Source organism: Nelumbo nucifera, chromosome 1 (assembly GCF_055504915.1).
Source record: "Nelumbo nucifera cultivar China Antique chromosome 1, China Antique-T2T, whole genome shotgun sequence".
NCBI classification, from domain to species: domain Eukaryota; kingdom Viridiplantae; phylum Streptophyta; class Magnoliopsida; order Proteales; family Nelumbonaceae; genus Nelumbo; species Nelumbo nucifera.
This window is the reverse complement of record NC_142649.1, coordinates 69,097,199-69,211,002: the sequence shown is the minus strand read 5'-3', so window position 1 is coordinate 69,211,002 and position 113,804 is coordinate 69,097,199. Positions and strand designations below refer to the sequence as shown.

General features: G+C 40.6%; 4 protein-coding genes and 1 pseudogene across 5 annotated transcripts; 3 read left to right on the top strand and 2 right to left on the bottom strand.

Moving 5' to 3' along the window:
• The first annotated feature begins 56,050 nt into the window (after positions 1–56,050).
• LOC104594070 (GDP-L-galactose phosphorylase 2) lies at positions 56,051–58,954 on the top strand. The gene is made up of 7 exons (XM_010254192.3): positions 56,051–56,729; positions 56,842–56,960; positions 57,044–57,103; positions 57,283–57,525; positions 57,630–57,815; positions 57,943–58,191; positions 58,319–58,954. Exons 1-7 carry the CDS (start codon positions 56,606–56,608, stop codon positions 58,655–58,657), a joined length of 1,320 nt encoding a protein of 439 aa, XP_010252494.1. The 5' UTR covers positions 56,051–56,605; the 3' UTR covers positions 58,658–58,954.
• Positions 58,955–60,099: 1,145 nt separating this feature from the next.
• LOC104594071 (pentatricopeptide repeat-containing protein At3g12770 pseudogene) lies at positions 60,100–62,439 on the top strand (annotated as a pseudogene).
• Positions 62,440–63,270: 831 nt separating this feature from the next.
• LOC104594072 (lysM domain receptor-like kinase 3) lies at positions 63,271–76,982 on the bottom strand. Of its 2 annotated transcripts, XM_010254195.3 has the most exons (12): positions 75,418–76,982; positions 74,598–74,631; positions 74,474–74,478; positions 74,190–74,351; positions 73,187–73,377; positions 67,008–67,097; positions 66,495–66,588; positions 66,246–66,397; positions 66,073–66,164; positions 64,039–64,177; positions 63,829–63,927; positions 63,271–63,738 (listed from the first exon to the last, which is right to left on the bottom strand). In XM_010254195.3, the coding sequence occupies exons 1-12, from the start codon at positions 76,061–76,063 to the stop codon at positions 63,574–63,576; spliced, it is 1,869 nt and encodes a 622-aa protein (XP_010252497.1). In that variant the 5' UTR covers positions 76,064–76,982; the 3' UTR covers positions 63,271–63,573. The 2 variants fall into 2 exon arrangements, with proteins under 2 accessions (XP_010252497.1, XP_088758483.1); XM_088902357.1 differs by lacking the exons at positions 74,474–74,478; positions 74,598–74,631 and having other exon boundaries at positions 75,418–76,342.
• A 4,683-nt stretch (positions 76,983–81,665) lies between these two features.
• Positions 81,666–85,075, bottom strand: LOC148803384 (chitin elicitor receptor kinase 1-like). Its single transcript, XM_088902362.1, has 2 exons — positions 84,241–85,075; positions 81,666–82,274 (listed from the first exon to the last, which is right to left on the bottom strand). The coding sequence occupies exons 1-2, from the start codon at positions 84,878–84,880 to the stop codon at positions 82,252–82,254; spliced, it is 663 nt and encodes a 220-aa protein (XP_088758488.1). The 5' UTR covers positions 84,881–85,075; the 3' UTR covers positions 81,666–82,251.
• Positions 85,076–103,158: 18,083 nt separating this feature from the next.
• On the top strand, positions 103,159–105,723 carry RBCX1 (Chaperonin-like RbcX protein). Its single transcript, XM_010254197.3, has 6 exons — positions 103,159–103,458; positions 103,547–103,641; positions 104,275–104,392; positions 104,875–104,891; positions 105,004–105,066; positions 105,158–105,723. Exons 1-6 carry the CDS (start codon positions 103,314–103,316, stop codon positions 105,230–105,232), a joined length of 513 nt encoding a protein of 170 aa, XP_010252499.1. The 5' UTR covers positions 103,159–103,313; the 3' UTR covers positions 105,233–105,723.
• Positions 105,724–113,804: the final 8,081 nt, after the last annotated feature.

Here is a 113,804-nt window from a genome sequence, read left to right as displayed (position 1 = left end):
CCCCTGGTCCAAAAATACCCACTTCTAATACAGTCTTCTATGTAATTTCCCCCCTCCCCCCCCCCCCCCCACTCCCCAGTCCCCACGCTAATGGTAGGTGATGCTGCACAATCTGGATGTGACTTGGCTTCTGGCTGGAACGGGCACCACCTGAGAGGAAGGAGAAGGTGAAGGGTTCCTGGGGAGCTCTCCCGATGGGAACACGCCTATGGCTAAGTTAGAACTAGAGAAATCTCAAAGAAAGAACAGAGAATAAGAGTGCTGAAAGTGCTTAAGCTTCAATACCTTTTCTTCGTAAGAGTTGGAGTTCTTTTATGTCGAAGCTCGGTCATACCTGGCATAACCGCCACCGCCCTAGCCGTTACTGCCAGGGCAGGTGTGGCAGGCGCAGGATGCTGCAACAAGCTGCTATCGCCAGGTACGGACTTCACAGACGTGTCATGCTTTCCAGAGATGGCAAACAGAACGCCGCCTGGCAAGGGATCAGAGCCCTGCCACCGGGTCCGGTAGATACGGATGTCAAACAGGCCTCCCTACAGCTTGCCGAGCTACTATACGTCGGACTACCTGGAGCAGGTTTGTCTCGGTACCGAGGTGCCAAGGTGCCTGCGCTGGAGGCGGTGCTGCCCCGAGGTGTTTCTCCCTCGGGACACTTAGCCAAAAACCGGGGTGCTCCCTTCTTAGGAAGGGAGAGCTCAGAGCCCCTTAGGGGGAGCTCGGGTAAGGGGGAGCTCGGGCCCTGGGAGGAGCTCGAGACCTCCCACACTTGGTGGAAGTCAAGGTTGGCTAGGTGTTAGTTCCCGGTGAGTTGCTTAACCCACCGAGTGGCCAGCGTTGGACTAGGCGTGTCTCTCCCGTCAAGTCGCGGTCATGCTGTCAAGCTGAGCTGTTTATCGAGCCAGGTCATGCACACGTGTCCCTGTGCTACGAGGTCGGGCCAAATCACCCTCCATCAATTGCCCCCCACTCCCCGTGTTGGGGGTGGTGACCCAGCGCAGGGAGTTCACGGTGCGCCGGGTGGATTTGGCGCGGTACTCATGCCACCCTGTCGGGCAACTCGTTGGCCAAACCGGTCTGGTGTTCAGTTCATTCAGAAGGAAAAACCTGGGTTGCGTACAACTTACGCGCGGACGTCACGCGATCTGGACTTCACGGATGCCAAAAACAAGCTAAACTGATTTCGCCTTGAGAGTCTCGCAGCCGGTTTTCTTGAGGACCGTCAAATCGTTTCGATCTTGACCGTTGGCACCCAGGCCCAACGGCTATAAATAATGGGGGACCCTGGTCATTTTCTTTCGCCACTAAGTATTTTTCGTCTACCTTGAGCTCGCGTTTGGAGTCTTCAGCGAGGGTCTTATAGTTCGGTTGCGTCTTTTTCCCAGTGAGTCCCCAAGCTTCCCTTTCTCCTTTTTTCAGTTCATTTCATTCAATGTCTAGCGGGGACAGTCTCTTAGACGAACCCGAGGTGGGTACCTCGAGTCAGGGTGACCCTACCGTCGCCCGGCCTTCTCACGAGGCACGGGTGACCTCGGGTAAGCTGGCGTTCACCTCCCGTCGAGGTCGAGCGCCGAATAAGTTCGGTCCATCTATTATGACGCTAGAGAGGCTTCAACACCTCATCCAACAATTCAACCTGCCTCAGGAGTATTCGTATAGTCTTCCCATCGGAAACTTTCCTTGGGAGCACGGTCCAGATGAGATCGTGATCTTTAGGAGCAACTTGTTTGCGGGCTTCGTCTCCCTCTTCACCACCTTATTCCCAAGGTGTTGAGATGCTTCAGCATCACGCTAGACCAACTCCACCCCAATTCTATTCGAAACGTGGTCGGGACCATCTCCCTTTATTCCGAAAATAACTTTTCCTTAGATGCAGATATCCTTTGTTCTATTCTATTAATAAAAAAGAGTGCCTCGGGCGTTCCCTCTGAGCACGGGCGGACCTACTATCTGTCCCCTCGCCCGGGCTTCAAAATGCTACATAAATTTCCAAGCAAGGTCGTGGCCTGGAAGTGGGACTACTTTGTAGTCCGGAGCAACACGGGGTGGCCCTTCCTTACCAGTTGGAGGGTGGCCACTCAAGCTCCCAGCATTACTTTTAACCGGAGGACGAGGGAAACCTTTCACTCATGGGCTCAAGCCGGGTTCGATCACAGGGACTACATTGCCAAAGGGAAGCTCATTCAGGCCGGTTTGAGCCCGAGTAGGTCTATTTCTACTTTAGTGTCTTGCTTAATCAGCCAAGTGTTTTCGAGCTTACTGACGTCGAGCTCTATTGCAAGTCCCATGGAGGAAGAGAGGATTACTGGTTCGAGGCTCCTTCACCAGATGAAGAAGAGGAAGAAGCGAGCTGCCAAGAAGGCGTGTGTGGAATCCCCAAGGACCCCCACCCCTGAACCAGACCTTCCGCACGTCCCCTCTTTGAGGCCCGAGCTCCCACAGGTTCCCGTTTTGGAGCCCGAGCTCCCTAATGCCCCTCCAGTGATAGACTTGGAGGGGGACTTACCATCTTAGGAGCCTAAAACGGCAGCAGAGTTGATCACGGAGCTAGCCGGGGCTGCCACCGAAGTCCCTAATCCTGCTGGGGTTGCTGCCAAGGCTTCTAAAGGATCGGCTCATCATGCCACAAACACGACGGCATCCAGCTCGGGGAGCCAGGGGGAGGAAGAGAGCATCCTAAACCCCCAGATCAGCCTTGAAAGAAGTAGAGGGGCTGTCATCTCCGTAGAGGTTATAGACTGGGCTGACCTCACCCCTGGTCAACTCGAGGCTCGTGCTACAACCCACGCTATGGTGGTGAGTTCGCACTCTAAGGGTCACCATTTTCCCTTTCTTTTGTTCTTTCCTCCCCGGTACTGACTGGCCTCCTTTTGCCAGGTGAACAGTGTCGTGCACGCGTTGGCCTTTTAGTCTGACAAATACCTGAGACGCGTTTTGGCTGCGGAGGAGTCATCTTGCACAGCTCATACTGACCTAAGGGCAGCTCGATGCAAGATTCATCAATTGGAGAGTGACGCTGTAGCTCAGAAGAGCTTCAGTGAGGTTCTGTTGTCAGAGAAGGAGGAGCTAGATCATGAAAGGGATAAGCTGAAGGCCGAGGTGAACGGGCTTAGGGCAGGCTAGGAAGCCCTGAAGCTCGAGGTGGAGAGCCTCAAGGCGGGTCAAAAGGCTTCGCAGCTCGAGGTGCAGGGACTCAAGGAGGTCAAGGGGGCCTTGGAGCACGAGGTGGAGTACCTCAAAGCCGACATCAAGGAGAAGACCGAGATCTTCGACGAAGCTCTCAGAGAGGCGAAGGCCTAGTCCGTCATTGACTATGTCAAATTGTCTAGGTTTGACGACGTAATGTCGCAGGCCTACCATAGGGGATTTAAGCTCAGCAGGTGGTGGATAAGGCGCGCGTACCCCAACCTCGACATAAGTGCCTTCACCACCTAGAGTATCACGGATGACATGGCTTGCCAGGCCACGGATGACCCAGACTCTGACGATGAGGGCGGTGATGAGGAGGCTGGTGCTACTGACCCGACTGACACCCCCGAGGAGGCCCCCGAAGAGGCTCCGAGTAAAGTTGACAAGCCTTCAGAGTACTTGCGTGCTCCTTGTATTCTGGGCCAGCGAGCTTAGTTTTACTTTCTCTTTTTCTTGATTCTTTGTACTGTCTGTAATGAAAGCACACTTATGTAATGAGAGTACATATTTTGTTAAGTGTCTATGTAGTTCTCTTCTGTCGAAGTGCTTGTCTTATCCAAGCTATTGAGTTAGTGAATTTAGCTCTTGAGGTGGGTGACCCTTTACCGCTGTCACCCGGAACTATTTTTTCATACTTAGTAAGGGTGATCATAAGATTTTAGCAACGCATGCCGAGGTAGGCATAGTAAGGTGCATGCCCGACCTATCTACTTGGCAATTTAGGTTGGTGTTTACCCCTAGCAGCGTATACCGAGGTAGACTAAGAGTCGGAGAGTCCGTACTCGAGACGCCTTTAGTCCTTGGTATGCTAAACCTATGCTGGCGAGGCGGTAAGGTCATGCATAGCGCCGAGGTCTTTAGTTAACCCGGCACGTTGGCCCTTAGGCTATAGGGAGTGACTCGTGATCCATTTTCCTAGAGTCTGCCCTTTCCGAGGGGGTGACCGGATCTCGTGTTGCCAAGGTCGTCGCTAGCTCAACGAATTGGCCCTTAGGCTCTAGGAGCGACTCGTGGTCTACTCAGTTTGGTGATCTATGGGTAATATTGTCTTAGGTTGATAATATTCCATGCCCGAGGTACTTGTTTCCCTTCTAGGGTTTCGAGTTCGTATGTTCCTTCCCCGAGTATTCGCTTTACTCGGTAGGGTCCTTCCCAGTTTGGACCGAGCTTGCCAACGCCGAGCTCAGGCACCATAACCTTGCGGAGAACCAGGTCGCCAATGCGGAGAGTCCGCTTTTTGACCCTGGTGTTATAGTACCGAGCTATCCTTTGCTGATAGGCCATGGTCCTGATGTATACGAGGTCCCGTACTTCTTCTAGCATGTCGAGGTTGGTACGTAGCTCGTCTTCGTTTGCTCTGTCTTCACATGGTTCGAATCTCAGCGAGGGGACTTCAATCTCGGTTGGGATGACTGCTTCGGTGTCATATGTAAGGTTATAGGGGGTTTCTCCTGTGGCAGTCCTTTCCGTTGTATGGTAGGCCCATAGTACACTGGGCAGCTCGTCCGTCCACAGCCCCTTAGCTCAGTCCAGGCGCGCTTTCAGTTCGTAACTTCCGTTTGGCCGTTCGCTTGAGGGTGCGCCACCGAGGTGAAGTTCTACTGAATCCCCATGTCTCGGCACCAGTTTTGGAACTTGATGTCTTCGAATTGCTTACCATTGTCTGAGATCAGTACTCGAGGTAATCCGAAATGACACACTATGTTCTTCCAAAAGAAGTTCTACATGTTCCGAGTTGTGATTGTCGTGAGAGGTTCAACTTCGACCCACTTTGTGAAATAGTCCACTGCCACCACTAGGAACCTTCTTTGTCCTATTGCTGGCGGAAATGGCCCGAGTAGGTCAATCCCCCATTGTGCAAATGGCCATGGGCTAGTGAGGTATTTCAGGTTGGCGGTAGGCCGGTGGTGGATGTTAGCTTGCTTCTGGCACTTGCCACATTTTTTGACAAGCTCGGTCGCATCTGCTTTCATGGTTGGCTAGTTGTACCCCTATCGTAGTGCTTTCTGAGTGAGGGCCTTGCCCCCCAAGGGTCCACCTTATAGGCCTTCATGAGTGTCGCGAAGGAGGAGCTCGGCTTCCGAGGGTCGCAAACAACGCAGGTAGGGGAGCGTGTAGGATCTTCGGTATAGCCGCCCGTCTATCATGACGTATTTGGCTGCCTGGCGCTCTACCCTCCTGGCGGCATTACAATCTATGGGGAGGGCCCCATGTAGCAAAAAGCTCGTGAGCGGATCAATCCAGCTCGGCTCTGCTTGAATGACGGGAGCGACCTCCTTTGCCCCCTTGAGAATGCTAGGCCGAGGTAAGTTTTCTATATACACAGTCCTCATGGTGTTATCTCCCGTGCTGGCTAACCGCAACAGGGCATCGGCCTCAACGTTCTCTGATCTCGGGATTTGCTGGATGAAGTGTGATCGGAAGTTGAGTAGAGTCTCTCTTACTCTGGATAAGTATGCTACCACAGTTGGTTCACGAGCTTCGTACTCACCCAGAACCTGATTTACCACGAGCTGGGAGTCACTACAGACAACAATGTGCTTGGCTTTCACTTCCTTTGCAAGGTCCAGCCCGGCTAGCAGTGCCTCGTATTCTGCTTCGTTGTTGGATGTCACGAACTCAAAGCGTACCGCGTACTCCAGTTTCACAGCGCTTGGTCCGTACAGAACGATCTCAGCTCCGCTGCCCTGCCGATTTGACGAGCCATCTACATGAAGGATCTAGGGTTCTTCATCCCAGTTCGGGCTTGGCCTAACTAGGAGAGATGCCGCGTTGGTTGCTACTTCACGGCGCTCGAGTTCAACCAGCCCGGGAACTCCGAGCTCTCCCATACTGGGGGCCTCGTGTTCTACCGGACTGGGGATTTCGGAGCTAAAGGTGCATTCTGCGACGAAATCTACCAAGGCTTGGGCCTTGATAGCAATTCGTGGTTCATACTGGAGTTCGTACTCGCTGAGCTCGATGACCCACTTTGTCAACCTTCCCGAGACCTCGGGCTTGAGCAAAACTTGCCTCAGAGGTTTATTGGTAAGGACAACGATGATGTGAGCCTAGAAGTATGGGCGGAGCTTTCAGGCTGCTATAACCAGTGCATAGGCTAACTTTTCTATCTCTGGGTACCTCGTCTCTACTCCCTGCAACACTTTACTAACATAATAGACGGGTCGTTGGACCCGATCTACTTCTCTTATTAGTACCGAGCTGACCACCTCGTCACTTCCTGAGAGGTATAGCTCTAAAACATCACCCGCTTTGGGTCGGGTTAAGACTGGGATGCTGGCGAGGTGCCTTTTGAGCTCATTGAACGGGAGGTGGCACTCTTTGGTCCATTCAAAGCCTTTGCTTTTTATGGCCTTAAAGAAAGGCAGACAGCGATCTGCTGACTTGGACAAAAAGCGACTTAAGGCGGCCAATCGGCCATTCAGCTTCTGAACCTCCTTTAACTTTCAGGGTGGTCTCATTTCTAGGATGGCCTTGATTTTGTCCGGGTTGGTCTCAATGCCTTGCCGGTTAACGGTGAACCCTAGGAATTTACCTGAGGTGACACCGAAGATGCACTTATTCGGATTTAACTTTATATTAAATCTACGCAAGATTTCAAAGACTGAGTGTAAATCTTTATTAATTCATGTGAAAATTGGGATTTGACGACCATGTCGTCTACATAACACTCTACTTTTGTGCCAACAAGTGGCTCAAACAACTTATTTACAAGTCTTTGAAAAGTAGCCCCAGCGTTCTTCAGCCCGAAGGGCATGACCTTGTATCAGTACAGGTCAAACTCGGTTATGAAGGCGGTTTTCTCCTCGTCAGCTGGGTCCATTTTTATTTGGTTAAAGCCAGAATAGGCGTCCAAGAAGCTTAGCAACTCATGCCCCGAGGTCGCATCCACTAGGCAGTCGATCCTGGGAAGTGGGAAGCAGTCCTTTGGGTAAGCTCGGTTCAGGTTGGTGTAGTCGATGCACATGTGCCACTTACCGTTAGCCTTTTTCACTAGAACAGGGTTGGCCACCCAGCTCGGGTAATGGACTTCCCTGATAAAATCGACTGCAAGGAGTTTCCCAACCTCCTCGTCGATTGCCCCCCATCACTCTGGGGCTAGGTTGCGTTTCTTCTGTCTAATGGGCCTAACTGAAGGATCAGTATTTAGTCTGTGAGTGATAACGTTGGGGTCTATGCCGGGCATTTATGCCGCCAACCATGCAAAAACTTCTAAATTTTCAAGTAAGAAGCTTACCCCTTGAGACCGCAAGGGCTCCTCAATAGAAGCGTCGATCTGAAGTAACCACGCTAGATCGTCTGTCGAGGTTGGGACAGGGATGGTCTCCTCAGTAGGTGTAGCCCGCTCTACGAACTACTCTGCGGGTCGTCCCAGCTCGAGGTCGTCAACTACCTGGCCTTTTCCTTTGAGGGCGGCTATGTAGCATTTGCGGGACTCGATCTGATCGCCTCGCGCCACTCTGATTCCGGAGTGTGTAGGGAACTTCATCGCTAGGTGGTAGGTGGAGACTACTGCTCGTAGGACGTGGGTGATGGGCCGACCTACTATCGCATTGTATGGAGAGGGGGTTGCGACCACCAGGAACTCGTGACTGAGCCTTACCACATTGGGCCAGGTACTGACCTCCACCGGCATAGTGACTTTCTCTAAAGGCCTGACCTCCTCGCCGTTGAATCCCACCAGTGGAGTGCTTGCGGGCTTCAGGCCACCTTCTGGGATCTGAAGCTGATCAAAGGCTGCCTTGAAGAGGATATCCGCCGAACTGCTCAAATCTACCAAGACACGCTTGACTTCGAAGTCGTTGATCTTGATCTTGATGACGAGCGTGTCATCGTGGGGGTAATGGACCCCTCGCACGTCGTCTTCATTGAAGAAGATCGACTCCTCCACCCTTGGCCGCTTTGGGGGGTTTAGTTCTTCTCTGGCAGCTTTGCGGGCTGATTATCGAGCTGCTACCGAAGTGCAGCCCGCGACAATCGATCCTCTGACGATTATGTGGATGGACCCTCGGATTGGTCTCTCGTCTGGAGACTGCCTCTGCGGTTGCTCTGCTTGTTTGATAGAATCGGGGGCTTCTTTATTCTGCTCCCCATGCCGACCTGCTTTATTATTATTATTGCTATGTTGTACAAAATTTCTCAAATATCCACGATGGATGAGTTCTTCTATCTCATCGCGGAAGTTATTACAATTTTCGGTGTTATGACAGTGATCTCTATGGAAACTACAATACAAGTTTTTGTTCCTAACATTAGGATTAGCCTTGAGCCGAGGTGGCCACTTCACATACGGGGCGTCCTTGATCACCATGAGGATCTCAACCCGTTTTGTGTTGAGGGGTGTAAACACCCTTTCTGCTGCTGGAGCTCGGAAAGGCTGAACTGGCGTTGCCCCCCGAGCTTGATCCTTCTTCTTCTTGTAGTCACTAGGAGCCGGGGGGTCTGGTTTCCTTTTTCTATTTTCGAGGGCGTGCTCGCCCTTCTAGTTGATCTCCTCCTCTGTTCCTATGAACCAATCTGCGAGCTCGAGGAACTCAGTCATGGTCTTGAGCTGGTTGACGACCACATGCCATCTAAACTCTTTGTGGGTGATACCCTGTTTGGCCGCGGTAAGCCGAACTGCAGGGTCCAGGCTGGGTATCTGTAGGCAGGCATCATTAAACCACTTGATATAGTTCCGGATGGACTCCCCATCCCTCTAGACTATGCTGAGGAGGCTTTCTTGGGTCCTCGGGCATCTCTTACTAGTGACGAAGTGGGAGGTGAAGACCTTCACGAACTGTGCTCAGCTCCTTATTGAGCCCGACGAGAGGTTTCGGTACCAGGTGCAGGCCACTCCTTTGAATGTAGTGGAGAAGGCCACGCACATGCAAGATTAACTCGCCCTAGCCAGATGCATCTGGGACTAGAAGGCATCGACGTGATCGTTGGGGTCGAAGGACCCGTCGTACTTGTCCAGTGGTGGAAGCTTGAAGTCCCTGGACATGGGGACTGCGAGGAGCTCCGGAGACAGAGGAGAGGGGAGTGAGAGAAGTGGTGCAGCTCTTACCTCTCCCGAGCTTATTTCTATTTTGCCCTTGAGCTCGGGCAGATTGTGAATGGTGGCAGTTTAGCGAGCCCAGCGGCGTCTCCGCTGCCTCTTGGCCGACTCGGCGTTGGTGCTACTGGCCTCAGTGTTGCTGAGCTCGATGGGCCCAGGGGGAGGCAGGGATGGCTATCGGTAGCTGTGGACAGAAGGACCCTGTTCCAGGTCATTGGCTAGCATCTCGAATCTGTTCTCCGCGAGCCGAGGCTCGAACTGCGAGTGCTGGGGTGGCGCCGGCCTAACCGGCTGGGAAGCCCCTGACCTAACTGCAGGCCGTGTAGCGGGGGTAGGGAGTCTTCCCTTCCTTCTGTGAGATGATGTTGAAGTCTCTCCCTAGCAGGAAAGGAGTTCACTGCGGCGTTGAGGCTTAGTTGGCTATGCAGCCAGATGCCGAGGAGGGAGTGAAGGGAATTGTTGCTGGTATTGGTACTGGGATACTTGGTGCAACACTTGCTGCTGGTGAAACTGGAGTTGTTGAAACTACTGCATCTGGGCCTGCATGGCTCGCATGCACTGCATCAGGTCTTCAAGTTGGCCTTGGCCGGCCACCGGAGGGAGAATGGTGGGTTCGGCGAAGGTCGTCCTGACTGCAGGGGCAGCAGAACAGTTACGGGTGCCACCGTTGCAGGCACGTTCAGGCTAGGAATCCCATCCGTAGAGAGGGGGACGGTGAACTGTCTGATGCAAACGGTGGGCAGTTGGAGTTGCTTCTCAGGGGTGTTTCGGCGTTCGGAGCTGCTAGAAGAAGCCATGGATGTCGGTGGTGTTGGTGAGTAAAAGAGAGGGAAGTTTCGCAGAGATTAAAGGGAGGCTTTTGGAAGCGATTCCCATAGACGGCGCCAAATGATGCTGCACAATCTGGGCACTCCTAGCTGGCTGTGACTTGGCTTCTGGCTGGAACGGGCGGCACCTGAGAGGAAGGAGAAGGTGAAGGGTTCTCGGGGAGTTCTCCCGGTGGGAACACTCCGATGGCTAAGTTAGAACTGGAGAAATCTCAAAGAAAGAACAAAGAATAAGAGTGCTGAAAGTGCTTAAGCTTCAATACCTTTTCTTCGTGAGAGTTGGAGTTCTTTTATGTCGGAGCTCGGTCATACCTGGCATAACGGCCACCGCCCTAGCCGTTACTGCTAGGGCTGGTGTGGTAGGCGTAGATTGCTGCTACAGACTGCTATCGCCAGGTACAGACTTGACAAACGTGTCATGCTTTCCAGAGACGACAAACAGAACGCCGCCTGGCAAGGGATCAGAGCCCTGCCACCGGGTCCGGCAGGTACGGATGTCAAACAGGCCTCCCTATAGCCTGTCGAGCTACTGTACACCAGACTCCCTGGGGCAGGTTTGTCTTGGTACCGAGGTGCCAAGGTGCTTGCGCTGGAGGCAGTGCGGCCCTGAGGTGTTTCTCCCTTAGGACACTTAGCCAAAAACCGGGGTGCTCCCTTCTTAGGAAGAGAGAGCTCAGAGCCCCTTAGGGGGAGTTCGGGCCTCAAGGGGAGCTCGGGCCCTAGGAGGAGCTCGGGACCTCCCACATTTGGTGGGAGTCAAGGTTGGCAAGGTGTTAGTCCCCGGCGAGTTGCTTAACCCGTCGAGTGGCCAGCGTTGGACTCGGCGTGTCTCTCCCATCGAGTTGCGGTCATGCTGTCAGGCTGAGTTGTTTATTGAGCCAGGTCACACACACGTATCCCCATACTACGAGATCGGGCCAAATCACCCTCCATCAGTAGGCCTCCCTATGGATAGCCAACCAAACAGGCATTTAGTTTATGTATAAGCCCACCACTTTCAGTTAGCCAAATGGTTACTAAAATACGTTAAAGGCATAACAAATTATGGGCTTCATTCCTTTATCTCACCTCTTCTACGAATTCGGCTTTGCTCAATGCAAGCCGTGCTCATACCATTCGAAGAGGCTCTTGCAATCTCACATTATTAGGAATATCTCCCCCATGAAATAGAGCACATAAATAGGAAATATTCTCAATGCAAGTAAAAGCTATTTGAGTCATGGTTTTTAAAATCGGATCGGACTGGATGGTTAGATTGGAAAAATCGGGAATAGGTCACCTAATCAATTTTATTTTTTTCTAAAATCGTTGATTTTGGTCAATAAACCATTGAACTGGTTGATTAACCGTTCGAACGGCTTTAACCATTTTTCAAAATTTTTAATTTTTTTATCAGAATAGACTGGCCATTCCAACCGTTCTAACCGGTAACCGATCCCCTGACCGTTTCGGTCATCGGTTCGATTTTAAAAATCATGATTTGAACAGATGTTGCATTTACCAATGTCGAACTCCTCTGCTACCACCGTGAATGGTCAGTTGGTCACTATTACGACTCACCTTTGGGAGTAGTGATGAAGTTGATTCGATTCATAAAATTGCTTAAAATAAGTGAAAACACTGGTGTGTACATGGATGATGGGAGTGAATATGGCTGATCCAAAGGATCCTTTATCTGATTATGGATGGTGTGGGCCTCCATGATCATAAATTTTCAGCTTTATAACGGGATTGTATTTTGGCCCAAGACCATGCCTATGCCCATGTTAATTCTGATAGGTTCCACTGGTAAGGTTTGGATTAGTGTCGTGTCTAAGTATGAGCTCATGCACATAATTTATATTATCTATATCTATACTATATATAAAAGTGTAAATATAGTTTAGAACTTTTTTTGGATTAAAATTGTCTTTTATTTCTTTATTTAAGAAATGTATAAAGTCATTTTATTATAGCTCTAATAATTATTATAATAGTCATTTTTGTATATTTAATCCATTTCTAATTTTAAGGCTTGCAAATATAACTTCAATTATTACTTTTCACCTTATTTAATCCCCTCTCATTAAGTCTTATACTTAAAGGTGTTAACTCCCATTTTTTCTTATTAAATCTTACATTTAAGTTATTTTTCACCAATAAATGGTACTAATTAGATCTATATCAATATTTTTAACAATATAAACTCATATATTTTAAAACTAGCTAAAAAACAAAAATCATTCTTCATCCAAGTGATGGCTAAGCAATTCAACCACTCAAATCAAATTGATAAACCTATGAAGTCATAGTTAGGTAATAAAATTTTTAAAATAGAAATAAATATAGAAAATTACAAAAATATAGAAAAAATTAGACACATTTATGATACTTTTATTAATCAAATTAAAAAATAAGTGTAACAAAAAGAATTATTTTTATTGATAATGAAAATGAAATACATACTTTAAAGATAACAAAAAATGAAATAATTTTACTATTTGGCAAAGATCAATAGTTTAATATTTGGGTCAAATGCATTAACATTTAATGTCATAAATAAATAATAAAAATTAATAAAATATAAAAATTAAAAAAATACATAAAGGTTGCAAAAAAATTCAATCACATGCATAATATTAATTAATTATCATATTAAACAAAAAGTAAGTGTGACATATCAAAACTATTTATGAGTCATCGGTTCAACCGTCACTACAACACCACTTGTAGCTTGCCCTCTTCTTACATCTCTCTCATCTCTCTAAATCTTTCTCAAATTCCAAATCATTTGATCCATTGGTGCATCTCAAATTTTAATATAAAATCGGTGATTAATCTATCATCGCTTCATCAATTTTTCAATTTCTTCATTGGAGTTGCATTTTTTTTTTGTTGTTACAACTTAAAAAGAATCATAGAAATGAGAAAACTCAAAATCAAAATGGAATAACTAAAAAACCTAACTAATTTTGGCCGTTAAGAATAATCGAACAAGACTTTGAGATATAAAAAGTTTCTTTTATCATTTTTTCTAATTTCTATTTTTAAAATAAATAAAAATTGGAATTAGTTTGAAAGCAACTTAGAAACCGTTAACCGGGTCAAACATTTTAATGGTTAAATTGTCTGAATCAACAGTTCTTTGACCATTTCAACATTTTTTTTTGTAAAATAGCAATTCAGAGCCAAAATGGAATTGGTGACCTAACAAGTTCCAAGGCCAAAATGGTTTGACCGTCCGATCTGGTCTGATTTTTAAAACATTGACTAAAATACTCATTTTTGAATCCAGTCCCTATTTAATTGTAAGGCTTAAATTGTAAATTGAACTAACACTTTTCTCGTCACCTCATTTAATTCCCTCTATTTAAATCTTACATTTTTCTGATAAATGAACAAAAGAAAAAAGAACTATACTATATATAAAAGTGCAAATGCAGAGTGGAGGTTTTTTTATAAACTCATATATTTTAAAATTGGCTAAAAAAACATTCTTTATCCAAGTGATGGCTATGCAATTCAATCATTCAAATCATGGTTTTCAAAATCGGACCGGATTGGACGGTTAGACTGAAAAAACCGAGAATCGATCAAGTGATCGATTTTGTTTTTCCCCAAAACTGGATTTTCTCCAAAAACCATTGATTTTGGTCAACAAATTGCTGACCTGAGCAGCTAACTGTTTGAACCATTCGAATGGTTTTGACCGTTTTTTATTTTTTTAGTTTTTGTCAGAATGGGTCGATCGTTCGATTCGAATGGTCGGACCATTTGACCCGATAACTGAACCCCTAACCAATTCGGTCTCTGGGTCGGTTTTAAAAACCATGATTCAAATCAAATTGATAAACCTATGAAGTCATAGTTAGGTAATAATTTTTTTAAATGGAAATAAATATAAAAAATTACAAAAATATAGAAAAAATTAGACACATTTATGATATTTTTATTAATCAAATTAAAAAAACAAGTGTAACAAAATGAAATATTTTTATTGATAATGAAAATGAAATACATACTTTAAAACTAACCAAAAATAAAATTATTTTACTATTTGGAAAAGATCAATAGTTCAATACTTGGGTCAAGTGTATTAACATTTAATGTCATAAAAAAATAATAAAAATCAATAAAATATAAAAATACACAAATGTTGCAAAAACATTTGGGCATATGTATAATATTAATTAACTATCATGTTAAACAAAAAGTAAGTGTGACATATTAGAATTATTTTTACACATAAATATAAAACAAATATACAAAAATTGAACACATCTATAATTCTGTATTTACACTACTATTAAAAATATAAATAAGATTGTAGAACTTTCTTCTGACTAAAATCAATGTTTTAAAAACCGACCCAAAAACAGAACCACTTTCTTTTGGTTTCCGTGTCAATGGTTCAACTGCCGCTGCAACATTGCTTGCCCTCTTCTTACATCTCTCAAAATCTCTCTCAAATCTCAAATAATTTGGTTCATCAGGATATCTCAAATTTTAATATAAGATTGGTGTTTGACATCTCATCTCTTGCATTAGTTTTTCAATTTCTTCAATGCAGTTGCATTTTTTTATGTTACAACTTAAAAAGAACACAGAAATGAGAAATTCAAAATCAAAATGGAATAACTAAAAACCCTAACTAATTTTGTCCACTAGGAATAATCGAACAAGATTTTGAGATATGGAAGTTTCTTTTATCATTTTTTTCTAATTTCTACTTTTAAAATAAATAAAAAAATGGAATTAGTTTGGAAGCAACCTGAGAACCGTTAACCAGGTCAAACAATTTAATGGTTAAACTGTCCAAATCCGCAATTCTCTAACCATTTCAACATTTTTTCTTTTTTCTTTTTTTTGTAAAATAGTAGTTCATAGCCAAAATGGAATCGATGACCTAACAAGTTTCTGGGCCAAAACAGTTCGATCATCCGATCTTGTCTGATTCTTAAAACATTGGCTAAAATATTCACTTTTGAATTTAGTCCCTAATTAATTGTAACGTTTAAATTGTCAATTGAACTAATACTTTCCACCTCACCTCATTCAATTCCCTCTATTTAAATCTTACATTTTTTTCTGATAAATGAACAAAAAAAAGATCTATACTATATGTAAAAGTGTGGATGCTAAGTGAAAGTTTTTTTGGACTAAAATTACCCTCTATTTCTTTGTTTGATAAGATGTATGAAAGTCATTTTATTACAACTTTAATTCCAACTTTTGATGGCTACTAGAATGTGTATATTTGTCTATTCATTACATCTCTAATTGTAAGGGTCGAAAATGTAACTTTAATTATTACTTTCCTCCTCATTTAATCTCCTTTCATTAAGCCTTATCCTTAAAGGTATTAACTTCCATTTTTCTTATTAAATCCTATATTTAAGTTATTTTTCACCAATAAATGTTACTAATTAAATCTATCTCAATATTTTTAACAATATAAACCCATATATTTTAAAACTAGCTAAAAAACAAAAAAAAAATCTTTATCCAAGTGATGGCTAAGCAATTCAACTATTCGAATCAAATTGATAAACCTATGAAGTCATAGCAAGGTAATAAAATTTTTAAAATATAAATAATTATATAAAATTACACAGATGTAGAAAATTTACACATTTATGATACTTTTATTAATTAAATTAAAAAAATAAGTGTAACAAGAAGAATTATTTTTATTGATGATGAAAATGAAATACATACTTTAGAACTGACAAAAAATGAAATTATTTTACTTTTTCCAAATATCAATAGTTCAACTTCTGGGTCAAATTATTAACATTTAATGTCATAAATAAATAATAAAAATTAATCAAACATATAAATGCATAAATGTTGCAAAAAACATTCAGGCACATTTGTATAATATTAATTATTTATCATATTAAACAAAAGTAAATATGACATATTGGAATAATTTTTACATAGAAATATAAAGAAAATATAGAAAAAAATTGAACACATCTATAATTCTATATGTACACTACTATTAAAAATATAAATAAGATTGTAAAACTTTATTTTGACTAAAATACTCATTTTTGAATTCAGTCTCTATTTAATTGTAATGTTTAAATTGTAAATTGAAATACTACTTTTTACATCATTCAATTCCCTCTATTTAAATCTTACATTTTTTTATAAATGAATAGAAAAAACACCAAAAAGATAAAATATTATAAAAAAGAAGAATCTAACAAAGCAGGTAGATCTTCAATGATATTCGAAACGTCACAACTCGATCCGATTATCACATATTTAGATGAGGTGTTTATGTAACCAGATTTGGATTTTGCAATATGCATCCGATTAATAATAAAAAGCAAAAAATATATAAAAAATAAAAAATAAAAATATGTTTTTATAAAAATTTTTGGATTCATTATTACTATCATTATCATCATATAGAATTACCACGTGCAAAGCACGTGTGTGTTTACTAGAATATAAAAGTGTCAATGTAATGTGAATTTTTTTGGATTAAAATTACCCTCTACTTCTTTGTTTGAGAAAGGGTATAAAAGTCATTTTATTCCAACTTTAATGTCAAATTTAATGGCTATTAAAATGCCCATAATTATGTATTTAGTCCATCTCTAATGGTAAAGGTTGAAAATGTAATTTCAATTATTACTTCCCACCTTATTTAATCCCCTCTCATTAAGGGTATGTCTATCTCCACTTAATTCTTATTTCTTAAGAGGAATCTTTTAACTTTAAAATAAAATTGGTTGTTCGTTTCCTCTTATCTCTTATTTCTTAAAGTGCAATCATACAATTTTTTGTTTTCCAATGATACCCCCAAAAAGACAAACAAAAACTCTCATATATGGGGTCAACATGGATATTTGATAATTTTTAATTCAGAACAACATTCTCTACATTCAAAGTTTAGAGGAAATAAAACTTCACCAGTACCAACATACCTCTTAATGTAATTATTACACTTTCAAATGTTAGACTTCAGAGCAAATGAATAGGCCCTAAGTCTTATACTTAAAATTATTAACTCCCATTTTCTCTTATTAAATTAGATCTTTGTCAATATTTTTAACAATATAAACCTATATACTTTAAAATTGACTCAAAAACAAAACCATTTTTAATCCTAGTGGTGGATAAGTAATTCAATCATCCAAATCAAATTGATCAACCTATGAAATCACAGTTAGGTAATAAAATTTTTAAAATAGAAATAAATATAGAAACTTACAAAAAATGTCTGAAAAACTAGACACATTTATGATATTTTTTTAGGGTTGTTCATAGAAGGATAAGACCCGATCAAACCAGCAAAACTAGCCTGATTTGACCCAATTTGGTCAATTTTAAATTAAGTTCGATCGGTTTTAGTTTAATAAATTATAAAACTTGACTCTTTGGTTCGGTTGCGAATTTTTATGTTGTTAACTGAATTACAACTGAATCGATCGGTTACATATGTATTTCATATAATCCTAGCCTCTAGCCTCGATATAAGCTTTATTTTTTATTTAATAATTTTACTTTTCCAACTGCCACCTCCCACTTTTATATCCCACAAAAGTGAAAGAGGAAAAGGCTATAAAAGAGACCCTAAGGTCCTAGCCCTAAACCACAATAGGTCTATCTTGTGGCAATCCAAGTCTAAGGTCTTACATTGTTAGTTTGCCAAGGACATCCATTTGGCTTTGTCTATATCATTCTCTTTACTTTTCTTTTTCTATCAAAAATCTGTCCCATTAGTCATCACCATAATGTATAGTTATATATTTTGGTCAGTCTAATACAAACTGATTACACTGACTATTTTGTGAATGTTATTTTTCAATCGATTTGATGGTTAAGTGGTCGGCTTCAATTTGTATAATATGCAATCCGACACTTTCTGTTTGGTTGGTAAAATATGTAAAACTTAACCAAATTAACCTGCGTACAAGCCTAATATTTTTATTAATCAAATTAAAAAATAAGTGTAATAAACAAGAATTATTTTTATTAGTAAATGAAAATGAAATACATAATTTAGAACTGACAAAAAATGAAATTATTTTATTGTTTAACAAAGATCAATAGTTCAAATATTGGGTTGTCAAACATGTTAACCTTTAATGTCATAAATAAATAATAAAAGTTAATAAAATAAAAAATACAAATTTTGCAAATAACGTTTAGGCACATGTATAATATCATATATTTATCATATTAAAAAAGTAAGTTTGACATATTAGAATTATTTTTACACACAAAAATACAAAAATATTATAGAAAAAATTGAATTCATCTATAATTCTATATTTATACTACTATTAAAAATATGAATAAGATCGTGAAATTTTCTTTTGACTAAAATACTCATTTTTGAATTTAGTCCCTATTTCATTATGAGGTTTAAATTATAAATTGAATTACTTCACCCCATTCAATTCCCTCTATTTAAATTTTATATTTTTTTGATAAATGAACAAAAAAAGATATACCAAAAGGATTAAATATTACAAAAATAAGAATCTAATCAAGCAAGTAGGCCTATCAATGATACTTGAAAATTCACAACTCGATCCAATTATCACATATTTGGATGAAGTGTTTATGTAATTAAATGTGGATTATCCGATTAATAATAAAAAACAAAAATAAAAAATACATAAAATTTATAAAAAAAATTGGATATATAATTACTATCATTACCGTCATCTAGAATTACCACGTGCAAAGCACATGCACACTTACTAGTATAATTAAATGAGAAAATAAACTACTTAAATATGTTATGATATGGATGTTATGGGAATGACTACGGCTTTCGCAAAAGAAATATGGGAGTGGTTTTGTTTCTTTAAAACTGGAAAATTTAATGCCAAAACTGTAATATAAACCTGTGGGGAGAGTTCTTTTTTCATAGTTAGAGAGGGGGAAGTTGATCAATGGGATTTTGATTCCCAATGACCAAGAAACTCATGTTCTGTTTTCAAATTTATGTGAAGACCAGTGAAAAGTTTATTTTTCGGGTAAGTGATACCCATCTCCTAAGTCAGTAAATAACTTTCCCACCCGGGGGGAAGTTGTCAATACTTGAATGGGACAAAAATACCCTTTTTAATAATGTATTTTTATGTCTAAAATGGTCATTGCCTTATTTATATGGGAAATAAAAGAAACGTGGGTAAATTCACTTACTCGAGTAAGTCTTTCTTGGGAAACACTTACCTAAGTAAGTGCACTTACCCGGGTAAGTAATTTACCGAAAAGTAGGGCCTTAAGGAGAATCAATTATTATATTCAAAAATAAGATGATTTTTGTGTATACTGTATTTCTAAAGGATTTGATTATGATAGTAGAAAGACATGATATTGGAAAAATTTACTGCCAATCAATTGGTATCGTAAAAATATGACAAGTTTGGTGATATTCATGAAAATTCACAAGGGTGCTTTGATTGGTTAATGCTCTTTTGGTATCATAGATTTTTACATTTTTAAAACTAAGAATTACTGAACTGGATGAGCAAAATGGTTCTTCTTTAGAACCCATAACTCAACTAATTACCTCTTGATGTATATACCATAAATGATCTACAGTTGTTGGGAAAATTCTTTATGGCTGAAATTCAATATGTATAGGAACAACTCCAACTCTTTTTGGTGGTTTGGGGAAAAATTTAACCTTCAAAATTCTTCAATATTCTTCAGCCACCGCACTTGAACCACAAAACCCACAAAAGAGTTAGGCTCAGTTTGGAAGGAGTACAAATCTATACTACTTTAAAAAGTACGAATAGCCTCAACAATATTTCTGGAATTTTCTGAGGATAAAACTTATCCCTCTATATTTAAATCTATTGATAAAAAATGAGGGCAAATAAGGTAATTGGTTATTGATATTAAACGAGTTGAGAAGATGTAATTTTAAGATTTTCAATGCATCCAATTCTCTCTTATTAAATCCAACATTTAAGGTATTAATTTGCATTTACCTTCATTGAATCATATATTTAAGGCTTTTTTGTTTTTTCTCATCATTAAATTCTATAATTAAATCCACATATAATAAATTAATAATTTCAATAACATAAAAACTTATATTTTTAATATCTACCTAGAAAAAAATACTGTTTTCATCTAGGCTGTGGTAAGAAATTAAACCATTTGGGTCAAATGGGCCAATCCATGTTGCCACTTAAATAATAAAATTCAAAAATATATAAAATGCAAAAAACATAGAAATTATTATTAAATAATAATAAGTATGATAAACAATATTTTAAAAACCGACTAAGAGGTCGACCCGCTTTTGCCTTCGGGTCACAGGCCATCGATTCAATTATCGAGGTCAAACGAGTCAAACCGCTCTACGTCAATACTATGTGTGTGTGTGTGTAAAAATACATATTTTATCAATAAATAGTATAACTACGTTTTACATATATTATAGTTATGTTTTACATATATTTTATAATTATGTTTTACATATATTACATATAATATATGTATTATGTAACATTTATTTATGTTTTTAATTCATATTTTATTTTTTTTATTTATAAAAAATATTAAAATTGCAATTTGGGACCAAAACAAGGGTTTTTTTTTGCGAAAATAGCAAGGAAAGGCGCCTAAGGCCCTTGGGACATATAGATCTTGAAAAGTTACTTAAAATTAAAAAAAAAAGATAACCCCAATCAGACATAGGAGTGCAAAGTTATAGCTTCCAAAAGTTTGCACATAATTAAGTGTTGCAACCTAGTTATTGGGTCAAATAGGGCAATGGTCGAACTGCTTGAGTTAGACGATTTTTAACTAAAAGGGGGAGTTTCAACAGAACCAAACCCGGGATCAAGGCCGAGTGGCAGTTCGAGCGATTCAATTGGCCAGGTCAACAATAGGTTGAAAACATTGATGATCAATAAGAAATGCTTTTTATTAGTGATGGAAATGGAATGTAAAATTTAAAACCAATTGGAAGTAAACTATTTTCCTATTATCTCTCATTAAATCACATATCTAAGGTATATTCTCTTATTAAATCCTATATTTAATTAAGATATATTTCCTCATTGTTAAATTCTACTAATTAAATCCACAACATTAATTTTAATAATATAAAAGTAAATATTTTGAAAAATAATTTGAAAACAAAATCATTTTCTTCCCTCTTGGTGGTGGGTAAGCAATTCAACCATTTCGGGTCAAACACGTTAATAAATAATGCCATAATTAAATAATATAAAATATATAATATATAATACAAAAAATAAAAAGAATTGGGCACACCACTAATATTGTATATTCATTATATTGAACAAAAATAAATATGAAATGTAAGAAGTATTTTTATAAATGATGAAAATGGAATGCCAAAATTAAAATCAACCTAGAAATGAAATGATTTCATAGTCAAATAATAAAAATTTCAAAAATAGAAAATACAAAGAATCACAAAAATAAATTTTGCACATAAGATGTAATGTTATATATTTATAAAAAAATAAAATATTGGGTACATCTATAATATTATACATTTATTATGTTGAACAAGAATAAATATTATACATAAGATATAATTTTATCAATAATGGAAATGTAATACAAAATTTAATGTCAACCTAGAAATCAAACTTTTTTTGGATCATGGGTTTGTGGTTTAGGTCAAATGGATTAATTGATGATATGATAGTTAAATGATAAATATTTAAAAAGTAATAAAAAAGTACAAGGAATCAAAAGAATATATAAAACATTATATATTAATTATGTCAAATAAAAATTAAGTATGATAAGTAAAATTATTTATATAATAAAGATGAAATATATAATTGGGTACCATTCATCGCCGGTGTAAAGAAATACCTTTCTTAAAGGGAGAGAAGGAAGTTGAAGAAAAAGAAGACGCTGACGGGATTTTTTTTGCTAAACAGTAAGTTTCATATTGGACTCGGGCTCATGCTTTGGATTTTTTTGCTGAAGGGATTGTTCTGGGGCTTGTGGAGCTTCTGTGGAAGAAGTTGGACGAAGCCTTCTCACCCAAATACTGCACTTGGCTATCAGGAACACTACCAGAACCAAAATTCGACAAAATGAGGAAAAGAAATCGCTCTGATTCTTCGCACGAACCAAGTGATACCAAGTACTTGGCAATATCATTTGGACATTTCTTCAAGAAGAAAGATCGAAACATGTGGACAGCAGTAGGGAAAAACAAGGCACCAATGTATATCGCAAGGGCCTGGTTCGATGCCCAACTCGATGTTAGACCTAGTTTTCTTTGCAGCCTTCAAACAAGTCGCTTCTTGTCGCTGCCATGTCAAGGTTGAAGATAGTGAACAAGGGAGGTCTGTTGCAACGGTGGAGATAAGTATAGGGGAATGGGTTACAACGAAGAGGAAAAGATGACTAAAATGATGGTAGAGAAAAATAGAGAAAGAGAGAGAAAAATGAGAGATACAAAGAAAGGGACTGAGTTGGACGGAGGTGCAAAGAATCAGTCAAACAACCAATGGTAAAAAGCTTTTCTCCTTGTTTTCGATCGCTTCCCAAATGGGTTTGTGCAAAAAGCAGAAAATGAAACTCCATGAGCAGAGGCGACTTCGCTGCACTTTTTTCGTATGCCATAGGGATTTTTCAATGGGGTTTTGGAAGAGGAAGTGAGAGGCGGTGATCTTCTTCTTCCTTTGCCCCCTTCCCCTCTTCATTCTCCCTTTCCACCTCTTTAGATCAATTGAAAACCTATTTTTGTTTGATGTCGGACTGGGATGTAGTGAAGTACCACCATGGCCGCACGATTTCTGTCAATACAGTTTCTTGCGGTGTGGAAGAATAGCAATGGTGGCTGGCATCTGGAGGGAGAGTTTTGGCATTGCTACCGCTACTGGTTTGACTAGAAAAGAAAATGAACAGCAATGAATAGTGCTACAGCGGTGCTTTTTGGGAGACAGAAGGAAGCGTTCCTCTTCAAATCGAAGACAATGAAACATTTGATATTTCCAAGGTCTAAGAACGACACAGACAGGGGAAGAAAGGAAGAAAGAGAGAGAGAGAGAGAGTAGAGGCGGAGAAGTTGTAGCGAAAATCTCATCTGGTCATTGACACCCTCTTCAGTTCTAGGTTGCGATGCCGATGCCCAGTTCTGAGAGATGCCGATGGCCATTTGGATATTTCTTGTGGCTGTTCATCTCCTACAAATTCTTTCTGGTTAATGGTATTTGATCAGAGTAGGGAGTCAGCCTGTGTCATCTTCGTAACAGAGAAGTGATTTGGGTGACGAGCGGAGAATTAGAGACATCAAGGTGGTCGTGGTATTCGTCATCCGGGAGGTGGTCGTGGTGTTATATGGTCATGCAATTGCCACAGGTGACGGTGTTCCAATTGTGGCAGTGAAGAATAAGGGTATTTTAGGAATTTTAAAATAATTAATACTTATGTGATGTCACATGTGAATGGAGTGTGACAGAAAATTAATAGCAATGGAGGTGTTAGACAATTGTTGGAAAACTTAAGAGTATTGCAAGACAATATCTAATCAGCAAGGGCACAGTTTGCCAATTTCATGAACAATAGGGGTAATTTAAGAGATTTACCCTATATAATTTAAAATTGATCCGAAAGCAAAGCTATTTTCTTATCTAAATGATGAATCAATAATCAAACTTTTCAAAGAAATTCATGATGTCATAATTAAATAATAAATATTTAAAAAATATTGAACACAGAAAATAAAAATGTACAGAGTTTTGTTAAAGACATTTTGGAGCATTTCTAATGTTATATAATCATCATATTAAAAAAATAATTGTTAAAAAAAATTATTTTTATTTAAGATAGAAATAGAACGCAAAATTTAGTAGTGTAGTAGTAGTAATCATAATAATCATAATGATAATATTATAATTTAAAATTCATGCATGTGCACATTTAGTACAAGTATTTAAGTTTATTTTTAGTCATATTGTTACTTAATTTTCAATTTATATCTTAAATATGATATATCTAAAATTCAAGTCATTAATATAAAAAAAATTCATACGTGCAACACACATGCTTAATTACTAGTACATACAAAATAATACAAAAATACAAGATTTTGCACTCTACATAGTTGTATTTGTACTCCTTCCAAATTGAGATTTAGCGAATTGCTCATTATTTGGGAGTCCAAATGATGGGGAGGAAATGATAAATATTTAGGGGTAGTAAGATGTTTTCATCTATTGACGATTGAAAATTTCCTATTGCATGATTTTTGAATTGTCGTTGACCCGGACTGTCGGACCATTTGGCCCGAGAATCATCCAAGCAACCGGTTCTATTTTACCCCAAACTTGATCCCTGGCCAAAAAACCATTGAATCGATCAATGACCCATTGACCTAGGCAGTTGAACCGATAACTCGTTCAGCGGTTTTTGACCATTTTTTATTTTTAAAATTTTTGTCGGAATGAGCTGTTTGTTCAAATTGGACGATCTATTGACCCGGAAACCAGTGGCTAGAATGATTCTAATTCTGAATCATTTTTTAAAACATTGCTTCTTGACAAGATAAATGCTCAATTCAAAGAGGATGGCATTTAGAAAATACATACTCTACGTCTTTATATCATGCAGGACGGACAGTTCTCATCAAGTCCATTGTGGAAGCATTGCCTTTGCACAACATGTCAACCAATCTTATGCCAAGGTGATATTAAAGAGACCAATGCTCTCTATAGGGACTTTAGGAATAAACCTGTTTACGGGCAGGACTTCAGGCCTAACTTTACACTGTATTGGACTTAGACTATGAGTCGGCCAATCAAACTGAGCTCATAAACAGATCTATTTGGGAAGAGTGCAAATATAAATATATTCTAAATCTTATATTCAGATTCTTCCCAAACTGAGCCTTGCGTATTTGTCTAATTGTATTTGTACTCTTCCTAAGTTAAGTGGGGCCAGGTGATTTGGGGTTGGTTGACATTTGACAAGGAGAGGTGTATTAGAGCTCTCATCATCAAGATTTATGGGGCACATCTTTTTGGATTGCCACTACTCTACAAAAATTCAAGACAGCTGATAGGTGGTGGCTGGAGTATGGTGGAGTTTCATGATATTCATGGTTGGATATTCTCAATGTGCAGTTGTAGATTCTTGTGAGTAGGAGATTTGGAATGCATATGGGAAACAATCATCTCAACCAAGGAATACTCACTGTTTGGAGGGTCAATATACATGGATCAGTCTTTGGCTATGTGAAGGCCCAACAAATAAAGGGTATACAACTCCCATAATCCCATTGGGTGGAAGCAGTTTGACTGGCACACTGAAATTTGAAAAACCAGTTTATGACATGGCCTAGCTTGTCGGGCTACAAATTTTTGGGCCCAAGCAAACATGTTTCACTGTCGCCCAGCTCGGGCCAAGCAAGTCTCGGCCCGGGCAGCACTTAAATTGTATTATATGTATATAATATATACATAGTATGATAGTAGATATCTTATATATTTGGTATAAAATCTTACATATATGTATAGTATCTCATATATGTATGTATGGATATATGGTATAATATATGAACATATACACAATAATTTTTTAGACATTTTTTTGAAATTTTGATTATAAAGCAAATTAGAATTTTAATATTTTTAAATATATAAATACTAGTAATCATATGGGCCAGCTAGGGACTAAGTGTGGACATGTATTATCTAGCTTGGGGTGTGGGTTGGGTCAGGTCTACGCAGGTCTTGTTTGGGCCCAGCCCAGCCTGGCCCATGATCACCCTTGTTATTAAACATACCATTAACGATTCGGTTAACCAAACCGTGAGCCTATTTTCCAAATTAAACTGGTATTACCAGATTTTGGAAAATTGGTAACTGAAATTGAATGAAAGCCAATCAGTTAACTGGTTGGTTGGTTCAATTAACCACTAGTTTGGTTTATTGATTTTCAGTTTGTTGATATTTATAGAATATATTAAAAATAAATATATAAATATATAATAAAGATACTAAAATTACATATAAAAGATTTTATTATTAATAATAAATAGTATATTATATATAAATATATATATACCAGTTGGTCTGATTAATTGTCGATTTTTTATATTAATTAATCAAAACTGAAATTAACCGATTCGATTAATCGGAATTTTTCATTTGATCTCATTGATTTGGATTTGATTTTTCGGTTTTCTGGTTTTTATGATTACCCCTCATACCACAAGTGTTTTCAACTTGTTACTAACCTTGGGCAATCAAATAATTCAAACGGTCATTTGACAACAATTTTCGCCCAAGTTAACCCCCAAACTTGGTAGCTAGTAAGAAAACCTGTCAACTTAGACAATTAAACTATCAGTCTTCGGATCAGCTACTAATACACGGTCCCAATAATGTTCCAACCTGCCATTGTAGCCATACATCAGAAACACTTCCCCATGTAGTGGCCTGTTGGGACATTATTGGGAGCGCTTTCTTGTTAATAGATCCCTACTCGAACAACCAGCCCACTTGAGCCTGACAACAAGTTCTTGATTATATTTTTTTAGGTTTATAACTTTGACTCACCACCTGAGGGGAAGATGGGTCAGTCTTTGGGTCAATTTTTAAAATACCATGATCATTCGATAAAAAAATAATAATAAAGGAATAAAACAACTCCAACATAAATAAAATAATTATTTAATTTCCATCAAATTTCTCCACAATACGTGACGTCAAATTATAGGAAATGATTGTGTAATTGTATCGAACGTTTACTTTCCTTAATAGGCCCAGAGCCTATGAGGAGATCTCGCAAAAAATTTTAACACATCATGGCTATCTAATTGCACAATAGGAACTGATGTAGCGCGATCTGGTCACTCCTAGCTGGTACTCGCGTGGCTCCTGAGAGGTATCTGGGACGAGAGGGTAAAAGAAGTTCTCCCAGGGGTTTGCCTGGCGGGAACACTCCGATGATTAAGTCAGTACTTTGTGCAAGAACCGCAGGGAAAACGAAGGCTAAGAGTGAAGATTGCGCAAGTAATTCGAAGATACCTTGTTCCTTGAGAATAAGCCCCTTATAACTGGATTCCGTTGCTTCAGGCCCTCCACTGTCAGCAGGGTAGGTATAACCGCCACTGTCAGTCTGCCATAGCCGTTACTGGCAAGGCTGAGGTGGCATGTACGGGGCCGTCGTTGCAGGGTACATGGCTGTCAGATGCGAGACACCTTTCTGAAGGTGACAGGCGCAATGCTTTCTGACGAGGGACATGTCTGCTGTCCACAGATTTGTCAGGCACGACGGTCGAGTAGGAAGCCTTCCTGCGGTATGCCGAGCTACCCTTCCGCGAATTACCCTGAGCCGGACTGTCTCTTGAGTGACGAGCTGCCCGTATCAAGTTATGCCGAGCTGGCAGACCCGAGGTGTCCATGCTTCGAGGTGTCTAGAGATGGACCGACATGTTCCTGTCTGGGAGTGGCCCGAGGTCCATTGGGAGGAGCTTGGGCCTCAAGAGAGGTCAGAGTGCCCCGAACTCTAGGAACCCCAAAGTGCCTTAACCCCGGAGAGGAGGTGCGAATGAGGCGGCTTTCGACGAGTGGTTCATCTGCCCAGTTGCCGAGTTGAACTCGGTGGGACCTTCCCTCCAAGTTGTGGTCACGTCCGTTGCGCTATCATGCTGAGTCACTGTTTGAGCAAGGTCACGCCCACGTGTACCCGTACTGCGAGGTTGGGCCAAATCACCCTCCATCAATTGCCCCCCACTCCCTGTGCTGGCGGCGATGACCCAGTGCGGGGAGGTCATGACACGCCGGGTGGATTTGGCGTTGGTCTTCATGCCGCTTTGTCGCGCGCTCCGTCCAGCTGGATCGGTTTAGTGCCCGATTTGACCAAAAAGAGACTCGAGTCGCGTCTGGATTACGCGCGGATCTCACGCGATTCGGACTTCGTGGACGTCAAAAATGCGCTCAACCGTTTTTGCCTCGAGGAACCCGCAGTTGGGCTATAAATAGGGGGACCCTTGGCTATTTTCTTTGCCACAAAGCTCTTGTCGATAGTGTTTGTGCTCGCGTCGGAGGTCTCTTAGCTCGGTCTTCTAGTTCGTCCTGTTCTCCCAGTTCGGTTGCGTTTCTTTTGGTGAGTCCTCCTGAGCTTCCTTGCCCTTTTCAATTTGTTTCTTCACTTTAGTTCGCTATGTCGTCTAGTGTAGACAACCTTATCGACGAGCCCGAGGTGGGTACCTCGACTCGGTGTGGCTACTCTGCTGCTTAGTCATCCGAAGTACGGAATGTGGTGGGGTCCATCTCTCTTTGCTTTGACCGTTCCCTTTCCATAGATTTAGATGTTCTCAGCACAATTTTAGTCATAAAGAAGAGCGCTTTGGGCTCTCTCCCCGGGCACAGGCGATCCTACTACCTGTCCCCCCGCCCGAGTTTCAAACTCATGCACAAGCTCCCGAGCAAAGTCCCAGCTTGGAAGCGGGACTACTTCATAGTTCGGAGCAGTACGGGGTGGCCCTTCCCCATCGATTGGAGGATAACCATTCAAGACCCCGGTGTCATCCTAGACGGGAAGACCAAGAAGGTGCTCCAGTCACTGGCTCAGCTCGGGTTGAATTATAAAGATTTCACTTCTGAGAAGAAGCTCGTCCAGGCGAGCTTGAGCCCGGGTAGGTCCTCCTTCACTTCGTCTTTCTGTTCATATGTTTACTTCGGGTTGCTGATGTCGTGTTTTGCTGCAGGTCCCATGGAGGTGGAGAGAATAAACAACCAGAAGCTCTTACGCCAGATGAAGAGAAAGAAACGTGTAGCCAAGAAGGCGTGCATTGAGTCCCCGCGAGGTTCAGCTGATCCCCAACCTCCGCAGACTTCAGTCTCGGGGCCCGAGGTGGTAGTCGCGCCTGTCATTGACTTGGAAGAAGGGGCCATGCCTAAGGGGCCCGAGGTGTTAGCGGAACCTGCCGTTAAGCCCACCAAGCCTGCTGCCAAGCCCACCGGACCTACTGGTGAAAGCGTTGCCGAGGCCAATGCTGCTACTGCCGGGGCTCATCTTGCTGAGGCTGCCGCCGAGGCCTCTGAGAGTTCCACTCGTGGTGTGGAGATGACGGCTTCCAGCTCGGAGGGTCAAGGGAGCCAAACCATCCTGAACCCCTAGTGTAGCCTGAAGAAGAGCAAGCTAGCTGCATACCCGGGGGAGGTCAGCGAGTGGGCCGAACTCACTCCTAGTCAGCTCGGCCCCCGAGCTGCCACTCATACTATGGTGGTGAGTCTTTCTTCTCTCTCTTTTTTTTTTTGATTTCCCTCTTGAACTATTTCCCTTTTCCGGTGAAAACCACTATTCGCGCCTTGACCCTTCAATCAGATCGGCACCTAAGGCAGGCTCTGAAGGCTAAGAAGTCATCTCGCGCAGCCCATACTGAGTTGAGGGCAGCTCGCTGTCAAGTCCACCGCCTGGAGAGTGACGCCTCGGCTCAAAAGAGCTTCATCGAGGTGTTAATGGTAGAGAAGGGGGAGCTGGCCCGAGACAAAGACAAGCTGAGGGCCGAGGTGAACGGCCTCAAGGTTGGTCAGGAGGCCTTAGGGCTTGAGGTGGACAGCCTCAAGGTTGGTAAGGAGGCCTTAGGGCTTGAGGTGGACAGCCTCAAGGCTGAGCGGGATGCCTTGAAGCTTGAAGTGCAAGGCCTCAAGGAGGCGAAGGGGAAGCTGGAACATGAAGTTGGGTACATCCACGAAGACATAAGAGAGAAGACTGCAATCTTCGAGGGTGCTCTCGAGGAGGCCAAGACTCAGGCCATCATTGACTACGTCAACTCTTCAAGGTTTGACAACGTGATGACGGAGGCCTACCATAAGGGCTTCAAGCTTAGTCGGTGGCTAATCAGGCACCTCTACCCCGACCTGGATACAAGCGCCATCACCACTTCACAGATCACTGACGACATCGTGCGTCAGTCAAAAGATGATCCAGATTCTGAAGATGAGGATGCCGAAGATGAAGTAGAGGATGCTGGCCCAGTTACTGCCCCTGAGGAGGTCCCTAACAGAGGCAACAAGCTTCCGAAGTAGTTTGCTCTCTATATTTGTAAACTTAACCTCCCTTGTAATCAAGTCGTTCTTAATGAAATTTATGTGCCAAACTTCCTGTAATGAAGAGATTTTTTCTTTCTTTTTGCCAAGAGTTTGTGTATTTTATCTTGTCGGAGTGGTCATTCACCCCAAGCTGTTAATTTATCGAATTGAACTTCCGAGGTGAGAGTTCCTTAATGGTCATCGCGGCCCCGAACTGTTTAGTAGGAGTAGCCTTGTGTATGTCGGGGTGAGGGACATAGTAGGGCTCACGCCTGACCTGTCTGCACCCGAGGTAGTTTGCTGTCAGTTGTCCTTACGGGTTTAATTCTTCGCATGCCAGGGTGGGCTATTTGTTGTAAGGTTCGTGCCCAAGCCGCCTGCACCTCAGGTGCTGCAAGTACTTAGTTCGTGCTGATGGGGCAACTTGGCTTTGTATGCTGCCGAGGTTTCTTCATTAGCTCGGCGTTTAAGCCCTAAGGCTGGAGGAGTGGCTCGTGGCCCACTCTCGAAGTCTGCCCACGCCATAGAGGCGACTGGGTCCTATTGTGCTGAGGTCATATTAGCTCGATATTCTGGCCCTTAGGCTTTGGGAGTGGCTCGTGGCCTACTCAATTCTTACAGATAGTATTGTCTTAGGTTGACAATATTCCATGCCCGAGGTACTTGTTTCCCTTCGAGGGTCTTGAGCTCGTAAGTTCCTTCCCCGAGCACTCGCTTCACTCGGTAGGGACCTTCCCAGTTGGACCCGAGCTTGCCAGCGTCGGGCTCAGGTACCATAAGTTTACGAAGGACCAAGTCGCCAACGCGGAGGTTCCGCCTCTTGACCCTGGCATTATAGTACAAAGCTACTCTCTGCTGGTAGGCTGCAGTCCTGATGTACTCTAGGTCCCTTACTTCGTCGAGTAGATCGAGGTTGGTACGTAGCTCATCTTCATTTGTCTTATCACTGTATGCTTCTAATCGTAGCGTAGGTACTGCGATCTCTGGGGGGATCACTGCTTTGGTGCCGTAGGTGAGATTGAAGGGTGTTTCTCCCGTGGCGGTCTTCTCCATGGTCCAGTAGGCCCATAGAACACTAGGTAGTTCATCTACCCATAATCCTTTAGCTCGGTCCAGTCGTGCTTTTAGTCCACGGAAGATGGCTCTGTTCGTGACTTTTGCTTGACCATTTGCTTGAGGGTGTGCGACTGAAGTAAAATTTTGTCGGATTCCCATGTCCTGGCACCAGTCTTGGAATTTGATATCCTCGAACTGCTTGCCATTGTCGAAAATCAATACCCGAGGTAATCCAAAGCGGCACACGATGTTCTTCCAAAAGAAGTTTTGGACTTTTCGGGTTGTGATCGTTACAAGGGGTTCGGCTTCTACCCACTTGGTAAAGTAGTTCACTACCACTACTAAGAACTTCCTTCCACCAGTTGCTGGCGGGAATGGCCCGAGTAGATCGATGCCCCATTGTGCAAAGGGCCACGGGCTGGTGAGATACTTGAGGTCGGCAGCGGGTTGATGGTGAATATTGGCATGTCTCTGGCATTTGTCACATTATCTGACGAACTCAATAGCGTTTGCTTTCATTGTTGGCCATTAATACCCTTGTCGAAGTGCCTAATGGGCGAGAGCCCTGCCCCCCAAGTGTCCACCGCATAATCCCTCATGAGTGTCGCGGAGTACGAGCTCGGCTTTGGTAGGTCGCAAGCAACGCAGATAGGGGAGCGTGTAGGATCTCCTGTACAACCGTTTGTCTATCATGACGTATTTGGCTGCTTGGCGCTGCACCCTTCTGGATGCATTGCGATCTGCAGGGAGGGTCCCGTTTAGTAGAAAGCTCGTGAGTGGGTCAATCCAGCTCGGCTCTGCTTGAACGATGGGAGCGACCTCCTCTGCCCCCCCTCCCCCCCGAGAATGCTAGGCCGGGGCAAATCCTCTATGTACATGATCCTCATGGTGATGTCATTGGCGCTGGCTAGTCTGGACAGGGCGTCGGCCTCAGTGTTCTTTGACCTTGGTATTTGCTTGATGAAATGTGACTGGAAGTTGAGCAAAGCCTCTCTGACTTTGGTCAAGTAGGCAAAAATGGTTGGCTCGCAAGCTTCGTACTCGCCGGTGACCTGGTTGACCACGAGCTGGGAGTTGCTACAGATAACAATGTGCTTTGCTTTTACTTCTCTAGCTAGGGCTAGTCCAGCTATCAACGCCTCGTACTCTGCTTCATTGTTAGATGTCGCAAACTCGAAGCGTAGCGCGTACTCCAGTTTCATGCCACTTGGGCCGTGCAGGACTATTCTGACTCTATTGCCCTGTTGGTTCGAGGAGCCATCTACGTGAAGGATCCAGGACTCCTCATCCCAGCTCGCACTTGGCCGAACTAGGAGAGATGCCACACTGACTGCTACATCACGGGGTTCTGACTCGACCGCCTTGGGAGCTTCAGGCTCACCCAAGCTGGGGGCCTCGTGCTCAACCGGTCTTGGGACTTCAGAGCTGAATTTGCACTCGGCGATGAAATCTGCTAAGGCTTGGGCCTTAATGGCAGTTTGTGGCTTGTACTGGAGGTTGTATTCGCTGAGCTCAATGGCTCAGTTCGTCAACCGACCGAAGACCTCGGGCTTAAGTAAGACTTGCCTCAGAGGTTTGTCAGTAAGGACGATAACAATGTGAGCCTGGAAGTACGGGCAGAGCTTCCGAGCTGCAATTACCAGTGCATACACTAGCTTTTCTATCTCCGGGTATCTCGTCTCTGCCCCCTGCAATACTTTACTAACATAATAGATGGGTCGTTGGACCCGATCTACTTCCATTATTAGTCCGAACTGACCACTTTGTCGCTCACCGAGAGGTACAATTCTAAAACATCACCCTCCTCGAGCCGGGTTAAGGTCGGCACACTAGCGAGGTATTTCTTGAGCTCGTCGAACGCGAGCTAGCAGTCTTGGGTCCATTCGAACCCTTTGCTCTTAATTGCCTTAAGGAATGGCAGACAGCGGTCCGCCGATTTGGACATGAAGTGGCTCAGGGCGGCTATGCGACCATTCAACCTCTGAACCTCCTTCGACTTTCGGGGTGGTCTCATATCTAAAATGGCCTTAATCTTATCCAGGTTGGCTTCAATGCCACGCCGGTTAACGATGTATCCTAGGAACTTGCCCGAGGTCACACCGAATACACACTTGTTTGGGTTCAGTCTCATATTAAACTTACGCAGAATTTCAAAAATAGAATGCAAATCTTGTATTATTTCATGTGAGAATTGAGTTTTGACGACCATGTCGTCTACATAGCATTCTACTTTTTTGCCGATTAACGGCGCAAACAATTTATTTACAAGCCTTTGAAAGGTTGCCCCTGCATTTTTCAAATCGAAGGGCGTAACGTTGTAACAGTACAGGGCAAATTCCGTGATGAAGGCTGTCTTTTATTCGTCCGCAGGGTCCATCTTGATTTGGTTATAACCCGAATAGGCATCCAAAAAACTTAGCAACTCATGCCCTGAGGTCGCGTCCACCAAACGATCAAATTTGGGGAGCGGGAAGCAGTCTTTTGGACAAGCCCGGTTCAGGTCGGTGTAGTCGACGCACATGCGCCACTTGCCGTTGGCCTTCTTTACTAGGACGAGGTTGGCTACCCTGCTCGGGTAGTAGACTTCTCTTATCAAGCCAGCTGCGAGGAGCTTCTCGACCTCCTCGTCGACCGTTTTTCACCGCTCCGGGGCTAGGTTGCGTTTCTTCTGTCTAACGGGCCTAACAATAGGGTCAATATTCAACTTGTGAGTTATAAGGTCGGGGTCTATACCGGGCATCTCTGCCGCAGACCCTGCAAAAATATCCAAATTTTGAAGTAAGAAACTTACCAGTTCGGATCGTAGAGGTTCCTGGACGGAAGCACCGATTTGAAGCGTCCGAGTTGGGTCAGCTGCTGAGGTCGAGATTGCGATGGTTTCTTTTGTGGGCGCGGCTCGTTCTTCGCCTTGCTCCGTAGGTTGCTCTAGTTCGAGGTCGTCAGCTACCTTGGTCTTTCCCTTCAGGGCGGTGACATAGCACTTGCAGGACTCGAGTTGGTCACCCCGCGCTACTCCCACACCGAAGTCTGTAGAGAACTTCATAGCCAGATGGTAGGTGGAGACCACCGCCCGCAGGACATGGGTGATCGGTCAACCTATTATGGCATTGTAGGGGGAGGGGGTCACGACCACCAGGAAGTCGTGTTTGAATCTGACCATACAAGGCCATGTGCTGACCTCCACAGGTACTGTTATTTTCCCAAGGGGCCGGACTTCTTCTCCGTTGAAACCCACCAAAGGAGTGTTTGTAGGCTTCAGGTCGCCTCTCTACAACTGAAGCTGGTCAAACACAGCTTTGAAGAGGATGTCGACTGAGCTGCCTGAGTTGACGAGTACGCGCCTGACCTCGAAGTCGTTGATTCTTAGCTTTATTACGAGCGCATCATCGTTGGGATAGTGGACCCCTCGCACATCATCTTTTGTGAAGAAAATTGGCTCTTTTGTCCTCGGCCGCTTTGGGGGGTTCTGCTCCTCTCGGGTGGCCTCACGAACTGATGTCCAAGCTGTTGCTGAAGTGCAACCCGCAACGATCGATCCTCCCACTATCATGTGGATGGTTCCCCGAACTGGCCTCTCCTCCGGAGGCTGCCTCTGCGGTTGTTCGGCCGGCCTGTTGCTGGACTCGGGAGCATCCTTACTGTGCTCCCCTTGCCGACCTGTTTTATTACTATTGTTATTATTATTTTGTACAAAGTTTCTCAAATATCCGCGACGGATGAGCTCCTCTATCTCGTCGCGGAGGTTTTTACAACTCTTGGTATTGTCGTGATCTTGTGAAAACTGCAATACATACTCTTATTTCTTTCATTGGGATTCCCCCTCAGACGGGTGACCACTTCACATACGGGGCGTCCTTGATCGCCATCAGGATTTCGGCCCGCTTCGCGTTCAGTGGGGTGTAATCAGCTCGGTCCGCTACAGGAACAATTGACCCGGCTTTGCCCCCTGAACTGTATCTTTTTTCTTTCGGCTGTCCCCTTGACTGGAGGGCTCTCCTTCCCTCTTTTTTTTTTTTGGGCGCGCCCTCGCCCATCTGGTTGATCTCCTCTTCGGTGGTTATGAACCTGTCCGCGAGCTTCAAAAACTCGGTTATGGTCGCTGGCTGGTTGACGACCATGTGCCATTTGAACTCTTTGTGTGTCACGCCTTTCTTGGCTGCTGCAAGGCATACGACGGGGTCCAGGTGCGGTATATGCATACAAGCATCGTTGAACCGCTTGATATAGCCCCGGATGGACTCTCCCTCTCTTTGCACTATGCTGAGGAGGCTTTCTTCAGTTCGCGGGTACCGTTTACTGGTGACAAAGTGGGACGTGAAGGCTTGTGTGAACTGCGCCCAACTTCTTATCGACCCAAGTGCCAAGTTCCGGTACCACGTGCGGGCTGCTCCCCTAAAAGTAGTGGAGAAGGCCACGCACATGCACGACTCACTGGCTCTCGCCAGGTGCATCTGTGACTAAAAGGCATCTACGTGATCATTTGGGTCAAACGACCTGTCATACTTGTCAAGAGGGGGGAACTTGAAGTTTTTGGGCATTGGGACTGCCAGGAGTTCGGAAGACAGGGGGGATGGAACTGAGAGGAGGGGAGCTTTGACTTCGGTCGAGCTTACCTCTTCTTTGCCCTCGTGCCCGGGCAAATCGTAGGTGACAGATCGGCGAGCTCGACGGCGGCGTCTCTACTTCTTGGTGGGCTCGGCGTTCGTGCTACTCACCTCTACGCTGTCCGGAATGGTTTGTGCATGAAGTAGCCCGGTCTGCTGGTGACGGCTGCGGACAGAGGGATCCTATTTGGAGTCTGTTGCCAGGATCTCGAACCGGTTCTCAAGGAGTAGGGTTTCAAACTTCGACAACTGAGGTGATGTAGATTTGGCGAGCTAGGGTCCTCCCGACTTGTCAACCCGCGGTGAGACCGGGATAGCCGGTCTCTCTCGTCTGCCGCGGGGGGAGGCCTGGTTTTTTGGGAGGTTTTGAGGGGCCTCTCCTTGGCTAGAGGGGCACTCATCCTGGCGGCGAGACTTAGCTTGCTGCGAGGTTGGGTGTTGGGGCGGGAACTGCGGCTGCTGAAGCTGAGGTTGAGGCAGCTGGGGTAACTGCTACTGATACTGATAGTGGGAGACCTGGTGTAGTACATGTTGTTTATAGAGCTGAAGTTGTTGGAACTGTTGCATTTGGGCCTTCATGGCCCACATGCACTGCATCAAGTCCTCCAGTTGGTTCGGGCTGGCCGTTGGGGGCACGACCGAAGGTTTGGTGAACGTCGCTCCGACTGTAGCAGGGAGTGGGGCGATGACAGGTGCCATTGTGAGAGGCACATTCAAGCTGGGGACTCCGTCCGCTGAGAGGGGGACGGTGAACTGTCCGATGCAGATTGTAGGAAGCTGGGGTTGTTCCCTAGAGTTATCCATTTCCGTGCTTCGTCCAACGTTGCTAGAGGAAGCCATGAGTGCTGGATTTTTTCAAGGAAGAAGAGAACTGTGAAAGTTTAGAGAGAAAGGCCTTTTGAAGCGTTTCCCATAGACAATGCCAAATGATGTAGCATGATCCGGTCACTCCTAGCTGGCACTCGCGTGGCTCGTGAGAGGTACCTAGGACGAGAGGGAAGAAGAAGTTCTCCCGGGGGTTTGCCCGGCGGGAACACTCCGATGATTGCGCAAGTAATTCGAAGATACTTGTTCCTTGAGAATAAGCCCCTTATAACTGAATTTCGTTGCTTCAGGCCCTCTGCTTCTAACAGGGTAGGTATAACCGCCACTGTCAGTTTGCCACAGCCGTTACTGACAAGGCTGAGGTGGCACGCGCGGGGCCGTCGTTGCAGGGTACGTGCCTGTCAGGTGTGAGACACCTTTCTGAAGGTGACAGGCGCGACGCTTTTTGACGAGGGACATGTCTGCTGTCCACAAATTTGTCGGGCACGACGGTTGAGCAGGAAGCCTTCCTGCGGTATGCCGAGCTACCCTTCCGCGAATTACCCTGAGTCGGGTTGTCTCTTGAGTGACGAGCTGCCTGTAGCAAGTTATGCCGAGCTGGCTGACCCGAGGTGTCCACGCCTCGGGGTGTCTAGAGATGGACCGGCGTGTTCCTGTCTGGGAGTGGCCCGAGGTCCATTGGGAGGAGCTCGGGCCTCAAGAGAGGTCAGGGCGCCCCGAATTCTGGGAACCCCGAAGTGCCTTAACCCCGGAGAGGAAGTGCGAGTGAGGCGTCTTCCGGCGAGTGGTTCATCCGCCCAGTTGCCGAGCTGAACTCGGTGGGACCTTCCCTCTGAGTTGTGGTCACGTCCGTTGCGCTGTCATGCTGAGTCACTATTTGAGCAATTTCACGCCCACGTGTACCCGTACTGCAAGGTCGAGCCAAATCACCCTCCATCAGGAACATTTTCCCATGAATTTAGTATAATTGTACAAAAATGTTGTCAATGTAAGGTTGGGTGCTATATACACATAGCTTTTATTTGCAAGAGAGATCCGGTTTCATGCAAGAGATTGAATTGCTGTAGACCTTATATTTTTAGGGTAAAATATAAAAAACTCCGCTGAAGTTTCTGATAACCATAAAAGTCTCCCCTAAGGTTTTACTTTCATAAAAACTCCCATATAGTTTATTGAAAATCTGCAATTACCTTCCTTCCATCTTTGTTCAATTAATGATGGCTTCAAAGTTACGAAATTACCCTTACAACTTATTAGGACATCTTTTAATATAATTTAAAATAATAGATTTGTCTGTTAAACTTTATTAGATCTAACGTTTTTAAAGAGTAAAATTACTTTATTCTTTTTAATCTAACGTGGAGATTTTTTTTAATTAAAAGTGAGAATTTTTTGTGGAGGTATTTTAGTAATTTCCATCTAAATTGGTAGATATAAGGATAAAATGGATACTTTTAAAAAATTAATGCATTAGGCGAACATTTTCCATCCATGACAATAAAAAAAGGAGGTAATTGCAGGTTTTTTCAATACTATTGGAGAGGTTTTTTCTGAAAGTTGTGTTTGGAAACGATACAAATAGAGTGTAAATCATGGTTCAAGTAAGGGTGGCCATGAGCCAAGCTCTTCACGAGCTACTTGAGCTCGAGAAAAGCTCATCTTGACTCGGTTTCAACTGAGCTTCGAGCTAAGCTCGAGCCCATTTTATAGGCTTGATTAATAAACGAGCCAAGCTCGCAAGCCGAGCTCGAATATACATATATATAACAAAATTATAGAAAATAATATATATAATAAAAATATTATAATTCTTAATTTTTTAAATATCAAATAAAAAATATTTTTTATATATAATTTTTTATTTTTATAAAACATATTTCTCGAGCCGAGATGAGCTCGAGCTTAATGGTTTTTTACTCAAGCTCAAGGTTCTAGCTTGAACCGAGCTCGAGCCTTGTACTACCTTGACGAGCTGAGCTCGAGCCTCATACTATTCGGCTTGGCTCGAATCCACCCCTAGGTTTAGGGTAAATTTGCACCTTATGCATTTACAAATGACAGATCAATGCATATTTATATTGGTAATAAGATGTATAAGTACATCAATAAAAAAGAAGTAAATTTGCATTCAAGTAGGCTTTTGATAAAAAAGAACATATGCTTTATTGAAATTCATGTTTGCATCCATTACAGCTAAAAGTCTGTTTGGTAAGAAGATAAATTTGTCAGTGCAAAACAAACCCACCTTTGCAATTTATATGAACCGTTTTACACTCTACATATTTGCATTCACACTTATTGCATCGTTTCTAAACGCAGCCTAAGATGCAAAAGTCCATAAGTAAAAAGGAAGTAAATTTGCATTCAAGTGGGCTTTTGATAAAAAAGGCATATGCTTTATTGAAATTTGTGTTTGCATCCATTACAACTAAAAGTTTGTTTGGTGAGAAGGTAAATTTATCAGTGCAAAACTAACCCAACTTTGGAATTTATATGGATCGTTTTACACTCTATATATTTGCATTGTTTCCAAACGCAACCGAAAGTGAAACCACATGGGAGGTTTTAACACTCATCATTAAAACACCATTATAGGGAGAATGACGGATCAGCTGAGGGTCAGAATTTTTAGGCCCAAAGTACAGTTGAGGTAGGTACCAGCTCGGAATTGATGCCAATTCACGGGTGGGCATTGGTGTATAGAGTGGGGGTTTTTGACATTTTGAGTGTTTATAGGTTTGGAGTGGAATTCGGAAATTTGCATTGGACCTATCCATACTTTTTCGTATGTTATATTGCTAAATGATCTACTTCCATTTAAAATTATAATCCATTTATATACCATTTGAAAATAAAAAAAAATAATTTAGTAAGTTACTTAAATAAAATAAAAAATATTAATTATTGCTATTAATATAATAAAAAGAACTTAATTAATAAAAGGAATAAGATAAATTAAAACTAATACAAAATTATATAACAATCATTAGTTTTATAATTAAATTCTATTAATTTAAAACCAACTTAAGTTCCACTAAATCTAAATTTAATAAAAACTTAATATACTTAAATAAATTCAATTTTTACTAATTAAAAAAAATAATAAAAGATATTAGTTTTAAGCATAGTTTAATTATTTTAAAATCAATTTAAATTTCATTTATAAAAACTTCTTTGAGTTTTCTTGAAATCCTATGAAACTCCCTAGTGTTTTGACCTTAACAAAAACCTCCCCTATTGTTTTGAAAAAAAGTTGCAAATACATTCCTCTAGTCAGCATTCCAAATAAAATATGTTGTTGTAATGCATTAATTTTACTTCATTTTAGCATTTTTTATTTTTTTTCAAAAAGAGTAAGAAGAATTATTCTTTGAATGTAGTCTAGCAAAATAGATCAGTGGAGGGTAAAGTTGAAACTTTTTTCTCAAAAGTCAAACTATAGGGGAAGCCTTTGTTAGGGTCAAAACACAAAGGTGGTTTATAGAATTATTATAAGAGGATTTTTTTAATTTTATTTAAAAATAATAAAAAAATAATAATAAATCAATACAAATTAATAAAAAACCTTTTCCAGAAAAATAATAAAAATTAACATACAAAAAAATAATACAAATTTATCTAGAGAATAGGAAATTGCTCACTAAAGTACATCTTAAGATTGTAATAGAATACACTAGACATAAACCCAAAAAATAATACTTGAATTAAATTTAAATAAGCACCATTTAATTGAAAATGTCATAGTGCATCGCACCGTTCCTGACTGGTTATAATTTACAATAGATATAGAGCCTTCTTAGACCATTTACGATTCAAAACTTGTTGCACCATCACACATGTCCTGCAAGACAATCTTCGTCTTTAAATGGAGAGTGTATTCACTTGTCCCCGTCGTGCCTTTGTTGGTGTGTACGCGAGCGCCATTATTTGAGTGCGACTCCCCAACGCATTTCTTGGGAGTGAAAGAAACCACTATACCCGGGTGCCACTGGAAATATCCAAGCAACTTCATTGTTTGTTTGTTTCTTCCATCCTTATCTATTTCTATGAACTTATGAATCAGGGGAAAATTTTTATTTTGAAGCCTTTTGCATATTAGCTTTTATGATTTCTTAGGGCTCAAGATAAATAATGTGAGAGATCGGATTTAATTCCATATGGATATAATATATAGCATATTTAATATCAAATTCGAATTGGTTGAGATATGAATTATCTATATATCTATCTATATATATATTACAAAATTAAAATAAAATATATACTAAAAATAAAAATAGGATTACACTCGATTCATTTCAATTCATATTGTGGCAAAACAAATATGTCAAGGCCCAATTGAATAAATTGAATTTGGTTTGGATCGAATCAGATTAAACTCGATCCATTTGCATTCTGATAAATGATTCAGTTTGGAAGAGTGCAAATACAAATATGTATAATGCAAAATCTTCTATTTTGTATTATTTTGTATGTACATATTTGTATTTATATTCCTCTCAAATTGAGCAATAGGTAAATGTATTTATTCGGTTTTTTTTTTTGATAAACACTTGTACCAATGTTTATAATAACTGTTTTATCCAAAAAAATTGATATTATGAAGGTGATTATATAATACCATCACGTATTTATAATTTTCAGCATGGATGGATCAGATTTATTCAAATCTCAAAAGGGTATTATTTGAATTGGGGTCTACTTCTTACAGAGCGCACCTCACAGTGACCTCACATCCCCATAACATCTCCTTATGAATAACAATAGAAGGTATGGGAGATGTTCCTCATAGTTGGTGGGATACATTGTGAGGTTGGTGTGAGTTGCATTCTCATATTACTTGTTTAGATAAATAAGCATCTTAATATTTGAGTTAGGATCTTCGGATCGAATAATAGGATCCGATAAGAAATCGGATCGGGTCAGATTCGAATCACCCTTTTTCCTATATGTATGTATGTATATATATATATATATATATATATATATATATATATATATAATACATATATATGCTATTTATTTCTTTATTTATAAATATATTTTTTATATTATATTTTTATAAATTTGTTATATTATTTTTTTATTTTTTTATAAAAACATGTATATATATGATGAAAATAATTAAAAAAAATACATGTATTTTTGTTTTTACTTTATTTAAATTAGTATATTTTATTTTTCTTTTAATAATTTATTATTTTTTAAAGAAAACAAGTCAGATCGGATCACCAGTGGTTTGGAGTCGAATGAAAAAAAATTTGGTTTAAAAAGGGATGTCCATTTCAATATTATGAGGGGCATTTAAGACTTTCAAACACATCTGAAATGCGTCTGATCACGTTCAATGATGGTCAGCGATCTAAATATTTCAGATTTGAAATTCAATTTCAGATCAATTTTAAGATGTATAATCAAACGCTTCTCGAGTATGAAAAGTAATGTTTTCAGATTCAAATCTCTTAAAAGCGTTATCAAATGCCACCTTACTTAATCTACCTTTTATTAATGAATGTTTATTTTGCCATTAGTCCCATAATTTTTTATTTTAAAAATACATTTAATATTTTTTTTTGTAGAGAAAACAAAATTAACCAAATATAACCAATAGTCTGATTGCCCATGTCTTATTAAGAGCAAAAGTGATATTTTTATTTTTATTTTCTTTTGATTAAATTTATTTAAATAAACATTGGGATCAACACTATCATTTTTTACTATTATCTAACAGAAAATTGATTAAATTTATTATAAATTATAAATAATATTTTAGAAAATACTATATAAGATAGGTTTTAATAAATCATAGAAATATTTTAATAAATGAACCTTTTTATTATTTAACTTTCGCTTAATAAATCCCGAACATCACGGGTCCCTACTACTAATTATTAAAATACGAACTCGAATTCCTGAACACGAACAACGCCTTGAAATAACTTTCCACCTAGAACCACGTGATTCGAAAACTTATCGTTTGTTAAGAAATTCTATCATACAAATCAAGACGTGGATAACGCGCGTGGGCATTGACCAATCAGCCTGCGAAATTAGAAACAAACATGTTAACCGTCCACCCAAGGGAAGATGACGTCACACAAGAACTGTATTAATTCAAAAAATGTAGATCAGGGATGATGCACAATTTGAACGGTCGATGCCTCGAGGAGCATTAGATGTAGACCAATGTATCTTTTTAACGTTTGCCTGCGTTGTGGAATCCGCTTGGTCGGATCCGGTATCTGGCTTTTCCATAGAAGGACGAGCGGCTTTCCGTTTCTGTCAGTGTTTCTACTTTTTTTTAGTGGGGGACAAAAAGGCTTGAAATCCTAATCGTTCATCTGTGTGCAGTAGATTTATCATTAATGGTCCCCACCCACGTGCTTTTTGGACGAATAGGTACGAAATACAGCCTTTCACGTGATGGGACCTACATCACCGATACTCCTATGACCTATCGCTCTCCCGAGTGAGACCGGATTTCCTCTCACAAAATCCTACTCACAGCCGATATCACATCAGCGCCTCAAATGACGCGTCCCATAGCGCCTCACATGCACATATCAGCCTACATTAAGAATATCTACCGTATCGTATTTATTATTCAGATATGTTTCTAAATACACGATCGGTATCTACAGTGTGGCGCCGATATGAATTCCTTGCAGCCATTTTGTAGGCCACAGCACTTGCAAGTTATCGGGAATATTGCAGTACTCGGGTTCCCTCTCCCAAAAGAAAGGAGATAGGATGGGCTCCCCTCGGTCCATTTCAACCGTGTATTAGAAATATCTATCCATGACAAATATGGAAAATTCTCAATCAATGGTGAGATATGCCCCCCGTGGAGTAAGCTCCGTAGGCATCAATCGCAATCTGAATTTCTGAACTCAGAAGAAAGGAGATTCATCGCTTTTTCATCAACTATTAAAACAGATACCGGTAACGTCTCATTGGTAACATCTCTGCATGAATGACAGACAAGATATATGTTTTCATGTGCGGCTGCAGCAGTGCCACAGTATTGGAGCGTTCTCTTTTTGTCAGTAGTACATCTCTACCCTGCTGAGATGTACCTATGAGGTCGGTGTGAGATGCCCTATGTGAGGAGCAGATTCGGTCATGATTCTGTCGGCACATGAAACATGGCACATGACAGTTTTTAGTATCATTTGGAATCATATAGGCGGGTGAATGCAAGTAAGTTAATATATGTGTTTGGCATCCATGCTCCATATACAGAAAAGGGTGTTGTATATGTGTGCGTTGGGAAAATGGTGTCTATTTTTTGTTTGAAAACATTGTTGTTAGACAGGACGTTTTGTGGGACAACAACAACTTCTATTTAGTACTAGTGCTTCAAATTTGTTTTCAGTATTGGTACTCATTATCCACTCCTTCTACTATGTATGTATTATTTTACATCTAACGGTGGAAAAAACACCTATTTCATCATATGGTCTCAATTGTTGAATAGACTATAAAAAAATAAATTCAGGAAATCATGAGGAAAATGGCAAAAAATCTGAAAATTACATGGAAAACTGATAAAAAGCCTATAATAAAATGCCATAAAAATGACAAAATGGTGCATTGCGATGCACCATATCAATTTAAATATAATACATGTTGAATGCCACATCACTACACCGTTGGCAGCAACGAGCTCCAAATTGAGAAATCGTCAAATTCGGTGTTTCCCCATACCACACTTTATTGATTTCCAATGCGTGGTTTGGAGCAACGTTTTTCATGGAAAAACGATTCCAAACATGTCACCGTTTTCTAGAGCACCGATTTTTTCAATGTGGCACTGATGTGTCAGCGTTTTATGGAGCAACGACATTGATGCCAAACATCACCATATAATATTTTCTCCAAAAGTGGCTTTAAAGAAACTAAGAGGGGTGTTCATGGTTTGATTAACTGAATTATGGGATTTTTTTTAATCAAAATGGTAGCACTGGTTTTTTGAACTTTGAAAACTGAAATCAAATCGAAATCATTCGCATAATCAATTTGATCAGTTTGGTTTTTGATCGATTCGGTTCTTTGGTTTTTTTTGAAATTTTAATATATTTTATAAATAAATATATAATTATACAATATAAATACTAGAAATATATGTTAATATATTTTGATTTTTCATATTGGTTAATCAAAATCAAACTAATACCTTTAGTTTTTCCAAAACATAGTAACGATCAATTTGATTAACTAGATTTTTCGGTTTAGTTTTATCGATTCAGTTCGATTTTTTCTGTTTTTGATGATCATCCCTAGAATTCAATGCATTCAATGTAATTCGATGCATTCAATATAAAAAAAAAAATGAGGGAGAGAGCAAAATGCCTACATGGCAAAGATGCCTTGGAGAAATGATTCCAATACTAAACACCATCCTAGACATTATGAATGGCAACTGGACAAGGATCAATACTCCCCATCCATATCCCCGATTTCTAAGTAACTCCCTATCTTCGTTAAGAGATAAAAATGAAACTCCATCCCTCATTCTTCATGAAGACAGATTCTTCATTGGGGACCCATATCCCCAAATTCCTTTTATATATATATATATATATATATATATATATATACATATATATATATATACCAATCAAGTATTCCAATTATTTCTTCTCCCCGCCAAAGCAGTCTCTATCCATGATTTGATCAAGTTGGGGAGGTAGGTACCCACCAAAGCTATTTGTCAAGAAAAGCTTGGCCAGTTAAAAAGAACTCAACAAATTGGATTGTTTTGAAGCTTCTTGTTCTTGAGACATTATCCCACTTAATTCATTATTTGTCCTTTTTAATTAAAAGAATATTGTTCCTATATAGTTACTTTTTCATCCCACACCCATACTAGGCTATATTTTCCAAACAACCAATTTGTTATAGTTGTACTTATCTGGTCTGCTAGTGGTAATCCTAAAGTTTTTTTTTTTTTTTTTTGTGAGGGAATTATTATATAAAACACCTATCAATTTTGTTTTTATTTTTTTTTCAATCCATTCCCTTCACCTTTTTGGCGTTCTTTTATATTTACCTAAACTTTTTGATACATCCAAGAAGCTTGTCAGGCATTGGTCATTAGAAAATTTATGGTATGTATTTAAAAATTACAATGATGCCCCTCAATTCAACTCCATGGTTAGAACCAAAATAAAAAAAGGCTCATCCATTCACTAAAATTTAAGGGTATGTTTGGTTCGCAGGAATAAGAGTCTGGAATCAAAATCGAAATGGGTCCAGTGATTGGTTTGGCGGAATCGGAATCTGATTCCCATTCTAAGTGGAATGGAAATCCCTCATTTGAGGAAATGGCCATTCCCGACCCACCCCCAGGAATTGGATTTCCATTTCAGCTGGTTAAATCAATGAAAAGGAAAATGATGGAAAAACCCTTCAAACCCCTGATTCCCTCTTTCTCCTCTCTCTCGACACTCCAACCCTCTTTCTCCTCTCTCTTGACACCCCCTCTTTCAAACCTTCTATAGTTTGACGGTTGGACTCTGAAGATCCGACATGTATTATTCCGGCCATGTCATGATCGATCTCTCTCCTTTTATCTCTCCCCTTCTGCAAACCCTTTAACCAGCTCCCTCCCCTTCTGCAAAACATCTCTATCCATCCACCAAAGAGTTAAAGACCTTGTCTCTCGTCTACTTTAGACTAGAAGATCTCTCAACTCATTAACAATGTGCCGGCGATTCCCAGCTATCAATGGTGGTCGGAATCGTTGCATAGCGTCGCCGATGTCGGACCTGGCATTCGAATCAATGGAGCCATTCAATGTGCTACGAGCTTTCCTCAGGTCATCCTCATTGCCGTATCGTTTGATGAACGTCTCTGGTATCGCATTGGACAGGTAAGCGAGTATTCACTCTAACAACTTTGCTCATGAGAAAAGGGCAAAATCATTTTGATGAGGGCGGATTTGGCCCTCCAATGATATTGTGACACATGGTACCTCGGAACAACTAGGTGACACTCAGAACCACTTAGGCAACAACTTTCCTTAGCCAAGTTGGTGTCACACCTGGCGGCCTGGCCCAGGCGCGACCTGGCGGCCTGGCTCAGGCGCGAACTAGCGGCCTAGCATAGGCGCCGACCTGGCGGCCTGGCACAGGTGCCGAACTGGCGACCTGACGACCTGCGAGACGTGCTCACCGACAAATTTGGCATGCATATCCTAACACTCCTACGATCCTTGGAAGTTGGCCCATGTGCCGAACGATCCGGAGGGTGGTCAACGTGCATGGCAGTTGCCTCAGGGAATCTCGGACCACTTAGAAGACTTCTCGGAAATCTCGGATGCGGTGCGTGAAGCTCACGCCAAAAAATGCCTATATAAAGGCACCAACCCCAATGACACCGGGGGGGGGGGGCAAGTAAGCATATTCTAGCTCTCATACTTTGTGATTTTTAGCTCGTAGTCTATTATGAGAGTACTGACTTAAGCGTCGGAGCGACCTCGCTGGGTTAGCCACCTCGGGTTCTCTAACATTGATTCCTTGCAGGTCTATAAAGAACTACGAAGCTCAACAATCAATCTAGCTCGCCACCAGGCAGCTCAGCCCTCTGGTCAGCTCAACAACTAATAGGCAATTCGGCCCTCTGGTCAGCTCGATAAATAATAGGCAATTCGACACTCTGGTAAGCTCATCACCTAATCTGCCCAGCTCGGCCCAGTCAGCTTATCACCTAACCTGCCTAGCTCGGCCCAATCAGTTCGACACCTAACTTGCTCAGCTCGGCACCTAATCTGCCCCCAGCTTGGCTTGGTCAGCTCGGCATCCAGGTCCTCATCCAATAAAAGTTCACTTTGGCCTCTGAGTCATCGGCCACTTGGAAGTAGACCAAATGATGAGGTACTTAGCACAAAAAATTGATACATCACAAAAAATTGATTCATCAATTGGCGCCGTCTGTGAGAATTGCTACAAAAAGCTAAGTTCTCATCCTCCGAAAGGCTAAGTCCTCTTCTTCCAGAAAGCTAAGTTCTCACCTTTTAGAAACAAAAATCTCTCACTTTCTAAATTCCATTTTTTATGAACTCAAAGACTATGCAGGAAATTGATGGCCAACAGACTAAGCAACTCTACCAACTTTATTTCAACACGGATAAAGCCTCATCAGTCCTCTTCGCGAGGTACCCTCTACAAAGATGAGCTCTTTGTGGCTTCCGCGGGAGTAGGCGGCCAACAGACTGCATGGACGCCCCTATCGGTCGAGCCTTCCAAGGCTCCCGTGTGAGCTGGTGACCTAAAGTCAGTAGTGCTGCCCCCGTAGGTCGAGCTCCTAGTAGTTTCTTATAGGAGTTGGTAACCGACATCACTAACGAGGCTGATGCAACGCAGCCGTAGCTCTAAGGTGCCGAGCTTATAAAAGACCTCGACACCACATAAGACCCAGTCGCCTCTTCGGCATGGGCAAAATCAAAGATCAAGGAGAGTGGACTACGAGTCACTCCCAAAGCCTAAGGGCTAAAGTGCTGAACTGGCAAAGACTTCGGCACCACATAAGACCCAGTCACCTCTTCGGCATGGGCAAAATCAAGGGTAAGGAGAGTGGACTACGAGTCGCTCCCAGAGTCTAATGAATTGAATTGACGCTTACGAGCTCATCAAATTAGTCATTTCAGGCCAAAAAGAGCAATCTACTCCCTTCGCCGAGTTACTTTCAGCTCGGGAGTGGGGGGCAAATGATGAGGGCGGATTTGGCCCTCCAATAATATTATGACACATGGCACCTCGGGACAACTAGGTGACACACAGAACCACTTAGGCAACAACTTGCCTTAGCTAAGTTGGTGTCCCACCTGGTGGCCTGGCCTAGGCGCGAACTGGCGGCTTGGCACGGGCGCTGACCTGGCGACCTGGCCCAGGCGCGAACTGGCGGCTTGGCACGGGCGCTGACCTGGCGACCTAGCGACCTGGCACAGGCCCCAACCTGGCGGCCTGGCCCAGGCGCGAACTGGCAATTTGGCATAGGCACCGACCTGGCACAGGCACCGAACTAGCAGCCTGGTACAGGCGCCGACCTGGCGATTTGCGAGACGTGCTCGCCGACAAATTCGGCATGCATATCCTAACACTCCTATGATCCTTGGAAGTTGGCCCTGACCATGAATTCGACTTGCGAGACAACTCAGAATTTATTAGGCCCAAAGTACAGGGGGAATGCATCCTGACCGTGAATTGATGCCAAATTCACGGGCAAGATGTGATTTATAGGGTGAGACATGGCTAGTTGTAGGGGGGGGGGCTGGAATTCAGAATTCTGCCTTGTGTGCCTCTGTACTTTTCCCAAACTTTTAGCAATGAACCCCACTGCTCAAATTTCCATAAACATTGATTGGCTGGTGGAGATGCTTTTTGGGGTTTTGGTTTTGTTTAGCGGCCTTCAGAAATTGCAGCAGAACATGCCTTGCTTTCTTGTCTGTTACTGTGTTTTTTAGTAATAGATAAGTGCTTTAATGGTGGAAGTGATTCCTTTTCATTTCTCTTTTCTCGCCCCTCTTCAAGATTTTGCCTAAAATATGGATTTATTTCTTTGTTCTGGGCTTCTGGGAAATGGAATACATGTTTCTCTATCTATTTATCTATCTATGTATATATATAGTGCATCAGGCTCAAAGTTTCACTCATTTATGTGTATTTTTTTAGGTCAAGCTATCCATGTTGAAGAGTGCATAAATCAAAGGTAATGCATAAAGCATTATTGCTAGCATTGGACTCTAATCTAATAATTGATCTAAGGTTCATAATGTAATAATTGATATGGCCATTTAGAAAATGGAATGGCAAAACGGGATTTGGGAAGACAACTCTGTATGGTTGGGATAAGGCTTTTATTAAGCTGAGTTACCATTGAATTGGAAAAGAAGAAAAGATCATCCAATAAAACTTGTGAACAATAAAAACATCACAGTTATCAATGTTTTTTCTTTTCATTCAAGGAGTTATAGAACCAGTAATTTGGAGCGGCCTTTTGTCAAGTATCAGTTAGAAAAACTTGCAATGCAAATATCATGTATCTTTGTATTTTTTTTCTTTTTTTGCTTGCAAAAATGTATTTTTGTTATTGATAAGACTGAAAGTGCTCTTTGTAATTTTTGTACGTGACTTTTGATAATTTCAGAACTTGGTTTTACCATTTTAGTGCTGCAGATTGATAGGATCAAATTGTGAATTTTATTATTGTCACAGGGTTACACTCTTGCCTCTCAGCTTGGTCATTCAATTGTAGACCCAGTGCCAAGCTTATTCACCTTCAAGATTGAGGACACAGTTAGCAGAGTTGTTTGGGGTAACATTCTTCAAAATTCAACAACATACTTTTTGTTCTTCACAACATATTTATGGAAACAAGATATATGCTAGGTGGTTCTTCACCAGTTTACCTCTTTTTGAAGATTGGCATTCTTGTCTTTGATCAATTCATAAAAAATTACAAACAGAAAATAAGGATGGAAGCTTTTAAATATGAGAGGAAAATAGATAACACCTTTACATAATGAAATCCATACTAGTAGGCCCAGGCAAGTTAGTCCAGCATTGGACAAATAGAATATGAGTGCATAAATTGTTTCTTACAGGAAAGCTCCTCGGATAGACCTCCCTGATCAATTCTGACTACAGAAGACATGAATGTATTAGCTTCGACATCGTCTCCAAACTATGGAAAACCAGTTTTTGAGGTTCTTTTAACAGGGGCAAAATTAGAAACTTTGGCTGATTCCGATTCTAGCTTTTAGTTGAACTAAATAAATTTCAGGAATGGACCATTCTGATTCCAATTTCAAAGGACTCCGATTCCGATTTCAATTCTGATCCAATTTTAATTCTGGTTCCGGCTGTAAACCAAACGGACCCTAAGTTCGTGTTGGATTGATCCTATGGGTTTTGAAATGAGTGAAAATGAAAAGAAAGGTCATTATCCAATGAAATAAGTTATGGATATTTTTGTTGTATAAAAATTAATCAATAAATTAGATTGGTTAGTCAAGGTTAATTTTATCATTAAAAAAATGGCATATGTAAACAAGTTCTGTTATGGTTTCTAGGCTCTTCGGAGGTTTTAAAATGGTAGGGTAAGTTCAAGAGAATTATAATAAAAGTGAGGAGAATTTCAAATAATAAATTTTTCTTTAATGAGTTCTCAGTGTTAAAAAGAGACGCAGAGCCAATCCAAGTCATTTTCTTCATTTGTTTTTTTATGCCACATTTTACCTGAACGCTTTAGCTATTCATCTGGTTGTGGAACTAATGATAAGACTCCACACCAGTCTTAAAATACATGGCCCCCTGGGCCCACACTAATTTGATTTCCAAATAAAGACCACTGTATGCTAAAGTTTTATCTATATTTAACATTTTCAAATTTGTAAAAGGCATTACTAAGGTTCAGTTTGGGAAGAATGCAAATATAAATATGTAAAGTGCATATATAAATACATGGTTTATAGATACAATATACAAGGTTTTGCACTTAGGGTCTGTTTGGTTCATGGGAACAAGGCTCTGGAATTGGAATGGGAATGGGTGGAATCGGTATCTTATTCCCATTTCTGGTGGAACGATATTCAATTCTTCCATTTGAGGGAATGACCAATCCCTCCCACTCGAGAATGAAACGAAATCCCATTCCAACTGATTCCAATTCCAATTCTAATTCATATTTGAACTAAACAGACTCTAGGAATAGACCATTGCGATTTTGATTCTAACAGGGAATGGACCATTAAAATTTGAAGAGGTCCATAAGTACTTGATTTGTACCGTTACATATACATGCATGTAGTTACAACAAAACATAGAGCCTAGGAATAAGACCCCTTTAAATCCTATAACACAAAAAATTACCAAAAAAGAAAATCCTTCAACACAATAATCTTCAATTCATTTTGGGCTGCCCGGGCTGGCTACTTTGACCATTTTTTTGCCCTAGCTAGTGCATCCCATTGTTCAAAGTATCCACACATATTTGTATTTGTACTTTTTCCAAACTGAGCCTAAGGCTGTATTTGGTTGCAATGCAATTTATTCACACTAGAACAAATGTATGAGAATGCATTTGCTCTTCTTCAGTTCTTGCTTTTCTTCATTTGTATTTGTACCATAATCAAACATAATAAGGTAAAATTTGAAACAAAAATAAATTAGAATTTGTGCTACCATAATTTTACATCAGTGCAAATTTTAATTTGCACTGCAACTAAACAAAGACCGAAACTTTTCAGTATCAAGTATCCAAAACAATCGATACTCTTTTTTTTTTTTTTTATATTTTAATTTCCAGTTATAATTTGAAGATAGATATATTAAGAGGATTTAAGGGTATGGGAGACGGGCTACCCACATTTTATAGTCCCTGAAAAAGTGTCAAATGGGTAGATAAAAGTGTGCCTGCTATGCATGCTATCTGAAAAAAAAAAAAAAACATTTAACTCTACAAAAAGCTCCCGAGTTTTTGTATCTAAAGCTCCATTTGGAAGGAATGCAAATGCAAATATGTAGAGTGCAAATACATACAAAATATAAAATATTGCACTCTACATATTTGTATTTATACTCCTTCCAAACTGAGCTTAACAAACTAACATTTTCAAAACCTTAAAAATCGATATATCATATGATACGGTATGATAATTTGAACTATAGCCCACCCTAGTCATCATCCTATGTGGCTAATTCCAAGTTAATATATTGTTTTATCCAAGATGGACATTAATAGTTCACATGACCAAATGTTAATTTGTTATCATAGCACATTTGTATATTAATATTCATTAGCCCTTGGATTTAGATAACATTAATATATATTATTTTTTAATCCAGAAAGAACAATTCACATGGCAGTGTTATCATAGCACATTTGTATAGTAGTTAGTGTAATAAATCAAAGTTTTAAAAAGTGGATTGGATACGTAACCATTTTAGGGACCGGTTTTTAAGTCAAATGATCTGATCGTCTAATTCGAATAGATGGCCTGTTTTGATTTAAAAAAAATAAAAAGTAATAAAAAAACAAAAACCATTGTTTAAGTCAATGAGTCAACAGTTTAACCATCCGAATCAATAGATTACTGATCAAATCAACAGTTTTTGGCTCAGAAACGGTTCTAAAATGAAACAGAACCAATTGCCTGATCATTTTTTGGATCAACCGATCCAACTTTCTGATCCAATCCGGTTTTCAAAACCATGTGATACTCAATGAATCCTTTCAATTTCTTATTTCTATCATCATCCATCTTCAATGCTATATCTCTATTACTAAATTTGAACTAATTGGGAAAAATTATACAATAAATTAAACCTTGTTTTTGGCGTGTTTTGGACTCAAATGTCAAATGTGTAATTGAAACCGGACGCATATAAAGTAATTGAAAACAAACAAATAAAATAGTTTTCCCCTTCTCACTTGAAAACAATAAAATATAATAGTTGCTTGCATGAGCCTCCTTCCGTATGGAGAAAACTTTTCTCGCTAGATTCATCGGCATCAAGCCCTTTCTCTCAACTCTTTTGAGCTTGTCCATCGTATCGTCAATAATAATAATAATAATAATAAAACTAATCTGATATACTTTGCCAAAGAAGGAGGAAAAGAAACTTATCCGATATCCAATTTTTTGGTCAGGAATTGAAAAATGCTTTTTGTATTTTAGGGTGGGGTAGGGCGGCTATATCTTCAATACTATTATCTCTCTTTTTCTTTTAACTTAAAATTTACTTCAGGTGGAGGGGCAGGCCACCCCAAAGTTTACTCATGTGGAATTCAATTTGGATCTATTCCTCACATAGTGTTTTTCAAATCAACCTTGCAGCACATTGAAAACATCTCCCTACTTGTGTGTTGTCATTCATGGGGAGATGTTCCCAAATCCCAATACATGGTGGGGCATGCTGTGAGGTCGGTGTAACGAGCGCTCTGTAAGGCTTAGTTTCGATGTGGTGAAAATACAAAATTACACTGATGTATTTGAAAAACGGCCCATCAGATAAGTGTAAAAGATGAATCAGTCATGTAAAAGTTTTACACTGATGTTTGTTTGGAAGATCACTGGTTATCTTTTGCACTCACCTGGTGTAACGGTTAGAGTCTACGAGGACGATAACGAAGAAGAAGAAGAAGGGGAAGAGAACAGAGAAGCCAACAAGCTGCTGAACAGAAAGTGAGAGAGAAGAAGAAGAAGATGGAGAGGGGAAGAGAGAGAGAGGGGGAGCGGAAACAATGGTTGTTGATGGTGCTGTGAACGAAACGACGATGAACACAAGGAAACTGAAGTAAAAGTCCACTGCAACCGAGAGATTGCAGTCCTTGCCGGTCGGCCAAGAAATAGAGCACCGCGAGCGGCGGTGAGGCATATCAGACCCATAAACTGGTGATTGGGTGTTGCAACAGGAGAGGCTCTCGTACGTGAGCGCCTCTCTGTTCTTGTTCTGGTCGGGTCATGTTCTCATTTTCTATTCTCGTCGGAGGAAGAGAGAAGGAGAAGAGAGAGAGAGAGAGAGAGTGAAAGCTTCTAGAGATCGCCACCTCTCTGTTCTTGTTAGAGGAAGAGAGAAAGGAGAAGAGAGAGAGAGAGAGCGCACGAGCGATGTAATTAAAAGATAAAATGTTCGGTGTAAAATTACATGTTTATCAAATGTATGCAAAATCGAACCGAGGTGCAAAGTTTAACCCGGTTTGATTTTACACCTCTATCAAATGTAGCCTAAAGAACAAATCATTTACAGCAGGTTGGGCAATTGATCAAGAGTGAATGCATCAATGTTATAACATAGAACTCATGTGGAATCAAATCCAGATGTGTTCCTCACATAACACTCCTTTTACCAACCTCACAACACATTCCAGCTGCATATTGAGAACATCTCCTGTACTTGTATATTGTTATTTATAGAGAAATGTTTTCAATAAATGGGGGAATGTGCTGTGAGGTCAGTGTGAGGTGTATTCTGTAAAGAGCAAATATCAAATCCATTGAATCCACCAAATGCATATGAAAAACTGATTTGTTCACCCGTGATAGATTACTCATGCTGTGTATGAATTTTGTCTCAAACCAATCCAGACTCCCTATTATTAATGGGCTATTTTATGGCATTCATTTTGAAAAACAAGAAAATTGGTTTAAAAGTGTTTTTCGAGTTTTTTTATAGTTATGCAATATTGGACTTCATCATTAGATGCTAGATAAGCTTAATAGTGAAAAAAATGCTTTGGCATTTGGAAAATATTAAAAATAAGTTTTCCGAAACATATGATTCTCATAAAACATTTATTTAGAAATAAAATTCTCTATGGTTCAGTTTGGAAAAATTACAAATGTGACATTGAATTGACAGTGTTTTTCAAATAAATAGAAACGATACCAAACACTATCAAAACTGGTGTTTCTTTTAAGTGCATATTAGAATTTACACACATGCACTTGTGATGGAGAACACATAGATCCATTATATGCCCTAACCACTTGCCACGTGTTGCATAGTACTCTCTCGTCTGGATTGGGTTATTTTTATAATCAAATTTCTTTCATCAAATAAATAAAAATGTGATCTGTCCTTAATTTTTAATTTGCTATTTTATTTTCAGGCATGGAAGAACAACTCAGATGAAAGAGACGAAGCATCAAGCATTGCGGTGGCTCCCACCTCGACGCAAGCCAACATTCATTTCTTCTGTCCATTTCATCCATCCGTACACACAATTGGTCCCCTCAGCCCCTGATTCGGAATCACCTACCTCCAAGAACTTTACCCACATCTCCCAACGTATTAGTAGGATCTCATGTAAGTAGGCGTGGATAGAATCGTCGTGGGTAGGAGATCCGGACTCCCTCGGTACCTACGATTCGGTCAGATTAACTGTTAATTAATTGGTATATTCAATTAATTCGATTAACTGTTGATTTTCTATTTTGATTAATTGAAATTTGACTTTTTAAAAATATTGAACCAAAATTAAACCGATCAATCAATTAACCAAAATTTCGTTTCAATTTCGGTCAATTTCGCTTTTTAGATTTGATCCGATTATTTCGATTTCCCTTGCGAGTTCACATCTGTGCTCTAAGGGCGCCCTACAATGTCCCACAGCGCATCCCCGCCGTATATTGCAAATATCTCTCGATCATAACACCAAACCTATCGGGAGATGTTTCTAATACATAGCGGGGATGCGCTTTGAAGCGTCATGGGGCACAGATCTGAACTCTTTTCTTTCTCACCCTAATCACAGAATTTGGATCAACACGTTCAACACCCTCCCAACCAGACCCGTGATCACATGCCCATCCTACCGTCAGATCGGAACGGAACATAGGGATTTTGGATTCCCTCTCTCTTTTATCATTCTGAGTTCTGATAAGAGCGTTTTCGTACAGCCCGGACACATGCCAGTTACCACCACCCCTCCTCCTCAATCATCATTCTCTCATCATCCCCATTTCTCATCTATTTATAGCCTCTCTACTCATCCCTTCTCGTGCTTGAGCAAGAGAGAGAGATTTAAAACTACAAAAGTCCTTTTTTCTAGAGTTCTTCTTCACTGTTTCCGTTAGATCTCCACGGTCTCATCCTCCTTCCGGTTTCCATAAAAATCAAGATCCTCTGTTCTGCCTGCTTGTGCTTGGAGGTCCAACAGCGAGAGACATACATCGGAAGATAGGCAAGGGGGTAAAACCCGGGGCCGCCACGTTGTTGACATCACGGCTATACATAAAGTTAACCGATCTCTCATTCATGTCCGATCAGTTCGACGTAAGGGTTGTGTAGTTGAGAGCAACCCTTCGCCGCACGGAGGACGTGGTGCTTTGCCTTCCGAAGGCGGCAGTCCTTCCGATCTCCTCTTCCTCGCCGGTGGTGGTGGTCTTCACCTTGCCACCTCTTTCCTTTAGGATACTATCTTTCTTAGTAGACAGCTAGGTAGTGATTAAATAGGATTAGGGAAAAAAAGAAGAGTAGAAGACTACTTGGTTGCTCTTTACTTCTTTGCTCGATTGTTGGGGAGGTTTGCAATTGATTTTTACTGAATTCAATCATGATGTTGAGTATCAAAAAGGTTCCTACTTTGGTTTCCAATCATCAGAAGGAAGAGGGGGAGGAGTCCCGTCTTAATGGAGGGGGTTGCGGCCGTAATTGCCTTAACAAGTGTTGCATTCAAGGTACTTTGTTGTTGTTGTTGTTCTTCTTTTCTTAATTTCTGCATATTTTTTTTTTCTTTTCTCATCTTTTGGGCTAAAATTTTACCGTGTTTTCATGGTGGGGTTCGAACAGGGGCAAATCTTCCCTTGTATACTTTCAACAGGATGAACAAGAAGGTTCAAGAGAAGGGCTTGGTCGACGACGAGAAAGAGCCTCCCGTGGCCTTTCTGGAGTCCCTCATTCTTGGAGAGGTAGATTTTCCTCTTTCTTCTTTATTGTTCATATTCTCTTTCTGTCCTTGTCTCAGTTGTTACTCACTCACTCCTTGATGCAGTGGGAGGATCGCATGCAAAAAGGGCTTTTTCGCTATGATGTCACTGCCTGCGAAACCAAGGTTTCATCTCTGTTCCTTACATTTCTTGTTCTGTTTATTCACTGGTTCCGTTTTGGGTTTAATTTCTGTAGGTAGGTTTGGATCGAAACATGCATGTGACCTCAGGGTTGTAGCAGAGTGTTTAGTTCAACTGGGTATATGGGTTCGACCCCCGACTCCTTTTGCTAATATCTTTGCAGGTGATTCCGGGTAAGTACGGCTTCATTGCCCAGTTGAACGAGGGCCGCCACCTCAAGAAGCGGCCTACAGAGTTCCGAGTTGACAAGGTCCTCCAGCCTTTTGACGGCAACAAGTTCAACTTCACGAAAGTTGGGCAAGAGGAGGTGCTCTTCCAATTCGGAGCCAGTGAAGATGACGAAACCAATTTCTTCCCATTTGCTCCGATCGATGTCGACGACTCGCCGAGTGTTGTTGCAATTAACGTAAGTAGATGGACCAATCCAACGCTCTGCTGTATTCTGATTGTGCGTAAGACCCTATTTTGTGAGATGATGTTGATTTTGGGTTCTGATTTGACATAAAACAGGTTAGCCCAATCGAGTACGGGCATGTACTGCTGATCCCCCGGATTCTGGACTGCTTGCCACAAAGGATTGACCGTGAGAGCTTCTTGCTTGCCCTCCATATGGCAGCAGAAGCCGGGAATCCATACTTCCGGTTGGGTTACAACAGCTTGGGTGCATTTGCTACTATCAATCACCTTCACTTTCAGGTCATAATCCATTAATCCTTCCTTCAGCAGTTATATCTGCGATTATCTCTAAGAGCTTGGGGAAAATTGGGTGGTGGTTGTTTTTGATTGTCGTCTAACGAGAAGGCTTATTAATTTACTGTGGCAGGCTTATTTTTTGGCTGTGCCGTTTCCAATTGAGAAGGCTCCCACCCGAAGAATTACCACCACTGACGGAGGTGTGAAGATCTCTGAGCTGTCCAACTATCCGGTCAGAGGTCTTGTGTTTGAGGGAGGCAATACTCTGATTGATTTATCTAATGCTGTATCTGAATCCTGTATCTGCCTTCAAGATAACAACATCCCTTACAATGCCCTCATCTCTGACTATGGGAAAAGGATTTTCCTGTTGCCTCAGGTAATAAGCTTTGACACCATTTTTGTTTGTTCTCTGCTACAGTTTATGGTTTATACCATTTGAGCTTTTTGTCTGGGCACATCTCATCTGGGATGCTGATCGACTTCGCTGCTTGAAACAAATACAGTGTTATGCTGAGAAGCAAGCACTTGGGGAGGTAAACCCAGAGCTTCTTGACACTCAGGTCAACCCGGCTGTGTGGGAAATTAGTGGCCACATGGTGTTGAAAAGGAAACATGACTATGAGGAAGCAACAGAGGAGAACGCATGGAGGCTCCTTGCAGAGGTCTCCCTCTCTGAAGGGAGGTTCCAGGAGGTGATGGCTATGATTTTTGAAGCCATTGCTTGCAATGTTGATGCAAATGAAAGCATCGCTCTGAGCATTGGAGAGAAAGCAGCTGATGGGAATCAAGAAACCAACGCTACAATGATCCCTGGGAAGCAGGAATGCCTTGTCCAGTATTAGTTGATGTGTGCCAAGAACTGGGTGAGTGTGGTAGATGTATTGTGGTCAATCCTGGTGGTAACCTAAATAAAGGGAACCGTGTTTGCTTTTCGCCATTGTCATTGTTGTTCTGGTGTCTTGTCTTGGTAATCAGATGTCTTCTATGCACAGTTTATACCTAATTGTACTAGTTCCAGATGAACTTCCCTGTACTTCAGCCTTGAGGATAGTTCTACCTCTACGGTTATTTATGTGGTTCTTTCTCCTGTAAAAATTAATGGATATATATATATATATATATACTAATTCCTTGTTATCTATCTTTCTCCTCCACTTTTTTTGTAAAAGTGAAAAATGGATGGAATGAGACAAACAAAACAATCTATTTGCTTTTCTGGGTTTCCTGTCATAAAGAGGGTCTCCCTTCATTGAAGGCGATGAGCAGCGGCCTTAAAGATTAAATTAAAGGCACCAATAATAGAGTTGCTCATCCTTAAAGATTAAATTAAAGGCACCAATAATAGAGTCTCGGTGGCAGCAAATTGGCAAGTTGGTCCAATTTGGCCCTCTTCAACTTGTAAAAATTCCATGGCTGAAGCTTGCAGGTTGCAACAACAACGGGGACCCTGATCTCCGCCCGAGGGATTCATTAAGGATTAGGGATGACAATTTTCCTATTCCCCACCTTGTGGGAACTCTGATCTCTGCCTGTGGATCCTTACATATATATATTAATAAAATTTGTTTGAATCTTTTTTAATATGATTATAAATTTTAATTATTTTATTTTTATTATTTAAATAAAAATAAAATGATTAATATTATAAAAAATCATGGAAAATGGAACTCCCGCGGGGATGGGGATTTTGGCAGGGACGAGGATGGGGGAGAGGCTCTATCTCCCCGTCCCGCCCCGTTGCCATATAATTCTGATAATGACGATGAGATGCGAATTATATCAACACTCAAAATTCAGATGGGTTCTCTAACACAGGAGAGTAGGAGACCAATGTTGTTAGTCCAGTTTACAAGAGTTGAAGACTTATTAGAAGCAGCAGTGCAGAAGCCATAAGAAGTAGAGCGCCTTGCAGATTTTTCCCACACTAATGCAAAATCAGGTAGTAGAACAGAACTAGTTGGGTATCTCAGATTATGTATATCTTCTTGTTAGGGCATGAAATCGAGAAATAACAACCACATATTCAGATATTTTGGACCTAATGAACTGTACAATTGGTCGGAGATGCCCACCAAAGTTGAATTTCCCAATGATTTTATTGTATTGATGATCGATCAACCTCAATTCTGTTCGAGGCTGGTATCAGAATCACTTGTTTACTTACTAGGGGCTTGATCCGATTTCAGTTTCAACCAGACCGGTTGATTTATAAGACACTTCCCAATTTCAGAGTCACCGGATCATTTTAATCTTCATGAACCAGAAAACAAACAAATGGATGTACATGAGAGCACAGCAATCCAGAGCCTACGTTACACATTTTGTCTCTCCCGAACGAACCCTGCAACCCTTCTATTGGAACTCCGTTATTGCCCAAAATGCCACTCACAATCCGCAGAATTCTGTCTCCCTCTACAAGCAAATGCAAGCACTGTCTATCCCACCCAACAACTTCACTTTTCCTGCCTTACTCAAAGCCTGTGCCGCTCTCGGCCATCCTCGCACGACACAGCAAATACACGTGCATGTAACCCGCCGAGGCCTTGCTTCCGACAAGTTCACCGTTTCTGCACTTATCGATGCGTATGGCAAGTGTGGCAGCGCAAGTGACGCGAACCACGTGTTCGATGAAATCCCCCAACAGGCAATGGATATCGTTTCATGGACCTCCCTTGTGTCGGCCCTTTCTTCCAACGGTTGTATTAGCAAAGCCTTTGAAATCTTTTCTCGGATGAAACATTCAGCTGATCCACAATGCTGTAAAGGTGATATTGTTGGCCTTGCTTCGCTCGTCTCGGCTTGTACAGCAGCTGTAGATGATGGCTTGAATTGCTTGTCCTTTGGTCAGGCAGTTCATGCGCTTGTTGTTAAACATGGGTTCGAGTCAAATACCAGATTGAGTAACTCTCTCGTACATATGTATTCCGTGTGTGAAGCAATGGCCGATGCATCGAAGGTGTTTGATGGGATTATGATTGAGCTCAGGGACGTGGTGTCTTGGAATACATTAATTTCTGGGTTTGCGCGGAATGGGGAACCTGAACGGGCATTGCAAACATTTAACGAAATGAAGTCAATGGGGCCGATGGCAGTAGCAACAAATCGGATAACTATGATTGCGCTCTTGAAGTCTTGCGCAGATCTGGGTTGTGCCGATACGTCTCGTTGGATCCACAACTACATAGCTTCTCACCATTCGTCACTCTTGTCATCTAACGATATTGTGGTTTTGACAGCCCTCATTGATATGCATTCAAGGTGTGGAAATCTAGAATGGGCCCAGAAGATATTTGACAAAGTTGAGAAGAAGAATGTGGTCTGTTGGAGTGCTATGATTGCTGGCTACGAGCAGAGCTTCTGCCCCGAGGAAGCTCTGTTTCTGTTCCGCAGAATGCTAATGGAAGATTGTAATGAGGGTATTGATATTAAGCCCAATGTAGTTACCTTGTTGAGTGTTATTGCAGCCTGTTCAGCTCTTGGTGTCTCAAGGCCAGCAAAGGTGATTCACAAGTATGTTCTGGCAACAGGACTAAACACTGATGCTCGGGTTGCTTCGGCACTCGTAGATATGTATGGAAAATGTGGGGATATAGAGCTTGCGCGGCAGGTATTCAGTGAGACAGATGACTTGAGCAAAACCTTGATCTCATGGAGTGCTATGATTGGAGCAGAGGGTCTGCATGGTGAGGGACAACGTGCTCTTAATCTCTTAAAAGAGATGAGGGCCAATGGGTTTCGGCCCAATGAAGTAACATACATCTCAGTCTTGTCTGCATGTAGCCATGCTGGTTTGTTGGAAGAGGGTAATTCCTGTTTTGATAGTATGGAGAGAGAGGATGGGATCTCCCCTACCACAAAACACTATGCTTGCATGGTTGATCTCCTTGGCCGAGCTGGGCATCTCGATGAGGCCTATGGCCTTATCTGCAGCATGGCTGTTGAGGCCGATTTAGCTGTCTGGGGGTGTCTACTTGCTGCTTGTCATCTTCATAGCAATTGCAAGCTTGGAGAGGTTGCTGAGAAGGAAATTCTGAGTTTGGACTCACATTCTGTGGGGCATCGTGTTCTTCTGGCAAACATGTATGAAGAAGCTGGAAGATGGGATGATGTAATTAGGATTAGAGTTGAATTGAAAAGGAAAGGGTTGCGGAAGATTGCAGGCCGAAGCTTTATTGAGATAGGGAACAAAGTTTATAGCTTTTTGGCAGAAGATCGGTCTCACCATGAATCGGAAATGATATACAAAGAATTAGATGCTCTAGATGAGAAGGTGAAGGATGCAGTCAAGTATGACAGAGAAACCAATACAGAAGTAGAAGACATAGGAAGTGTAATTACAAGGTGCAAGTATCATAGTGAGAGATTGGCCATAGCCTTTGCATTCATGATTTCAAACAGAAATAGTTTCAGCAACAAAAATTGCAGAAGAACTAACGACTATTTAGCAAAGGAAACAGAAGCCTATCCTCCTATTCGGATAACCAAGAACCTACGAGTCTGCAGGGATTGTCATTATTATACCAAGTTATTTTCTAAGGTTACCAAGAGAGAGCTCATTGTTAGGGATGCTCATCGTTTTCATCACTTCAAAGACGGGCTTTGTTCATGTGGAGATTACTGGTGATCAATGAATAAAGTAAATGTTCTTATAGTGGAATGCCAATGATTACAGTAAAGATGACCATCTATCTCATAATGGATCTACATTGCCAGGTGGTTTCTGCTTAGAGATAGTGGCATTTTCCAATGTTTTCGAACCGCCGTTATCCAGATGATTGGACCGTTCAACCCGGGAATCGTTCAGGCAACCGGTTCCATTTTACCCCAAACCCAATTTCTAGCCAAAAACTGTTGAATTGGTCAATGGGTTTTTGACCTGAGTGATCGAGTTGTCAACCTGTTCAACTCGATGAATGCTTGTTTGGCTGTTTTCATTTTAATTATTTTAATTATTTTAATTATTTTTAATTTTTTATCAGAACAACCTGTTCAACTCGATGAATCCATTCAAACCAGATGGCTGAACCTCCGACCTGGAAACCAGTGACTAGAACAGTTTCGGTTCCGGTTCCGTTTTTAAAAAAGTGAATTACAACTTGAAGGATAAGAATGGAGTGTGAAAGAAAATTGTACATTCTGCAGGGGGAAGAAAGGTTGAGTTAATATATGCACATCTTTTTATGCATGGGGCAAGGGAAAAAAATTGCTCAACCACCATCTACTTGTTAGACATGAAGGCCCATGGTGCTGTTTCTTGTGGAAAAGATGGGAAACAACAGTAATTTGATTTCTCTGCAATTTCAAGTCAAGACCTTTTGATAAATGAAATGATATATAAGAATTCATGTAATCATATCTATCCACATCGCCCAAATAAAACGATCCCAACAATCGTAATAGTCAGGTTGTACTCCCTTGTGAACTAGTAGCTGTAAATATAACTGGACAACACAGGTTTCTGTTTTACAATAAACTTTCACATGGAATACTTCATAATAAAAATCTTATCTCCCAATTTACACAACTAAATTTACTTAACGATACATAATGATTTATGAAGGCAAATCTTTTCTTCTTCCATTTGTTCTCTTTCTTCTTTTTGGACACTACCCCATAGTGGTTCACATGAATCAATTTACAAACTTAACTAAAACATTTGCTTATTGTAGAGTGACGAATTCAAGGTAAGATTAAGTTGGATTTCTTTCACACGTAGCACCTGCAGGCAGAAGCATCAGTACGGATCGTGTGGCATCTGCTACCTTCCTGACATTAGATTTACTAGAGCTTGGTTCTCATAGAAGGTGCCAACATCCCAATCTCCAGTTGAGGATGAAAGTGCCATTAATGCAACACCAACGGACCTCATACTCGGTCTTTGAGCTGGAGTCTCATGTGTGCAAGCCCTCGCAAGCTGGGCCATCTGTAACCGAAAAGGTCATCATGGCTTATTATTTTATTAGGATTGTTAATTTAAATCTTAGCAACACCCTCTGTAAGGTATGCTCTCTACCTTATGAACTGAGTCAAGCGGGCAGTTGTCCCCAAGCCTTGGATCAACAAGTTTGCGGAGATTTTCTTTTGGCTCTGGCTGGCTAAGAACATCCTCAAACTGCATGGCATCATTAGCATGGCAAGCATCAAGTGTCACTAGATTTTACACATATGTAGTTTCATCATTGGTAATCAATTTATAATTAGGACAAGGGCTAAGAGAAATTACCAGACCAACAAGTCCCTTTGATTCAGTCTCAGATCCATTTGTCCTGACTATAGCTTCCTTAGCTGAAATAAGTTCGTACAAGACAACTCCAAAAGCATAAACATCTACCTTTGGAGAAACATCACCATATTGAGCGTACCTACATGAAGCACAAGTAATGGTCGATTTATATTTTCATGAAATAAGATGAAATAAGCGTCTCTCAGGAGTTTATTTTACATCATTTCAGTGTGTGTGGTCCAGCCTAACAATTTTTTTCTGTCAAAAACTAGTTTTAATACACCTATTCTTGTTACCACCCTGCACAATGAACATGGCAAACTGGCAACCAAACAATCTACGATAAAAGCTATCTCGCACCAACAACAGCCCGTGATTTCCTTTTTCTTTTTAATTCATAGATATTTATTATTAAAAGTGAGACAGGCCTTAAGATAGTGAATCGTAGATGGAAGTAAATTTTACCAAGTATCTCTCCATGTACTACTATGTATGGAGTACTATGGACCGATCTGGTTTTGTTTACTTGAGAGTTGAGGTTTCTTGTGTTATTTGTTTTAAGTCTCTAGTATATGCCAATCTTTTCCTTATGTTTCCTTTTCTTCATGATGATTATGATGCCTTTTATTTGTTTTTTTAATTTCTTCCCTCAAGCTCTGTCTATTTCACCACTATAAAAGGAGCAGATTTTTTTTAAATGTGCACTTTTTCGTCATATGCCCGTCTCTTTTATGGCATAAACTATTTTCCACCCATTTTACATGTAAACAGGCACAGCCTTAACAAAATGCCCAAATAGTTTTTTTTTTTTGATAACTAATGTTCAAATAGTATTGATGGCGAAAGGGGTTGTCAACCATCTATAATCCTCTTCAGCTAAAATGAAGGACAGTAAAAACCATTTAATCTGATCAATAATGATCTTACTAGATAAAACTTTTTAATTCATTAAACTAATTCCTTCATTAAATTATCCCTAATTGTGCTTTCCCAAGATCATCGCCTCCTCTTTATTCCAGAGTAATCTATTTCTTAAAACCATGCATTCTTTTGGATATACTCAGGTGGAGGCGGAGGGACTCATACATGGTTACAGGTTGGGACTTGGGAGAGAGGAAGGACTTTGGCTGTTCTGCCAACATGTCAAGGAGGCTACTGGGCCATATCCTTGGCCTCCAGATTGAAAATCTCATTCTGCTGGATGGTAGACTGTTTAGTAGTCCAGGCATGTATTGTACCGCTTCCCACTAAAAAAAGGAATCTATTGTACTTCTTGTGTTGGGCTCAGGTATTTCATGTCGATTCTTGATCATCTTTTTCTGTTGGTCTTCTATTTTTTTATTACTGTACTTGATTATTATTCTCTGTTATAGATAAAAGAAAAGGAGCCATTACTTGGTCTAATGGTAAAATCCTGGACTAACAAGTATGATAATGTGGATTCAAGTCTGAGAGCAGCCACTGTGTGCAAGAATGCCAAAGTTTAGGTCTGCACCCAGTCCACCATTCCCAAGATCCAAGATGGTTGGGACCAACATTCAGCAATAGCCTTTTAGATAAAGAAAACCCTCCTAACTTCCCCAGTGATTTATAGAATTCAGTTGATTTGTTTCAGAAAAATAATAAGATGTCTTTCAATGTATTTTAATGAGGGTCCTGCCTAAGTGGGACAAGGTCACAGTTTGAGTGTCATTTCTAGAACAACTAAACCGGTTAGTCATATTAGACAAATCTTTATTGGTGCCTTTAGCTAATTCAATACTCAACAGTTTCTTCCTGCATGTAGTTGTCATACTTTCTACAGATGTAATACCATGATTTATGGGATGATCACAATAAATCTCCAGTTACAGTAAAGGAAATATACCAGTAAACTTATTTTAGGTCAGTGCACCTAAGGAAACCCAGATTGTTGAATGCCATTACTTTTTTTTCTTGCCTTTTATATAAAATAGAAGAAGAAAGATCATAAAACAGTCAATAGCAAATGGAAGAACATATCAGAACAAACAAGCCAATAAGAAGTGATCTTACTCAGGGGGCATGTATCCAAATGTACCCGCTAGACGTGTTGACAATGAAGCACTTCCAACTTCAGTGAGCTTTGTCAATCCAAAATCTGCAACCTAAAAGGTGTATACTTTGGTAAAAATAAAGTAAATGAATTATAAAGTATATGTCTTTCCTGGAAAAGAGATCACCACAACCTTTCCATGGAAGTTCTTGTCTATCAAAATGTTTGCTGATTTAATATCACGATGGATGTATACAGGAACAGTATGCTCATGGATATATTCAAGACCTCTTGCTGAATCAAGGGCAATTTGCACCCTAGTAGACCATGTGAGTGGTTCCCTCCCTGAAATCAGAGAAGAATACACCATGGTCAGTTGAAAAAAATATTAACTTATTAAAGTAACAATTTTAAGGTACAGTTGTGCACTACTGAGCCTTACCGAAGCCATGCAAATGTTGGCTCAAGTTTCCATTATCAATAAATTCATAGACTAAGCACAAAGAACCCTCAATGCAATAACCTATCAATCGCACCTGCATTCAATTATAAGAATAAAACATGAATACATACTGACACATATTAAGGGTATTCTAGGTAAAATATTAACACTACCCCTTGAAAATCCAATGACTGTCTGACTTTGATATGCATCCAACATGGAAACTTTGTTCATTTAGGAGTCCATGAAACATTTGTTGGTTGAATACAGATAAATTGATGTTGTCTGCCTCCTAGACAACTAAGTTTTGGTGAAGTTTCTAAATGCTTGAGCTAGATTTTCAAAACATAGCTGTGATAACTTAAATAGGTATGTTACTATCTTTGTGTCTATCATCAAACATAACATTGAGATTTGAGAATATTTTCTACAATGACATTAGCAAATGGTGGAGAATGCATCTGTGTATTGAAATGACAGATATTCAAATATTTTGCTCAAACAAGTCAATACCAGGTTCAAGTGATGAACACGTGTCAGAACCTTCAACTCAGCAAGGAATTCCCTTGATGCTTTCATATCCATCTTCTTGATTGCAGCTTTCTGCATAAAAAAATTTGTTGAAGAATGGAAAAGAAAAGACCTTCAGCTTCAAGAAAAATTAACATGGCCAAGATATTTTAAAGACTGAAAATCTAATACAGAACCTTTAAGTTCCCCAACTATATAAAGAAAATCAACTACGCCAAAGTTAAGAGGGTAAGGCAGAAGAGGTTCATATAGAACAAAGAGGCAAGTTATGAAGAGGTTCATATATAATGAATACAAATGATGTAATGACTACTGATGCCAAATTCCATCACATACTGCTTTTACGATGACAAATAAGAACAATAGAAAATCCAGATGCTAATAGAACAATTTATTTCCTTCCATAATCAAGGGGAGTGATTTGACAATATCCCATTTTTGATAAAGGGGGCACACCCCTAATCATTACTCAAAGAGTACATTCATCAAACAACAAGCACCCCCAAAAGGTAACAAAGAGTGGTTTCTTTGTCTTTCATAAGGGATTCACCTGGTTTATCAAAAATAGGATGTCCCTTACACCAAAATCAATCTTTCCTGTTCACTCTACTCTCTCTCTCTCTCTCTCTCTCTTTTGGAGAAAAAGGAAACTTTCATTAAACAAAAAGGGGGGGGGGGGTGTGTACAAAAGATGATGCATAATAGGGCTTAGCAACAAAAAGAAAAAAGCCCAGTCAATGAAGAAGTAATCTGTTAGCACTATATAATGTGTCCCTTCCCAACCCAGATTTCGCCAAAAACGTCTCTGATGTGATTAAGGTTTCTTGGAATGTATCCTGTTCACTCTTTTTTCAACTCAAATGCACGTCAAAATGTCACTTCTCTTATTCAATCTCCATAAATCCCCTAAACAAGTAAAATTTCAAAGATTGAAGCATGAGTAACATATTTAATTTTCAAATATAATTAATTACACAAGTACCAACTGCACTTCTCATGTAATTTTTTGATTGGTAATGCACTTATCATGTACTTTGTGATGGATGCCTGAGATGGATCAAGTTGCACCCTGAAGTATAAATTCCCAATATGACTTTTAATGGAAAAAAAGCAACTAATGTTGAATATCTGAAAGTCATCACAATTGTTTTTATGTGTCACTGCAAAAACATGAAAACTTGGTCTTTCTTCTCTCCTCTTCACCATACAGTAGTTTTGAATTATAGTGTTGACAATCTTCTCCAGGGATGGTAGTGACAGCGGTTGGACCTTTCTGGGAATGATTCTTTTGTTATATACTGGAAAATGTGGAAAGTGAAACTATAGGGCTTTCGAGAGGAAAAGTTGGCTCAAGCAGTCAGTAGTCGATCAAGACTACAGTCAGTCTTGAATTCCAAAAGATTTCGGATTGAGAAAAGTAGAAGAAAGGAGAAGAAAGCAGAAGTACACAAGGGTTTTGAAAGGAGGGACAGATCGAATGAATCTGCCGCCGCCACTTTCTTAATATTTATAGGTTATGTTCACTAAATATAGGAAAGGGCAGAATTGCCCTTAATGCTTACATGGCAAATAAAACAAATAATAAACTGAAATAACAAGCTGTCTAAGATAACTACCAACTAACACTGACATAACTAACAAAGGTTACATGTGCTGTCATACGAACACAGTGGGGACCACAGCCGTGGGGCCCACATCAGTGTTCTCTACACTCCCCCTCAAGTTGGGAATAGATATTTGTCATTCCCAACTTGAATAGGTCTGCCTCTAACTTCTTCCTTAGAACAGCCTTGGTGAGAAGATCTACAAGCTGCATGTCGGAGGTGATATACGGGAGACACACTTCTTGCGATGAGACCCTTTCTCTGACAAAATGTCAATCAACTTCGATATGCTTAGTTTTGTCATGCTACACCGGATTGTGAGTTATATTAATAGCCGCCTAATTATCACAATACAACATCAAGGGCTTCTCATAATCAATACCCAACTCTTCAAGTAGTGATTTCAGCCATAGGATTTCAGCCACTCCATTAGCCATTGACCTGTATTCAGCTTCAGCACTAGAGCGGGAAACAACACTTTGTTTTTTACTCCTCCAGGAGACAAGGTTACCTCCTACAAGGGCACAATATCCAGAGGTAGACCTCCTGTCATCAGCACTCCCAACCCAATCAGCATCTGTATAGACCTCCACCTTCATGTGATTATTGTTCTTGAACAATATACCTCTACCTGGGCATCTCTTCAAGTATGTTAATATTCTCTCAGCTGCAAGAAGATGAGTAGTTCTAGGGGAATGCATGTACTGGCTAACAACACTGACTGCATAACTGATATCTGGCCGTGTGAGGCAGAGATATAGGAGCTTTCTAACCAACCGTTGGAACATAACTTTGTCTTCAAGAGGTTCTCCACCCTCTGCACTGATCTTGTGATTCTGTTCAATGGGTGTATCAGCAGGCTTGACACCTAACTTTCTAGTTTCCACCAACAGATCTAGAACATATTTCCTTTGAGAGATAAAGATCCCTGTTTAGATCTAGCAACCTCAATACCCAAAAAATATCGCAGTGCACCAAGATCTTTCACTTCAAACTCTTGATGAAGGAGCTGTTTGAGGGACTCAATCTCACTATTATTATTCCCTGTCACTACAATATCATCCACATATACAGCAAGCAAGGTCAAAGAAGAGTTCACTCTTTTAACGAACAGTGTATGATCTGACTGGGCCTGTACATAGCCGAATTTTCCAAGGGCTAGTCTAAATCTATCAAACCAAGCTCTAGGGGACTGCTTTAATCCATACAATGCCTTATTCAATCGGCAAACCTTCTTACCTGTCTCTGTATCATAGAATCCAGGGGGCAACTGCATGTAAACCTCTTCCTGTAAGTCTCCATTCAGAAAGGCATTTTTAATATCCATTTGGAACAAGGACCAAGAGTAACTTGCTGCAAGGGCTAATAGAACTCGAATAGTGGTCATCTTGGCTACTGGGGCAAAAGTCTCCAAGTAGTCTATACCATAAGTCTGAGTAAACCCTTTTGCAACCAACCGAGCTTTGTACCTTTCAATGGAGTCATCAGCATTATGTTTCACAGTAAATACCCATCTACATCCAACTGGTTTCTTTCCTTCGGGTAGGTCAACTAGCTCCCAAGTATTATTTTTCAAAAGGGCATCCATTTCAACTTTCATTGCATCTTTCCACTCTGGAACTGATAAGGCTTCTTGCATTGTTCTGGGGATAGGGATATCAGCAATGGAAGTGATAAAGGACCTGTAAGAGGGAGATAGGCGATCATAGGATAGAAACTGGGAAATACAGTGAACTGTGGATGTGGTGCAACGCTGTTTCCCTTTACGGACCGCAATAGGGAGGTCAAGGTCATTAGAAGGAGGGGAAGTAGCAACAGTGGAAGGTATCTCAGTGGGCCTTGGGACTGTAGTTCCTGGATCTGGATCCGTAGAAGGAATTGGGGCTAGCCTGGACTACTGATGACCGAGATCAACTTGTCTGCATCGCCTGTGATAGACTTTCAACTCCTGACCCCTCTGACAACCCTCACCATTACAGCCTTCATCACTCAATGGAATGGAAGGAACAACCTCAGATGAGTTAATCCCACTCTCACTGCGCTCCCCCTGAGGAAAAAGACCCAAATTCTCACTACTCTCCCCCTGAGGAGAAACCCTAGGATAATAGGGTGCCTCCTCAAAGAAGGTGATATCCATCGAGACAAATCTCCTCCCTGAAATAGGATCATAGTAGCATAACCCTTTTGAGTTTGGGAATAACCGAGAAAAATGCATTTAGAGGCCTTAGGGTCAAATTTGGAATGATGAGGTCCAAGAAGCTGAACAAAATAGGTACAACCAAAGGTTTTAAGAGGAATAGTAAACAACTCGTCTGGGTATAGAAGGGTAAACGGAAGCTTCATATCAAGAACCCATGAAGGAACCCGATTAATGAGATACACTGCCGTGAGGATAGCATCACCCCAGAAACGGATAGGCACATTGGAGGTAAACATAATGCTTCTAGCCACCTCAAAAATGTGCCTATTCTTCCTCTCGGCAACCCCATTCTGTTGTGGTGTATGAGGACAAGTGCTCTGGTGTATAACTCCATGATCGAGTAGATAAGAAGCCAGTGGCTTGGAAAAGTATTCTTTTGCATTATCAGATCGGAGAACTTTGATTTTGATCCCAAACTAGGTTAAAATCATCTAATGAAAGTTTTGGGTCAGAGCGGAAACCTCATCTCGAGAACGCATAAGATAGACCCAAGAAAAACGGGTATAGTCATCAACAAACAACAAAAAATATCTGTACCCACCCATAGAAGGGATGTGATACGACCCCCAAACATCGGTATGCACAATATCAAAAGAATTACTACTTCTTTTATTACTCAAGGAATAAGATGTTCTACAATGTTTGGCAAGCTCACAACTCTCACATCTCAAATTTGACATCTCAACAGACTCAAATAAAGTAGGAAACAGACTCTTCAAAGACTGAAAAGATAAATGACCTAACCGATTATGCCAGAGCATAACCGGACTCACAGACTGAGAAACAAAAGACTTCTTATCCACAGGCTCTTTCCAATGAGAACTCTCTCCAAACAGATAGATCCCATTCGTCTCACGGCCAGTCCCAATCACCTTTCTCGTCTCCAAGTCCTAAAAAACACATCGGTTAGGGAAAAAGGTTACTGAACAATTCTGATGTTTTGTAATACCACTAATTGAAAGCAAATTAGTATCAAGTTTAGGAACATGAAGACTGAGGATAAAGAGATAGTATTAGATAACTTGATGTCACCTTTGCCAGAAATGGGAACAAGAGAGCCATCAGCAATGGATACTTTATCTCTACCAGAAGATAAGTGATAAGTAGTGAACAGTGATGGCAAGCTAGTCATATGGTCAGATGCACCTGAGTCTATTACCCAACAATGTTCAGTGTTACCTGGAGCTGAAGCATGGTAAGTTGAGGCCCGAGTACCTGAATGAGCAAATGTTGATGTGGCAGGGGCTAATGGTGACTGAGATGACTGAGCTGAATTCCCAACCTCATTTTTCAACTGTATCGTAGGGTTAGGAAAACCTTTGTGAGAAAATAAACAGTGCTCAGCCGCACCTTCCAAAAGAATTCACAGTCAAGTCTAGCCGTAGGGTTAATGACAAACCCTAAAAACTGATCACCTCTGAGAAAAAATAGGAGAGTTCGGCCGCTCCTAGATAGGTCCAACCTATCTTGACTGACAGCAATCTCAAGGGAAAAATAAAGACTTACCCAGAAAACTCTGATCGCTACCTTCAATCGTGGCCTGAACCCTAACCTTCTCTGATTCTTCCTGATTACCAAAACACTCTCCAAGCCTCTACAAGTCTTCGGACAGCTGCTAAATTTTTTTGGTAACCTCCAAGAATCAGCCAACGAACAGTCTTTTGTAAGCTTCCAACCCTAGACAGTTATCATGTGGTCGGCTAGACTAGACTCACATGAGAAACCCTAGATAGGCTCTGATACCAAGTAGTCGATAAAGACTACAATTAGACTTGAATTCCAAAAGATTTTGGATTGAGAAAAGTAGAAGAAAGCAGAAGTACACAAGGGTTTTGAAATGAGGGACAGATCGAATGAATCTGCCGCCTCCACTCTCTTAATATTTATAGGTTATGTTCACTAAATGTAGGAAATGGCAGAATTGCCGTTAATGCTTACATGGCAAATAAAACAAATAATAAACTGAAATAATAAGCTGTCTAAGATAACTACCAACTAACACTAACATAACTAACAAAGGTTACATGTGCTGTCATACGAACACAGTGAGGACCACAGCCGTGGGGCCCACATCAGTGTTCTCTACACGGTCAAAGACACTGATACTTTGACAGTGCCTCACAACCCCCTAAAGGTCATAAGGTAGTGCCCCTTAATGGGAGGGGAAATACCACTGTAAGGACACCACCAACATGTGAACCCAGATCTATGTAATGATGGCCAAGAAAAAAAGAATGTATAATGAAGTTTTGTTGATAAAGTGCCATCATTTACCAAATTCCATTATCTAATCACAGCAGGTAAGCACCCCTGTTTTTATTTTCCATCAGTATTTATCAATATGAAGATATACAAACCTGCCCCCTCAGTTCTGCATAGTAAACTGACCCAAAGCCACCTTGGCCAATTTTACCAGCCAAATTGAAGTCATTTGTAGCCTCTGCAAGCTCTTCATATGAGAACTCCACTGATTTTTCAACGGTGAGACCTGTAAGCCCCGGAGAAGCACCAACAAGAGAAACAATCTCGGTGGTTTTATCCAAGGTACCTGCAGAACTTACACAATAAAATCAATTGCTCATTATGTTTTTCTTATAATATTTTAAATTCTGCCAGGCTTTTACAATAATGTTCTAACAGGGTAATCATAATTGAATAAGCAAACAATGGATATCATCAGGGATGGTATACATAATAATAGCAACCAGGTTAAATGGATTTCTCCAGACAAAGAAAAGGTTTCTCAAAGTTCAACTCATATGAAATTATGTGAGGGAAGCATGGACAGCACTGGTATTTCACATTCCAAGTCTTCTATTTGTAAAGTATCCTTGCCTAACGGAACCATTACCACCATACCTTATAAGATGGTAAATCCCATAAAACAAAGGAGCAAATCAACCACAAGAATTACCCTCTTAAAGGAAATATTTTCCAAAAAAATGGGCATGACATATTTAACAAAAGAACATTACAAAGAAAACAGGCTTCAATAAAATTAATTAACAGGATGCAAAGACGGACACTTAATCAGGAGAATAACAATATATGAAAAGAAAAATAAGCTTTGGTAACGTCATGAATGTGTATGAAATTCTAATCTAAACTGCATCTCAATTTTTCTTTTTCGTTAGCAAGGGAGTACATCAACAAAATGGCTTTGCCTAGTTCAGAAATTCCTGAAGAATCACACCCTTATAATTAGAATGGAATTCTTTGGCTAATCAACTCTTGTTTTTCCCTTACAAGGTTGAAAAATAGTTAGATAGCTTGGCATAGTCCTAGAAAATCCTGAAGAAGAACCCTTGCTAGGGAAAATTTGGATAATCAAATGCATGTTAACCAAAATAGAAGACTTACCATGCCCATGTTTAGTAGAACTATCATCAGGTGCTGTGGTGAGCAACACTGCCCCCTTCGCCTTCTTTCTCTTATAAATTTGAAAGTACACTGAAACCGCCAAAAGCAGTGTTCCAGCTACCACTGCAATAGATATGCCAGCAATGGCTCCACTAGAAATTCCTGCTTATGTTCCAGAATAGTAAATCATAAGCTCAAAACACTACAAAAAACGACACTGGCATTTGAATTCCAAAATGAAAAAATTCGGCAAACATCACAAAATCAATAGAAGAGTCAACCACCTGCACTGCAGAAAAAAAAACAAACAAACAAATTTAACATCCATGTTAGACAACAAGAGAAGGTTTTTAACTATGGAAAATGTAAAAGATCAACCCAATTTATGAGTAACCCATTATAGGTTACCTTGAATTCAGTGGTCGATAGCTTCCCGTTTGATCTGGGGAGATAACAGAGAAACAGAAAGGAAGAAAATGATATTAGCAAGATAAATTCAAAAAGTTCCTACAACAGGCACTGATAACTAAATTCATAATTCAACTACTGTTAATGCTCTAGATCCATAATAAATGATTAGCCCCATTACAAAATTTACCCTATTGAGTTTTTAATTAGCTAAATCCTTTGACGTCTACTTCCTAATTTTCAGATAAATAAACTAATTGAATGTGTTGACTTGCTTAAGTTGAAGGGACCAGAAGAGCTAGGGGCAGATCGAAAAGGATCATTAAAATGCCCATAATTTAATGATGGATATGACACTGAAGAATGGAAAAGCAAAACAGGAATTCCAGGGGTTACAGACAGGACAGTTGTTATTCATAATAAGAAAGAATATCATGTTTTAGGGATTTTAACGAGTATGATACAATAATAAAGATTCAATAAGGATTTTGAAATAAGATCACACCTCGAAATGTTGTTTATCTAGATTTTCTGGAGCATGGATAGAGGATGTGAGATATGACAACCGTTTCAAAGCTCACAGATGGTGGATATTTGGTTCACATGGAACTCAGCAAACATGATTTTTATTTTCAGTTACGTGTTTCTTTTTGCTTCATACACTACACGTTCTCAATTTCTGTTTAAACAAAATATCATCATGATTCTCAACATCTAAGTTTTAACTTTTTTTTCACAAATTTGTATGTTCAGTTTAGCTGTGAAACAAAATGTTGTTATGGTTCTAAGTTTGAACTAGCAAACAAGCAAAGAATATCACCTTTGGTGGGAACAAACACCAAACCACTCCCAAGGCTGAAATTTGTATTTGGGTTGTAGCTCTGCAACAAACTGGCGGAAATATTGAATTCAGATGCAACGGATGCCAAGGTATCAACGGGACGGAGAGGATACGTTGTAAACAACCCATAATCTTTGGAAACACTGCTATCCCCACATGAACAATTCACTGTGACATTGAGATGGGCGTTGTCTGGGATTCCTGAGGCAGAGTAGGTATTAAACTTCTCCAACCATTCTACGGTCGTGAGGTTCGAATAATATGTCTCAGCGACAATTGAATAGACATCGCCAGACCTAACTGAGTAATTGAACACATGACCCAGAACTTGTTCACTCAGGAAATCTTCTTTTAAGCATTCGCAGGAGAAGGGAATGTTAATTTTGGTGCCAAATGGAATAAAATCCTGGGTAGATAGAGAGTTGTAGCTAACAATATCTTCCCTTGAAGCAGAGAAGATTTCGGAGATGAATGAAATATTGGTTCCTTGCCAGATGTAATAAGAGGCCAAGGCGAGACCGCAGCCACTGCTGCACTTAGCTTCTGCTCCAGCACAAAAGAAGGTAAACACCAGAATTCCTAGACCTAAGCTTAACACATATCTTCTGCTTCCTGCAGCCACCATATTTCAGTGACAGAAGCTTGGAACTTTCTATTCTAAGCTACAACAATGGATGGAAATCCTAGCCAGAAACCGTGATCGGTTTGTGCTCTCCTTTCTATGAGCAATCGCCAGAGGATGAACTCAATTGATTAACAGAGAAACAGCGGAAATGATGCACGCGATTTCATCAGAGAAACAGCGGAAATGATGCACGCGATTTCATTTTTTACAAAGTTGACCCGACTTCTCTTATCGGTATTTTCTTCTGAATAAGCTAGTCAACTAACAAGTAATTAGTTGAAAACTTGAAATAATGGATACCGTCTTCCTTGTCGTTGTTGAAACGTCGATGAGAAATGGACGAAGATAAATGTTGTCGCCAGCTTGCCGCCTTAGCTGATGCCTGATGGACGAAGGTAATAGTTCATGTGGAGTAGACGTGGCCAGAGTAGATCATGCTTCTTTATCCTGGACCAGGTCCTGACTCCTGACTGAACGTAGAAAATATTTGGTGAATGATGTTGAAACCATGACCCTCCATAATCTCCTGCCCTGGTTTGAGGTTTGGACTTTGAACTTTGAATGATGGAGAGGATCCATTCCAATACTGTTATCACCATATTCTTTCGATCTTTCTCCGAGTACTATGTCAGCACGTTTCTTCCAGTTGAATTTCGCTCCTTTGATAATAAAAGGGACCGAGCACTCCACTGACACGTTAAAGTATGCTAAGCCAGTGCCTCTCCGAATATGCTAGACCGCTACCCAGAAATTGTGCCCCCTGTAACTGGGTCGAACCAACTCGCGAGCTGTTCGGACTCGGTTCTTAACTACTTGAACTCGGTTCAAAGACTATCGAATCGAGTCAAGCTTGATTTGAGTAGACTACATAGTCGAGCTAAGTTTGTGCTTTATAATACCCGGTTCAAATAGCTCGTGAGCCTAATCGATTTTTCAATAAAAAAATATTTTTTAATATACTTTTATTTATAATATAAATAAATATTAATTTATTTATAATAAATAAATTTAAATCAAGTTTTATAATATATTTTAATTTTTTTATTTATAATATTGATTTACTTATAATTTTTAACATATAATCATTTTCTAATATATTTTTTATTTATAATATTTTAAATATTAATTCATTTATAATTTTTAATAGATATTTATATATAATTGGCTTGATTCAAGTCAATCTCGAGTAATTTGCGACTCTGCGAGTATTGAGTCAAGTCAGGCTTGAGTATGGAATTCAAAACTTGATCAAGCTCTGAGTTTTTGAGTCGAATTCGAGCTTAAGCCACTCAAAACTTGACTCATTTCAGCTCAATTATAACATTTCTATTCGGGATGCAAACAAATCAGATTGGATTCAAATGGGGTACATTTGAATCTGATCTGATAGCATAAATAGTAGATCCAATCCTATTCAAAGATTCTATGGGTTTTAATTGTTCAACCCACCCTTAGAAATCTTAGCTCCACCGTAGGGGTGGAATGAATTCTGATCATGAATTGATGTCAAATTCATGGACAGGATGAGGTTTATAGGGTGGGCTAGAAAATGACTGTAATTTCAGATTTCTGAGGGGGAGTAAAGTCTATTTATCTTAAGATTCAATTGGATCTCACAAACATTAATTTGAATCCAAATCCATTAAGAATATTAGATATTTGAATATAATCCAATCCGATTTGAAAGAAAGAGATATCACATTCTTCCAGATCCTATCCAATTAGGTATTTCCATTTTACGCCCCTAATTTCTATCCACATAGCACCACCGTAATGTATCATAACAATCTACTCATAAATGACAAAGATATTCAGGACACCACTACCTTGTATTAGGGGATAAGGAAGATATTAGTAATGCGCAGCTGTAAGATTGTAAGAATGTGGGAACAAATAGGCAGAAATCGGAGACCAGCCGGTTCGGTCCCTCGAAAGCACAACCATACGATGTGATCGGGCGATGGCCAATTAGATGCTCCCAACTCCAAGCATGACAAGGTGGACCGAGGAATATACGAAAGTCAAACCAGTGATAATAAAACAGTACTACAGTAGGAATACAAAAGCAAAACGAACATGATGACTGACGAGGTGTTTGTTTTTTTCCAAGCTCTTCTAACAGTGTTTTAGGTGTTAATTATTTGCGTTGGTTCTGAATCTCCTCACGTTGATGTTAAAAGTCACCCATCTTCGCTCTTATGATCTGGCCATCATCTCTTTTATTCTCTTGGGCCGGTTATTGATAACCGTTGAATTGAATGAATTAGTATGGTTGTATTTGGAAACGATGCAAATAAGTGTGAATGTAAATATTAGAGTGTAAAATGGTTCATATAAATTGTAAAGTTGAATTAGTTTTGCACTGATAAATTTATGTTCTTACCAAACACACTTTTAGTTGTAATGGATGCAAACCTGAATTTCGATAAAGCATATATTTTTTTTTAATCAAAAGTCCACTTGAATACAAATTTACTTATTTTTTATTGATGTACTTTTGCATCTTATTATCAATGTAAATATGCATCAGTATGTCATTTGCCAATGCATAAATATAATGTTGCTAAGCAGAGGCAAAAGTGAACCAGAATACAAATTTACCCTGAGCCGGGATTTATACTCCATTTGTATTGGTGCAAACTGCAAAGTATGGGAGTGTAAATTAGGCTCAGTTTGGAAGGAGTACAAATGTAAATTTGTAGAGTACAAAACCTTATATTTTGTATTATTTTGTATGTATTTGCACTATACATATTTGTATTTGTACTCCTTCCAAACTGAGCTTTAGTTGAATGCAAATTCTGTTTTATTTTTCTTTTAACTTTTTCTTTGTTTTGTTTGATTATAGTTTAAACAATCTAAAACAATACACAAATCAAACTGAAGTAAAATCCCTAGTTTACACTAATGATTTGCACTTGCTCAGTTTGAAAGGAGTACAGATACAAAAATGTACAATGCAAAGTCTTGTATTTTGTATTACCAAACCTGTATTTGCAGTCTTTCCAAACTGAGTCAATGCATTGCATTGCAAAGAAACAGGCCCTTAGGCTGTATTTGGGCTATATTTGGAAAGAGTACAAATACAAATATATCAGGTTTAGAAAAATGCATTGTTGGTTTAATTTTGTTCATGATAATTTTGTATTTTACATTAAAATTATTTTTTAATTTAATTAATAAAAATATCATAAATGTGTCTATTTTTTTGTAATTCTCAATATTTATTTATATTTTAAAAAAATTATTACCTAAATATGACTTCATAAGTTGATTTATTTGATTCAGATCATTGAATTGCTTAATCACCACTTGGACAAAAAATGTTTTTGCTTTTGAGTGAATTTTAAAATATATGGGTTTATATTGTTAAAAATATTGACATGGATCTAATTAATAGCATTTATTAGTAAAAAATAAATTAAAAATATAAGATTTAATAAGAGAGAATGGGATTTAATACCTTAAGTAATAATTGAAGTTACATTTTCAACCCTTACAATTAGAAATGGATTAAATACAAAAGTATAGACATTTTATTAGACATTAAAACTGGCATTAAAGTTATAATAAAATAACATTTATACCCTTTCTCAAACAAAGAAGGGTTTGCATGTGACAGTTTTAAATGATGATAATTATAATAATAATATATCCAAAATTTTCTATAAACTTTATGTATTTTTTATTTTTTCGTTGTGACTATTTTTTGTTTTTTTTATTATTAATCAGATGTAGATTGCAAAATTCAAATCTAATTACATAAACACCTCATTCAAATGTGGTAATTAGATCAAATTGTGAAGTTTCGAGTATCATTGACAGGCCTACCTACTTGGCTAAACTTTTCTTTTTGTAGTGTTTTATCTTTTTTTCTTTTGTTTATTTATAGAAAAATGAAGATTTAAATAGAGGGAATTGAATGAGGTGAAAAGTTGTAATTCAATTTACAATTTAAACATTACAATTAAATAGGGACTAAATTAAAAATGAGTATTTTAGTCACATTTTTAAAAATCGAGCCAAATTGAACGATGAAATTGTTTAGACTAGGAACCGGTCAAGTCACCAATTCCATTTTGGCCATAAACCGCTATTTTACAAAAAAAAAAAAAAAAACATTGAAATAATCAAAGAACTATTGACCTAAACGGTTTAACCATTAAAATGTTCGACCCAGTTAACGTTCTTGGGTTGCTTTCAAACTATTTCCAAAATTTTATTATTTTAAAATAAAAATTAGAAAATAAAAAAAAATGAAAAAGAAACTTTCATATCTCATAAACTTGTTTGATTATTCCCGATAGCCAAAATTAGTTAGGTTTTTTAGTTTCTCTATTTCGATTTTGAGCTTTCTCATTTCTGTAGTTCTTTTTAAGTTGTAACAGCAAAAAAATTACAACTCCAATAAAAAAGTCAAAAAAATGATGCAAGATATGGGAGACTAAATACCAATCTTATATTAAAATCTAAGATACACCAATGAAGCAAACGATTTAGGAGCTGGGAGAGATTTAGAAAGATGAGAGGGATGTAAGAAGAGGCCAAATGGTATTATAACAGTGGTGATGATGAACATGGAGATAACCGTCGATGAAAGTTCCTTCTTTCTTTCTTTCTTCTTCTTTCTCACTTCTCAGCTTTAACCAGTTGCCTCTTTCTCAAACTCTCACACTCCCCTCTCATAATAATGTATATATATGGCAGACTTTTAACCTAGTCCTAATCTAAAGGTCAAAATAAAAAGTTGCATTATATTTTACATCTTATCGGTTTGACTTGCTCAAACTAGACAGTTGAACCGTTGACCTAGAAACCGGAAGCCAAAGTGGTTCCATTTCTAGATCGGTTGTAAAAATCTTGATTTTAGTCAAAAGAAAGTTCTATAATATTATTTATATTTTTAATAGTAGTGTAAATATAGAATTATAGATGTGTTAAATTTTTTCTATAATTTTTTTTTTGTATTTTTTGTGTGTAAAAATAATTCTGATATGTCACACTTACTTTTTGTTTAATATGATAAATACATGATATTATACATGTACCTAAATGTTTTTTTTTTTTTTTGCAAAACTTATGTGTTTTCTTCGTTTTTGTATTTTTGTATTTTATTAAATTTTATTATTTTTATGATATTAAACGTTAACACATTTAACCCAAAAGTTGAACTACTTATTATTAATTTTTATATTTCATTTTTGGTTAGTTCTAAATTATGCATTTCATTTTCATTATCAATAAAATAATTATTGTTTATTACACTTTTTTAATTTGACTAATAAAAATATCATAAATGTGACTAATATTTTCTACATTTTTTTGTAAATTTCTATTTTAAAAATTTTATTACCTAACTATGACTTCATAGGTTGATCAATTTGATTTGGATGGTTGAATTGCTTAGCCACCACTTGAATAAGGAGTCATTTTTGTTTTTGAATCAGTTTTAAAATATATGGGTTTATATTGTTAAAAATATTGACTTAGATATAATTAATAACATTTATTAGTGAAAAATGACTTAAAAATATAGGATTTAATGAAAGAAAATGAGATTTAATACCTTAAGTATAAGATTTAATGGAAGAGGATTAAATGATATGAAAAGTAATAATTGAAATTACACTTTCAACCCTTACAATAATTAGAGATGGATTAAATACAAAAATATGGCCATCATACTAGCCATTAAAGACGTCACTAAAACTATAATAAACTGACTTTTATAGCCTTTCCCAAATAAAGAAATAGAGGGTAATTTTAGTCCAAAAAACGTTTCACATTGCATTTACACACTTTTATATATACTAATGTAACACAATCTGATCTATTTCAACTTAGATGGCCAAACTAATAACCTGTGACCCTGACACAAAAACAATTCGACCTCCAAGTCAAATTTTAAAACATTTGGATAAATACATACATACATACATACATATAATATATATATATATATATAGCAAAACCTCGTATATTGTATTTCTAAACTTTATATTTACACTCTTTCCAAACAGAAACATACATACAACTGACGAACAAAAACACATATCTCAAGGCTGTATCTATCCCAAATTGTTGATCATTACTGTTCACTTTACTCCTTGGACTACCTCTCAGTTCTAAATACCCCTTGTAAATCTATAGGAGGAACGTTAGAAAAGAGGATAGACATACAACCTAGTCTAACGTCCAAAACGAAGATGACCTGGGTCACAAAAATACTAATCAGGGATCAAAGATATAAAACATATTTGATAATTTTTCTTTATGCTGAGATTGACATGGGTCATGTTTTGAACCAATGCCATTTCCCAAAAGATGTCTTTCAAAAAAAACGGTGCTGTATTGGTATGCCTTCTTATTTGGGACCATTGCTGCCACATAAATGTTTTTCAATGCCACATCAGCATACTATTACTAGCAATAGGAAGAAACAAGAAAACATAAAAAGGGATTGTACGAGAAAACGTCTTTTAAAAATGTGTAACCCAACATCAGGTGTGGTTTGAAAAAGGGATTTCATATGTGATGTTGATGGCATCAATTCCAAATACTAGCATAACAACGCAACTACTTGCTTAACTATTTGCCAATGGTAGTTAGTTGGCAAAGCAATGTGCCAACTTATGCTAACATGGCATAATTGCCTAATAAACAGAAGAATTTGGATCTCCTCACATAATCCTGTTCATACCTACCTTAGAACATATTGCAGCCACACATCAGAAACATCTCCTGTAGTTGTATGTTTTCATTCACGGGAAGATGTTGTCAATGCACAGCAGCAATTACTGTGAGGTGAGTGTGAGGACCATTCTTTGACAAGGACGTTGGGATTCTAAACAGATGCCTATGAAATCGAAATATCCTTTCCTAAGATATGGGTTTTCCAATTTGGGCAAAGACAGAGAAGACTATATGGACTATACATAGATGCCTCAGTCTCTTATAAGAAGACTTTCCCAACTTTTAACAAGTGTTTTAAAAGGTGTGGGAGGTGACACCTTTGAGGCCAAAGGTATAGGCCAAAGATGCTGACACCTTTGAGGCGTACACTTCAAGTGCAAGAGGCATACGCTTCATAGACTTTTCTCATGAGGTGTGTTAGAGGGGTTTGCCTCATGCGCCTCATGCATACCTCATATAAAAAGACAAAAAAAGAAAGAACAAAAAAAGGAAAGGGAAAGAATAAAAAGAGAAAACGAAAAAAAAAAATGAAAAGGAATGGAAGAAAAGATAAGGAGAAAGGAAGTGGGTTGAGGGCAAAGCTCCCCTTTCATCTAGTGCTATGCATTTTCGTTCTTCTTAATATAAAAGATTTTTACTAAAAATAATAAAAAAAAATGAGATCTTCCTCCTCATCCCCCTCTTCTCAAAGAGTTGTACGCCTCCTTATATTTAAGAGGCTTATGCTTATTACATTTTGAACTGCACCTCACGTCTCTAATTAGTGGAATGCCTCACATCACACCTCCACGTTTTAAAATATTATTTATAACTTAATCTTTTTCAACTTGAGCTATTCTTACTCACCATCAAACCAATCCTCGGACCTTAAAACACCACCATAGCTTACACAAGAGAACCATTTGCACCAAAAAAAGTTCTTAATTTCAAGATAACTGGGCCTAATACTAAATATACATGGAGGAAAATATGAGAGTAATGATAGGTAAACAAAAGTAATCAGTTAAAGATCTACTTGTTTAGTCTTAATTGTCTAAGAACCATATATCGCCTTAACCAGCGGAAACTATGGGAATCTTTCGTATGTAGTTTCAAAATGGACATATCTTTTACTAGGAACACTTTCATGAGAATTTTTTTCCTCCACAAAATGCAATAAAAGACCTATGAGATTTGCAGCTGCTCTTATTTTAATTTGTTTGTTTGAATAAAAATCAGTCAAACAAGTATCAAAGTTGGGGATTTCTTTCTTTCTTTTTTTCTGTCAAACGAGCAAAACGAATTAGGTTGTCTTTTTGGGCTTTAAAGATCTTTCGAAGTCGAACTGAATCGACGCTCGTAGGAATTGTTACAGTGTCACTGTCGTTTGGGTTTTACTAAGTTTACATGCTCCGAGTGGGCATGGAAGCTCAGCTTTTCGGTTCCTTAATTCAAATTCAGTAACCATGACTTCATGAAATTGCGAGAAAACGAAGAAATCTTACCTCTTGCCGGAATAAAAACCAGCTGGCCACTGCTGAAATTGGAATTAGGGTTGTATCTCTGCAATAGATCCAAACGAGATGAGAGATTGAAGTCGCTTGCAACGGAGGTCAAATTCTCACCGGGACGAAGAGGATACGTCACGAACAGTCCATAATCGTTGGAGACGCTGCTATCCCCACACGAGCAATTCACGGTCACATTCACCTGACCGTTGTCGGGGATGTTGGTGGCAGAGTAGCTGTTAAGCGATGCCAACCAATCCGATGTCGTGAGGTTCGCATAATAAGTCTTTGCGATCTGATCGTATGTGTCGCCGGACCTGACTGAGTAGACGAAAACACGGCCCAGATATTCTTCATTGATGCAGTCGCAGGGGAATGGAATGTTTATTCTTGTGTCGGTTATAATAACATCCTTACTCGTCACCTGAGGGTTGAAATTAAGAATTGTTTGAGTGGTTGTGTTCATGACTTCCGATATGAATGTGAGATTCGCGTCTAACCACACATTGTAAGAAGCCAGGGCCAGATCGCAGCCTCTTCTGCACTTAGCTTCCGCTCCCAAACAGAAGAAGAGACACACCAGAAACCCTAAGCCTAAGGCTAGTTCCAGTCTTCTCCTTCCCGCTACAACCACCATGTTTTTCAAGGAATGTAGCTACAAACGTTTCAGACCCAATCCAAAAGGATGGACCGGATTGATGAACAGATTACACTCGATGCAGAATTCTGAATTCCAGCCCCCCAACTACTAGCCCTCTCCCCTATAAACCACATCTGCTTATGAATTTGGCATCAATTCACGGTCAGAATGCATTCCCCCTTGGGGCTATAAAATTCTGATCCGCACTGATTGGTCATTCTTACATTCTTTTATTCCTATCTGATTGTGTAAATATTTACCGATAGACCTGTTCATGAGCTGGGTAGCCTGACAGGCCGGCCCGGCTCTCGGACGGGCTTGAGCATGCATTTTAGCCCATGGGTTTGACCTCGGGCCTAAAAGCCCGAGCCCAACTATTTTATAAGCCGGGCTTGGGATTTGTTAAAAAAGCCTGGCCTGAGCCTAGCCTTGCCTGACTTTTATATAAGTTAAACCTTAAATTCCTAAACTACTTAACCTTAACCCTGAATTCTTAAAACTTTTCTTTTCATTCTCCTTTCTCACTCTCACTCTCAGAAGCGACTCTCATTTCTCCCTCTCAACTCTCAAAACCGGCGAACCTAGTTGCACCTGCAAACTCAGGCACCGGCAGCCGGTGCCACCAAAACTAGTCGCCTCTCTCTCTCTCTCTCTCTCTCTCTCTCCAGTTGGCACCATTTTCAGAACTAGGTTTTCTATCTTCTCAGTTCTCTCTCCAGTCGGCGCCACCAGAACCCAGGCGCACCATTTTCATTCTGCGAACTCAGGCACCGGAGGCTGGCTGGCACCACCAGATCTAGATCGTCTCTCTCTCCAGTGGTGAGGTCTCTTTCTCTCTCTCTTTCTCTCTCTCACTCTCTCTCTCTCTGGCCGGCACTGTTGTCAGATTGTGCGTCATTAATTGGCACCGTTTGTGAGAACACGCAACAAAAAGTTGTATTCACACTCCTTTGCTACTTTTACTATTCCAATGACTTCCTCAAGCAACAACCAGCCCACTAACAACAACAATTAGGTCATGGGGGGCAAGACCAACCTGGAGCACATCCAGAAGTCCTCTCCATGACCATTGGATAGTTCATAGTTCCCTTGACCCTGCCCGGCATGCCAGCAATGCCAAACCCAGCTTTCCCTCTACACCAGGTGAACGCACCTCTCCCTACGATCGAGCCATCAGTGGTTCCCACTAGAATTGATGTGTGTCAGTTCCATGAATTGGTGTAGTATGTTTGCAACATGACTCTGTAGATGCAAACGTGGGAGGAAAGGTTTGTTGCCCTAATGCCGCAACATCCAAACCAACAACAGCAACCCCAACAACAATAGCAGCAGAACCAATAGCCTGATGATCAACAACCAAGCAACAAAAACCAGGATCAGGTCCCAAATGCACCTCGTCGCACTGATGACCAGAACCAGGTCTCGGTTGAAGAGCACAGTAGAGCCACGACACGCATCGAAACTGAAGGCAACAACACAACTAAGGTGTCGAGGAGAAGGCATCGTCGACATTCACGCCGCAACACCGAGAGAAGCAACCTCGCTCCCACCAATAACGACGAGGTTGACAGGAAAGGAGAAGTGAGATAGGTTGCCCCTAAACCAACAATACAACAGGTGACCCACACCTCTCCTCTAGCACCAAAGATCTTTACAGCCCCATGGCCTAAGGACTTCAAAACCTCGAGAGTTGTATTGCGGCACAACAAACCCGGTCGACCACATCGACAGCTTCCAAGCCTTGATGCAACTTCATGGGGCAAATGATGCAAGCCTCTGCATGAACTTCTTGACGACTTTCCGAGGTACAACTCAGATGTGATACTCGGGACTGGCTGTGGGCTCAATAAAGAGCTAGAACCAATTCGCAGATCTGTTCACAATGCACTTCACCACTAGCAAGAGGTGCCCAAAGTCAGTAACCTGCCTACTTAACATGACCCAACGACCAAATGAGATGCTTCGAGACTACAACAAAAGGTTTAATTTGGAGCACCTCCAAATTCCCAACCTCAATCCAGTAGTTCAGCTCACCATAGCGATTAACGGCATCTGCCACCCCAACTTGTGTTGGGAAGTAGAGTTGAACCCTCCATCCACAATGGAGGAGTTACTCCACTAGGCCGACAAGTTTACAAAGGCGGAGGAGGCGCTAGGATCCTAGTTAGAGCTTAATGGGAAGAGGAAGCGAGCTAATGAAGAAGCGGGGAGTAGCAACCAACAACATAAGAGCAAGTCGCCGAAGGGAAGCCAGTCACCCCGTAGTAGGCAAAGTAGGTCATCAAGAAGAAGAAGCAAGTCCCCCATTGGAGTTCTAGATCAAGCCGACAAAGAACTCCTCCAGTCCAGAACCGGAGCTACACCACCCTAAATGCAAAGAGGGGTGAGATTCTAATGCAAATAAAGATGGCCGAGTACGTGACATGGCCATCCAAAATGAGAGGCAACCCCGCCAGTCGCAACCCGAATAAGTATTGTCACTTCCACCGTGACATAGTCCACGATATGGAGAACTACAGAAATTTGAAAGATGAGATCAAGGAACTAATTCGTCATGGCTACCTGATGCTATTCATCAAGCTTAACAATCGGAGCCGACCTATAACCAGCCAAGAGGAGTGTTAGAGTCTAGTAGGAACTAAGATCGAGATCATCCACCTTGGGATCCACCACCACCAAAGAGGCCTATTCACGGGGTGATCAACATGATCATTGGAGGTTCGATAGTGGCAGGTAGACCTATTCATGGGTCGGGCTCAGGCCGGGCTTTCACTCTATATTAACAGATTTTTCTAAGGCCCGAGCCCGAGCCTAGCCCTCATAAAAAGCCCGAAGCCCGGGCCTGGGCCTGAACCCGAAATTTAGCCCATACTATTACTATTGTTGAAGCGGCTGAATAGAGAGAGAGAGAAAGAGAAATTATAAAGAAAAGAATAAAAAATGTATATATTAAATTATAAATATATATTTTAATAAATATTATATTATTTATATATTTTATGTAATATATAAAATACATATTATGTATTTTATAAAATATATAATGCTGAGTCGGGTCAGAGCTTTTTTGACAAATCCCAAGCTCAGCCCGAAACATAGTTGGGCTTACTGTGTTAGGCCCGAGGTCAGGCCCGCGGGCCTAATTACATGACCAAGCCCGACCGGGGTGCAAGTCGGGCCAGGTCGGGCCATCGGGCTTCCCAGCCCATGAACAGGTCTAGTGGCAGGCTATACCATTGTGGCAGAAGGAACTCAATCTGGGAGCTTGAGCACAATGACGAGAACCCGTCGAAGCGCCCTTGTGTGTAGAAAGTTATATACTTTACCGAGGATGATGCTCGGGGATCTAGTATCTACACGATGATGCCCTCGTTGTCAAGATGGTGATCAACGACTTTGAGGTAAAGTGGATTCTGGTCCTGGAAGCTTTTAAGAAGATGCAACTGGAAAGGAAGGACTTGCAGCCAGCAGATGTACAACTCACCGGCTTCGGTGGAGACGTCGTGAGGCCCTTAGGCCGAATCAAGGTGCTAGTTGTAATAGGGTTAGAGCCCAACTCAGTCCGCTTTGAGCACAACTTCTTAGTGGTTGCAACCCCGTCCCCCTATAACACAATTCTAGGTCGGCCCATCCTGCATGCACTTTGCGAAGTGGTGTCGACCTATTACCTCTCGATGAAGTTTCTAACGAGGCATGGAGTAGGGTTTGTACGAGATGACCAGTTGGAGTCACATAAGTGCTATGTCGTGGCATTGAAGGGCAAGGGAAAACTAGCGGATGATGTCAACCTGGAGCCATCCCCCAAGAACACTGATGAACGAGTTCGAACAATGGAGGAAACCGTCCTGGTCCCGATCTCTGATGCCAGGCCCAAGAAGATAATCCAGATCGGAGATCGCGTAGCAGAACCACTTCGGTCGCAACTAGTAAGTTTTTTACTTAAAAATTTAGATGTTTTTGCATGGTCAGTAGCAAAAAATCCTTACATAGACCCATCTATAATTACTCATAGACTTAATGTGGACCATTTAGTCAGACCAGTCAAGCAAAGGAAAAGGAACCCCACCCTAGAGAGGTGGAGGATAGTAGACAAGGAGATTGAGTAGCTTCTTGCAGCAGACTTTGTTAGAGAGGTCCAATACCCAAGCTGGGTAGCCAACCCAGTGCTTGTGAAAAAAGCAAACGGCAAGTGGAGCATGTGCATTGACTACACCGACCTCAACAAAGCCTGCCCAAAGGACAGTTTCCTGCTCCCTAGAAAAGACAGCTTGGTAGACGCGACCTCAGGGCGCGAGTTGTTGAGCTTCACGGACGCCTGCTCCGGCTACAACTAGATTCGGATGGTCCCAGAAGACCAGGAAAAAAATGGAACCTTGTGTTGTTATAAAGTAGTGCCCTTCGAAATGAAAAACACAAGAGCAACTTCCTAGCGACTTGTAAATAAAATATTTTCTCCTTTAATTGGAAACAAAATCAAAGCATATGTTGACAACATGGTCGTGAAGACCCAATAATCCAACTCTTTAATTGATTATTTAAATTCTTTTTTTTTTCAAATTCTAAGGAAATTTAACATGAAGCTCAACCCGAACAAATGTGTCTTCGATGTCACATTGGGCAAATTTGGCTATATAGTGCACTAACGTGGGATTGAGGTCAACCCAAACAAAATCCAGGCAATCCTAGACATGAGACCACCTAGGTCAATTAAAGAAGTACAAAAGTTAACAGGCCGGATTGTCGCCCTGAAACGATTTATGTCCAAGTTGGTTGAGCGGTGTCTCCCATTCTTCAAAGGTACCTCAGCGATGAGTGCTAGCTTATGTTTGACGAGCTCAAAAGGTACCTCAGTTCACCTCCATTATTGAACTAACCTGAACCCAGAGACAAGCTGAAACTCTACCTCTTTGTGAGAGATGAGGTAGTGAGCTCGGTACTAGTTTGAAAGGTAGGCAGGGTTCAACGACATGTCTACTACATAAGTAATGTTCTACATGTGGCTAGACCTGTTCATGGGTCGGGTAGCCTGACAGCCCGGCCCAAACCGGCTCACACTCCGGCCAGGCTTGGACAACTAGTTAGGCCCACGAGCCTGACCTCAGGCCCAAAACACCAAGCCAGATTGTGTTTCAGGCCGGTCGGGCTTGGGATTTGTCAAAAAAACCTTACCCGACCCAACTGATTTATATAATATTTATTATAATATATATATATTAATAGTTTAATATATCCATTTTTTTCTTTATAATTTCTCTCTCTACTCAGTCGTTTTGGCAATAGTAGTGGCACGAGCTTTAGACTTCGGGCTTGGAGCCAGGCTCAAGCTTTAGGTTTTTTATGAGGGTCAGGCTCAAGCCCAAGTTGTAGGCCTGATGGTCAAGCCAGGCTCGGGCTCAAGCCTTAAAAAAATCTGTTAATGAAGAGTGAAAGCCTGACCTGGCCCATGAATAGAGGTCTACATGCAGCTGAGACCAGGTACCCCAACATAGAGAAGCTGGCATTCGCCTTAATCCTAGCAGCTTACAAGTTACGCCCTTACTTCCAAACCCATACCATTATAGTCCTAACTGATCGACTTCTAAGGCATGTTCAAAAGCCCGAGGTCTCAAGAAGGATGATGAAGTGGGCAATCGAGCTAAGAGAGTACGACATCCGATTCGAGCTACGCCCAACAATCAAGGTGCAGGTCCTAGCAGACTTCATCGTCGAGTGCACGTTTAGCACATCGACCCCTGGGGTGATTAAGCTAGCTAATGCATTAGAGGCATCAACTAGTATGGTACCTGTCCCAACCAGGGAAGCCCCAACATAGGACAAGGAACCTTGGATCCTCCATGTCGATGGTTCATCTAACTAGCGTGGAAGTGGAGCTAGGCTGATACTTTATGCGCCTAGCGGGGTGAAGTTGGAGTACGCTCTCTGGTTTGCACTCGAAGCGTCAAATAATGAGGCAGAGTATGAGACACTGATAGCCGGGATGACTTTGGTGAAGGAGGTCGGTGCAAAGCACGTTGTGGTATGCAGCGACTCTTAACTGGTCGTAAACCAGGTGAATGGACAGTACAAGGCTCGAGAGCCGGCCATGTCGGCCTATTTGGGCAAGGTGAGAGAACTCTTGTCCAACTTCCACTCCTACTATATCCAGCAAATACCGAGGACCAAGAATGTAGAGGCCTGATAGCTATAAATATAACCTTAGCAAGTGCACTAGTTATCAAGTAGTATAAAAATATTGTTCCCACGAGGATTTAACAAAATAAGTATTAGAACTACAACCTTCCCTAATTATTTGGACAATCAAATTTCAGATTTCAGAATAAGAACTAATGAAAAAACAAAAACAGGAAAACAAGAGCAGAAGTAACAATGCTGAAGTATGTAACGATTCATTGAATTCGCTAGGGCTTTCGGTCCACCTAACCATTCCAATGAATATTAATGGATGAGATTATCCAAGATAATTTGCCATTCCCATAAGCTGAAGTCTTTCCAGTTTTATTTAATATTCTCTCTCGAGATATACTAAAACTACTTCTATCAGGTAACCCCTCGATCTCTCGACTAGAGTTCTCAAGATAGAAGCGCATTAAGTCCAAGGAAAAAATATTATATTTATATGAATCATGTGTATATACCCCTATATACCATTCAATTCACACCATGAATTATGTGGTCAACTATGTGAATTCCTCTCTCAATTCATTCACATACGCCTGATCAATTAAGAGTGGTCACTCCTAATAGCATTAAGCAAGATAATCCATAGACTATATGGAAATCACGATCTTTAATAAATCAAAATAAAAATATATTCATTGATATGATTAAGCTTTCCACAATCCAAACTATAGATAAATTAGTTCATACTAGCAGAAATAAAACAAACAAGAGGAAAGAAAGAACTCATGGTTTCGCCCTTGGAGTTGAGATCTCCTCTTCTCCTTGCCGCCACCTCCTTCTTGCAGACTTCTTACTTGATAGCTGGATTGCTCCTCTACTTCTTGATGCCTCTCTAGTCCGCCCCCTACCCCTTTATATAGCTTAAGGGGAGGGGGTGATCTCCTACTCTTTCTTGAAGTTAATCTCTCAAAAATAGAAAGTCCTAGTCTAATCCTACTCTTATCTCTTTATCTAATGAACTCAATCTCTTTATCTTTATGGGATTACATCATTAATTTAGATCTGATAAGACTCTTCTCAGTTTCTTGTTCTTGGATTCATATTAGACCTCCTCTGCGAATTGGGCTGCTGTCAGGATTTTTTGCAAGTTGGGCTTAAGCTGCGGATTGGGCCTTCTTGTGAATTTTCCCCGACTTCGGGCCCGGATTTAATTTTGATGCAGGTTGAATCTGTGAAATCCCAAAACATGAAAGTTGTGGATTTTTCTCTTATCTATCCAGTGGGTCTTGAATAAGTCCAATCGGAGTTCGGATACGCGAGTTAGACTCAGATTACTGAACGATGCCGAAACTGTGAAAAATCATCCGATTTGCCTTTCTTTGCTCATGATGCCTTCTTTCATGCCCTGAACCGAAATACAAGAAATATGAGTCTAATTAAGTACTAATTAAGTATGCAAGACAGAATATTTGGGGATAAAAATGTGATAAATTCTACTCTCATCAAGGCCGATGTACTTTCCAAGTTAGCTGGTGCAACTAATGTAACAAGGAGAATGGTCTACGTTGAAGACCTGTCACGACATAACATAGAGAGGGTGGCATAAGAGGTCGTTCTTGTTCTCGCAGAAAAACCAAGCTGGATGGATCCGCTCGTCGATTATCTGCTCCATAGGACCCTACCAGTAGACTGCAATGTAGCTCGAAGGGTAGAGAGCCAATCAGCTCACTACATCATCATTGGCGAGTAGCTGTACAAGAGATCTTTTATGCTCCCCTACCTGTGCTTCTACACAAGATCCATGAGAGTCTCTTTGGAGGACACCTAGAGGGCATGACACTTTCCCAAAAGGCACTAAGGCAAGACTATTAATGGCTTACTATGAAGGCAGACGCACTTGAGCTCATCTAGAGGTGTAACAACTGCTAGAGACACGCTAACATACCCCACCAGCCCGCCATTAATCTCAAGTATCTAACCAGCCCATGGCCATTCGTTCAATGGGGAATAGACATCCTTGGTCCTTTTCCACCTGGGATCAGGCCGAGAATGTTCTTGGTCATGGCAGTTGATTACTTCATGAAGCGAGTGGAGACCGAGCCACTAGTGACAATCACAACCCAAAACGTACAAAAGATTTTCTAGAGGAACATAGTATGCAAATTCAAACTCTCAAAGGTGTTGATATCGTACAACGGGTAAACAGTTCGAGGACATCAAGTTGCAGAATTGATTTGTCAAGATGGGGATCCAGCAAAACTTCACTTCAGTAGCTCAAACCCAAGTTAATGGGTAGGCCAAGGTGACGAACAGGGCGATCCTTTGTGGACTCAAAGCTCAACTTTCTCAAGCTAAGGGGGTTTGTGGGTAGACGAGATGCCTAACGTCCTTTGGGCCTATCGGACTATGACCAAAACGACGGCTGGAGAGACCCCATTCAATATGATGTATGGAATAGAGATCGCCGCCCTTGCCGAAATCGATGTGCCCACCTTGCGGTTAGAGGCATACAATGAGGTGGCCAACGATGACGAGCTGCGAACCAACCTCAACCTGGTGGAAGAAGTTCGAGACCAAGCATATATTCGGACCACAGCCTACCAGCAACGAGTAGCTTGATACTATAATGCCCAAGTTAAGAGACGCCACTTCTGAGTTGGCAACCATGCACTTCAAAAAGTTATGGTACATGAACCTGATGTAGCTAAGCTAGGGCCGAACTAGGAAGGTCCCTATAGAGTACTATGGGTGATCGATGAAGGAACGTATGAGTTCGAGATGTTGGAGGGGAGGCAGGTGCCTCATGCTTGGAACGTAAATAACTTAAGGAAGTACTACCTATGAGCTCGGGAGTCCAACATCCGCAACTTCACCAGTTGCTTAAAAATTTTGCTAAGTATAAAAGACCACCCGCCTCGGCGACCTAATCTAGTCATCCTACAGTCTGGAGCATGTTGGCTAAATTACACCTCAAAGGGGATGCCAAGTTGCTTTAAGCCTAAAGGCCCCCTATGCCACCCTAGTAATGACCTCGACAATTCAATAAGCCTAGTCGCTTCAGCACGTAGGTAGTTCGGGTTAATCCCATACTATGCCTAGTTGGCACATAGGCAGTTTGGGTTATATCCCATACTATGCTTAATTGCTTCGACATATAGACACCTCAGTTTAATCCCATACTATTCCTAGTCACTTCGGGAGCTAGGCACCTCGGGATAATCCTACACTTAGTTTATTTTTGTGAAGTTCCAAGTTCAAGAGAAGTGCTAAAAGAAGATGGATGCGAAGTGTGCAAAAAGTTTACTTCATTGAACTTGAGAAGATTACATCATCATAAAAAGGGGAAAAGTTCTTCAAGTTGAGCATGGAGGCTCGACACTTTACATATATACAAGGGGGGTCCAAGAAAATAGGCAAAAAGATTCAGACATTCTGGGGCTCCCCATCCTCATCACCAACAATGTCAGTGGCATCTCCTCCAACAACTTCCACGTCGGCCCCAACTGCAGCCTCCTCACTGACCCCATCTTCCTATTCCTCAAAATCCGGCTCCAAGTCGACTTGATTCGACATTTCATTGGTGCAGGCCGAGGACTTGATAGGCAACAAGTCGAGCTTGGGGTACACCGACCTCATCAACATCCGATAGAGTTTGAAGCCCTGACAAAAAGTCGTAGTGCCGAACTCCTCCCTTTCCTATAGATAGCCTAGCGAGACCTTGTACTCTTCAACGGCTCAAGCCTTGGAAGATTGAACCTCGCGTTCAGCAAGGTGAGCATCCTTTTCCTAAAGCTCCTTCTTGAGCCTCTCGACGTGAAGCTCAAGCTTCCCGATGTGGTTCCTCTCATTCACCAAATCGTCCTTCAACTTGTCGATGACATCGATATCTCGCTCCACATGAGACTGATACTCACTCGTTGCCACCTTGGCATTGTCAGCCCTTGCCAAATGCTGCTCAAACTATTTGACAAGAGAGTGGATCATGGTGTTCGTCTGCAAAGGAAAAAATAAGCTAAGTATGAAAACACAGCTCGGAGAATGACACAATAAAGAACTTGGAAGCTTACCATCATGAGGAAGCGCATGGCCTTGGCACCAAGCTTGCCGGATCACAACTCAGAGAGATCGGAAATCGCCTCAGGGAAGATGGCTTCTCTTGACAGTATGGCCGGCCATAAATAAGAGGAAGAGAAGAGAAGAGAAGAGAAGAGGAGAAGAAGAGAAGAGAAGAGAAGAGAGGAGAGAAGAAAGAAGGGTTTTGCAATGTAACAGTGCTAGCGGCGCCAACCTTTATTTTAATATATATAGGGCGGCAAAAATAACAAGGGAAAAGACCCTTGTGCCCTTGAGTACAATAACAGACATAACAGAAAGAAAAATGAAATAAAAAACACTTTAATTAGCCAAACAGACCCTAACATCAACAACTAAATTATTTTAACACTCCCCCTCAAGTTGGAGCATAGATGTCAATCATGCCCAACTTGTCACACAAATCTTTATGCCACACATGATGAAGACCTTTGGTGAAGATATCTGCAAGTTGTTCTTCTGAGCTGACATATGGTGTACACACTTCTCCACTTTCAAGTTTCTCTCTAATAAAATGCTTATCCACTTCAATGTGTTTCGTCCTATCATGCAGAACTGGATTAGCAGCAATTATTGATAGCAGCTTTATTGTCACAGTAGAGTGACATAGGATTGCTTACTGCGAAACCCAGTTCACCTGACAAATTTCTTATCCACATGATTTCCGCAACCCCATGGGCCATCGCTCTATACTCTGCTTCAGCACTGAATCTAGCCACCACACTTTGTTTTTTGCTTCTCCATGTGACAAGGTTTCCTCTTACAAAGGCACAATACCCACTGGTAGACTTTCGGTCATTGACTGCTCCTGCCCAATCTGCATCAGTATATACTTCCACTTTTAAGTGACTATGTTTCTGAAACAACAAACCAGCTCTAGGAAACTTCTTGAGATATCTCAAGATCCTCTCTGCAGCCTCAAAGTGAGTTGTCCTAGGGTTGTGCATGAATTGACTAAGGACACCCACTGCATAGGCAATATCAGGCTTGGTCATAGACAAATACAAAAGTCTCCCCATGAGTCTCTGGAACATCTTTACATCTTTCAAAAACTCTCCCTGACTGTCTCCCAAATGGTGATTAGGTTCAATAGGTGAATCAAATGGTTTTACCCCCAACTTGCTTGTATCTTCTAATAGATCTAGTACATACTTCCGTTGGGAAATAAAGATGCCCTTGTGAGAGCGGGCAACTTCAATTCCAATGAAGTATCGTAAGGGGCCTAGATCCTTCACCTCAAATTTAGTGGCTAAGAATTTTTTCAGTCTCCGGATTTCAGCCTCACAATCTCTTGTGATCACTATGTCATCCACATACACAATAAGAGCTGCAATTTTACCTTCACCTCTTTTCACAAATAGAGTATGATCTGATTGGCATTGTTTGAACCCAATCTGTTGAACTGCTAAATGAAACTTACTAAACCCATATAGAGATTTTTTTAACCTGCACACCTTTTGTTCACTACCTTTGGCACAGAACCCTAGGGGTTGGGTCATGTACACTTCATCTTCCAAGTCACCATTCAAAAAAGCATTTTTTATGTCCAATTGGTGAAGATCACAGTCAAGATTTGCTGCTAAGGAAAGAAGAATCCTGATAGAGTTCATCTTGGCTACTGGAGCAAAAGTCTCAGCATAGTCCACTCCATATACCTGTGTAAAGCCTCTTGCTTCTAGTCTAGCCTTGTACCTTTCAACAGTTCCATCAGCCTTGTGTTTCACTGTGAACACCCACTTGCACTCCACTGGTTCCTTCCCTTCAGGAAGGTCTACCAACTCTCAAGTGTCATTTTTGTGTAAAGCATCAATTTCTTCTTGCATTGCATCTGTCCATTCAGGTTTTGATAAAGCTTCTGCCACAGTCTTAGGAACAGGGACACTATCCACAGAAGAGAGAAAGGCATGGTATGAAGGCGAAACATGCTCATAGGACACAAAATTAGAGATAGGATGATTACTGGTACAAGACCTAACACCCTTCCTCTTTGCAATAGGAATATTAAGATCATTGGTGACAGGTGAATCAACATTTAAAGGAATAGATATATCAATGGGAGCAAGTGTACCTGGCTGATGAGACGGATCTGCCTCGGGTGAATCTGATGATGTTGGTTGCATAGTGTCAGGCTCCACGGCTCTTGAACTCTGCTGGCTCTTATGGCGACGATGAAAAACCCGGAATGGAGGAGGATCGACTAAAGGAGGTAGTTGAATTTGAGTCGTTGCATGTTTCTCCTCAACCCTACTCTCCCCCTGAGGAGAAACCGAGAAAAAAGGTTGATTCTCAAAGAATGAGACATCAATGGAAACATAGTACTTGCGAGCAATGGGATCATATCAACGATACGCCTTTTGAGATAAAAGGTAACCAAGAAAAACACAAGGATCAGCCCGAGGATCAAGCTTACCACGAGTAGGGGACAGGTTATGGACAAAACAACGACACCCAAAAACACGCATCGGAATGGTGGACAGCGAGGCTGTAGGGAACAAGAGCTGATGTGGGGCCTTATACTCTAGTAGCCGAGAGGGCATGCGATTGATGATATATGTCGCACACAAAACTGCATCCATCCAAAACTGTTTTGGCACATTCATATGAATCAACAAGCCACAAGCGACTTCGAGAAGGTGGCGGTTCTTCCATTCAGCCACACCATTTTGTTGGGGTGTCCTGGCATAAGAGCTTCGCTGAAGTGACCCACTCGAAGCAAAAAACTTCGTGAGATCACTATGGAAATATTCCTTCGCATTGTCCGACCGGAAGATATGGATTTTCGTTTGGAACAGAGTGAACACCATGCATTCAAATCTTTCACAATTTGTGGCACTTCATCTCGAGATCGCATAGGGTAAACCCAAGTGTATCTAGAATAATCATCAATCAAGGTAATGAAGTACTTATAGCTAGCCACAGTAGGTAGAGTAACATGGCCCCAAACATTAGAATAAACAATATGAAATGGAAATCCAGATCTTTTAATTCGTAAAGGTAAAGAACTTCTACAATGCTTACTCAACTGACAAGTTTGACACTGTAACTGACTCACTGACAAGGACTCAAACAACTTTGAAAACATAACTTTTAACAAATCAAAAGAAAGATGACCTAAACGACTATGCCATAAATAGGCTTGACTCTCACTTGACAAACTCGTGGACTCAGTCGCCACTAGATCAGCATTATTCTCCAACACGTAGAGACCATCTACCATGCTTCCTCTACCAATCGTCTTCCCTGAGGTCAAATCCCGAAACACACATGAAGACGAAAAAAAAGTGACTGAGCAGTTCAAGGAGTGAGTCAGACTACTAATAGACAACAAGTTAATAGGTAATTTCGGAATGTGTAGTATATTAGGAAGAGTAAGGCCAAGTGGGAGAGGTATGGTGCCTCGCCAGTTATGGTAGAAAAAGAACCATCATCCAGTCTTACCTTATCTCTCCCAGAGAGAAGGTTATATGTCTGAAACAAATTAGACTTACTAGTCATGTGATTTGAGGCTCCGGAGTCAATAATCCAAGGAGAATCAATAGTATGAGATGACACATGGAAGGTTGTGGCATTACCTGATGTAGACTCAAACGAGGTAGAGGGAGTAGGCCCAGAATCCATCTGGCGGAGAGTCCTACCATACAATTCCAAATGTTCACAGAAGGAGTTGATAATATCTTCCTTAGGGTCAGAATTGGGATGCCTCTCCTTAGTTACCAAAGGACTAGTCTGTATCGATGCCATATTAGTTGAGTTATACCTTTTTTTATTCCGCTGGCCTAGTTTCTTGCCCTGATCAGGTGCTGACTTCTTACCCAAGTCCTGTGCCCATTTAGGTTTTCTATGGAGATCCCAACATGTATCTTTCGTGTGTCATGTCTTCTGGCAGTGAGTGCACCAAAGTTTGCTCTTATCATCTGATTTTTTCTTTCTGAGTGTCACCCTTTTTAAAACCACCTCCGACATTTGTATCTGAATTTCCCTAGACAGCTAGGGCAACTGACTACCCTTCTACACCATTCATCACACTTCTTCTGCTTTCTTCTGATTGCACCAAGGCATACACCTCCTGAACTGATGGCAAGTCTTTACAACCCAAGATCTACACCCTGATGGACACATATGACGGATTCAACCCTAGGAGGAAGGCAAACACTCGTTGCTGAGATACAAGTGACTTATAGGCCTTTGTATCTTCATCACACTTCCAATTCACATTCTGATAGTGATCAAGTTCTTTCCATATTGATGTCAAATCAGAATAGTACATCGAGAGACTCCTCTCCCCTGCTTGCAAGTAGAGGATTCAGCTTGTAGTTGATATATCTTGGCATAGTGTCTCTGCTCTGAATAGGTGGACTTCGCTTGTTCCCATATCTCACAAGCAGTTTCAGCCCACATAAAAGTCTTCCTTACTTGTGGCAGCATTGAAACCAAGAGCCAAGACATCACCATACTGTTCTCTTGGTTCCACCTATCATGCTCAGCACTTCCATACTTCGGTTCTTTCACTCTCCCATTGATGTATCCTATTTTCCCCCTAGCAGTGATGTAGAGTTTTATTCCCCTAGACCACTCAAGGTAATTCAGACCATCAAAGGGAATAACAGCCATGGGAAAGCTCATATCCATTCCCCCACTCACTCCATTGTGGCTCCCTGAAATCTCTGAAGTAGCAGAATTCTCAGTCGACATGGTCAAACAGATAATTAGTCCCAAATACCAGACTTAGGACCCCTCCTTACTCCACAAAACAATGCTCCACTTAGTCCACACCCACACACTTGGGTTTAACAACCAGGTTGAGCACAAACACTACCAAATTTCGGACAAAACAGAGGTAGTATTCGGCAAATTTCAGACCTATATAGTTTTAATAGTCCCAACCTACCAGAATTCCAGAATGTCTAACAACCACTAATCAGCAGGAGAGATCCTTCTTACTTATAGTCAAATCAAACCATTGAGAAGACAGGTCATCCTTGACCTACAGTTGTCTTAACACATGAACAAGATCACACGATCCAAAAAAATAGGGGGTATACAGATTCAGCAGCATTCAGCTGCCCAGACTCATAGGGTTTTCACTCGGCACATGACCAAGGAGGGTAAAGAAGAGAAAACAAGGAGAATTGTACCAGTTGTAGAGTTGTTTTTCAGTCCATAATCAAATTTATGTTCCGCCCAGGTTCAACTAGTCTGTTTGATCTGTTCTCTCAGTAAGGTTGTTCGATCTACTCTCTTTAATCAGTATTCCCGCTCTAATACCATCTTGACAGTATGACCGGCCAGAAATAAGAGGAAGAGAAGAGAAGAGAAGAGGAGAAGAAGAGAAGAGAAGAGAGAAGAGAAGAAAGAAGGGTTTTGCAATGTAACAGTGCTAGCGGCGCCAACCTTTATTTTAATATATATAAAGCGGCAGAAATAACAAGGGAAAAGACCCTTGTGCCCCTGAGTACAATAACAGACATAACAGAAAGAAAAAATGAAATAAAAAACACTTTAATTAGCCAAACAGGCCCTAACATCAACAACTAAATTATTTTAACATTATTTTAACAGCTTCCTTGCTTTTGATCAAGGCAATCTTGAAGTCCACAATGGACCGCTTCTCCTCACGAGCGTCCTCATAAGTTTGGTCCCTGGGTTGTAGAGGGTGCGCCTTGGACGATGAAGCCACCTCGGTCTCATGTGATGGCCTCTCTGCTTGATCTTCCTCAACCAGGTTGGCCATTGGGACTTCCTCAGCAGAATCTGGCATGAAGGGCTCAGGAGTTGATGCCCAAGGTGTGTCATTGTGAGTTACCTTCCTCTTCTTCCTTTTCCTCATATTCTGGAGGAACCCCAAAGTTGCGATACCCGACATGTCTCCTGCACAAGAAGCTTGAGAGTTAATCAAATCAACGTGAAGCAAGGAAAACAAACACCCGAACCTAGGACTACAACCTACTTGGAGGACTCAGCCCGGCCTGGATTAGTTTCTCCTCGGCCAAGAAGTCCTCCAGATTCAGCTGGTAGTCTACCAGATTCCGTATCCTGGCCTGCACCTGTTTGCTCAATTCCTCCCCAACGTCCTTTACTCCCTCTCTCCAGTGCGTTGGGAAGGGCCACCCACCGAACAACGTGAGGAAAGGAAAAATATTTACTCTTCCAAGCCGGGACTTTAGAAGGAAAGCCTTGAAGAAGTTTGTACCTGAGCCAGTAAGGCAGATAGTAACTGACATTGCCCAAGGTGCTAGCAGGGTTTTGTTTGATTTGGTAGAGGTTAACAAAGGTCTTGATGTCAAGGGGAAGGCCGAGGTGAAAGAAAAGGGAAATTGTATCGACTAGAGTACGGATGGAGTTTAGAGACCTGCCTCTAGAGCCTCCTCGAAGACGGCCAACTTGTCCTCGCCATGCTCCCAAGGAAAACCCACAGTTGGAAGGGAGTAGCCATAATGGTCTGGGAACCTATACGTAGTCGTGAGACTATGAATCTCCTCGACAGACAACTTAGTAGGACCAAAGTGGTTCAGAATCCTAGGCATAGATGGCTGGCAAGAAGACAAAGCCCTTTTGTCAAAATCTCACCGGTCTTGGACCGAGGCCCCCTCCTCAGCCAGACTGAACTGCACCCTCACCTCATCGGATTCACTACTTGACATAATGAAAAGAACAAAGAATGAAACAAGCAAAGGAAGATGACTCACCTAAAGGAAGAAATGACTAACCTCACCGATCGAACTAAAGACACCAACGACAACACGCTCTACGACCTCCAAACGCACCAGAGCTCAAAATGGGACCAAGTAAATGGGTCCCCAAGGGCCCTATTTATAGCTGCCTTAACCAACCACAAACAGTCCAGATCAAACAGATCCAATGGGTCCTAGAGGTGCAACTGTTCGTATTCCGAGGCATAAATCAATTGAGTGCATTTTTGACATATGTAGAACTTAATGTTCGCGTGATGTCCATGCATGCTCGAGATGCAACCTCACCCCCTAGGTCGAGCCAGCTAAGTCGATCAGGTTGAATCGTTGGTTGGATTATGGCTAAACCAAAGATCGGGCCAACTCTATTCACCTCGTTGTTACTCCCACCTCGAGTTGACCACATTGGGCTCAGGAGTGGGGGGCAATTGATGAGTGATAATTTGGCTCGCCCAGTGATAAGACGACATGTGGAGCGACGGACTGATTCGGCGACACTTCAGCATCCTTGGACACCTCAGGCACCTCAAGTCACCCATCTAGACTGAGGCCCGAGCAGCTCGCAACACCCACCGACCTGCCAAGGTGCCACATAGTATCTTTCTAGAAGAAAGCCAGTTATCTCCGATCTCCTCGGGATCACAATGCATGTCAGCGGATCTTATCTTCACCCTGCCCAATTCGAAAAGACCTGGATAAGCCTTATCTGCTCACTCGGAGTCCATCATTGGGTGCGAAGCTAACTTCAGGTTAGATGGGCCAATGACCTCGGACACCCATTGTGAGGCCCATGACAACTTGCTTATATAAAGGCTTTGCATCCAACCTCACAAGGTATGCATTATATTCTCATACTTACAAACTATCAGCTCTCTCTAAATTTCCTTCGCTAACTTAAGCATTGGAGTTTCAACATCGGATAAAGCACCCCAGAACACTCTGATCTTCTTGCCTTGCAATTTGACCCGGCCACATAATTAGTCCGATTTCCGAGCTACCCTCCAGCACAGAGCGACCAGGCATCATCAATCTGCTACAGCTAGTGCTCTCTCTCTCTCTCTCTCTCTCTCTCTCTCTTGTTCTACATGTTTATTTTTCCCATTTCTAATTGATTAAATAGTTAAATCGATCAGTTGACTCCGTCAATCACATAGCAGTCACCTGATAATGGAACATTGACTTGAAAAGTTTCTTCTAGAGGTAGAAAATATTGCACATAGAAAAGATTCTACGAGGAAAAATGGTGGACTGAATTCAACAATCTTTTCTCACCGGGATGAAAATTGGCTTTTACCCTCTCCCCAAGAGATGAAAGTTGAAAATCTAAGATTTTTGTACAAGAGCAAGACTGAGCTTTCACTGGGATTACTAGCTCTCACGTAATCAAAAGATATTTTCGCCGAAAAGAAAGCAACTTCAGATATTTTTTCATATTTTGGCATAGGCTAGCTACTCACTGGACGTGTGGTTTGTAGTCGATCCGGCTGTTACCAGTACATTACACTGAAAGAAATCAGACTGCATTACTCATGGAATCATCTTCCATTTTCCCCGTCTCGCATCTCTCATTTTTTCCGCCAAAATCTGACGGACCCAGAGCTTCTCCTATTCGGCCATGGAAGCAAAGGACCCTTCGGACAACTCCGCTTCGCTGTCAGAAGATGTATGTTCCTGGTGGGTGCTCCTCCTTGATTCCTCTTCCTTCTTATATTGCATCAAGTATCTACAAGGGCGGGTACTGATTCGATTGGGTTTGTTGCAGGATTTGGCGAAGCATCACCTGAAGCAAAGGCCGCAAAAAACCTTCACAGCTTCTTCAATTACATCGCCGTTAAGATTGTTCTTGCGCAGCTCGAGGTCTCTCCTCCTCTCTTCCTCTCCACTTACTTTGCCTGGTCTAGTTAACCTCTGTACTTCTGTGAGCAGCTGTCTTTTGCTTAGGCTGAATTTGCAGTATGTTAATTGGCTGCTAGCCAAGCGAGCTAATAGTATTCCATCAGGATTAGGAATTAATCCGTCCTTTTGAAGATTAGTTTGTTTTTTGTTAAGCCACATTTTCTGAACAGGGACCCCCTATGTAATATGGACTGGATTTCCAGTTCCACTGGCCAAATGTGAACTCCAGAGAGAGAGAGAGAGAGAGAGAGAGAGAAGTTCTACAACCTTGTGAGGATTCTATTTTGTAATCTTTCTTGTCATATACCATTACATGCTTACTTGCTGGAATTTTGTTCTTAGTTTTGTCCTATCGTTATGTTTCTTGGGTTGCTTCATTTGCTAATTGTGTTGCTCTTAGTTGAATGACGACTTGATGTTCCCTCCAACCCAGAGAAGGGCTTTATACTCTCCTTACATAAGTTCATGCTATGCACATCATATTTACTAGAAGCAAACATTACGGAACATTAGCTGCATATAGAGAACCTCATGCTTGAATATGATCATCCATATTTGGCCTTTTGATCTGTTTACAGTTATTTGACAAAGCAGAGCTATAACCCTGAGGCGTATGAAGAATTAACGGAATTCATAAGTAGAAACTCATTGAATGATGGGGACATGTTTTGTGCAAATCTGATGCGGGAATCTTCAAGGCATAAAGGTCTAGGTATGTAATTTCTAAATACAACATAATTTATTGCACTTCTGTTCTTCTTGGATGCTCAACTGTAGTTTTCAGCTCCTTCTCTGAGCTACTACATGTATTTGTTATTGTTCTGTCTGTTGAACTGCAAACTAATATATGATTTTTGAGGAACAGTGTTCCCATTACCTAACTAGGAAATCCTCTGCTTCTTTGTCTGTATTTTAATTATTGGGCATTTAAAGGTTTTATAGAAAACCACCAAAGTAAACATTTTAACATAACAATCCAAACCATATCATCTTTGTCTATTTGGTGAAGGGATCAAAATCCTCTGCTGCTTTGTCTGTAGAATTACACATAAAAACTGAGAACCTCATATGTCATTATAGTATTATTATCTTACTTTTCAACATTTGGTTAGATTTTATTATGCTATAACAAGGCCTCCTCACTGACTGCTTGTGCCTGTGACGCTTAACGCTTCCCATGCTACGATGTGGCAGCTCTTCGCATTTTAGAGGTTAGTAGCATGCATTCAATGGGCAATGTGTTCCTGGAATTTAAACCCCTTTAGTTTGTTATTACCATGGAAGCAACTCACATATGATTTCTGCTCTGGGTACCATATTCAGGTTCGGTCTGCATATTGCAAAAATGATTTTGAGTGGGACAACTTGAAACGACTAGCATTTAAGGTTGACAATCTCTCTACTGTTTTTTCTGTAATTGATTTTGTTTTTTCTCTCATATCTTTCAGTTGAATGAATTGCTGGCTTTATTTTGCAGATGGTTGAAGATTCCAACACCAGACTCATGAGGGATTACGTTTTAGAAACAAGTCATGTGGAAAATGAGAAGTAACATATGGGTTCTCTATTTTCTATACATACAGTATGACAAATATCATGGTACATATATAACCAGTATGGCAAATATATCATTGTATCCTTTTGTGGAGATTGGAGATTCCAACACCCATGTTATGGACGTGGGACTGAATTACAGAGCCCAAGAAATTGTTAATCAAGAGATGAAAAGCGTCCTTAGCAGAAGACTAGTCGTCAAATAGAAGTGCAGATGCATGTGGGACTGAGCTGCAAATGCCCAACAAATTGGAGAACAATCCCCAAGTGAAGTCAACCTCTTGTAGTTATACCTCAGCCGAAGTTCTGTTTGAAATTTGAATAGCTATAAGAGAGAATTTCAGGTCCGTTTGAGAGCGCCTCAGATGAAGCTTTTGGTTTCATGAAAGTTGTTATATTGTTGCTTATAGCCCATCTGTTGGTTATTATTTTGGAGTTTTGTATGAACTGAAGTTAGATGGTAAAGGTACATTTTGGTTGGTTTTATAATCACAGCAAGCTATTTAACAAAAGCCCGGATCCGCTACTCATTGAGCGCGCCTCACTCTGACCTCACAGCCTGTATTGGCCGTACATCATGGCTGTAAAATCTGTGTGAGGCGCGCTTTGTGAGGAACAGATCCCAATTCGGTTAGGGCAAAATTAGCTGATCATAATTAAAAAATGAAGAATATTTGGAGGGCAAATGGTCAATCTTGTATCTCAAGGAAAATCATCGAGTTGGATTGAACTTCAAAATTCAAATCTCCCTCCAGTCTCTTTTCTTCTTGGAAAATGCGGCAAGTGGTTGGGATTCGGGGTGGGCTTGGGGGAAAACCCGAAACTCTAGGATCGATGACAGGGCGGGGACGGTATTTGTCCACCCCGCCCCAACTCCACCTCAACTATATTATATAACATAATACATATAAAATTGTTAGTATATGCTAATGCATATTATATTATGTTATATTATATTACATAATATAAAATAGTTCTAGATAGATTTCAAAAAAATAAAAATAAAAATAAATAAATAAATTTACAAGTATACAAGTAAGAATGGTTAGGGCGGGGTAGAGTCGGGGATCTCCGTTCCCCATAGGGACAGGGTTGGGGTTAAGATTTTTAGCCCTACTGGGGTTCGAGGCGGGGAATTTCAATTCGGGGTTGAGTATGGAAGAAGCAAAACCCGGCCCCACTCGCCCTGTTGCCATTCCTAGAGGACACTTCAACTATTTATGGACCTAGATCAAATTCTGAGATAGGGGTTGTTTAGTTTCATTGGCGTTTATTTAGGTGATGTTTGGCATTTATGCTGATTCTTTTTTAAAATGGATAAATTTTGTTATTTACTATTATTTCTGCCATGTAAGCCAATTTTTATTGAGTCAGTTTGGTGCTAATTCTCAAGGGCCAATTAATTTTGTATTAGAGTTATTATTCAATGTTATGACATCCTCAACAAATGGGAATTAGCAATAAAAGGTTGATTTCAAGAATTGATTTTTGGCCAATGTCCTAAAATAACCAATATCAGCCAACTAAACAGAAATTTCAATGTCCATTATCTAATGCTGACGTATCTCCAGCATGGTAGTGATTTTCAATAAGTCATCATCAATGCCAAACATCACATAAGCTGTTTATGTTTTTTTATAGGCGTTTAACAAAACGCCTATAGGCTGTGGTGTGGTGTGGATTGGTCCTTGCCACAGAGTGTGGTGGTGATCCACACCACCCAATAATTTATCATCCACCCTACAAAACACTCCTTAAGGCTCAGTTTGGAAGGTGTACAAATGCAAATTTGTAGAGTGCAAAACCTTGTATTTTGTATGTATTTGCACAATACATATTTGTATTTGTACTTCTTCCAAATAGAGCCTAAATAAAAAATTGACACCATTTTTAGATAAATGGCAATAGAACAAACACCATCATTACAACTTTGCCCATGGTAAACAGCATGGTATATTCAAATAGTTGCATATTTGAATCATATGGGTTTGAATTATGTGAGCTTCAGGCTTCAGCTCTTTCTGTATAAGATTATTAGTATTGAGTCGTATTAGGGAGGTAGGGATGGCAATTTTACCCACAAAACTGGGTCCCTAATTTGACTCGCCCCGAACGGGGCAAATTTTGCCCGATCATAACTGGGGATGGGTCATTCAGGGGTTCTTCTTTTAACTCGAACTGGGGACAGGGCAAGGATGGGGTCTGCATATAAATCCCTGAACCTGCCCCAACCCCGGTTGTGAATTACAATAATACCCTTTTTATATATAGGTAATAGGTAAATCAGGTTTTGGCGTTTTACAATTTTGTTTCTCTTCATTCTTCGTCTCTTCCTTTGTAGATTACAGACTTTGCCTCTCAACTGTCAGAGAAGAAGAACCGCCGACCGCCGGGCACCGCCGTATCTACCATTCTTCTCCCTTTGTAGTTGTGTTTCTCCTTGTAACAGTGAGACCGGTGGTATCAGGTATGTATTTAAGTTTTCATTATTGAAATTGTATTTAAGTTCTCTGTAACTGTGTTTCTTGGTTTTCATTGAGTTTGATCTTCGACTAATCAATAGTCATCGTTATCCTATTTCTGTCTTGTCGTATTGGACCGTGTGATTAATGGTTTTTCTTGTATAAATAAAATTCATGTTGTTGTCTTGCTCATGTGTCCCTTTGTAACTATGAACTTGCCAATTGCCACATATTGGTCTGTGATTACTGATTAATGGTTTTTCTTGTTATCTTGTATAAATAAAACTCTTATGTATTGCTATCTTGCTGATGATTTTGAACTATGTAGGCAATTAAAAAAAAAAGATGAATTAGGGAGAGAGAAGAAAAAGAATATCCATCATCAGTCTATCAAATTTAAAAAGAAAAGTTGAACTATCAATTTGTTTGGACAAAATATTAAGAGAGGAATAAGATTATGGAGATTATTGTGTAGAGGGAAAGATTTTGTAATATCACTCGTGCAGCTGATCCTATGGGTGATTGATCCCGTTAAGTAAATGTAGGGATGGCAAATTTATCCATAATTTTACCCACAGCTCCCAGTTTGTAAAATCTAGTTCTCCAAAAATTTCCATCCAAGTTGTTTTAGAGGCAAGAGGAGATTTTGTTGAATGAGGTTCACCTTCCCTTATAATCAAATCCTGATGTACTTTCGTTCTTAGTGGTTTTCAATTATCATTCAGATTTTGTTTCTTTTCATGATCCTATATAGTGACAGATTCTTTGGGTTCCATCCATTCACATTATATTTTTTATTACTGGTTTTATTAGGTTTTATTAGGTTGAATAATGTGATTGTGCTATCAAGCAATACAATGAAGCAAGTTCAATGATTGTGGGGATATGTATCCCCGTCCCCAAGTTCAATGATTGTCGGGCAGAGACATATCGGGAATTCCCCATACCCAATGGAACCAGGTATAGGAGTTGAATCTTTACCCAAATATTAAGGAGAGAACAGGAACGGGTTAGGGGATTTTAACCACGGGGCGGGGATGGGGAGGGGTGCCCCGCCCCGTTGCCATTACTACAGGGAGGCGGGGCTTGACCGTAATCAGATGTATCAGAAGTAAATGTAGAATAGTACGTAATCAGATGTATCAAAATTTCAATTATTGTTGCCATCTATTGACAAGTTGGAATGACTTGAATTGTTGTCGTCATCTGGCTAGTAGATCGTTTGGCACTAAGGTGGATTTACAAAACCTGGAAAATACAGCTTTCTTGATGTTCAATATGTTCTTTTGTCTGGAAATTCCACAATGAAAAATGTACAGTATTTGACATTTAATTTTTATCATAACAATAAAATGTGTCCAATTTTTTTATATTTTTATGTAAAAATAATTCTTGTTTATCACACTTGTGTTTATTTAATTGAAGAATATTTTTTTAGTAAGATTTAATATGAAAAATACATAATATTATAAACATATTTAAATGTTTTTTACAAAATTTATATTTTTTATTTATTTTTAAAACTTTTACTATTTAATTATGACACCATAAGTTGACTCATTTGACCTGGATAGCTGAATTTCTTATTTGCCACTTTTGCATAAAAACTATTTCGATTTTTAGTCAATTAAAAATGAGCTTTATATTATTAAAAATATGGAATATAAATTTAATTAATAGAATTTATTAGTAAGAAAAAAAAATCTTACATATAGGATTTAATAAGAAATAATGGGATTTAATGCTTTAAATCTAAAAATTAATGAAAATGAATTGAATGAGGAGAAAAGTAAGAGTTCAACTTCAACTTACATTTTCAACCCACACACACACATGAATACTTGTTCATTTGCACTTACCTTAAGTTCCATGAAGGTCATAAAAATTGATATATGGTTAATACTTGCACATGTGCATAGCATGTGTTCTCACATTAATATATCATATATCATTATCTATATCTATCTATACTACTATAAAATAGATACTTGCCTTGGTTTTGGTGCAGGTCATAAAAACTAAATTTGATGATGATAGTATATAATATATTTTTTATATTTATACATCTATAAAAATTATTCTTATGTATCACATTTATTATGGTTCATTAATACAAAGATATGTCCAAATAAAATTCTTATAAAGGTAACGAGAATTAATAAAATTCTTATTATTCTTATTTATTATGGTTCAATTATAAAATTAATAATTTTTATCAATTACCTTCTTCAGAATTTTATTTGAATTCTCGTTACCTTTGCAAGAGTTAACTTTTATATGATAAATTCAACTTCAACATCTTCAACTGCTAAATACCTTATAATGAAATGCTATAAAAAAAATATCACTTACTCTTGTAGATATATTGCCATCCAATGATGTGGGCTTTAAGGTAACAGAAATTAAAAATTAGCCCACCATATAGTGGAAATAAAGAAGAAAAAACCATCTTCTACCTTAATGATCAAGAACTAAACCAATGAAGGTTAAAATGTTTTAAAAAACAAGAAAATAGTTTAAAGAATAAAATGATCATCCATTTGCAAGTTGGAAATCTCTTCATGGTGGTAAATGTGGCACAACATTTGCTATTGAGAATATAAGATGTGCTTTCAGGTTTTTTTATTTTTTTAATTTAAATGAATGAAAGGGTAAATTGCTAAAACCTCCCATAAATTTTTTGATCATTGCTAACCCCCCCCCTAAAGTTTGGTAAATGCAATCACCTCCCATGAACTTTTTGAAACAATAGCAAATAGACCCTCAAAATCTTCTAACAAAAAGCACAAAAATGTCCAAAATACCTATGTAGTTACTGATAGAGCACGATCTAGATGCTCTTAGCTAGAGGGCAGATCGGATGTCGGTCTGCTTTGTTGGTTGGTCGAACTACGAGAAAGTAACACTCAGAGGTAGTGGCACACGTAGACCAAGCTTTGTGCCTCCGAAGCATTTGGTGCAAGAACTGACTTCTAGAAGACCTGGGAGCGATGGGATTCACACGCAGAGGAGGTCGGCGAACATGTCTTGCAAGTCGCCATCTGGACCTTAGTTGAGTCAACAAGTCCTCAAGGGAGGAGGTCTCTCCTCGTGCTAAGGCCACTTAGACCAATAACGACGAGGTACCACAGGTCTGCCCTGGACAAGGTATTCCTAGCCGCCTTACCGATGTACCCAAGTTGTAAATGAGGTTGCCAACTAGGACTCCAGTTAGTCGGTGGAGGTAGGTCGCCAGGTCGACAGAGGTAGGTTGTCAGGTTGTCGGTGGAGGTAGGCCGCCAGGTCAGATTTCAGCTAAGGCAAATCATCGCCTACACGGTGTCGAGGTGTCATCCAGCTATTCTAAGATGCCCACATGTCACGATGTCAATGGAGGGCCAAATCTGCCCTCATCAGTTATTTTTTACCAAAATATTTATTTTCCAAATTTTTTCTTCATATCAATCACTACCCAAATACCTTCTAATCTCTTTTTCGGAATTTATATATTTTCCAAATTTGCCCTTCATATCAATTGCTCAAAGGTAAAATGCAACTTTAAACTCTTTTTTTTTGTTGTTGTTGTTCATAACATTTATATTGTTTGTGTATAAATCAGTCTCAATAATAATTATATGGGTATTTTGGATATTTTCATACCTCTTATTAGAGGATTATACAAAAGGGGTCTACTTTTAATTGTGTCAAGAAGTTTAGGGGAGGTGATTGCAATTTCCAAACTTTAGGGGAGGTTTGGGCAACAGTCAAAAACAACAAGGGAGGTTTCAACAATTACCTTGGTTTGTTTTTTGATTATTGAACAAAAAGAGGGATTTTTGTGTATTTTCCCTAACAAGCATTAAATGGGAATGTTAATTGTTAAATAAAATTTTTTCTATTGATTTGTTTTACAAATATTGAGCAAAAAGAATGGAGTTTTGTATCTTTTTTTGTAATCTAATACTACTTTAAAAAGCACAAATGGCCTTAAGAATATTTCTAGAATTTTCTGAGGACAAAAGCTACCCCTCTATATTTAAATTTATTGATAAAAAATGAGGGCAAATAGGGTAATCGGTTCTTGATATTAAATGAGTTAAAGAAGTAATTTAAAGATATCTGATGAAGGATGATTTGACCCAACCTATGACGGTGACACGTAGACGCCGACTTAGCATGAGCGACAGCCTAGCGTAGGAGCCCGGAACGACCAAGAGACGAGCCCACGAAGCAGTCCGCTACGTTATAGTACACGAGGGGAGGAGTCTGCCGCAAGGCAAACCCCGGGTTCCCCATGCTATCTTCGAAGAGATGCTCCGAGGCAACTGTAGCTCGCGAGCTAAAGTTATTAGCTCGCCCGAGCTCCCTAACAGACAAGTCATTCCGAGGACCAATTTCACTGAGGGTAATCCTGGAGTGTTCCCAGTTCGCCACGAGATAGCTCGCGAACGAGCCACACTAGTGCCCTCCAGGAAGCTTCCAACTAACAGACCGTACCAGTCAGACTGTGCCATATCCTTTGCTGACGGTGCAGTCCCAGTCCTTTCGACAGTCTGCGTCCACATCTCTCGACAGGCAAAGGCGTGCCTGCCACTTTGGAAACGTGTCACTCATCCAAGCGAAGCGTACACCACAACGGCCACCTACGCAGCCCTGTCAAGTAACGGCCGTGGCAGGAGCCCAGTGGTGGTTATGTCCGACCTAATGTGAATATTCCTATAAAAGCCCTCACGGCAGAAGGAAAACTGCTTCTTGAATCTTCGATCTCCTGAACATAGTGATAACGCACTATCCTCACTCTTAGCCTTCGTTCTCCTTTCGCTTCTTGCACACAATACTAACTTAAGAATCAGAGCGTTCCCATCGGGAAACCCCTCGGGAGTTCTTCCTTTTTCCTCTCGTCTCATGTACCTCTCAGGAGCCATGCGAGCGCCAGCTAGGAGTGACCGGATTGTGCTATATCATTTGGCACCGTCTATGGGAAACGCTTCAAAAGGCCTTTCTCTCTAAACTCTTTTGGTTCTTTCCCTCCTTGAAACAATCCAACTCTCATGGCTTCCTCTAGCAACGTTGGACGAAGAACGGAAATGGATAACTCCAGGGAATGACCCCAGCTTCCTACTGTCTGTATCGGACAGTTCACCGTCCCCCTTTCAGCGGACAAAATCCCCAGCTTGAATGTGCCTCTCACAATGGCACCCGTCATCGCCCCACTCCCTGCTATAGTCAGAACGGCGTTCACCGAACCTTCGGTCGTGCCCCCAGCGGCCAGCACGAACTAGCTGGAGGACTTGATGCAGTGCATGAGGGCCATGCAAGCTCAAATGCAACAGTTTCAACAACTTCAGCTCTATCAACAACACGTACTGCACCAGGTCTCCCAGTATCAATATCAGTATCAGCAGTTCCCCCAGCTGCTTCAACTTCAGCCTCAGCTCCCGCCTCAGCACCCAACCTCGCAGCAAGACAAGTCTCGCCGCCAGAACGAGCGCCCCTCCGGCCAAGGAAAGGCCCCCCAAAATCTCCCAAAAATTCAGGCCTCCCCCCGAGGCAAACGGGAGAGACCGGCTACCCCGATCTCGCCGCGAGTGGACAGGTCGGGAGGACCCCAACTTGGCAGGTCTACGTCACCTCGATAGTCGAAGTTTGGAACCCCGATCCTTGAAAACCGGTTCAAGATCCTGGCAACAGACTCCAAGCGAGACCCCTCTGTCCGCAGCCATCACCAGCAGACCGGGCTACTCCCTGCACAAACCATTCCGGACAGCGTAAAGGTGAGCAGCACGAACGCCGAGCCCACCAAGAAGCAGAGATGCCGCCGCCGAGCTCGCCGATCTATCACCCGCGATTTGCCCGAGCTCATGGGAAAAGAAGAGGTAAGCTCGGCCGAAGTCAAAGCTACCCTCCTCTCGGTTCCGTCCCCCTTGTCTTCAGAACTCCTGGCAATCCTAATGCCCAAGGACTTCAATCTCTCCCCTCTTGACAAGTATGACGGGTCGTTCGACCTGAATGATCACATAGATGCCTTTCAGTGACAGATGCACCTGGTGCGAGCCAATGAGTCGTGCATGTGTGTGGCCTTCTCCACTACTTTTAGGGGAGCAGCCCGCACGTGTTACTGGAACTTGG

What these genes read in the sequence shown, in the direction of transcription:
- LOC104594070 (XM_010254192.3), top strand. Translation starts at nt 56,606, where the DNA reads ATGATGTTGAGTATCAAAAAGGTTCCTACTTTGGTTTCCAATCATCAG. An exon ending in TAACAAGTGTTGCATTCAAG is followed by an intron (nt 56,730 to 56,841) that starts GTACTTTGTTGT and finishes GGGTTCGAACAG; the next exon opens with GGGCAAATCTTCCCTTGTAT. An exon ending in AGTCCCTCATTCTTGGAGAG is followed by an intron (nt 56,961 to 57,043) that starts GTAGATTTTCCT and finishes TCCTTGATGCAG; the next exon opens with TGGGAGGATCGCATGCAAAA.
- LOC104594072 (XM_010254195.3), bottom strand. Translation starts at nt 76,063, where the DNA reads ATGGTGGCTGCAGGAAGCAGAAGATATGTGTTAAGCTTAGGTCTAGGA. An exon ending in TTCTACTAAACATGGGCATG is followed by an intron (nt 73,378 to 74,189) that starts GTAAGTCTTCTA and finishes TAAGTTCTGCAG; the next exon opens with GTACCTTGGATAAAACCACC. An exon ending in CCAACATTTGCATGGCTTCG is followed by an intron (nt 66,398 to 66,494) that starts GTAAGGCTCAGT and finishes CTCTGATTTCAG; the next exon opens with GGAGGGAACCACTCACATGG.
- LOC148803384 (XM_088902362.1), bottom strand. Translation starts at nt 84,880, where the DNA reads ATGGTGGTTGTAGCGGGAAGGAGAAGACTGGAACTAGCCTTAGGCTTA. An exon ending in GGTTTTTATTCCGGCAAGAG is followed by an intron (nt 82,275 to 84,240) that starts GTAAGATTTCTT and finishes TTTGTGACCCAG; the next exon opens with GTCATCTTCGTTTTGGACGT.
- RBCX1 (XM_010254197.3), top strand. Translation starts at nt 103,314, where the DNA reads ATGGAATCATCTTCCATTTTCCCCGTCTCGCATCTCTCATTTTTTCCG. An exon ending in TCAGAAGATGTATGTTCCTG is followed by an intron (nt 103,459 to 103,546) that starts GTGGGTGCTCCT and finishes GGTTTGTTGCAG; the next exon opens with GATTTGGCGAAGCATCACCT. An exon ending in TGAAACGACTAGCATTTAAG is followed by an intron (nt 105,067 to 105,157) that starts GTTGACAATCTC and finishes TTTATTTTGCAG; the next exon opens with ATGGTTGAAGATTCCAACAC.